This window comes from Saccostrea echinata, unplaced genomic scaffold (genome assembly GCF_033153115.1).
Source record: "Saccostrea echinata isolate AGI-Se365-2 ecotype Australia unplaced genomic scaffold, CSIRO_AGI_Sech_v1 ptg000004l, whole genome shotgun sequence".
NCBI classification, from domain to species: domain Eukaryota; kingdom Metazoa; phylum Mollusca; class Bivalvia; order Ostreida; family Ostreidae; genus Saccostrea; species Saccostrea echinata.
In genome coordinates, this window is record NW_026889753.1 from 4,089,817 (window position 1) to 4,215,000 (window position 125,184).

A 125,184-nucleotide genomic window follows, 5' to 3' on the forward strand; every position below is an offset into this window, starting at 1 on the left:
CAAATGCATGCTCTGATACACTGTAGACCTTGATAATTATAAATACATGTATATAGACAAATAAAATACATTTATTGAATTTCATTATGGTTTTATCAACTTTGAAACAAAAGTTTTAGTCTTAAGAAATGTGGAGATTAAATGATCAAATAAATTATACAATACAACATGTTGATGAATTCAATCCATTAGTTTTAATTATAGCACCAATGAAGATTAAAATTTTAAGCGAGGAAGAATTCCCAAGTCATCTTGATGGGTTGACCGATATCAACTTCCTGATAACTATTTGTCTTGTAAAACAATAAAAACCTACATGTACTTTACGTCACTTTTCATTTATGCCGTATTGAAAGTTCATGTTGTTAGATTGCATGTAAATTTTCCCCATGATTGACGACACCTATACACCTAAACTATCATTTTGATTTGACTGAAACATTTTTTTCTCGCATGATACAGGTGTATGGCAAGGGCGTTCATTAAGTCCTTGGTTTTTCTCTATGTTTATCATTGAACTCAAAACTGTCTACAGTGATACGAAAGTGTGCAATATGTATGTATCTCTTGAAAGCAAAATTATATCCTTATTGTGCTCCGATGATTTTGCTTTAAACAGTTTAAGATCGTGGCTTGCATTAAAAACTGTATGCATTCCAGGAGCACTAAATAAGACCTACCAGGTATAGTTGTTAATGTGGAGAAATCTACAGTTTTTTCAGTAAGATATAATTGGCTTCAATCGAGAGACGGATGCTATGCAGAAAAAAGTCTTCCTATTCATATGTTGCAATCCAATGCCTTCCTAGATGGCTCAAGTTCTGCTTATGCGAGTTAAGATTTTTTTCTGAAATAGCTAAAAAATTAATTTCTGCATTGACAAACAAAGGAACATTTTACCCTGCCCCTTTTCAGTATTTATATTAAATATTTGAATGACTTAAAATTGAGTTGTTTTCGCTTAAATTGAAATGAGTCTTTTCTGAGGGTCCAAAAGACGCAAGACAAGTCTAATATTTAAACCTGAAGTACTGTAAGCACAGCTCACAAAATGACACCTCCTCTCTCATATGGCAAAGTGCGTCGCTTGCTAGTATGTAAATGAGATTCTGTGAAATTGTCCTTAAATTTTATTCGGGGGGTTTAGAAGGAGTTGCGTTAACTGTTCTACAGCCACGGCTAAATGTGAGGTATTTTAATGAAAAAATAACGCGAGTGAATTAGATTAGGAAATGTCTACTATCTCAAGTGTTTGTTTGTGAACTTAGTATTTAGAGCAAAGTTCTTATTGTTGAAAGGTATGAAATTTTGGCAAGCAAAATTTTTGTGCGAAAAATTCTCTTTGCAAAAATATTGAAAAAAATTGCAGTTTTCTTGAGGTTTGAACCCAAACAATAAAAAATTCCGAATAACAGCTTCTTCTCAGTGACTGGACACGTTAGCCACTAGACCATACAACTCGACCATAACATGAAGAGGCTTTTAAGGTCTGGCGACAAGTTCCTTGAAAATCTGTTTTTGTATCTCTTCATAATATATCAAAAATATTTAAAATTATTATGATTTTCTGTTTCCTACACCTGGCTTTGTTTTAATGTCCATTATGTAATCGTATATTAAGCAAAACTTATGAAAGCACCAATTCAAGAGACAGATGGACGGACGGACAGGGCAAAAACTATATGTCTCGTATCTTCAAATACAAGGACATAAAAAATATATTTCTCTCTTCTAGCTTGTGCATGCTATTTCATACACGACTTATTTCAATATTTGTGATGATTGTTGCAAATTTTGTAGAAATTAATGTAAATATCAAAAGAGGATTATGATATAAATACATTTATTATTGATTGAATAATTCCTTTCTCTCTGATTGGCTGAGATCCAACAATGTAGAAAAAGTACTACGTTATATTCACCTGCACGTGACCTTCCAGGTGAATATTACATAAATACTGCAAATGTTCAATGTTACCCTCATCTACATGCAGTATTTATCATATTTTACTGAATGTTTTATATAAATACAAAGAAAGGTAGAGCTAGCGCTCACAGATTCCGCGCAGTTATAATTAATTTGGGGAGGGGGGATAACACCCGTTGTCAAGCAATGTTGACTGGTGCTAAGTTCTATCGCGCTGAAGGGCGTGGTATCATCTTTCAGATGGTAACAGTTTTTTGGATAAATGTTTCTCCACAAATCAAATTTAAGTAACTTACATGAAAGAATAATATCATACATTTATTGACTGGGTTCGAGAGCAACATGCGTTTTGTCGGACCCAAGAACCAAACTGTTTGCCCGAGGCCGTTAGGCCGAAGGCAAACAGTTTGGTTCGAGGGGTCAAAACGCATTTGCCCGAGAACGCAGTCAATAAATATTTTGTTTTACCTTTTATTTATTTTTGTAATTATACATTTTCTTTTGCCGCTAACGTCCATACTAACGAATGCAAATAAGATTTAGATAATCCCGCCCACAGTGTGACGTAAGCGGTCAATATCTCGTCCACAGGTCCAATATCTCACTCTGCGGTCAAACATCGATTTTTTTATGACCGCTCAGTAAAACATTAGGAATGTTAGACTTTTTTTTAGTGTATATTTATATAGGAACTAATTTTTAAAGGTATAACAAAAAAAATTATTTTCTCTACGTTGGTCTAAAAAATAGATCGGGAAATTCCAAACTGATACAAATAGTTTTGGAAAGCTATTTCACTTGCTACCGACTTCCACGCAGGGGGTGGTTGTGGGGGTGGGATTTGGGTGCAGTCCCCCCCCCCCTCCCCCAAACATTTTTTTCTTTTAATTTAGACTGAAAATATTCATTGAAAGAGTGGCCCCACTAATGGACCTTAATCCATAACCCTTTACCCCGCCCCTCCTAAAACAAAATTTGAAGTTAAAAGAATTCTCTTTTCTGGGGCTAATTAAAGATTTTTTTCAGCTGTCATTTTCCCTGCTTATGCCCCCCCCCCCCCTTCAAAATTTATTCTATAAAAGAGCCTGACATTATATTTTTTTTTCATAGCAACTAAAGAAGATTTTCTAAAAAAAAATTCCAAATTAATACGATTGGTAATGTTTATTTAACAACGCTTCTCTCATTCCATTTAGCTAGGACTTCAGCAGGTAAACAAGATGGCATTAACTGCTTAATGAGTTCGTATCATTTAATTATTGAATCTTATAATAAAACAACTTTTGAACAGTTGGCGCTAAGGCTTTCATATTTCATATGTGTATTTCTTGTGGCAAGCTCTTCCCTATGGCACAATTAATGTTGACATTTGACCTTGACATTATTTTGACTTTTCAAAAACTTTAACCTTCGCAATAACTTTTCATTCACGGATGGTGCTATGGGCTTTCATATTGCACATGTGCATTCTTTGTGACAAGTTCTTCCCTAGGGCACTATTACATGTAATATTGACCATGTGTTTAACAAACACATATTGTTTTTTCTTCAATCTTCCTAACCAAGACGATTTTCTAGCATTAAAATTCTCAGACAGGTAGCAGAAACCAATCATACATGTATTTTTCATATGAAAATTTTTAATATAATCTCGAATGAATATGACTGTTACAATTATTATATATTTGATATGTACACTCAGACCTTATGATACTAGTATGATATGGATGTCTTCAACCAGTCACACTGAACAGTTGTTTGAGTAAAATTTAGGTTAAGGCACGATGGCTGTGCCAGAAAAGCTTGGTTTGGATACTATACATTAGAGTATACTAGATCTTTGTGATAAATCAAATAAGATTGACTTCAACAATAAAATGCTTTCTTTGGTTGTTAGTATGGGAATTAATGTTGCAGCTGTTGCAGAAAAAATGCATAACCCGCGCATAACTCGGTAAGCGGGTTATGTAATTATTATTTTTCTGCAATAGCTGCAACGTTAATTCCTGTACTAACAAAGAAAGATATTTTATTGTTTAAAGTTATATCTGTAAAAATAATCAATTAAAAAAGGATTTAGTAGATGAAATAGTGCATTATTGATGTGTACGTCATTGTACGTTTCATTGATGGAACAGCCACTGCTTAAGAAATCTGTATTGACGTGGTACATGTATGCTTAGCGGTGTTTACTGGCTGATAAACGGCAATGGTTTTCTTAAAAAATATAAAGGAGATAATATTCAGTGGATGTAAATGAATGAGATTTTGCTTATTTGTTGATGAAAGAAGAGTTAAATGTTTGATAACAATACTGGAAAATGCGTTCGAAAATATAACATTAAGTCACTAAGTCACTTCAAAAGGTTACCCTTTTTCCTTTCAGTATATATATAAGTATATATATATATATATATATATATATATATATATATATATATATATATATATATATATATATATATATATATATATATATATATATATATATATATATATATATATATATATCAAGGTTCAAAATTGACTCTTATGACCATAAGCAAACTTTACCTAGTGGCAAAAACATTTACTCGCAAAATTGAAAATTCACTATAGCGATTCTTCTAAAAAAAAATATTCAAAAATGGTACATGTACATTCAAGCTCTAGTCCAGTGAAAAAATTACTGAAGTTGAGGTGTTTTTTTTTCGTCGGATGGTACTTTGAATAAGGGAGCTGGGGCCCATAGAATTGAGCATTTCAAGGTCAATTAGGCCAGATTGGGATTTCAAGAAAACCCCTGTGATATGAGAAGCAATTTCAAATAGACAAATAGTAAATAACAACTCAAGATTATTTGATTAAGGTATGATTTTTTTTATAACTTATATCAAGAATAGTGGTAGGAATTATCTAATTATTAAGGAATCCAAAATTGAGAAACATGGAATGAAGAAACTGATTTTGATCACAAACTTAATGGGTTTTTTTTTGGGGGGGGGGGGGGGCTTCCAAAACATTTTGGGAAGATACAGGTTTATTTAAGGGGACGAAAATAAAGACTAACCCCCCCCCCCCCCCGTTTTTTGGAGTTTGGACATTTTCCTTGGGCGGGGGGGGGGGGGCTGACTTTTTTCAGAAAAAAAAATAATCTGTCCTCAATCATATTGTAAATAAATAATCTGTCCTTCACCGACATGAAAATAAATAATCCGACTCGGAAAAATTGGCCAGCCCCCCCCCCCCCAAGAATCAAATAGCCGTCCCCTAATTTGGACTCCTGACGAATTTTGGCATCAGATCAGTGCTACTATTCAGTGACATGCAGACATTAAAACATCTTTTATTTTGAAAGGTAAAAAAACAAAACTGGAACTTATCAATAAACTTTGCTAGCATATAATGTAACATAATCGCTAAAATATATTTTATGGTCGCATTTAGAGAGTATTTCCACTCAGTTTTGAACCCTGTATATATAGTGTGACTCACAATCTTGGATATGAAAATTATATCCCTTTGGGCTATTTCCAATGTATAAAGCAGTAAAGTAAAGTGATAAAAATCGGTACACCAGAATTTTTCTGTTTTTTCTGTTATATATAGTGACACTAGTACTCAGAAACATTGATTCAAATAAAAACTTTATTAGATAGTAAATACAAATTTACTCTTTGCTTATTTTCAAGTACAGTATCTTTGTTACATGGTGCCATTGTGACCTATTTACTTTTTATAAGACATATATTTCTGGTTTCCCACAGAAAAAAATAGTCATTTAACTGCCATTCTTTCTAAAACATTTGGGTACCCATGTCTTATCTTTATCTTGGAATCCGAGAAAAAATTGTTATAAATTATGAATGTCAGTGACATATTGATCGCACTCATGAATACATAATTATGTAAATAACAGCGTTTCACACCCCCGTTTTTCGCTACTGTCTGAATCACGAATTGAATCATGTCGGTATAAGCGCTCAACGTGTACTTTTTGTACAGACAAAGGGTACGCACAGATAGAAATGGAATTTAACACAGATTATATTCTCTGTACAAGGTCATTTCTAAGTTTACTAAGCGCATGTTTACAGGTATACACCGAATGCACTTGATGACCCGACTCTCAAAACGAAAGTTGCATCTTCTACTCGTGGTGTAGATTTATGTTTGTACACGTAAATATTTTACACGATGTTTGAAAATAACCAGCAGTACGACATTAACGGCAAATAGTAACTTCAAGGATTTTTAAAACTGACTAATTGCGTAAGCGGTTATTTATTTTTTTCTGAATGTAGCTGTAACCGGTAATTACCGTACTAACAAAGAAAGTAAGACAATGTATATTTCATCGATTGAAAATCACACTTCGCGAAAGATATCACACAATGATATAAAAAAAAATCGCGCGGGGGATAAAAATTGTAGAACTAGAGTGGACTACATTTTGTAGCTCAAAGGTCAGTCCCACTTCAACAAATTAAAGATGAAGAAATTTTATTATTAAAACCTGTCACATTATAAGCACATTCTTTATTTAAAGGGCATGGTATATGAAAAGATTTTTGTGAGAAATATTCAATACTGCCTTTTTAGAGGAGAATGGGGGGGGGGGGGGGGTCCTTGACTATTGGAACAAACGGAACCCTATACATGGAATACATGTACATGTAACTTGTCAAATGTTCAGGCATTCTCTATTCTCTATACATGAAAATATAAATTGATAACTGCAACTTATGAATGAAATAAAGAATATAATAATAAAACTAGAAACTCATTGCGAGCAATGAGAGGTCTTCCGCCCGATTCTGAAAAAAACACGAAAATTCAAGCTGAAAAAGTGATAAAAGAAATTCAGACACTCTGGAGATTTAACCCTGGTCGTCAGCGTGAAAACCCAACGTGCTAACCATTAACCATTCACCATTCACCTTTTTGCATCACTTCCTGTCACGATCGGAAGTAACGGCGATACAAGATTTTCTTGCGATTCAAATAAACTGATGACTGACTATCAGCCTGAAAGTTTTAGACTTCTGTCCTTTATTGTTGCTGAGCAATATTGTGAGAACAAATTCTAATTTTGAGGACAGGTAAACACGAGACCGGAAGTGAATTTTATAAAAATCTGAATTTTTTTCTAGACATTTGCAGTATCTACAACATACATAAAATTATTTCAAGTACTTTATCGATAAGAAATATTTATGAGAAAGTTAAATATAAAAATAACGTAGTTTATCTCCTAAAACCGGAAGTTGACATTTTTGTTTCCGGTGAAATCACACATATTTCAAAACAGCGAAAGAGATGCAATAAAGTGATGCAAGTTTTAATTTAAAAAAGAAAAGTTCAAATTTTTGATTTCTTTGATTACTTCCTGTAGCAAGCGGAAGTGACGGCTGACGCGTTTAACCCAAATGGTTTCGCCTACTCCTCAAGGTCTATTACTCATAAAAGTTTGGTGTTTTAATCTTTTACCTGGTTTTGAGATCTCGCTCAGACAATTTTTCATTTTGAGGACAGAAAAACACGCAACCGGAAGTGAATTTTTGAAAGATATTTGAGGTTACTCTAGACCTTTGCAGGCTCAATAACATATTTAAAATTCATTTCAAATACATTATCTATAAAGAATATTTATAGGAAAGTAAAATATTCAAATTATCTAGTTTTTCTCTTATAAGCCGAAGTTGTCGTTTTTGTTTCCGGTGGCACCAACATCTTTCGAATCTGCGAAAAAGATGCAATAAAGTGAGGCAATTTTTAAATAAAAAAAAAAATTGAAATTTTCGATTTCTTTGATCACTTCCTGTGACGACCGGAAGTGACGGCTGACGCTCTGAACCCAAGTTGTTTTGGCTACATCTTTTAAGGTCTGTTGCTCATATAAGTCTGGTGTCTTAATCTCTTACCGTTTTTGAGATCTTGCTCAGACAACTTCTCATTTTGAGGACAGAAAAACACGCGACCGGAAGTGAACTTTGCAAAGATATTTGAGGTTACTCTAGACATTTGCTGTCTGAATAACATATTTAGAATTCATTCCAAATACTTTAGCTACAAAGGATATTAATGGGAAAGAAAAATACTCAAATTATGTAGTTTTTCTCTTATAACCGGAAGTTGACGTTTTTGTTTCCGGTGGAATCAACATATTTTAAAACTACAAAAGAGATGCAATAATGTTGAAAGTTGAAATTTAACGATTTCTTTGATCACTTCCGTAAGCGACCGGAAGTGCCGACGACGAACGAAAAGGTGCCCTCTCCAATCTAGAAATCATGTTCTATCATCTCTAAAAAATCTCCAGTTAATATCTTCAGCCATGCTTGAGAATACTTGCGGACAAAACTTCATTTTAAAATCAGAAAAGTGCCCATAGCTTGGCACTGGAACCGAATTTACAAAAAAAAAACGGAATTTTATATAAAATTCATATAAAGACCTTTTATCCCTGAAAATTTCAAGGAAATTCATTGGATAGTTTTCGAGAAATCGCGTGCACAAAATTTTGCCTAAAAAAAGAATAATAATAACTAGAAACTCATTGCAAGCAATGAGAGGTCTTCCGTCCGAATAACCATCCTTACATGTGATGTTCTTTGTATGTAAAATTACATATATGCTCATAGTAAAGAAGCCAAAAAATATATCATGGGTCTTTCAAAATTGCGAAGATTTTAAAGATTTATTTTAAAAAATGAAAATAGCACAGAATTCACACAGAAAAAAAAAACAAACATCATTTATAAAGATGAAGACGTAAATTTAAGCTAAATAATGAGAAAGGAAATTCAGACATAATCGGGATTAAACCCAGATCGCATGCGTGAAAATTCAATATGGAAACCACTACACCAGATTAATTTTACCAGCCTTCATCGAAGTTTACTTTGTATCGTTGCATGAAGTAACGAGCGTCAGGGAAGTTTTTTTTATACATACTGCGGAATTTTAGAATGAGAACTGCGGAATTATAGAATGAGAGCTAGCTAGCTAAATTTTGTGCAAGCAGATTCACATCGGAATTCGTTGCTGAGTTTAAACAATAACTGTTAGCAGAAGAAATAATCCATTACTGATGAACTGATGATACTGTTTACTTCCTTTATTCTTTCTCTATGTAAATTTTTATTCCATGCAATTCCATATACATGTATTTCATACAGATGTGTCCACGTAATCTTTTTCTGCACTTCTGCATCAGAACATTTTTCTACTTTGAAAGGGGAATCACGATACATTATTTCGCGCCAAACGTCACGAGTAAATCTTCGCGCCTTTTCTTTTAAATGTATGTTCTATTAAATGGTTTCGATTCTCATATATATCATGGTATGTACCGTACAAATTACATATTTAATTGTATTTGGAGGTCAGAGTATTTATGTTTTCAAAGAGATTATCCATTTCCAAAATCTCACATTTCATTGATCCTTATGGTAGTATCCTTCAACAAGACGCTCGGCTGTCTCCGTAAACTCCAACCTGCTAATCGGCAATCCTCGGCTGACTCCGCTACCTCCATACAAACTTCGGATGTGATTGGTGGAGGAATATGTGTCAAATCGATTACATTTCTCCACCGAAAACTGCCTTGTAACTTATTTCATGTTTTTCTCTGCATAAAGTTCTTCAAAAAGTGTTGGGCGTGCCACAAAGTAGCTCAGATTTCAAAGGTATACATTTGGAGGAATTTCAAAGAAGGTCACATGACTGTATCAGCAACATGGTAGAACACAGTTGACGTCCGAGGTTAGTGTGCGAGGTACGAGCCACCCGAGGAGCTCAGAGTGCCGACTTGCTCGTAGGAGTGTACGGTGACAGCCGCCATTTTGGACCCGCTTCAAATTTTAAAACACGAATATCTATAGTTCGAATTTTCTCTCAGATACAATGTAGATCAAGTTCATGTTACGACACATCTTTTCTTAATATTTCATGTAAATTCATCCAATAGTCTTCGAGAAATCTCGTGCACAAAATTAGAAAGTCAAAAAAATAATAATAATAATAAGAAACAGTAGAATCACTATAAGGTCTTCCGTGAAGACGAAAGACCTTAATAATAACTAGAAACTCATTGCGAGCAATGAGAGGTCTTCCGCCCGATTCTGAAAATAAAAACGAAAATTCAAGCTAAAAAAAGTGATAAAAGAAATTCAGACACTCTGGAGATTTAACCCTGGTCAACAGCGTTAAAATCCAACGTGCTAACCATTAACCATTCACATTTTTGCATCACTTCCTGTCACTACCGGAAGTAACGGCGACACACGATTTTCATACGATGCAAATAAACTAATGACGGACTATCAGTCCTGAAAGTTTCAGACTTCAGTCGTTTATTGTTGCCGAGCAATTGTGAGAATAAATTCTAATTTTGAGGACAGGAAAACACGCGACGGAAAGTGAATTTTATAAAAAATCTCTAACGTGTCTCTAGACATTGCAGTATCTACAACATGTATTAAAACATTTCAATTCTTTTTCTATAAGCGATATTTATGAGAAAGTTGAATATCGAAATAACGTATTTTATCTCCTAAAACCGGAAGTTGACGTTTTTGTTTCCGGAGGAGTCTAACATATTTCAAAACAGCGAAAGAGATGCAATAAGGTGATGCAAGTTTTAGTTCAAACAAGAAAAGTTGAATTTTTGGATTTTTGGATTTTTTTTTTTTATCTCTTCCTGTGACGACCGGAAGTGACGGCTGACAGTTTAACCCAAATGATTTCGCCTACTCTTCAAGGTCTATTATTCATATAAGTTTGTTGTCTTAATCTCTTACCGTTTCTGAGATCTCACTCAGATATTTTCTCACTTTGAGGACAGAAAAACACGTGACCGGAAGTGAATTTTGCAAAGATATTTGACGTTATTATAGACATTTGCAATCTGAATAACATATCTAAAAATCATTTCAAATACTTTACCTATAAAAGATATTTATGGGAAAGTAAAATACTCAAATTAAGTAGTTTTTCTTTTATAACCGAAAGTAGTCGTTTTTGTTTCCGGTGGGACTAACATATTTCGAAACTGCGAAAGAGTTGCAATAATGTGATGCAAGATTTGATTAAAAAAAGAAAACTTCAAATTTTTCGATTTCTTTGAACACTTCCGGTGACGACCGGAAGTACTGACGACGAAAACCGAGGTAATTTCGAACATCTAGAAGTCATGGTCTATCATCTCTAACAAGTCTCCAGTTCATATCTTTAGCCGTTTCTTAGATCCTTCGAGGACAAAATTTCATTTTAAAATCAGGAAATTGTCCATAACTTGGCACTGGAAACGAATTTACCAAAAAACGGAATTTTATATAAAATTCATATAAAGACCTTTTATCCCTGAAAATTTCAAAGAAATTCATTGAATAGTTTTCGAGAAATCGCGTGCACAAAATTTTGTCTAAAAAAAAAAGAATAATAATAATAACTAGATGAAATCTCGTTGCGAGCAACGAGTAGGTCTTCCGTCCGATTTTTCGATAAGATGAGATATGACTTTGACTATGATCTTTGTTAAAAGATAATAATACATAGACTTCCCTAATTAGATTTCATTCTTTTGATTTATATAACATTATCAAAGAGCTAAAGATGACATGCTTTTGGCCCCTCTGAGCCCCTAGTTTAAGGGGTCAGCCCATTTTTCTTGATCTCAAATGAAAAGTCTTGTGATTTTGAAAACGTTTTGTTCAAGAAATATTCAGAGATTTCCTTTCGTTGTGGAGATATGCTGAATGGAAATCTTTAGGGGCCACCCCTCGAAGTCCTTAATGGGGCCAGTTGACAAAAATTGAAAGGGTGCATATTGTTTAGATATTATTCTAACCATCTTTTGTTCAGTATTGCTTATCAAAATATTCTCCCTTTTCGAGATATAAAGTGTCAAAGATTTAGCATTCTGGCCCCTTGTGACCCCTTATTACGTAACATATGATCAGAATCTTTTCATATATTGTTGTAAATCATTAAGATAAACATCTTTGCTTCAGTAATGTATTACAAATTATTGATCGTTAAAGAGTTAAAGATGAAAGACTTTTGGCCCCTCTCAGCCCCTAGCTAATTTGAGGAGTCAGCCCCTTTTTCTTGATATCAAATGAAAGGTTGGATCATTATGCACAACTTTTCTTCTATATGTTTTAACAAATTCTTAACATATATGAAGATATGAAAGAAAAGGTGTAAAATTTTGTGAGATGTTTCTGAGACATTTTTTGAGCCCTACCGAGCTTCGGCGCCTTTTGCGCTAGAGAGATTCGGACACTTGCCTGCAAATCTACAAACCTTCCCCTACCTTCACTGAAAATCTTGACTCAATATCTCAAGTCGTTTCGGAGGAGTTTCCAGGACAAGCCGACCCTCTAAAAATAAGAAAATCCTAAATATCTCGAGATGGAAAGTGACGTCATCATCGAAAAAAATTTCCAATAAGGTTCAGATCAATACCTATCAGATCTGAAAGTTTCATGAAAATCGGCTAAGACGTTACCGAGAACTCGCGTGCACAAAATCGGTAAGAATAATAATAATAATAATAATAATAATAATAATAATAATAATAATAATAGGGAAAAAGAAACCGAACGAAAACAATAAGGTCTTCCGTTGGAGACGGAAGACCTTAACTAGAAACTCATTGCGAGCAATGAGAGGTCTTCCGTCGGATTCTGGAAATAAAAACGAAAATTCAAGCTGAAAAAGAGATAAAAGAAATTCAGACACCCTGGTCGTCAGCGTGAAAATCCAACGTACTAACCATTAACCATTCACTTTTTTGCATCATTTCCTGTCACGACCAGAAGTAACAGCGACACACGATTTTCATACGATGCAAATAAACTGATGACGGACTATCAGTCCTGAAAGTTTCAGACTTCAGTCTTTTATTGTTGCCGAGCAATTGTGAGAACAAATTCTAATTTTGAGGACAGGAAAACACGTGACCGGAAGTGAATTTTATAAAAAATCTCTAACATTTCTCTAGACATTGCAGTATCTACAACATGTATTAAAATATTTCAATTCTTTTTCTATAAGCGATATTTATGTGAAAGTTAAATATCGAAATAACGTATTTTATTTTCTTAAACCGGAAGTTGAAGTTTTTGTTTCAGGAGGAGTTTAACATATTTCAAAACAGCGAAAGAGATGCAATAAGGTGATGCAAGTTTTAATTTAAACAAGAAAAGTTGAATTTTTTGATTTCTTTGATCACTTCCTGTGACGACCGGAAGTGACGGCTGACAGTTTAACCCAAATGATTTTGCCTACTCTTCAAGGTCTATTACTCATATAAGTTTGTTGTCTTAATCTCTTACCGTTTCTGAGATCTCGCTCAGATATTTTCTCACTTTGAGGACAGAAAAACACGTGACCGGAAGTGAATTTTGCAAAGATATTTGAGGTTACTCTAGACATTTGCAATCTGAATAACATATCTAAAAATCATTTCAAATACTTCACGTATAAAAGATATTTATGGGAAAGAAAAGTACTCAAATTATGTATTTTTTCTCTTCTAACCGGAAGTTGTCGTTTTTGTTTCCGGTGGGACCAACATATTTCGAAACTGCGAAAGAGATGCAATAATGTGATGCAAGATTTGATTAAAAAAAGAAAAGTTGAAATTTTCGATTTCTTTGAACACTTCCGGTGACGACCGGAAGTACTGACGATGAAAACCAAGGTAATTTCGAACATCTAGAAGTCATGGTCTATCATCTCTAATAAGTCTCCAGTTCATATCTTTAGCTGTTTCTTAGATCCTTCGAGGACAAAATTTCATTTTAAAATCAGGAAATTGTCCATAACTTGGCACTGGAACCGAATTTACCAAAAAAACCCGGAATTTTATATAAACTTCATATACAGACCTTTAATCCCTGAAAATTTCAAAGAAATTCATTGAATAGTTTTTGAGAAATCGCGTGCACAAAATTTTGTCTAAAAAAAAAGAATAATAATAATAACTAGAAACTCATTGCGAGCAATGAGGGGTCTTCCGTCCAATTCTTAAAATAAAAAAGAAAATTCAAGCTGAAAAAGTCATAAAAGAAATACAGACACTCTGGAGATTTAACCTGCTCATCAGCGTGAAAATCCAACGTGCTAACCATTAACCATTCTCTTTTTTACATCACTTTCTTTCACGACCGGAAGTAACGGCGATGCAAGATTTTCTCACGATTCAAATAAACTGATGACTGAATATCAGTCCTGAAAGTTTTAGTCCTCAGTCGTTTACTGTTGCCGAACAATATTGTGGAACTGAATTCTAATTTTGAGAACAGGTAAACACACAACCGGAAGTGAATTTTATAAAAAAAAAAAAATCTCTGACTTTTCTCTAGACATTTGCAGTATCTACAACATACAAAAAATCATTTCAGGTACTTCATTGATAAGCGATATTTATGAGAAAGTTAAATATCAAAAAAACGTAGTTTATCTCCTAAAACCGGAAGTTGACGTTTTTGTTTCCGGTGGAATCTTACATATTTCAAAACAGCAAAAGAGATGCAATAAAGTGATGCAAGTTTTAATTTATAAAAAGAAAGTTAAAATTTTTGATTTCTTTGATCACTTCCTGTGACAAGCGGAAGTGAGGACTGACGCGTTTAACCCAAATGATTTCACATACCCCTCAACGTTCATTACTCTTAAAATTTTGGTGTTTTAATCTTTTACCTGTTTTTGAGATCTCGCTCAGACAACTTCTCATTTTGAGAACAGGAAAACACGCGACCGGAAGTGAATTTTTGAAAAAAATATTTAAGGTTACTCTAGACATTTGCACTCTGAATAGCACATTTAAAATTCATTTCAAATACATTATCTATAAAGAATATTTACGGGAAATTAAAAAACTCAAATTATTTAGTTTTTCTCTTCTAACCGGATGTTGTCGTATTTGTTTCCGGTGGGACGAACATCTTTCGAATCTGCAAAAAAGATGCAATAAAGTGATGCAACTTTTAATTAAAAAAAGAAAAGTTGAAATTTTCGATTTCTTTGATCACTTCCTGTGACGACCGGAAGTGACGACTGACGCTCTTAACCCAAATGGTTTTGCCTACATCTTAAGGTCTGTTGCTCATGAAAGTTTGGTGTCATAATCTCTTACCGTTTCTGAGATCTTGCTCACACAACTTCTCATTTTGAGGACAGGAAAACACGCGACCGGAAGTGAATTTTACAAAGATATTCAACGTTACTCTAGACATTTTTAGTCTGAATAACATATTTAAAATTCATTTCAAATACTTTATCTACAAAAGGTATTAATGGGAAAGAAAAATACTCAAATTTTGTAGGTTTTCTCTTAGAACCGGAAGTTGACGTTTTTGTTTCCGGTGGGACCAACATATTTCGAAACTACAAAAGAGATCCAATAATGTGATGTAAGTATTGATTTAAAAAAGGAAAGTTGAAATTTTACGATTTCTTTGATCACTTCCGTAAGCGACCGGAAGTGCCGACGACGAACGAAAATGCGATTCTGCAAATTTGGAAGTCACGTTCTATGCTCTCCAATAAGTCTCCAGTTCATATCTTTAGCCATTCTTGAAAAAAAGGGGCGACAAAATCTCATTTTAAAATCAGGAAATTGCCCGTAACTTGGAACCAAAATGGAATTTTCCAAATTTTTCTTGTGATGAAACAAGTTCATACAATGACCAATTTTTTCTGAAAGTTTCACGGAGAACCAATGAATAGTTTTCGAGAAAACGCCTGCACAAAATTTGGTCAAAAAAATAATAATAATAATAATAAGAATAATAATAACTAGACTCTTGTTGCCATGGCAACAAAAAAGTCTTCCGTTCTTCTAAATCTGTAAGAATTTGCTTTTTTCTGTGTAAAAAACATACATATCATATTTACTGTGAAAGAAAAAAATAACTGGAAAAAAGTCCTTTCAGTACTTAAGGTACTTTGATTTTCATTATCAATCTTGTATAATACATTTGGCACCTATAAGAGATATACGTTATATCATTTGCAATTTTTAAAAAAAAATTGTTTGCAATCATTTCTAAGACAAACAAACAGACGAACGAACACCGTACTATCATAAACTTCACTGTGTATATGTTTTGGCATAATTGTGATTGTGTTATAAAAAAATATAATGAATTAAGTTAGTATCACATTAAACGTAAAGTCACTGAGTTTTGTAAAGTTATAATATCAAGATTTGACAGCATACCTATAAGACAGATTATTCAATTACAGTAATTCTTCAGCAATCGATTGATTGATTGATTATACGTATGTTGTTTAACGTCTCTCTCCAGAATTTTTCACTCACATGGAGATGCCACCACTCGCCGGTGGAGACTGCAAATTTTTGTCCTATACTTTGGCACTTATCGCAATTGAGCAGTGAGGAATCTTTTTTATGCCAGCACCTTCTGCGACAAGGGACCTCGATTTATACGATCTCATCCAAAGGACCGGTCTCCACGTCCCACAATCGAAGTTCATAATACCGAGATATTTTATTTTTTATTTTATTCTATTTTTTCACAAGTTTGTTGCAGCAGATTTACTTAAAGATCATACTTCAAGATCATTTCGAACTCAGGCTACTTAATTGCAGTGCATACAGCGTCAAGTGATTTTGATTGACAGGTCAACACACGTGCACTTCGTGTGATACTTTTTAAGCTGAAAAATATACAGGATGTGACCATGACTGACTATGAAATCAGAAAGCATCTAATACAGAATGGGTGTGACCGATAAAGAACTAATTTTTGGTCTGGATCGGGATTAAGAGGGAATCTCTCCTCTCTCTCTCTCAGACGTAAATTGAACATTTCATAATTATAAAATATGAAATTCTGCATGTATACATGTAAATGGTAATGTTATTCACATGTTCCAGATTTAAATCTAAAACGAATATATAATTCAAATTCAAGACGGGGGGGGGGGGGGGGCTTCAAAGGAATTAGATAATTTTATGAATTACAAGGAAAAGTACGGACGTCAGTTGCATGTACATGATTATATATCATTGCATAAAATTGTGTTCATTCAGATATACTTATCCCACACATCAACAGACTTGTACAATTTTTTTATCATGTTTTTTTTTTTCAAAAGAAACATATAGCGTACCATTATTTCACACACTCTTTAACTCTTTGAGTATTTCACAAGAATCCAAGAATCGCCTTTTCACATCTTTTATAATTCCTTGGGTATACAGAGTATAGATCATGTGTCATAAATAATTTAACCTTTTATCAAATATATATGTAATAACCAAATCTAATCTATAGATTGATTTTCTTTCTTTTCAGTGGCGGATATCAATTTATTTATAAAGGCTTTAAAACAGTACTGTATTACAATTTTCTATCGCTTAATTCCTTTTTTGAGTGTATGTAATATTTTTTAATATCGAAAGTAAAACTCGGAAATCGGGATAATTTCGCATTCAGATCATAGAGAATAATAAATCGTCTGCATTATAGAAGGCTTATAACTATCGTATTCTGAACTTAATATACGAAATAGATAAAACTGCATGCCTGTCCATCACTATAAATGTATATTCAGTGCTTATAATATATTTACTTGAATTAGCTACCTAGCATATATATATTATTTTTTTTTTTAGATATATTCATGTGTAAATTAACTAACTGTCAATACAGACTTACACTACACTGGCAACTTCAAACTTTACATGCACTGGAAGCGGTAACCAACGTCCTCTTAAATTTTGAAGAGTGAATATAGAACGTCTAAATATTTTGATATGGAGAGTGTATATGTCTCTAACGTCATCGATACTATTTCCGCCTTTATCTCGAAAGTTCTATTCTCACTTACAAGTCAGAGTTATCTTTCTTTGCCCATTGTCTACACACTAGGTAAATAGGGAAAATGAGGGTACCGAAAATCTGCAAAATGTGGAATCTGATTTCAAAACAAATTATATATTTAGTATTTGTAGAATAACCTCTGTTATACATAATAATATCTTGAAAAAATATTAAAAAACAAAAAAGTTGAAAATTGACCAAACACAAGTTCACTTCCGGTTCGGACAGGAAGTACCGGAAACACACGAAAACAACTTCGAAACAAAGAGAATGTCATGATCTAATACCCCTGTAAATTTCACATCTTTACCTCAAACCGTTTCCGAGAAAAATTCCGGACAAAAGTCCATTTAAAAATTCGAAATTCGGCCATAACTTCGGACCGGAAGTGAATTTTTCAAAAAACGGAATTTTATATAAACTTCATATATCAGCCTACTATCATGTGAAAAATTGTGAAAATCTATCCAACCATCTCTGAGTAATCGCGCTCACAAAATTTGGGAGGAATAATAATAATAATAATAATAATAATAAAAAGAAACAATACAATCACTATAAGTCTTCCGTTGTGAACGGAAGACTTAATAAGAAACAGTAGAATCACTATAAGGTCTTCCGTGAAAACGGAAGACCTTAATAAGAAACAGTAGAATCACTATAGGTCTTCCGTTGAAAACGGAAGACCTAATAATAATGAGAAACAGTAGAATCACTATAGGTCTTCCGTTGAAAACGGAAGACCTAACTAGAAACTCATTGCGAGCAATGAGAGGTCTTCCGTCCGATTCTGAAAATAAAAACGAAAATTCAAGCTGAAAAAGTGATAAAAGAAATTCAGACACTCTGGAGATTTAACCCTGAGGAAATTCGTTGAATAGTTTTCGAGAAATCGCGTGCACAAAATTCTGTCTAAAAAAAAAGAATAATAATAAGAAATAATAGAATCACTATAAGGTCTTCCGTGGAGACGGAAGACCTTAACTAGATGAGATCTCGTTGCGAGCAACGAGTAGGTCTTCCGTCCGATTTTTCGATAAGATGAGATATTATTTTGACTATGATCTTTGTTAAAAGATAATAATATATAGACTTCCCTAATTAGATTTCATTCTTTTGATTTATGTAACATTATCAAAGAGCTATAGATGACAGGCTTCTGGCCCCTCAGAGTCCCTAATTTGAGGGGTCAGCCTCTTTCTCTTGATATCAAATGAAAGGTCTTGTGATTTTGAAGACTTTTTGTTCAACAACTATTCAGAGATTTCTTTTCGTTGTGGAGATATGCTGATTGAAAATATTTAGGGGCCACCCCTCCAAGTCCTTAATGGGGCCGTTTCACAATAACTGAAAGGGTGCATATTGTTTAGAACATTATTCTGACCATCTTTTGTTCAATATTGCTTATCAAAATATTCCCCCTTTTCGAGATATAAAGCGTCAAAGATTTAGCATTCTTGCCCCTTGTAACTCCTTATTACGTAACATATGATCACAATTTTAAAACATATAGTTGCAAATCGTTGAGATGACCATTTTTGCTTCAGTAAATTGTAACAAAATATTGATCGTTCAAGAGTTATACATGAAATACTATTGGCCCCTCTTAGTCCCTAATTTGAGGGATCAGCCCCTTTTTCTTGATATCAAATGAAAGATCTTGTGATTTTGAAGACTTTTTGTTCAACATCTATTCAGAAATCTATTTTCGTTTTCGAGATATGCTGAATTCAAATATTTAGGGGCCAGCCCTTCAAGTCCTTAATGGGGCCGTTTTGCAAAAATTGAAAGGTTGCATATTCTTAAGAACATTATTCTGAACATCTTTTGTTCAATATTGCTTTTCAAAATATTCCCCCTTTTTGAGATATAAAGCGTCAAAGATTTAGCATTCTGGTCCCTTTTGGCCCCTTATTACGTAACATATGATCAAAATTTTAAAACATATAGTTGCAAATCGATAAGATGAACATTTTTGCTTCAGTAATTTATTTCAAAATATTGATCGTTCAAGAGTTATACATGAAAGACTTTTGGCCCCTCTGAGCCCTTAATTTAAGGGATCAGCCCTTTTTTTCTTGATATCAAATGAAAGATCTTGTGATTTTGAAGACTTTTTGTTCAACATCTATTCAGAAATCTATTTTCGTTTTCGAGATATGCTGAATTCAAATATTTAGGGGCCAGCCCTTCAAGTCCTTAATGGTGCCATTTTGCAAAAATTGAAAGGTTGCATATTGTTTAAAACATTATTCTGAACATCTCTTGTTCAATGTTGCTTTTCAAAATATTCCCCCTTTTTGAGATATAAAGCGGAAGTTGTCGTTTTTGTTTCCGGTGGGACCAACATCTTTCGAATCTGCGAAAAAGATACAATAAAGTGATGCAATTTTTAATTAAAAAAAGAAAAATTAGAATTTCTGATTTCTTTGATCACTTCCTGTGACGACCGGAAGTGACGGCTGACGCTTTGAACTCAAATGGTTTTGTCTACATCTTAAGATCTGTTGCTCATATAAGTTTAGTGTCTTAATCTCTTACCTTGTTCGAGATCTTGCTCAGACAACTGATAATGTGATATTCTTTGCATGTAAAATTATATTAATATATGCTTGTAGTAAAGACGCCTAAAATATTACATGGGTCTTTCAAATTCCAAGGATATTAAAGATTTCTTTTAAAAAATGAGAATAGCGCAAAATTCACAAAGAAAAAAAGCTCAATGTCGTTTATAAAGATTGAAACGTAAATTAAAACTAAGAAATGAGAAAGAAAATTCTGACATAATTGGGAATAAACCCAGATCGCTTGCATTAAAATTCAATATGGAAATCACTACACCAGCGCAATTTTACCATCCATCATCGGTTTTTGTATCAATGCTTGAAGTAACAAGTGTCAAGGAGGATAAAAGCTTTTTTTATATACGGCGGAATTATAGAATACGAACTAGTTAGCCAAATTTTGTGCAAACAGATTAACATCGGAATTCGTTAATTGAGTTTAATTAAAAAATAACTGTCATCACAAGAAATAATCTATTACTGATGAACTGATGATACTGTGAACTTCTTTTATTCCTTATACATATATATTCAACTTTTTATTCCATGCAATTCCATATACATGTATTTCATGTCCATGTTATCTTTTTCTGCTCTTCTGTATCAGACCATTTTTCTACTATGAAAAGGGAGGGGTGTTACAATACATTATTTTGCACCAAACGTCACGAGCAAATCTTCGCGTTTTTCTTTTAAATGTTTGTTCTATTGAATGGTTTCCATCATCATATATATTATTGTATGTACCGTACAAATTACTGATTTTATTGCATTTGGAGGTCAGAGTATTTATGTTTTCAAAGACAGATTATCCATTTCCAAAATCTGCCAGATCCAATAATTCCTGTACATTTTATTGATCCTTATGCTAGTTTCGTTCAACAAGACGTTCGGCTGTCTCCGTAAACTCCGACCAGCTCGTCGGAGTTTACGGAGACGGCCGCCATTTTGACCCCGCTTCAAATTTTAAAATGCAAATATCTAGAGTTTGAATTTATCAATTTTAAAACAAAATATATATTAAGTATTTTTAGAAGTGGTTCTAGTAACCATAACAATATCAAAGAAAAATAATGAAAACAAAAAAGTTGAAAAAATTCATTTTTGAAATTCGCTTCCGATGGTGACCTGAAGCATCGACGACACACAAAAAATTGGTCAGAACATCTACAAGTCATGCTTTATTATCTTTGACATGTCTCCAGTTCATATCTTTAGCCGTTCTAGAGGAGATAGGAGGACAAAAATCCAATTCAAAATCAGAAAACTGGCCATTACATGGAACCGAAAGAGATTTTTTGAATTTTCTCCTCAAATGCACAAAGATCATAATAATGTCCATTATCCCTGAAAAAATCATTGAAAACCAATGAATAGTTTTTGAGAAAACGCGTGCATATGGGAGGAAAAATAAGAATAACTAGATGCGATCTCGTTGCGAGCAACGAGTGGGTCTTCCGTCCGATTTTTGATAAGATGAGATAAGAATTTGACTGAGACTTTTGTTCAAATATAATGATATAAATAAATTGTTAAGACGAACAATTTTGCTTCAGTAATCTATAACAAAATGTTGATCATTAAAGATTATAGATTAAAGACTTTCGGCCCGTCTTGGTCCCTACTTTGAGGGGCCAGCCCTATTTTCTTGCTATCTTCTTACAGCTCTCATGATTTTGAACACTTTTTGTTCAACAACTATTCTACATTTTTTTTTCGTTTCCGAAATATCTGCAAAAGAAATAATAGGGGCCGGCCCTTCAACTCCTTAATGAGAACGTTCAGCAAAAATTGAAAGGTAACATATTGTTCAGAACGTTATTGTGAACATCTTTTTATTCAATATTGCTTATCAAGATATTTCCCACTTTCGAGATATAAAGCGTCAAAGATTTAGCATTCTGGCCCCTAATGTCCCTTTTTAACATCAAAGATTTAGCATTCTGGCCCCTATTGTCCCCTTATAACGAAACATATGATGCCAACAACGTGATATAGTTAAGGAGTGTGAAGATGATCTATTCTGCCTTAGTAATGTATTACAAAATATTGATCGTTTAAGAGTTATTGATGAAAGACTTTTGGCCCCTATCAGCCCTTTTTTTGAGGGGCAAGTCCCTTTTTCTTGATATCACCTTAAAGCTCTTATGATTTTGAACACTTTTTGTTCAACAACTATTCAGAAATTCTTTTTCGTTTCCAATATATGTGCAAAAGAAATATTTAGGGGCCGGCCCTTCAACTCCTTAATGGAGACGTTTAGCAAAAATTGAAAGGTTATATATTGTTCAGAACATTATTGTGAACATCTTTTATTCAATATTGCTTAGCAAAATATTTCCCACTTTCGAGATATAAAGTGTCAAAGATTTAGTATTTCTGCCCCTCATGACCCCTAATTATGTAACATGTGATTTGAATAACATAATATATAGTTGTAGTTTGCTCAGATAAACATTTTTGCTGCAGTAATATTTCACAAAATATTGATCGTTAAAGAGTTATTGATGAAAGACTTTCGGCCCCTATCAGCCCCGATTTTGAGGGGCCAGCCCCTTTTTCTTGATTTCACCTTAAAGCTCTTATGATTTTGAACACATTTTGTTCAACAACTATTCAGAAATTCTTTTTCGTTACTGAGATATATGCAAAAGAAATATTTAGGGGCCGGCCCTTCAACTCCTTAATGGGGACGTTTAGCAAATATTGAAAGGTTGCATATTGTTTAGAACATTATTTTGAACATCTTTTGTTCAATATTGCTTATCAAAATATTTCCCACTTTCGAGATATAAAGCGTCAAAGATTTAGCATTCTGGCCCCTTATGGCCCTTAATTATGTAACATATGAGATTTTTTATATAATATGTACTTGTAGATTGTTCAGATAAACGTTTCTGCTTCAGTAATGTATAACAAAATATTGATCGTTAAAGAGTTATGGATTTAAGAATTTTTGCCCCTTTTGGCCCCTAATGTGATGAGTCAGCCCTTTTTTCTTGATATCATATAAAAGATCTAGTAATTCTGCACAATTTCTGTTCAATGTGTCTTAAGAAAATATTCATAGTTTTGAAGGTATGATAAAAAATGTCTCGAAAATTCACTCCTGATTCATGTCCTAAATTTTGACCCCTACCGAGCTTCCATACTAGGCACTTCCAGAAAATTTGAAAACTGAGGTGCACAACTAGAACATGTCCTCTATTATCACTGAGAATTTCAGCACTCTAGCTTTTGTCGTTTTTGAGTTTTTGTGTAGACAAAATGGTCACTAAAAATTCAATTAAAGGGCGATAACTTCCGACCGGAAGTGAATTTCCAAAAAATAAAAAAAATGAATAAGGTTTAGATCATGATACATCATCTCTTAAAATTTCAAGAGAATCCATCCAACCATCTCTGAGAAATCGTCTGCACAAAATTTGGACAGAAAAAAATAATAATAATAATAATAAAAGTGAAAAAGAAACAATAGAATAATAGAAGGGTCTTCCGTTGGAGACGGAAGACCCTAATAATAAGAAACAGTAGAATCACTATAAGGTCTTCCGTGAAAACGGAAGACCTTAATAATAGGGACAAAGAACCCGAACGAAAACAATAAGGTCCTCCGTTGGAGACGGAAGACCTTAATAAGAAACAATAGAATCACTATAAGGTCTTCCGTGGAGACGAAAGACCTTAATAAGAAACAATAGAATCACTATAAGGTCTTACGTGGAGACGAAAGACCTTAACTAGAAACTCATTGCGAGCAATGAGAGGTCTTCCGTCCGATTTTTAAAATAAAACCTAAATTCAAGCTGAAAAAATGAAAAAAAAAAAAAAATCAGACACTCTGGAGATTTAACTCTGGTCGTCGGCGTGATAATCCAACGCGCTAACCATTACGCCATTTCAACTCCCACTTCAAAGTGAAAATGACGAATCAAGAGTTTGGATTTATCAATTCGAAAACAAATTATATATTTAGTATTTTGAAAAGAACCTCTCTCAACCCTACGAATATTAAAGAAAAATATTGAAGTTGAAACAATAGATTTTTTAAATTCTCTTCCGGTAGCGACGACGCATGAAAAGGTCCCTTCGCCAATCTAGAAATCATGTTCTATCATCTCTAACCAAAAAGAACCCCACTCACCATCATTTATAAAGATGAGTACGTAAATTTAAGCAAACAGATTCGGGATTAAACCCAGATCGCCTTCGTGAAAATTCAATATGGAAACCACTACAAAAGCGCAATTATACCAGCCATCATCGATGTTTACTTTCTATCATTGCCTGAAGTAACGATCGTCAGGGAGGTTAAAAGCTTTTTTTTAATATAGTGGGGAATTATAGAGAGCTAGCTAGACAAATTTTGTGTGCAAGCACATTCACATCGGAAATCGTTACTTGAGTTTAAACAATAACAAATAATCTATTACTGATAAACTGGTGATACTGTTTACTTCCTTCATTCTTTGTGTATTAAACTTTTTATTCCATGCAATTCCATACACCTGTATTTCATACAAACGTGTCCGTGTAATCTTTTTCTGCACTTCTGCATCAAACCATTTTTCTACTAAGAAAGAAGAGTCGCGATTATTTTGCACCAAAAGTCACGAGTAAATCTTCGCGCCTTTTCTTTGAAATGTATGTGCTATTGAATGGTTTCCATTCTCATATATATTATTGTATGTACCGTACAAATTACTCATTTTATTGCAATTGGAGGTCAGAGTATTTATGTTTTCAAAGACAGATTATCCATTTCATAATCTGCCAGATCCAAAAATTCCTTCATATTTCATTGATCCTTATGGTAGTTTCGTTCAACAAGACACTCCGACCTCCAATCGGCAATCCTCGACTGACTCCGCTACGCTCCATACAAACCTTGGAAGTGATTTGTGGAGAAATATGCATTAGATCGATTACATTTTCCGCCGGAAACTGCCTTGTAACTCATTTCATATTTTACTCTGCATAAAGTTCTTCAAACATTTCTTTCTCTTGTCTTATTCTTCCTTGTATATTGGTTTTGATCACAACATCATGTAAGTAGTCTTTGAAAGCAAAACATAGTGTTGGGTGTGCTTCAAAGTAACTCAGACTTCAAAGGTATAACATTTCGAGGAATTTCAAATAAGATCACATGACTGTATCAGCAACATGGTAGAATACCATTGACGTCCGAGGTTAGTGTGCAGGAACGAACCATCCGAGGAGCTCCGAGTGCCGACTTGCTCGTCGGAGTTTACAAAGACAGTCGCCATTTTGGACCCGCTTCAAATTTTAAAATGCGAATATCTGGAGTTTGGATTTATCAATTTTTAAACAAATTATATATTAAGCCTTTTTGGAAATGTCTCTATTAACCCTACTAATATCAAAGAAAAATATTGAAAAACAAAAAAGTTAGAAAAATCGACTTTTTAAATTCGCATCCAGTAACGACCGGAAGTACCGACGACGAACGAAAGGTCACGTCCCGGCTAGGATTTATCAAGATCTATAATCCCTGAAGGTTTCACATTGATATCCTTTACCGTTCTTGAGATTATCCGCGGACAAAATGTCTTTTTAAATTCAGAAAATGGTCTGTAACTTGGCACCGGAAGTGATTTTTCAAAAAATCTCTCGGGTAAAAAAACTTCAGATTACAACACATTGTTCCTACAAATCTCATTAAAATCCATCCAGTAGTCTTTGAGAAATCGCGTGCACAAAATTAGATGGTCAGAAAAATAATAATAACTAGAAACTCATTGCGAGCAATGAGAGGTCTTCCGTCCGATTCTGAAAATAAAAATGTAAATTCAAGCTGAAAAAGTGAGAAAAAAAAAATTCAGACAGTCGAGATTTAACCCTGGTCGTCAGCGTGAAAATCCAACGCGCTAATTAACCATCACGCCATTTCAACTCCCGCTTCAAAGTGAAAATGATGAATATCAAGAGTTTGGATTTATCAATTCGAAGACAAATTATATATTTATTATTTCAAAAAGAGGCCCTCTTAACCCTACAAATATTACAGAAAAATATTGAAGTTGAAAAAACCGATTTTTTAAATTCGCTTCCGGAAGCTACCAGAACTAACGACGACGCATGAAAAGGTCCCTTCGCTAATTTAGAAATCATGTTCTATCATCTCTAACAAACAAAAACAAAAAACAAATACACTCAACATCATTTATAAAGTTGAAAACGTAAATTTAAGCAAACCAATTCGGGATTAAACCCAGATCGCCTTCGTGAAAATTCAATATGGAGGCCACTACACCAGCGCAATTTTACCAGCCATCATCGATGTTTACTTTGTATCATTGCCTGAAGTAACGAGAGTCAGTGAGGTTAAAATTTTTTTTATATATAGTGCGGAATTATAGAAAGAGAGCTAGCTAGCCAAATTTTGAGCAAGCAGATTCACATCGGAATTCGTTACTTGAGTTTAAACAATAACAAATAATCTATTACTGATGAACTGATGATACTGTTTACTTCCTTCATTCTTTGTGTATTCAATTTTTTATTCCATGCAATTCCATATACCTGTATTTCATACAAACGTGTCCGTGTAATCTCTTTCTGCACTTCTGCATCAGAACATTTTTCTACTATGAAAGAAGTCACGATACATTATGTCACGAGTAAATCTTCGCGCCTTTTCTTTGAAATGTATGTTCTATTGAATGGTCTCCATTCTCCTATATATTATTGTATGTACCGTACAAATTACTCATTTTATTGCATTTGGAGGTCAGAGTATTTATGTTTTCAAAGACAGATTATCCATTTCATAATCTGAAAGATCCAACAATTCCTTCATATTGCATTGATCCTTATGGTAGTTTTGTTCAACAAGACGCTCGGCTGTCTCTGAAATACTCCAACATTCCAATCGGCAATCCTCGGGCTGACTCCGCTACGCTCCATACAAACATACAAATACATCAGCAACATGGTAGAACACCGTTGACGTCCGAGGTTAGTGTGCGAGGTACGAGCCACCCGAGGAGCTCCGAGTGTCGACCTGCTCGTCGGAGTGTACGGAGACAGCCGCCATTTTGGACCTGCTTCAAATTTTAAAATGCGAATATCTAGAGTTTGAATTTATCTATTTGAAAACAAATTATATATTAAGCATTTTCAGAAGGGCTTCTATTAACACTACTACGATCAAAGAAAAATATTGAAAATCAAAAAAGTTTAAAAATTCATTTTTTTTAAATTTGCATCTGGTAACAACCGAAAGAAGTGACGACGAACGATAGGTCACGTCCCGGCTAGTATTTATAATGATCTATAATCCCTGAAAGTTTCACATTGATATTTTTTACCGTTCTTGAGATAATCCGCGGACAAAATGTCATTTTAAATTCAGAAAATGGTCTGTAACTTGGCACCGGAAGTGAACTTCCAAATTTTCTCTCAGATAGATCAAGTTCATGTTACGACACATCTTTCCCGAAAATTTCATGTAAATCCTTCCAATAGTCTACGAGAATTCAAAATAATAATAATAAGAAGAAGAAACAGTAGAATCACTATAGGTCTTCCGTTGAAAACGGAAGACCTAATAATAAGAAACATTAGAATCACTATAAGGTCTTCCGTGAAGACGGAAGACCTTAATAATAAGAAACAGTAGAATCACTATAGGTCTTCCGTTGAAAACGGAAGCCCTAATAAAAGTGAAAAATCAACAATAGAATAATAGAAGGGTCTTCCGCAGAAGACGGAAGACCCTAATAATAATAATAGAAAACAGACGGGAAACAATAAGGTCTTCCGAAGGAAGTCGGAAGACCTTAACTAGATGAGATCTCGTTGCGAGCAACGAGTAGGTCTTCCGTTAGATTTCTGATAAGATCTTGATTGGGAAATTTTGATTGATAAAAGAAAATAAAAAAATCTTTAAATGAAGAAAATATTCATGTCAGTTCTTCAAAATATGTTTAGCAACACATTAAAGAGTGAAATCTATCAATTTCAAACAACTTCCGGTCTTTTTTATTCACTTCCGATATGACCGGAAGTACTCAAAATGACTTTTAACTCCTCACTGAGTGTGGAGGAAACATCCCTCAAAGTTTCGAGGAAAAATGAGCATTTTTTCCACTACTTCCGGTTTGGAAGAAATCACTTCCGGTGGAAATAATATGACTCGAAACAGTCTATTTCCCTCTATTATAAACATTTCAAAAAGAAAAAAAATGAGAATTTGCATATTTTTAAACTACTTCCGGTGGACAACGGACGTCACGGCAACAAAAACAAAACAGGTTTCTCAATTTTACGAGTCACAATCTATCATCCCTGAAAGTTTCAAGACTCAATTTCAAGCCGTTTTTGAGAACACTCGCTGACAAAATGCCACTTTAAAAATGGAAAATTGGCCGTATCTCGCGACCGGAAGTGACGACGGCAAAATTAAAAAAAAAACTCATAAAGTTCAGATGACTTGCCATCATTGCTGAAAGTTTCATGAAAATCTATCCAGGCATTCTCGAGAAATCGTCTGCACAAAATCGGTAAGAAAAAAAAATAACTAGAGCAAAGCTCGTTGGAAAGCAACGAGTAGGTCTTCCGTCCGATTTTCAGAAGCACTGCTTGTAAGATGGATAAATGAAAGTAAAGTATTCGTTAAAAAGAAGGCCTCCAGACCAAAAATTATGTTGATCTGTATATAGTTTTTTTAATGATTTTTATGCTGATTTTTCGTTAAATAAAGCAAATCAAGACTACTTCCGGTTTTACCGGAAGTGAACCCAATCGACAGAAAATTGGGTCAAAAGTCTTGGTTGAATTCAATCATTTGATTTTATGTTGATATCTGAAGAAATACGTCATTTATAGTTACTTCCAGTTTAGCCGGAAGTTAACAAAAGAGACGATACTCGACAGGAAATACAATCAGACATCCTCTGTAACATGCATAATTCAATTCAATATAGTGCTGCTATCCTTTAAGTTGACAATCCTATTCTATCCTATCGTGAATCCTGCATCCACAATCCTATCCTGTGATTTCAGTCTAATCCTATCCTATCCTGCTGCTCTCAGTTTTTTTAATATTAAAGAGTTAATTTGACAAAACGAAAAACAATTATAGAATGACCATCAAATAAAAATCGGTTATTGTTATGTAATTAATTTAAATGTAATAAATTTTCGTGGAGAAAAAAAAATCGAGATCGACATCCATTAATTTCCGACACCTCTCACGAATTAATTTGCGAGTAACCAGTTAAAATGTAAACATAAGGATTGTAATAAAACATAGGCAAGTATTGATCTAGCGAACATGTGAAGAAATTGGAACTTCGGAAGAATTGAAGAAAAAAATATAGTTAAACTTATTTGTGTTTAATTTTACATACTAACAATGATCGGGAGACGTCAGGGTATTTGTGATTTCTTTTCGAATTTGTTCTCTACGAAAAATAAATGGAGTTAAAATTAGAGAGAGAAAAAGAGGGAAACAATAAAGATTGCAGATACTTTTCTAATGTCATGATAAAGTAGACAAAAGGAACAAAATTTAAACTCTTTATAAGAATCAGACCACAAATACCAAATCTTTCATGCGGGGTAGGTACACTGAATTATAACCGTACCCATTGAAGAAACAATTTCTCTATCATGTCTACACATACTAAATAATGACAAAAGTAGGATTTGTTTGATGTTTTAACAAGTGTATGTTTCATCTGTTCATGTAAAATTTATGCAAAACTTTATTTTTCCCTTAACTGGGCATCACGAAAATAACATATAGATCTAACTGCACCTATATGAGCTGTATATTAGATTTTACTTTTGACGTAAATCCAAATAAGAACTTCAAAATATGACAAGACCATAAACCGAGAACAGACAAGTCAAAATTTAGATCTAGAATATGTTGACTTTCATTTATTAAATAAGTTAAAATTGTCTTATTATATTCAATTTTTAATGCATGATAAAAATTTGTTTTATATTTATTATTAAAGTTATTCTTGTTTGAAATGTTCAGTTCATCATTTATTTGTATGTGAATATTTTACAAACATGCAACATTTTCATCATGTTTGCTAAATAAAAATCAAGATATTCAAAATGTTAAAAAATTTCTTATTTTGCTTCAGTTTGTTCTCAATTTATGGTCAGTTCAGTGCCGTACAAGTGTATCTTGATTAAAAAAATTATTTATGTGTGAGAATTTAATCAATTTATGTTTAACAGAAAACATTTTCCTAAATCTTCATAGTGTGACAGTTGACAGCAATAATTATTGTAGTCAGCTCACACATATTCCTTAGATCTTATAAAACATGCGTAAGAGTCCACAGTTGTTACAGTATTTATAACCCAAATTTAAGTAAATCTTGTTTTTGACCTTGACATTTGATCTTGAATGTTATTCAGTGTCTAAATGAGGAATAAAAATAATTGACCAAGTTCACAATATTTATTCAGGGTAATTCCTTTTTTCAATGAATATAAATATAATTATATATATTGTACCAAATACATATTATCTACAATTTATATTTACAATGTATAACAATTGAATGTTCATTATCATGAGACAAATTCATTAAAAGTGTCCATGTAAAGTATACATGTATTTCAATGCCAAGCTCAAAGATACATGTACATCTAGTTTGTTTAAATTGAAGTTTATCAATGTCTTATTACAATTGTATAATGTTTTACATGCATATTATTTGGTCTGCTTGTCTGTCGCTCAAATTGAATTTCAAATGTCAAAGTAGTTGTCAGAGAGATGGTCATAAAGTAACCAAACAGTTTCACAAATGTCATCAACGCACAGAAAACAAATACATCACACACTGATCTCCTTAATAAAGAACACCTTCATTTCAAACTCTAGGGGGCTCTTGGACACTGGTTTGAAAATTTTTCATTATTTATTCCAGCAGCAGATGAGATGAAGTGCAATTTGTACAGCTGCAAATTTGTAGGATTGTCCTGAAGAAAAAAAACACACACCATTATATGCATGTATATTGTAAATTTTGTCATATACATTATACATTAAAACTGTATTTGATTGTGATTATCTTTCTCATTTCATGTACAATTGTCTTAATTTCACCTTTTTCTCTCCCAGAGTAATGCATTAATTTTAAAGAAATCAAGCAAAATCAAATCTTATACTGCAACTTCATAGTCATAACTCATATCTTAATTAAACAATCATAATTTACATAATTTACTTGTAGATTATAATTCATTTATCCCCTCGACTTGCTAACTAGTATGAGTACATGTTTGGTTGTTAATTTCTTTTCATTTTTTGCTTGAAATTTGAATATAAAAAAAATGAAAATACATATAACATGAGCATGATGACCAGAACAATTATATATTAATTTCAGTTTTACTGTCAACATTTTAAAAAGAAGAAAATCACTTATTCATAAAATCTGCAGACACTTCATCTCAACTTAGATAATGATTTTTATGTATTTTAATGATACAAGCATAAACACAAAAAAAATTCTAATCATACCTATTTCTGAATGTAAAATCTTTTATATTGTGATAACTGATGAGGGCAGGCAAAATTGGGTACCATTCTCTAGAATGAAGAAGAATAATAAATGATTAATTTATGTTACATGTTTTATGTTTAACTCACAATAGGTCATACATACAATGTACATGCAAGTGCTGAATGAGCTTATTATACACAGTCAGGTCCAGCACGTAGCTAAAATTACCTACCGTAGCTTTATTTATCTACCTCAGGTAGCTTTATTTACATGTAGCTATTTCAAGGCAACTTTTCACAATTTTCCTTTTTATTTTAAAAAGACAGAAAGTCGCAAGAAAATGTCTACTAATATTTATTCTAGGTATCATTTAAAAAGCAATCTAAAGTAGAGATAGTTTTAACATTGCTGCGTTTGATCACTTTTAAGGAAAATATGTATTCCCATTGTTTGAGTAACTGTACACACCTTGTGCGCGATGAGGCGTGGATGATTATTTTTGTGCTCATGCAATCTGATTAAAATCAGATCTTTGATACGCTCCGAAATTCTGATGGTCGCTGTACAAAGTTCATTCTGACGTGACCCTCAATGGGATGTCTTCAGATCTTTGTACAGCGACCATCAGAATTTCGGAGCGTAACAAAGATCTGATTTTAATCAGATTGGTGCTCATGTTAACCAAAACTGGTTTTCTTTGTTATTACACTCAAGAAGTAACTGTTAGGTCACAAATTAACTGTTGTATGTAGCCCCAAAACTTTTAGAACTTTGATTGCAATTGCGCAAAAAAATACACATCTCCAAGAGTGATTTTTTCATGAATTGTTTTCAGATGAGTTCAAAATTGAAAATTATCACTGCATCAAAGTGCAATTTTCTGCACTTTTTGGGAAAAATTCTTCTTTAAGAAATAAGTTTGATTTAGAAGCTAAATAAAGCTACTTCAGGTAGGTAAATAAAGCTATGTAGGTAATTCAAGCTATAGCTAAATCTAGTGATTGTACCAGACCTGACAGTAGCATAAGAAATGATCATGATGATTCTGCATTTAATTATTTTAAATTGCAATCAGATAACAAAAAATATTTTTTAACCACAGTAGGGAAATGATTATATAGCAATAAGAAACTGAAAAAGGTGTAATACATCTGATCATGTGACAAAGTATTTGTAAATATTTAACCCCCTACCCGTCCCCTTTCTACACAACCTCTTTTTTCCGCATCCGATTTCTGTGTAAATTACAATAGAATAAAATTTTAATAGTTCAAGGCATTAAAACATTGCGTAAAGGGAGAGATATGTATAAACATGCACACATTTACAGTGTGTAGTACATACTTACATGGTCTTGCACCAAACAACTGCGATTATGATCTGTTATAGTCCGCCGCTGACGGTTCAAGTGGAATTATCCAGACAAACAGAGCACATTTAACAGAGAAACATGTTATTGAACTGTAACACAAGTAGGAATCGAGTTAATCATCCACACATGCTGAAGAAAATACGATCTTTTGATGTCCGATCTCTTCTTTGTTTACATGCGAAACTTCTTCCGGTGATCGTTCACGGTTAGATCGTACGCCATATTACTCCAAGGTAATAGATAAAAGTGTGTGAAGAAAAAAAAATGTTTATTTTCTTTTGTGATTTTATAAATATTTCTTTTGTAAACGTTCTATGTCCTTTTGCGTTTCTGTAATTTATTTTGAAATATGAATTAACCTTAACTCCAATCTGAAGGCTGAAGGATGGGATAGGATAGGATGGATAGGATAGGATAGGATTGGATTAACCACTATATGTTTCTATTGTGAATCCTCAATCCTGAATCCTATCCAATCCCATCCCATGTCAACTTGTGGGATAGCAGCACTGTACCAATATCTGTAAAAATAAGCTATTTTCTACTACTTCCTGTTTTGCCGGAAGTGACGTCATTCGACGTATTTTTATGATCTCGCAAGCTGCTACTTGTCATGTTGAACAACTTTTCTTCTTTGAAGTATTACAAATTCTAAATACTTTTTGAGATATCAGGAAAAATATTTTGGCCCCTTTAGATTCCTTGTTTTAGGTGCCAGCCCTTTTTTGAGATATCATTATAATCTTATAATTCTGCACAAATTTTGTTATATATGTTTTAACAAAATATTTCCAAGTAAAAAGATATCATAAAGACAGTGTTCGAAATTTTGAAATTATCGATACGACTTTTTTCAGGCCATAGCGAGCGTCGACGTGTGGCACTTCCGGTGAAAGTTAACTACGTATTACAGATCTACATATATTGCTCTGTCTTCCCTAAAAGTTTCATGTTCCTGTGATGAGTGGCTTCTTAGAAAACCTGCGGACAAACTGACCCTCCAAAAATCACTAAATCGCAAAAATCTTTGGACCGGAAGTGACGTCATCAAAATAAAAAAAATTCTATCAAGATTTTTAAATGTTCTATCAGACCTGAAAGTTTCATGAAAATCGAGCGAACCGTTTTCGAGAAATTGCGTGCACAAAATCGGTAAGAAAAAAAATAATAAGAAAAACAGTGGAAAAGAAACCGAAGAATAACAAGAAGGTCTTCCGCTGACCTTAATAAAACAAAATGTGCTTGTGAAACACTGATGTCCCCGTCGTATGGCAACTTATAGCAAAGGTTTGTTTGCTTGTTTGTGTATTGTTTAACGTCCCTCACGAGAGTTTTTCACTCATATGGAGACGCCACCACTTGCCGGTGGAGAGGTGCAAATTTTGACCTATACTCGGCCACTGAGCAATGAGTGAACTTCTACTTCGACACGGGACCTCGGTTTATACGGTCTCATCCGAGGGACCGGTCACCACGTCCCACAATGGGATTCGAACACGCGACGTAAGGATCAGCTCCTTACTCCGCAACTCTAGAGCAGACGCTCTACCACTCAGCAATGCGGGCGACCTATAGCAAAGGTTAATCTTTCTCAAATGCAAATCAAATATGTTGGTACACAAAATAAGGCCTTGTCTCGAGGAATATACATGTGAAATATGAAAGCCCTAGAAGCAACCATTGAATATATATGAAAAAGGTTAAAGTTTTTCAAAAGTAAGTCAGACATCAAGGGCAACGTCTGTTGGTCAAGTTGTTGGTATCCAAAGGAAAGTCTTGTCACAAGGATAACATATACGAAGTATGAAAGCCCTAGCACCAACCGTTCAAAAGTTATGGCCAAAGTTTAAGCTTTTCAAAAGTAGGTCAAACTCCTTGGTCAAGATCAAAGGGTCACAGTTGTTAGTACCCTAAGGAAGGTCCTATCAGAAGAATTACACATGTGAAATATGAAAGCCCTAGCACCAATTGTTCAAAAGTTGTGGCCAAGGTTAAAGTGCGGTAAAATTTTGCAAAACTGGGTCAAACTCCAAGGTCAAAAAGTGAAATATGATGGTACCCAAAGAAAGTTCTTGTCACAAGGAATATACATGTGAAATATGAAAGCCATAGCTCCAACCAATCAAAATTTATTGGGAATTTTTAATTTTTTTTTTCAGACAAGCAGACAGCTAGACGGACGGACAGAGCAAACACTATATGCATTTACCCCAAATCTTCGATACGGGAGCATAAAAAAGTGAATGAATAAATGATGAAGTTTTAAAAATTCAATGTGATTTTCTCTCTAAGAAGGTTACCAGTAAGTAGACTGTAATGAATTTAATTTGTTTATGAATATACTCTTTTAAAACATTTTATCATTATTCAGGCTACTTAAGCACCTTTTCAGCTTAAGAACAATTACCAGAGTAATTCTCAGCTTCTTCTATGCAGAACATACATGTAATCTCAGTCTTCTGGGGCGTCTGTTGAAGATTATAATTACTTATGAGTACATTAAGGGTTTGGGTATGTAAAATCGAGATTTATGAAATTGTACCTTTCATGACTTCAGCTAAGGTGATACAATTTACTTGTATTTATTCAGTTCATAATTATCACAATAATTATTTTTGCTTTAATTGATGATCATTTTTGAACATTTTTAGATCACTACCAAAAAAGATTTTAAAGAATATAAAAATAGTATAAAAAAATTAACTGAGACATGGCTCAAATTCGTCCGACTTGGCATGAAACAGAAGACAAAAAATTAACATTACTTTTACGTGTAAAATTACTATTCACATTCGTTTTCTTCCTGTTTCATGGAGCATTTCTCATCTTTGTAAGTCTTGCGAGTAAGCTGCTTCCTTCTTTCATTTTCAAGCTCATACACTTGAACATGATTGTTTTCAGTGATAATAACAAATTTTAATGTATTTTCTAGGAATTTTATAGCCCATGGTCGTGGTATATTTTCAAATATTCGAAGAAGTTCTCCTCCTTCTGATAAAACATGAATGTTACTACTGTCTCTTCCAGTTACATATATGTTTCTGACGCAATCTGTGCTCAGACCATATGGTTTTGATAGTTTCTGGTGTTTATAAGACCAAAGTAATTCCTTTTCCTGGTTGATACATTTCACAATATGGCTGTTACTCTCAGAATAAATTACATTTCCTCTGAAATCTACTGCGATATTAAAGGAACACCCTGTTGTAGGATATATTCCTAACCTTTTGCCTTTTTCGTCAAGCTTAATGATGCCCTCATTTGTTGACGCATATATATGTCCATCAAACGATGCAATCCCAAAACAATTTTCTTCCATCAAAATTGTTTCCGAATGTTCAAAATCATCTATTGACAATCTTTTAACTTTTTTCTCGCCAGGAATCGATACCAAGATTTCGTCACGTCCATATGATATATCTCGAGGATACTCATTAAATTCTGATAATGTTTTTAGAAGTGACCCTTCGGGATTAAACAACTTACATGCCTTTCCTTGATATTCAACCAAGATAATTTCATTATCCGAAGTTAATATTGCAGCAGCAACATCATGAGTATTCCTATCTTTAAATTCAGTAAATATTTTCATCGTTGCAGTTGTCACGTCAAATGTAAATCTGGAACAGTATTTGTGACAAGAAACAGAAAGGTCCAACAAGTTGGATTTATTAAGAATCTCCTCAATGTCACTCTTCACTGGCGCCCTAAAATCTATATTCGTTTGTAAAACCTGAGAGTGTTTCATTTCTTCAAAATTTCTCTTAATATTATTGTACTTGACCACTCTTACGACGCTTGAGTTGTTTTCTTTCAGTGTTTGCAAATTGCCATGACAGTATTCCAAAAATTGTTTTCTTTTCGATATTTCATCAAGAACAGTATTTATACGTGATTTACATTCTTTGGACATCTTTGATAGCTTGGTCAATGCCTCATTTTCCAGCTTATCAAAATGAGAAGTTAGATTCGCTTTTAACTGTGTTAGCTTCTCAGTAATTTCGTCGACATTATTATCTACTTTCACAATATTGTTCTCTTCCTCAGTTGAAATGATTTGCAGTGTATTTTTATAGCTATCAATGTCCCTCAGTAGTTGGTCAATATCTTTATTGTCTTGCAGAAGCTCGGCAACACTTTCAACAGACTTGACATCAACACATATCCTGTGGTTCCTGCATACACACGTGCGGCAGCACGGTTTGCTATGATCGTAACAGTAGTACTCAATTTTTTGCTGTTCGTGCATTTCGCATAAATTGCTTTCGTCAATGAGTGGACTGTCCACTAATAATTCACCTAGAGGTATAACGGTGTGATCGACTGATGCTTTGTTTTTCCTATGAGCAATTGCGCAAGATTTACATAAATATTCCAAGCAAGAATTGCACCAGTCACTTCCTCTTTCTTCTTGGTTATCTCGTTGACAGGCTTGACAATATTTTGAATCATAGGAGGATGTTTCTTCATCGAGCAGTACCAATAGGGCACGATTCAAAGGTAAATCGTCAGCCCATTCCGCTGGATCCTTCGTTAAATCTGGCGCGGATATAAATTTTCTACATAACGGACAGGAAAAGCCCACCGGATCATCTGTTGATTCGCACGAAGCAACGATATGGGAAACCAAACATCCATGACAAAACGAATGATAACAATGCAAATATCTTGGTGATACAAGGCGACCAGAACAAATAGAACACAAGCGTTTATCACTTACATCACTGTGGTCTTTGTCTGAACATGTCGCCATTTTCGTTGTAGACTGTCGTCAACACAGCCGGTTTACTTGATAAACAAGGGTAGCTTGGTCGTTTTTTACGTTAAATAAACATGTCGTTTTCCTTTCATTGCTACATTTATCTTTTTTACTTTCAATTAAGGTATGTTTTTAGAAGGATATTCAAAGGACAAATTGGAATAAAAAGAAAAAAAAAGTGACAAGTGAAGATTGATTTTCATTTTGCGATAAAACTATAAGACAGTGTATCATGTACGCCCTATAATTATGATAATCAAAATGAAACTTAAAGAGTAAAAATGTACACCGCTAATTTTTTTAATGACATGATAGAAGAAAAAGGTTATTTGTTTCCTGAAAGTGTCTTTTTTATAGTCTAAGTTAAATCACTGTATTCAGAACAAAATGTCAAAATATATGCTTCGTGCCTATTTATAATACAAGGAACGATAATTCAAATTCACAACAAAACATCTACAATTGAACTAAAAATTGCAGAATACATGTGCTATATAAATAATTTGATTTGAAGTTGGAGTAATTTTCAAAGAAATGAGAGAATGACAGAGAACTGGTTTCCGCTGTCAAGACGAATAATGACCCCCGTGGAGTAATGACTGGGGTTCATTTTTCGATGTCGAAAAATGACCCTTTTGCTCGTAGAAAAAGTGGCATCATCCTTAAAATCTGCATATCCTACGTGAAGAAAAATGACTCCCGTAGAATAATGACCCCCTATAGACTTTGTTAGGGATATACATGTATTTTTGATTATTATAAATCAAAAGGCCCGTGGACCAAAATGCTCACCCGAGGTATTCGTAAATTGAGGATACAGAGATGATTTGTTGGTCTCATCAAATCTTTCTATTGATTAATTGATTGTGTGGTGTTTTACGTCTCGGACGAGAATTTTTTCACTCATACAGGAATTTAACGATAAACCGGCGAAGGGCTTCAAATTTAGACTTTTACTAGGCACTTAGAGCCATTGAGCAGTGAGGGTTCAATAATGAAATGGATGAAAAAAAGGTGAGAATAACAGTTTTAACCAATACCCTCTGTGACGTACCTATTTTGCAATTTTTATTGTGTGCTGAAAACACAATGCTAGGTGAAATATGAAGATATGTAATGAGTATGTAATATGTAATGAGTAGTAATCAATCTCAAAAGTTCATTGGATCATTTACCATGAGAAGAGCAAACACCAACCTTTTAAAAAAACATCAGAGGTGGGATCAGGTGCCATGGACCGGTGATATCCGCTGTTGCTCCTTGTCATGATCAGACAAACGAAGAAATCGTAGACAATTCAGTGTAAAAATAACGGCCTAAGAATTTGAATGAAAAACATCAGTCAACATTCGTCTTAACGATGTTTTGTATATGCTAACAAGATCATTATATCGACCATAAAATTTGCAAAATGCTGTCAAAACGAGACTGTTGATACCCTTGTATTATCAATTATCTTGCCTTATTTTAGAAATTGTTCGTAAATAGTACATGCTCTCGCGTATCGTTTGGGTGACATAACCTCCATATGCAGGCGATAATGGTTTATTGCTATTTAAATAAGGGATGTTGAAAATAGAGAATTTGAAGTCACGTTTATCATAGTTTTTTTCTTAGATTGCCTAATTAGTGGCTTTCTCTAGTAAAATATCTAAAGAGGTATAATAGATCCAAACACATGTAATGCAGTTATATAACATTTTTTATTGCATTTTCTTCCAGTGTTCGAAAGAAAAATGTAAGAGAAATAAACGTTGAGAACCAAACCTTGTCATCAATCTCCTCTTTTAAACTTTGTATCACTATGTTGAGAGGGGAGTCATTATTCAACGTGGGTCAATTTCTATAGGTTGCACATGTAGAAAATTGACTACCAGGGTTCTTTCTCTACGAAATATTACATTTTTCTACGGCTTGGAGGTCATTTTTCAACGGCAAAATATGACCCTGGTCTTTTTTCTTCGGGGTCTTAATTCGTCTTTACACCGGCTAATAGATTTTTTTAGTCGACAAAATGCTTTATTGTTTCTGAGAATAGGTTTCCACACAGGAATGTCCTACCAAAACATATAGATAAGTGTACCAGTGTGTAGTATAGAGAAAAGTAAATAAGTTATTTTGTTACGATTGACCACTGATTAAAACCCTGTAATGAAAAAAAAGTTTCGTCTACATACTTTCCTTATTTTGTAGAAATTTCATTATCGGTCTTTCCCTAAGTTTGTATTTTATTCAAAAATAATTTGTGATTTCGTCTTCACACATACTTTTTTCAAAGAGTTCGATTTTAAGTCTATATTTTACTCCTATGTCAGTTTTATTCCCTGTAAGAATATGATATTTCTAAAAAGAATTCCAGTCCTTATTGTACTAGATCGATATACATTATTAAAAATTTATGTATTTTAGTTGTATTACAGATCACAAAATCAGATCAATTATCAAGAGTGTTTCTTTTAAAAATATTGTTGGCAATTAAATGCTGCTGTTTGATGAAACCTACAATACATTGGAGATTCAAAAACACTAAAAATTGATATGACTACTGTCAAGTCACGTACAAAAAGAAGTTGTTTTCATTTATTAAAGGAGGCCCAGCTCTATATGCCTAGTTTTGTTGTTTAAATCTATCATTTTTCAGCTCATTCGTAAAAGTGATTTCCTTTGATGAAATATGGAGAAAACGAACAGTATTTAAGCTCAAAGTCCATTTACACAATATAAATCGGGAGCAGAGCAAACACGGACCTTCAAAAACATCAAAGTTGGGATCAGGTGCCATGGAGGAGTGAGCATTCCCTGCCGGCCGGTCACACCCGCCGTGTGCCCTTGTCATGATCGGGAAATAGCGGAAAAATCATGTTTTTATATTTTAGAGCCACATGGACGACATTTTGTTTGAACAACAAATAAATACACGCAGTAAAATGCTTTTACATTAACCTCCTGTTTGAAAAAAAGTTTTTGCATTACTTGACTTGTCCCGTTATCTTAAAAATAAAATATCCCTGACGAGTTGACAAAATCAACTAAAGAATTAAAAATCCTGATAATTGTTTTCAGACTTTCACGACCAGCATTATATTTTATGAATTGTGTAAAACTGGTATCATTACACACAATTCGATGCGTAAAAGGTTTGTTTGGTTAAACAGAATGGGATGCATATGTTTGTGTGTGACTTTATAGTTTTCTCCTTCATATAGTATTATGTACAGGCTGAATGATTCCTAAGACACAGAGAAAAACAAAACACTAAATGGCCAAATTTAAGGTCTCTTTGGGCAAAATTTGTGCTTTTTAAAAAATCCCAATTTGCCTTTGGTTTGTACAGATGAAATTTTGTATCTCGAAAAGAGATATCTCGAATACCATTGATATGTCAAAGTAATTTGTCCCAAAGTAATACATGTATATCTCAAACACATTTATTATTTAAAGCAATATGAGCTGCAACTTTGATTTCAGAAATTTTTGTTGCAAAATTGTAATTAACTATTTCAATGACAGAAAAAAGAACGTTTATAAACTTTTGTTGTTCATATTTGCGATGGATGAAGTATTTATAAGTATTTTGATTGAAGCAAAATTACATTATTGTCGTCCTGTACAATACTGATTTCTTATATACATGTAATACTATGTATTTGATTGTATAGAATCCTATATTCTGAAACAATTTGATACTTTATTTCTGCTAATTGATAAAAAAATGTTTAAATTGCATACAAATTTATCATAATTACACATTATAATAGCAAAATAAAATTCTCAAAAATGCAGCTCATATTGCTTTAAGTATTTTACCTTTGATATCTCGTGTCCTCGATAGCTCAAAGTTTTTTCTCGGTCCTATCAATCTCGAGATAACGAAGTTTAACTGTATACAGAACATGCTATTGCATATCGAGTCCACTGAGAGATAATATGAACTATGTGATATGTGATATTAAATAAATATTGCATGCAGTTGAGTGTTACAATGAAAATTTTCACTCCAAGAAAACCATTGTCAACCGAAACGCAGCCGAGATTGACAATGGTATTCGAGGGGTAAAAGTTTTCAATGTTACACTCAACTATATGTAATATTTATTATATTGTGCTGAATGTTTTGTTCAAATACATATGTACAGTGAACCTTGCGCGCAAAGATTTTGCGCAAGCAATGTTGACTGTTGCTACACTGGAGGGCGTGGCTTCATTATTCAGCGGGTAATAGTTTTATTAACAAATGTTTCTCGACGAATCAGATTCAACTAATTTACATGAAAGTGTATTATTGGCATATATTGCAACATAAACTAGTGCTAATTGTAACTGGAACCGTTACAGATGTTCCCCAAACGCTCCCCAACTCCCTTTAAAAGTCTTATTCCCTGTAAAAAAATGTAAAAGTTACGGCTATATCAATTACATTTATTTAGTCATTTCACTCATTGCACGCGCGCGCACGTGCATCCATGTGCTTAATAACGATATCATCCTTTCTTCACTTTAATATGTCTTAATATATTATTATTCTGAGTATCAAAGCATTTTATCAATAATATAAAAGTAACGGCTACATCAAGAATATTTTTTTCATTTTACGCATTGCAAGCGCGCGCACGGCATGATGACCATGTTATCTTTCTACACTTTCAATATAAATAAATATTTTGAGTATCAAAGCATATCATCAAAAAGTATAAAAGTTACGATTATATAAAGTAAATTGGTCATTTTACGCTTTGCGCGTGCGCGGACGTGCATGCATGTGCATGTTGTCGACACTTTTAATATATCCTTATATTCTGAGTATCAAAGCATTTCATCAAAAAATATACAAGTTACAGCTTTATCAAGTACATTGGTCATTTTACGCATTGCACACGCACGCACGTGCATGCATGTGCGCGCAAAATGCGCGAGTATGTTAAGGAAGCATACAAATCGTTTCTCGGGAAATTGAGACTTTTTTAAGAAAATTAAGTTTGATAATTTATCAAAGTCGTCGATAAAACGTAAACTCTTATTAACTATTGCATAAAGACAACAGAGTGTCTGCTATTAATAGCAAAATATTCCTTAATAAAAAAAGTTAACAAAAAAATACCCCGGGGTTTGATATTTTCTTTGTGTAAATAATATAGTTGAAAAACATCTCTTATGCCTAAAAAGTGCTGCTAGAATCCTACTGTCCGGTCGAGAAAATAATTATTCCACATATTCGCACGAAACCCTACTCAATGTTTTGCATTTTATACATATAACCCAAGATATTTCTTCAAACCAAATTTACCTCACGATTCTTGCAGCACTTTCTAAGTATCATAGAACGCAAGCTTTTGATATGTACAAATATTATCTTTTGAAGTATCCAGCTTAGTGTTGTTCTTTTGCATTATTGTTGTCACGAATGACAGAGGAAAGGCCGACCGAGATACGTAAATAGCTGACTGTCTTCAATAGAAGATATAATCGATGAAAATGAATTAGCAAGCCTGTTTAACAAATTTTAACTTCACACGAACCACACACAATATTCACGTATTTGCTTCTAACCCCCCTTTTACGTATCTATTTACATGCCGTCTTAGCTAAATTCTCGTTACACAACATGATCAATTCTCAAGGTACTTGTTGAACAGATATGACGTCATCGGTCAGAGTTCTTAATGCAAGTGATAGATACAGCATAACAAAAATAAAAACATTTTATGTTTGTTAATATTTGTAGGTTTCTATATTTATTTTCAGGAGGTAAATTATATCTCTAAGTAAAAATATTTAGAAAACTTGTGTTCTAAAATTGACGTCATCTGGCCATCTTCGCTAGCCAAGAGTTTCTGATACGCTACTCTCCTCATAAGCCCTTGGCATACGGTGTTAAAAAGAGTTGGGATTTTTTTCTCAAGCTGTGATTGGAGTTGGTCGACATCATTCGACCAATCAGCAATTGTTTTTTGTAAATGACGATATTTGTGTTCGGGATATATCTTGACTCTTTAATATCGGGAAGGAAAAATGCAAGTAAACAACGATCCGTAAGATAACATGCCATTCTTTGAATAGCTATATGGTGTCATCCAATATCTTAAGCTACGTGCAAAATATGTGATTAAGAATCTATACTGAAGATGTAGATTTGCATTTTAACATGTTTAAATAACAAATTAACATAACTCAATACCTTCTTGTTAATTATTCTTTAAAAACATTATATTTTTAAATACGCTTTTTATTTCTGTCGATGACGCAATCTGTGCGTACCTGGTAAGAAGCGTGATCACGTGACGAAAACAATCCCGTCTTTTGTCAGCACCGTATGCCAAGGGTTTATGAGGAGAGTAGCGTATCAGAAACCCTTGGCTAGCGAAGATGTCATCTGGCCTACTATGACGTCATATTGTTTCACTGATTTAATCAGGTCAGATTATCTTAGTGCTTCCTTAACACCCCTGCGTGACCTTCCTTCAGCAAATCTACATAAAATGCCTATTAACCCTAAAAAGGTTTCATCTCAATCGGATGAGTAGTTTATGAGATCGCTCGCGGACAAAAAAGTACCCAGGAAGAAGAAGAAGAAGAACTAGAAACTTGTTGCCATGGCAACAAGAAGGTCTTCCGTCCCTTCTCCGTCATGAGAGAAGTTGATTTCTCACTCATAACACTATCTGTATTACGTTGTGCATTCCTTTTAACTCCTTCATACATGAAATACTATAAAACGTAAATTGTAAAATATATCGCGTAATTCGAACCGAAAATTATACCATATATCATTTCAAAGATACAGTATCATATTTTATCTGAAAAAAGGTACAAAAAATCCAAACATTCTGGGGATTGAGTCAAGGTCGCCTGCGTGAAAATTGAACAGGCTATCCATTACCCCGCGGGACCATTTCTTATAGGCGTCTCTATTATCTCTAGTAAAATCATTAAAAAATATTGAGAGACCAAAAAAATTGAAAAATTCGACTTTTTTAATTCGCTTGCGGTAGCGATCGGAACTATTAACGACGCACATAAAAGCAATTCCGCAAATCTAGAAGTCATGTTTTATCATCTCAAATAAGTCTCAATTTCATATCTTTAGCCGTTCCTTAGATCTGCCGCGGAAAAAAATTCCATTTAAAAATCAGGAAATTGCCCGTAGCCTGGAACCGGAAGTGAATTTTCTACAATTCTTTCAAATGTAACAATGGCTCTTTAAAACGCATTATCCCTGAAAGTTTGACGAAAAACCACTAAATAGTTCTCGAGATATCGCGTTCATAATATTTGTCTAAAAAATATTAATAATAATTATAATATTTATCATCAATTTTCAAACAACTTATATATTATGCATTCAGAAAAGAGTCTTTATTAACACTACTAATATCATCGAAATATATTGAAAAAAAAACCCAAAAAAGTTGAAAAATTCGACTTTTTTCATTCGCTTTCGGTAGCGACCAGAAGAAGTGACGATGCACGAAAAGGCAATCCTGGTAATCTAAAAGACAGGTTCTATAAACTCTAATAAGTCTCCAGTTCATACCTTTAGTCGTTCTTTAGATATGCCGCAGACAAAATTCTAATTAAAAAAACAGGAATTTGCCCATAATTTGGAATCCTTGTGAGGAACAAAGTTCATATAATGACTCATTTTTAAATTATGAAAGTTTCATTGAAAACTACTAAATAGTTTTCGAGAAATCGCGTGCACAAAATTTGGTCAAAAAAAAAGAATAAATAAGAAACAGTAGAATCACTATAAGGTCTTCCGTGAAAACGGTAGACCTTAATAAGAAACAGAGTTAAAATAATATGTTCCCCAATTTCGTTTGGGGAACATAATAAGGGAAGCTAAGAAAAAGGTTAAATCACCACGTTTAGTTGTAAGTTTGCCACTGATGCTTTTCTCTGGTAAAATATCCAAATACGAAGCAGATGTATCAGATAGAAGTATATTTCATTTCGAGTTCAATGGGATGTATCTAATCAACGTACAAATAAAATAAATTGTTAATTGTTAAAACATATCGATATATTTAAATGTAGAAGGCCACATCGATGTAGACGTTTTTTAAATAAATTCTGCTTCATAAAATGAAAAAATAAGTTTACTTATAAATGTGGATAATAACCCAAGGGAATTTTAACAAATTGCTGGAAAACCTGGTCTCCAAAGAATACATAGATATTTTTACCGAGAAACTTTAATTTTAACTTCAGAGTAACAGGTCGGTTTATAGATTATAACCTTGTTACTGGGTATCTGTAGTGTCACCAACCCCGTTCATCTTTCAATCTTTCAATCCCTCTAAAAACTACTGAAATTATTATGTTTTTCTAGATAGGAAAACTATCTTATTATATGATAAAGGATAAGGTGCGTTTGGTATCAAATCCGGCCCCGTGTCAAAATTAAGTAAAATTTCTCAAAACTCTTTGAGAGAGTATATATTTTCATGAAATTATCAATTATATATGCATGTACAAAGCTTTATTTTTATTTTGTATAAACGTAAAGCAGCATAGTTTAGGATAACGTTGCGATATTTTGACGTTGCTTTATGCGACGTCATAAACAAGAATTTAACGTCATGTTTTAAAATAAATCCAGCTTACATGTATATTGTATCATTCATTGAATTTATACACCAATATAACCAGTACCCTGGGAATCAAGGCTTTAAATTTCTGGATTGAAAATTACAGAAATGAAAGTGACAACCGATTTACCAAGGAGTTTTTATTAGAAGCTATAGAATTAGTATTAAAGAACAATGTGTTTACTTTCAATGAAAAATATTTTCATCAAGTGAAAGGCACAGCCATGGGTACCAAAATGGCCCTACATGTGCAACTCTCACCCTTGGATATCTAGAAGAAGCATTTTATGAAAAAGCCAGTGAACAATTTGATGAAGAATTTGGTGAATATCTTAAGAAAAACTGGAATAGATATCTAGATGATTGTTTTATTATATGGAAAAGAGATGATTCAGATTTGAGCATTTTAAATGATATCTTGAATGAATTAGACCCAGATATTTAGTTTACAATGGAAAAAAGTTCCACTCAACTACCATTTTTAGATGAATTAATCTGTAAGGAAAACAACAAAATTTCTACAGATATATTTTATAAAAGTACTGACACTCATCAGTATTTGCATTTTGGTTCTTCCCACCAACGACACATTTAAAAGGCAATACCATACAACCTAGCCCGAAGAATATGCACAATAGTCAGCGAGGAAGAAACCAGAAATAAACGTCTGGAGGAACTGAAAATATATCTCACATACCAACATTATCCTTTAAATTTAATTAACGACGACATCAAGAAAGCAAAGGAACTAGACAGGCAAGAATTAATTAACCCAACTGCTAAGGATGTAGAGGAAATTAAAATATTACCACTTGTCACAACTTACAACCCTAACAATCACAATATTACTCCTATCGTTCAAAATCTCAAAACAGATAAAGAAATGTCAAATGTTTTATCAAATTTAAATTTATAAACAGCAAAAGGCAACCAAAAATCCTCAGAAGAATGCTCTTTCCTTCCAAAATAAGGAAATCTACAAAATCCGTGACGAAGTGTTAAAACCCGCGATGTGGCACATGTCCATTTTTAAGACAAGGAACGTCATTTAATTTCAGAGGTTTTTTTTATTAATTCGGACATGACATTTGAGTCCAAAAATTTGATATATGTTATTACTTGCGGAGGATGCAACCAATGCTACATCGGTGAAACGGGGACCACATTGAGAGCCAGAATCCGGGTGCATAAACAACATATTCATGCCCCCGAGTACCGCAAGATGAAACTCAGCGAACATATAGATATATGCGGACACGGACAATTTAAAGTATTTCCTTTTTATAAACTTTTTAGAGACAATATAATTGAAAGAAGAGAAAAAGAAAACATTTCATTCTAAAATTTATTCCCAGCCTAAACAGTTTGATTTAATTTGATTTCTGACAAAACTTTCACACAGAGTATAACTTTCCAATGATCTCCAATTAGTAATACACTGTACAAACATCCGTTGGATTTGTTTTCAGAGGTGTGAACACATGTACACTGCAAGCATTTTATAGCTAGCTGACAGATTCAATTATAGATAATTATTTTTAAACTTTTTATATATATATATATATATATATATATATATATATATATATATATATATATATATATATATATATATATATATATATATATATATATAATTCATTTATTTATATATAGCACATTTAATTAAACTAACATAACTGCCCTAAGTGAAGAAATATAAATACGAAAGCACAAAGAAATTCACTTTAATAAGGATACCCACTAAAAATTACCAACGACACGAACAATAAAAATTGTTGCAATTTCGGGATGCCCCGTCCTTTCCTCGGGACATTTTATTGTTTTTATTATACCCGCACTTTCTAAAGGAAGTTTGGGTATATTGCTGTTACCTTGGTTCCTCCTTCCATCCGTCTGTCACTTTGAAAGATGATTGATGGTGTCCTGTGGACGTGCAATAAGGTTTTGGAATTTTCATTTTCACCCTTGGGGTCAAATGGGGGTCGAAAATGACATTATTGTATACAAGAAGACCTTTACTTTTTATACAGTAGCCTAATCATCTTTTGGAAGATAATTGGTGGTGTCCTGTGGGTGTGCAATAAGGTTTCGGAATTTTCAATTTCACCCTGGGGGCCAAATGGGGGTCAAAAAATGACATCTTTTATACAAAAAAAGCCTTGGTTCCCAGAACTCCCCTTACATTTTAAGCAGTAGCCTAATCATTTTTTGAAAGATAATTAACGGTTTCCTGTGGATGGAGGTCCAAAAAGGTTTAGGAATTTTCATTTTAACCTTGGGGGTCAAAGAGGGGGGGGGGGTCGAAAAATGACTTTTTTTAATACAAAAACACCCTGGTACCAAAAAATTCTCTTTCGTTTTAAGCTGTAGTCTAATAATCTTTTGGAAGATAATTGATGTAGTCCTTTAGATGTACAATAAGGTTTCAGAATTTTCATTTTCACACAGCGGGTCAAATGGGGGTTGAAAAATGACGTTGTTTTTTATATACAAAAATGTCCTGGTTCCCAGAACTTCTCTAACATTTTAGCAGTTACTGTAGCCTAATCATCTTTTTGATGATAATTTGTGGTTTTCTATATATGTACAATAAGGTTTCGGAATTTTCCTTTTCACCCTGGGGGTCAAATGGGGGTCGAAAAATGACGTTATTTTTTTTTCCAAAAAAACCCCAGTTCCCTGAACTCCCCTTACATTTTAAGCAGTAGTCTAATCATATTTTGGAGGATGATTGGTGGTGTACATGTCCTACGGATGTGCAATAAGTTTTCAGAATTTGCATATTCACAACACTTAATTATATACATTATTAAAGGTTGATTGTGCACAAAATCATTTAAATCAAACCAAAACTCTAGGAGGAGTAGGGGTTAGAATGAATTTTACAAAAATATCTTTTTTACTAACCATGGCAACAGTTTTCAAGGGCCTTGGGGGTATGTTTACCTGTCTAAAAAATCAGGTGAGGGTTTAGTGAGTTGTTTTCAAATTATCAAATATACCGGTATTTTAATTCATTTTTGCATACTCTGAAGAAAGATGTGTGTTTTCTAAGGCATCTGGGTGTAGAAATTACGTTCCTGAGGGAAAGGAGTTCCATGTGACATTTCTAACAAATGATAAAAAGATTTCTTACTGCTCCCACTTTGGTCCCATCGTCGTCCTGGAGGCAGGGTTTGTATAAACTTGAATCAGACTACATGTACAAAGATATGTACATGTAGTCTGATTCAAGTTTATACAAACCCTGCATGCATATGCTTTTGATATTTATGCCTTGAAACTTTTGCCATACATATATCTATAATTACAGACAAAGTCATTGAAAGAACATGTATAAGCCTTAAATTCCGGAAATTTGAACTTGGCCACTTTCGAATTTAAGGTATCCGCAAATAGGCGGAGACATTTAAATCGCATGGAAATGGAATGTAAATATTAGCACACGATTTTTCCGTATTCAGATTATGCATTACGAATTTAAATGGAGAAGAGAGAGATTGTGTAGTTTCGTGGTGCACAAATAATAAATGATTCTAGTGTTTAGGGATGGGTTGTGTCTGCAGACCATAATACAGAGGCGACATGAGCACAGCAATATACCTACTAATCGTGCACCTGATTTGCACTGAGAATACCAGAATTTCTTTCAAAATACCCCTAACGAAAAAATAGTACATGAAAAGAAGAACATATAATCTTTAAAACCTTAATAAAATTTTCGCAAAAATCTTCAATATTTTGAAGTTGGAAGTCGATAGACACAAGGAACTTCCAATGACAGACACAATGAAAGCGTATCGAACAGCGGAATGTCACGTGAGTAAAGTGATTATAATATCAATCGGGTCAATATGGGTTGAAACTCGGGGATCTGTTAATTAAGTAGCTATCTCGACCGTAGTTTGGAGACTATTTCAAAAAAAAAAAATTGATATGAGCCGCAACTTGTCGAACATTGTCCTTTGGATATCTATAAAGTGAAGTCAAAATACATGGTTTTCAAGACTAATAAATTGAAACACTGAATGACCATATTTCAGTCATTAATGGGGACATTTTATGCTTTAAATGTTCATTTGACAAAACATTTCACAGACATTCATTTTAGAGTGTGACCAAGGGACACTATGTTTGTAGTCTTAGTTATCGGGAGTGCCTAAGTAAGGGGTATCTGAGGAAAATCATCAAATAAAGCGTTAAAAAAGGGGCGAAAATTATGTCTATATTTGTACTTTTTGAATGTTTCAAATACATTTGAAACAGAGTTCAACACGAAAACCCATCCGTTCGTAAATAAATTATTGCGTTTAATTAAAGTTATAATAGAACAGTTTAGATCTAACTGAAATAAAGATTGCAAAAATTTTGTTGGTTTTAGCTCTATCAATCAGGTCCCGTCATGGTGAGGACCATGAAATTCGCATTTTTTGTTTTCCTTCACACATCGATTCTATAAGGCAAGCTTGGTTGATATTGGTTCAGGGGATGCTTACTCCTCTTAGGTACCTGATCCCACCTCTGGAATTTTTAGGGGGTCCGTTTTTTATGTCCTCTTCACACACGTATTTGTATCGTTTGTGGATTTTTTAAGCTCGATCACTGTTCGTTATCTTAACCTTTTATATTCAGCGGTTCAGAAAAAGGAATAAAAATGTTAAAAAATTTACGACCGACGCAGCATGGCGATTGACAAAAAAAAAAAAAGAAAAAGATCACAATAGGTCACTTGAGTGAACTCAGTTTAGTTGTTAGTTTGCAAGTGATGTGTCCTACTAGAAAAATTTCCTAATATGAAATAGATGTTTCAGACTCTGTAAAGTCTTTTATTCGAGTTCAGTGGGGTACATGTATATCAAATCAGTGTAAGAATAGAATGAATATTATTGTTAAAACGTAGTCGAAATAACGGTATGTTGAATTGAAGGCCATTGCAAAAGATTTCTTTTCATGTAGAAGTTTTTTGTAAAAAAAATTTATATTAACACTGTCTCATAGATGATTAATTAACTAGTCTGTTGATTAAAGGGCACAGGAAGTTTCCAAGGGAATTTTAATTTATTGTTGAAAGAAATGGTCTCCAGAGATGACATACATATTGTCAACAAAGAACTCATACATCTTTGTAATATCGCTCTCAGAGTATTTGTTTGTAGAATCAGAATGACTTTGTTCAAAGTAAGTTTTTGGATGATTAATGAAAGATATGAAAATATATAAATTCCACTTTAAATGAAGAAGTCCGCAGTTGTACTGTGATATAGAAAAACTCAACATATAACTTTAACGTTAGGAATCGCTGTTATAAAGGGTTGAAAAGTGAAACATTTTGATGCTATTGACTTTGGCAGTAATTTCAAATTCTCTAAAAATTCTTTGGATTTTTTTTTTCAAAGGGCCCATGGTTTTCTAATTACCAAATGTGTGAAGTTTCTTATTGTCACCCTTAAATTTGCACACACACGTTTTATAGTTCTTTTCTACAGCATAAATGGATGCATGTATGTTGATTTACAAATTGATTCCATGCGTAAATGTTTATTGGTCTCTATATCGCTATCTAGCTAATCCCTTCTTTCAACAAGGAATGCTTACTCCTCCTTGGCAGCTAATCCCACCTCTGGAATTTCCAAGGTTCCGTGTTTTATGTCCTCACATATTTTTATTGTTTATGGATTTTTTGAGATCGATCACCGTTCGTTATTTTTACCTTTTACATTCGGCAACATTGTATATAGTTTTTTTTCCAGTTGAAAAAAACAGATTCGTCCTGCTAGTGCTCCTCTTGAGAAAACGTAATCAAATATTGTTCCTAATATGATCCTTTGTCCTCTTTGCTGCAACACATTAGCCCTCTAGGCTATTATTTCAACAAATTTTAAATACAGAGCTTTTTGCTTTTATACATGTATAACATTGATTTAACCTGATCTGTACAGATGCAATTTTCCAAATTTTGATGAAATTTGCCTATTTGTTCTGTAAAAAAAAATGAAAATGTGGAAAGTTATCCGGAATAATTGACAAATGTTAAAATTCACTTGAGTGTGTTTATTAGGTGAGCAAAATGCGTCTGGATTTGTGTCGTTTCTGGAGTGTATATCTCAGGTTTCATCTTCTATGCCAGGTTTGCACTAGGTATTACTGACACGTACCTTGGAAATACTAGTAGATCTGAATCGAAAAAAAATTAATTATCGCAACGCCCACACAAGGGGAATAAATAAAGGATTTCGATTTCAGGTCAGCCTTAAGATTTTTTGTATCAATGACAGGGCCAATATGAATGCATGTTATGCAGACAAGAATGTCATAGCTTCCTCTATGATATCTTTGCCCTCCAGATCTTTAGTTTTTAACCATTTCATCGCTTTCTCTTCTATCATTTCCCACTCGTTCTTTTGAACTGAAAACTCTTTTCTTAAAAACGCAATTGCAAGAGCTGTGGCCCAAACATCTGAATCCTGTAAAACAAATAAAAAAAGAATTTGCTAGATCAATTAAAAACTATCGTATATCAAATATAATGTATACAAGTTTGAAAATGTCATTCATATTAATGTTTTATTCTATTTTTTGTTTTCTTAGTCTTATACATTATTTTGTTTGCAAATGCATGTACTATTTTCAAAACAAAAATGTTAACTCAAATTACAAAGAACTACCTGTAATGACCAATATTTTCCCAAAATCAAAATTTGACGGAAAATCAATAATTATGTACTAAACCTGGTGGATATTTACAGACTTCAGAACATTGAAAATATTCATCAGTCATGAGGTCTATATTTTGTTTAAAAGACACCGAACACAGATCTGCTCCAATTCTATCGTTTAATATAATATGTATAATGATAATATCAATGAAATATGTGAATGTTGTTATGGTTTGCACTGTGAAAATTATATAGTGAAAAATGAACGAATTTTGTCCTCTTTCTTACAAATAACCGAAAATCCAAATTGCACAGGGACGTTACAGAAACAAATTTTACCAATAACCTTTTTCCAAGCTATAATTTTTTGTCAATTGAGATTTTTTATACAATTCAGCACATTTCAAAAAATGTTGCAAAATTTGACCTGAAATATGCATAAAGTTCTTTATTTGCATTATCTTTATTATATGCCTTGATTTATTTTAGCTCTCTTCTCTCTCTCTCTCTCTCTCTCTCTCTCTCTCTATATATATATATATATATATATATACTTTGATCACATTCGATCCTTTTATTTGTTCCAGTGATTTGTTAAGGATTTGTGATACATTTTCATCTAGTGACCAGGATCCATTGAATTTTTGCCTCTCAATTAATTGTATCATTCTTGAAGGAGCATCATCTGAAATGAGATTGTATGTTTATGTTATGTTTGAATAACTGGAGAAATAAATCTTTGACTTTGTTCTATGTTGTAAAGATAGCTTTTATTTGATACTTGATACTACAAAATGAAAGCAAAAAACAAACAAACAAACCAAAAGAAGACATAAAACTACGGAATTGAATTATTATTTATCTTAATAGTATAAATTGACGTCGTTGATTGATAGTTGGTTTATACTTTATGTCAGTACAAAATATACCTCTATTACTACTACTTGTAGAGTCTTTTTCGTCACTTTCGTCTAAAATGAAAACAAACGCAGGTTTGACTTAAGCGACTTTGATTTGATTTGAAATTCTTTTTTGCGCTGGTTTTTGGGGCCTCAAAATTGATTTCTTTGCTCTCATACACCGAGTCTTTCCGATTATAGGGGAAAAACGTTATTAAGAAAGATTACTGATCTATTGAACAAATGTGTTTTTAAAACAATTGTCAAATTTTACAATATACGGGCTCTGGACCAGTGACCCGTCTCTTTGCTTTCGATAAAGATAGTTCGGTGTTCTGTACTGTGCTTATAAGCATGCTTAACAAGATAAAACTATACCTAATAAACCACCTGACAAGCTTAGGGAACACATTTCCATTGCAGCGTATCGGTTATCCAAAGAGGCGGGTTGTATAGAAAGGTCATCTGAAAAGTAGAGAAGGTTTATAATCTTATCCTATAAATCAGACAGCTATTTCCATTAAAACATGTTCCCTTAATACATGTACATTTTAATTTTTTTATCTTGGGGATATATTTGGTTTACATTTTTAAATGATACAAACTTTACTATTTTGTGTCGTTATCAGGATAACCAGTTATTTTATATACTAACACTTGTCCTTTTAAATTCCATTTGGATAAAAAATGCTTACGACCTCTCTATTATAGAACCTGATTTTGGTTAAAAAAAAGTTCAGAGACAACTTGAGCAATAATGCAATGACGTCAAATTAAGCACAATGTATTAATCATTTATTTGGTGAAGTGACTCCAAGATAAATCGATCAACATTTGAAGGAGTTGTGAAGATTAAGACTGCTAAATTTCAACATGGAAAGTAATTGTGTATCTTTTGTAGCTACATTATTTATACAGTTTGAGCCGTTGAGTAGACCAATGTCTTATCATAGCATATTTAGCAGACTCCTTATACGTAAAATAATGGTTTGTCGCAATATAACGTTGTGACCTTTTTAAGAACGGTGTTAGGGCCGGTACACACGGTATGGCTTGCCTTATATGTCTAAAACCTTACGGTTTGCAGACCGTACGGCTCTCACAGTCTTTAAAATTTTTAGCCGTTCCTCAGTAATTACCGGCTTTGAAAGAATGGAGACACGCATATAAACATGATTATGAACTTAGTATGAAGCCAATGACCTGAGTATTTTAACAAAGAAGAACAAAGAATAACAAACGATATTTACCTCTCTTTACACGTATCTCTCATAAGAGTAAAAAATGAAGAACAATTCCTCTGAGTCCAAAGCAAATTAAACAAACAGATTTGTCAAAAATATTTTTTATTCAATCATTCAATGTTAACGTCAAATTGTTAGTTTCAATGTTTCAATACTTATCTGCTGAAGCTTTCTTGATTACTCTGTGTAGACACTTAGCATTTTTATGCCCCCGTAATCGAAGATTCGGGGGCATATAGTTTTTGCCCCGTCCGTCCGTCTGTCTGTCTGTCTGTCTAGCTGTCTAGCTGTCTGTTTGTCTATCTATCTGTCTGTCTGTCTGTTTGTCCGCAAAAACTTTAACCTTGCCCATAACTTTTGATTGGTTGAAGCTATGGCTTTCATATTTCACATGTGTATTCCTTGTGACAAGACCTTTCTTTGGGTACCATCATATTTGACCTTTTGACCTTGACCTTGGAGTTTGACCCACTTTAGTTTTATGAGACTATAACCTTGGCCATAACTTTTGAACACTTGGAGCTTGGGCTTTCAAACTTCACAAGTGTATTCCTTGTGAAAAGGCCTTTCTTTGGATACCAACGTCTTTGACCCTTTGACCTTGACCTTGGAGTTTGACCTACTGTTGCAAAAAACTTTAACCTTGGCCATAACTTTTGAACAGTTTGAGCTAGGTCTTTCATACTTCGCATGTGTACTCCTTGTAAAGACCTTTCTTTGCATACCAACAACTTTGTCCTTTTGACCTTGACCTTTGAGTTTGACCTACTTCAATTTTGAAAAATTTTTAACCTTGACCATAACTTTTGAACAGTTAGTGCTAGGGTTTTCATACTTCTCATATGCATTCCTTGTGAGAAGACCTTCCTTTAGGTACCAACAACCCTGACCCTTTGATCTTGACCTTGAAGTTTGACCTACTTTTGAAAAACTTTAACCTTGGCCATAACTTTTGAACAGTTGGTGTTAGGGCTTTCATACTTCACATGTATATTTCTTGTGACAAGTCCTTTTTTTGATACCAACAATTTTGGCATTGACCTTGACCTTGGAATTTGACTTACTTTAAAAAATTTTTAACATTGGCCATAACATTTCAACGTTTGGTTCTAGGGCTTTCACATTTCACGACCATGTGTATCACTTGTGAAAAGAACTTCCCTTGGGCACCATTTGACCTTGACCTTGCCGTTTTACTTTGAAAAAACTTTAACCTTCGTCATTACTTTTGTACTAGGGCTTTCATATTTCACAGGTATATTCTTCAAGACAAGACCATTCTTTGGGTACCAACATTTTTGATTTCTTGACCTGGAGTTTGACTTGCATTTAAGAAACTGTAACCTTCGCCATAAGCTGCCATATGGGGACATCAGTGTTTCACAGACACATCTTGTTACTATTAGTTTACGTATGTGGACATCTATATCGTTCAGACACTTCACTCATTTTATTGCAATACTACATGCAAGACAACCGTTGTCGTTAGAAGCGCGATATCGCCTGCTTATTCAAAATTTTGTAATTAAATAATCATCTGAATACACGATTTTAAGTTGGCACCCCTACTTACTTTTTTGGTTGATACATAAAAGAATTTTCGGTGCCAGGCCACATGCAGCGTTTAATTAAAATTAAAATGTTAAGAAACTAAATTGTTATTGTTCTGCTTTGCAAATCATTTCGTTTGTTTGTTTGTTGTTTAACGTCCCTCTCGAGAATTTTTCACTCATTTGGAGACGCCAAAACTTGCCGGTGGAGAGCTGCAAATTTTGACCTATACGCGGCACTCAGGGTCATTGAGCAGTGAGGGATCTTTTTCGTGCCAGCACCTATGGCGACACGGGACCTCGATTTATATGGTCTCATCCGAAGCACCGGTCTCAAAGTCCCACAGTGGGATTCGAACCCGCGACGTAAGGATCAACTCCTTACTCCGCGACTCTAGAGCAGACGCTCTACTACTGCGCCATGCGGGCGACCATATTTTGGTCCCTATTGCGACCTACTGAAATTTGTCTTGTACATCTGACAGACTAGTTAAAACTAGCTAAACAAAGCATTTAAAGACAGTCTCGCACAATCAAAAGTTACAAATCATCCCTGCAGGTGCTTGTGTGTCTTTTTCTAGATAGGTACACGTACTCCGGTAACAGAAATTGATTTTTTATGCTATGACCTTAAAAATGATAAATTAATAAGTCAGACACTCCTGCATGTTTTGAGTAGTTAAAATTTCCGTATATGTGTACACATAAAAAAGATTGCAAATGAATATATCTATGAGAATGATCAAACTCAATCATTTGATAAATTTAGCAAATTGCATCGTAATTTTCTTGAAGATTAAGCCATTTCACTGTATGCGATTTATACAAACCGACCACAAAGTCCGTAGCTCTTTGTTTCGTATGGACAAGATGATATGAAGTAACCGCGTTTTCTCTCATTTCTACTCTTCATTTTGTATGGACGAGAAGAAAGACAGAGAAAAGTTTTCTCATCTCTACGGGAGCGTGAGGATTTCCTTCGTTTTCTTGTCTTTAATCTCGCTGGTAAAAGACCTTAAAAAATAAAATGAAATACATTAGACTTCTTTATGTGATAAAACTAAAATGTACAAGTCTTCAAAAAGAATATATATATATATATATATATATATATATATATATATATATATATATATATATATATATATATATATATATATATATATATATACTTGAACAAAAGTTCGCAAATCTTCTCCCAAGTCCTGGTCTAGAGCTGGATTTTGCCATTGTTAAATCAAGGTCACTCAGGCCAAACAAAATATCTTCCAATGAATCAGAGGCCTCAGTTTTACACGAGGTGTCTTCGTCTTGATCTGTTGATGTAGTTTCTTTCCCTTTTTTGTCAACGCCAATAAACGCAGTATATTTGCATGTAACATTAACCATCGTGCTCAATGCTACCATCATGTAATCTAGCATAAAAAGAAATTGCATAAATGAATATTTTTTAAATGAACATTTTATTGACTTTATCTTCTGTCGCAGAGAGATTTTCTTCCATATGTCTTTCTTTATCTGTTTTATATCATAAATATGATGTATGTCACACTGAGTTTTTCGAATTAAAAATATATTCTTTTGATTTGAAAATCTAACCGCTTCATCTTTCAAAATCCTTTTTATATTTCACAAATTATATATTACTTTATTCATAAACCTTTTAGTGAAATGACATATAAATTATCTTTATGTATACAGTTCAATTCGAATATTGACATTGAAAATTTCTTTCTTATTAAAACTGAAACTTTAATATTGTTATTCAGTACCAAATTAATCAAATATCTCCCTTATAAAAGTATATTCTTAATACTATGGTATATGTGAAGGTCAATTATTTATCGATGAACCCTTTTCATAAACTCTTTATGGTTTATAGAAGCATTACCATCACTTCTGTTCATTTCCATTTCTGACAATTTGGTCTTTGCAGCTAGTCTGTGAAGCGGGAAAGAATTGTCAGTGTCACTTGATCTGCGAAGATTCATATCAAAGTACAATAAAAACGTAAAAGAGTTTTCACCAGCTTTCCCAACCATCTTCAAAGAAGTTCCACCGGAGTAATCCTATAATAAATCACAGAACGCAGATTGTGAATGTTAAGGGCTGCTCGTTGATAGACTGGGCCCGTTTTACAAAAGAACTTACGACTAAGACAAAAAAAATTAGTTGATTGTAAAATTTTGCAAAATCAACGATTCTGTTCAAAATCGCCAGTGTTAAAATATTGTACTACGTTCTTTTTGAAAAGAATTAAGCAACTTTCAATATAATGTGAATAAGAAAGTGAAAAAACAGATTTAATTTTGATCTTAGTCGTAAGTTCTTTTGTAAAACGGGCCCTTGGTCAATATATTTTTTTTTTCAGAATGAACGATATTTCATTATTGACTGAATAAAATCAAGCAGTCACATGTTCTTCTCTCAGAGAACAAATTGGAAGATTCTCGAAATGCAGTCACAATCTGTCGATATTAACAAGCTAATTCAGAGAATTCGTATCACCCCTGCTTAAGGAAAAAAGAAGAACATGCACAGATAGGGGGGGGGGGGTCGGAACCCCCCCTCCCGGATTTACAGAATTATTAAATGTATACATGTATACTGAAAAAAAAAAATGCAAATATAGATTTGATTGCTTATTCTTTAATATGTGTACAGAAGATTTTTTTTATATAAAATGTTTCTCACACTGTCATATTGATTTAATGAGAAAGTTTGTACACGCCAGACGTCATGACTTCTCCATTTCATATGTTGAATACTATTATTTAGTAAATTTAAAAAAAAAAATCAGAAAAAAATTAATAAATAAAAATACGGGATTGTCCGGGATTTGAACCCGGGTCCTCTCAAATGTTAAGCAAGAATCATACCCCTCTACCAACGAGGCGCTTGCCTTTCAATCAAATTAAATGCAAACATAAGGTCGCATATACATGATTATATTCATGTTCGATATTGTAAACATTTTACACAACACATGGTGTCTAATTTAGTCTTTACTATACAGTTTTAATAGAAGTAATAAGAATATAAAGTCCGCTGACAAACTGTTTTATATGTTATAACCCTCCACATGCTCCTGTGCTAAAAATAGTCCATTCAACTTTTAAAACAATAAAATAAAAAACCGGGGCTCCCCACTTTCAGAGGGGCGAGAGAGGCCATAGGGAGTTATGGTATAAAATTTCATTGCAAAAACTGAAGAGCTTGTTGAGATATCGCCCGGAAACGAAAGTGTAACATGTACACACATAAAGAATTTATGAATTTACGACCTTGACCTTTTACCTTTTTACCTCAAAATCAATAGGGGTCTTCCTTAGGCCACAGGGAGTTGTTATGTAAAATTTCATTGCAAAAACCCATAGGATTATCGAGATATCGCACGGAAACAAAAGTGTTAAAATAGAGGGAATTTATGAAATTATGACCTTGACCTTTTGACCTCAAAATCAATAGGATTCTTTTTAAGGCCACAAGAAGTTGTTATGTAAAATTTCATTGCAAAAGCTCAAAAGCTTCTTGAGATATCGCGCGGAAACGAAAGTGTTACAGACAGACAGAAATACAGACGGACGGACGGACAAACAGACCAAGATTAATTTCCCCCACTTTCAGTGAAAGCGGGGACAACATCAAAATGGGTTATACTTGTATCAGGAGTGAATTAATATCTCTTCATGATTCTTTAGTTCTGTATTTACCTCTGGTATCTCTCCTGAAATAATTGCATACAAAATTAGTTTCTCTCCATGGAAAACGGCAGGAACTTCTCTCGGGGAATTGATTACTAAGCAATCTTTTGGAAGGTTCCAAGTTAGTGACACATCGGTAATTGCACATTGTAGACTGCATTTCAGGGCAGCCATAACCTGACCAAATAATACATATGGAGTTTAACATTTTAAATGTACATATAACATTCGGATGGATTTAAAAATGTAAAAGTGTTTTGAAGTAAGTGGTTTTGATTTAAGTATAAAAAGAAAAGAATGAGAAATAATTATATTTATATCTTATGTAAGTGTTTGTTCGTGTTTTTGATGTATTATATTAGATAGAAATTGAATCAATGATTTCTATTTAAAGGATGAGTATATATATATTTTTCATCATAATGTAAAAAAGTACAAGAAGTACAAACCCTCATCAAATCAAAGTTTTTATGAATAATGACTTTAAACAATGTATAGCGCCTCAACTCACTTTAGATTTCAGTCTTTCATTATCTTTCACAAATGTTGCTTTTCCTCTGCTTGCTTTTGCAACTCCTCTAACAAGTTCTGTTGAACAACCTTCTCCAATACCAAAGGTAAATATCCTGTAAAGTTATACAAAAGTATATAACAATGAGCTAGTCTAGATCTTTGTGCATGCACCCTGAAATAAAGAAAAATGTCTCCCATTTGCATATTTATATTTCCTTTGGTCTTGTTATTACTTAACAGTTTTCAAGATCATATCTAGTGTCACAAATAAGGTTTGGTAAGCTGAGTCAAAGGTACCAAATTGCCCTGTAAACATCAAGATGGATAAAGCATATACCTAAAAATTGTGTTTATTAAAAGAAATTTTTATTAGAACATTGTTTTAACACACCTTGTGTTTTTCTGTTCCCTCACAAGGTCGACAATTTTTGAAACATTTCTAACTTCTCCGTCGGTCAGCAGAAATATCTAAAAAAATGAATTAAAGGACAAAGTTTTATGGAAAAAGTTTTATTCCAAGTTAATATTTTTGAGTGAAAATATAATATCAACCATTGGTTTTACTTGAGATTATGCATCTACATGAACCAAGGCTAAGATTTAAATGGCAATTTTATATTTTAGAATATACATATACTTAAATCCAAATCAAAATTCCTTAATGCTCCTTTAATCTGTTCCTTACAGATTAAGAATGTATGAAATATGAAGATAATGAACAGTATTCAAGCTCAAAGTCCATCAAAACAATATACATCGAGACCAGAGCAAACACGGACCTCCAAAAACATCAGAGGTGGGGTCAGGTGCAATGGAGGAGTGAGCATCCCCTGCCGCCGTGTGCTCCTAGTCATGATCGGTAAATCACAGAAAAATCCGTCAACAACTCGACATTTAGATATATCGACGACGTATTGTCAATCAACAATGGCTATTTTCATTCTTATGTCGATACGATATATCCTGGTGAACTTGAGATAAAAGATACCACAGAGTCTGACACATCTGTTTCATATTTGGATATTTTACTTGAAAAAGACGTTAATGGTAATCTAACAACCAAGCTTTATGATAAACGTGATGACTTTAACTTTTCAATCGTCAACTTCCCTTACTTATGCAGCAATATACCTTCATCACCTGCATACGGGGTATATATCTCTCAGTTGATTCGATACGCAAGAGCATGCTCTACGTATGACATGTACAATTTCTAAAACGAGGTAAATTATTGACAAATAAGTTGATGAAACAAGAATATCAGCTGTCTCGTTTAAAGTCATCATTTCGTAAGTTCTTTGGTCGATACAATGACCTTGTCAGCAAATACAATTTATCATTGAGTCAAATGCTGACTGACGTTTTTCATACTAATTGTTAGGCCATTATTTACACACTGAATTGTCGACGGATTTTTCCGTTATTTCCCGATCATGACAAGGTACACGGCGGGTGTGACCGGTCGGCAGGGGATGCTCACTCCTCCATGGCACCTGATCCCACCTCTGATGTTTGGAGGTCCGTGTTTGCTCTGCTCCTATTTTGTATTGTATAATGGACTTTGGAGCTTGAATACTGTTCGTTATCTCCATATATTTCTTTGTAAATAATAGCCTAACAAATAGTATGATTAAGAATGTATTTAAGAAAGAACGATTATTCGAATTTCATAATAATCAAGCATCTCTTTAATTTCAAGTGTCACACTTGTTACATTCATATAAGAAAACATAAATTTTATGTCAAATGTTATTAATAACTATCAAAAATATAGGCAAAAGAAAATTTAAGTCATTATTTGAATCGTTTTAGGGTTTTGCATAAATGTAGAAAAGCATCAAATATTTGCTGGCTTACCTGTCTTGCGTACGAATCTGTAGGTTTAGTTTTAAAAACACATTCAAGAGGCTTAAAAATCTCTGTCCCTCCCATATCTGCATCCATTTTCTTTTGCAGATTTATAGCTTCTTCAAGGTTCTCCTCATTGTACTGCTCACTCCTGGAAACATATGCACATATTTAAAAAAAAAATCAAACAAAACGAAAAATAACAATTTACATGTAATAATGATTGGATTTGTAATTCCTCTATTTTGCATTTCTTTTCTTCTAATGAAATTGTGAAATTTATTTTAGGATCTTACTTTGGAAAAAGAAAAGAAAAATCGGACCCAAAACTGACGACGTTAAATAAACAGTCAACAGGGAGAGATTTCAAGAGCAGTAATAAAGCTTCTTTCGCTTTTTTTATACGATCTCCAGTCATTGAGCCTGTAGAAACAAATGACGTCAGGTAGATAATTGAAATCCTCATTCTCATCTAGGATCATGCTTAAAAACACTTCTAATTAAAGAAACACATTGAAAAACGCATACACTGTTTCGACCAAATTAATCATGTTAAATATCAGTGGACATTAAAGAAAATTACAAGCAACGTTTGAGTTATCAATTATGCCATATGTTTCCTTTATTTTATTTTTTGTGATAATTATACACCCTTTTCTTACCTGATCGATCAATAACAAAGACAAATTCACAAAGCTTTTCTTTTTCCAGTTCTTTGAATTCTGGTGAGAAATTGACCATCAAGATATCCGATGACAAAAATGCATCTGTGGATATAACCAAAAAAATTATTTTACCATATTTCCACAAATGTAAAAAGAGACTGTTTTCCCTTACTTCTTTTAATTCATCTACATTTGTTTTCAATACAAATGTTTCAGAGCTAAAATTAGTTTATATGCTACATGAAATATAAAGATAACAAACAGAAATCAAGAGCAAACGTTCATTGAAACAATACACGCTGTGAGCAGAGCAAACAGGGACAACTTAACGCATCAGAGGTGGGATCAGGTGCCATGGAGGAGTAAGCTTCCCCTGTCGATTGGTCATACCCGCCGTAAGGTACTTGTCATGATCGGGTAAACAAAAACCCGTATTAAATTTATTGTGAAAGCAATGACCTAACAATTTATATCCAAAACGTCAGTCAACGTTCGATTTATGATAGGTTGTATTTGCTAACAAGGTCATTGTATCGACCATACAATTTTCAAAATGTTGACTTTAAATGGTACGAGACTGCTGATATCCTTGAACTCAACTTATTTGTCAATATTTTGCCTCCTTTTAGAAACTGCTCATACGTAAAACGTTGTAGTACATCGAATCGACTGGGATACATAAACTCCATATGCAGATCATATTGCTACATAAATAAGGGAAGTTGACGAAAGAAAAGTTAAAGTCATCACGTTTATCATAAAGTCTATTTGATAGTTTGCCACTAATGTCTTCGACTCATAAAATATTCAAATATGAAACAGCTGAATCAGTGTCTGTAATATCGTATCTCCTGTTCAAAGCGATATGCCGAATCAACACAGTAATGAAAATGAATATTGTTAATGGATAAAATGTTGTCAATATATCTTAATGTCGAATTGAAGTCCACAGCAAGAAAATGTTTCTTATCACGTAGTTTTAAAATAAATTCTGTTTCATATGAAGACAAAAAAAAAAAAAAAACAGATCTGCACCATAAGTACCCATAGGAATTCCAACACAATTGTTGGAAGACCTGGCCCCGGGATCATGAAACATCTTAAGCTTAAATGAAAATCGATATGTTGTATTAAGATGTTGTAGATTGGTGTTGTATGTTGTTTTACGTTCCATTCGAGAATTTTTCACTCATACAGAATCGTCGCCATATACCGGTGAAGAGCTTAAATTTTGTCCTTTACTCGGCACTCAGGGCCATTGAGCAGTGAGCGATCTTTATCGTGCCAACGCCTGTCGTGACACGGGACCTCAGTTTTTGAGGTCTCATCCGAAGGACCCGCAACTTTCACCTTAAAGTGCCGAGCGCATGGCGAAGGAACAGTTCCTACCCATTTTTTTTATATAGATTTAGGTCAGTCGCGGCCGAGATTCGAACTCACGACCCCCCAATCACTGAGCGATTGCCTACCGATTGAGCTACCGTGAACGGTAAGATTTTGTAGAAGTCAAGCAGACCAAAATTAGAATATTCTTCAACATTGCTTCACAAAAGTCTTGTTATCTGAATAATTCAATAATTAATAAACATTTTATAGGGTATTGAAAATTTGACTTAAGTCTAGTCTATTTCATGATCTTGGACCCTGGTCTCCAAAAAAACACATAATACTGTCGATCAAAAACTCAAGTATCTTTTTAATATCGACATTGTGTGTAGAATCTTGTGTGTTTTGTGGGTACTTGTGTGTAGAATCAGAATGTTTTTAACAAAATAAGTTTATGGATAACCATTGACAAGGTACGTATGTAAATTTACGAGTTCCATTTTCATTGAAAAAAGAGTTGTCTATGATGTCAAATAGTCTGGTCTTTAATATAAAGTGGGAAATAATTGTATTAGATATTGAAGAGTAGTACTTTTTAATGTCATTGATTTTGGTAAAAATTTTGTGATTTCAATTTTTCTAAAAGTTCTTGGAATTTTTAAGTGTCCTCAACTCAGTAACACTACTTCTGGAGTATGTTGCTGTACAGTACTCCTGAAGTTTCTCTTTCACTTAACATTTTTTGTGAGGAGTAAAGAAAGAGGCTTGGTAGAATATTTACTAGAACACACTAGGTATCTGTGTTTATAAGGATTTGTATGTACTTAAGGGATACAGGACAGGTATGTAATAAATATCTAAAAATAAATAAATAAATAAATAAAATGAGTCGGTAGGTGGGAAAAATTTCAACATACTTGTTGACGAGATAAGACGATTCTGGGAAAAAAATTAAAATGATCGTTTCTTGCAGGTTAAAAATGATTGAGTGGGGCCAATTTTAGCCAATCGGTCGGGAGAGGGCAAACAAACAAATTTTTAAAGATGGCCTTAGCAACTTTATTTTCGATACTTGTTGTGTAATATTATTGTACTTTAGGTGCTCTTTTTCCATTTCCATTAAGGATAAAAAAAAATCATCTATGCACATTTTACTGATAAATTTATAAGCACGGTCTTTTGTAAAAAAAAAAAGAAAAGAAAAAAAAGAAGCTTTTCACGCCTTATGTATCAGCCTATTAAATAAAAACGGTAAATGCTGTAATCTGAAATAAGCCCATTGAAATGCATTGATCAAAGAAATTTTTTTAAAATCTAATAAAAACTCAGAATGCACCCCCTATTCTTCATATATTTGAACAATACCATAATCATTCACTGAGAGCAAATTTTTAAATAATACCGGTTGCATGTGTATATACAGGCTTCGTTACATTTGTATCACGATGCTCTCAGTGGTGAATTTGCACATTTTACTGATAAATTTATTAGCCCAACCTACAAATAGTCTATCGATACATAAATATATTCAATACTTACAGTGTTATCATTCTTTCCATGCCCATTCACATCAAAGCTTTTTTTTTAATTCATCTAGCATGTTGTAAATAATCACATCGTTTTTTTATCAGACGTCGGGTTCGATGTCATATGACTTTCTAGAAATTCCCATCAAGACAATCGAGGGCTGACAAAAACGATTTGCACATTATTTCCTCTATATCACTTTAATCAAGTGTTGGTTGAAAAATTCATTAAATGACGTTTTATCAAATAATTATACTATTGCTTGCTGTCAGTTTCATTCAAAATTTGCAAGTAATTTAGATCCGCTAACCGTTACCAGTACAGTACTCTCTCTCTCTCTCTCTCTCTCTCTCTCTCTCTCTCTCTCTGTTTCACGCTGTTCATCGAAAGCAAAAGTAGTCATGATCCTAGATTTAAAGACGTAATGTAATATTAGAATAGTATGAGCTCTGATGCAGGCGTTTGGGAGTTTATTTGCAAAATTTATTAATGCATCAATACCCTGACATAGGTACAGGCACAGATACTGACACCTGGTACAGGTCAAGTTATAGTATTTTGGCAAGTAGGCCTGTCAGTACTAGAATTTATCTTCATTTTTTTTTCAATCAAAGCTAATGAAATATGGTGTGGCTATTCCAATTCAATAATATTTATTCTATTCAGTAAAGAATAATCTCTATACTCTATATAAAAAAAAAATAGTCTCCATAACTGATAAATGATATTAACTCCGACGAGAAATAATAATGACTGTTATTTAATTTTACTATTGATCGGCAAAGAGTTTTCCCACCATATAACTTAATTTGGATCTAATGAGTAGTTTGAGTTATTGTGACGTATAATGATGTCGTCGCGACATAAAAAAAGATGTTACAAAAAAAAGCCAGGAACACAATCATGACAACTTCAAGATTCACTAGCACTACTATCAACGTGCAGAAAAATGCACTGGATTCAAATAAGTTGCTGATTTTGATAAATGTAATCAAAATAATATTTTATTGAATTGTTTTGTATTTTCATATAGCAAAACAATCACTAATTGTGTTTTCGGGCAACATTGACTATGTTAGCCCCCGAGGGATGAATTATTGCCCGACTCTATCATGACCCATCAATGATATCCACCTCAGAGTCAAATTTCTGATTCAGAACACAAACTTAGTCACAACAGAACCTTTTTTCTCTTTACCTGAACTAAGACTATTTTGCATGTCTGCATCACCATAAAAAGATGTGTAGGGTATGTAACCATAAACACTGTATAATATTGCTCATTGAACTAAAATACTATTTTTAGTTTTTAAAGAAGTTTATATGCAACATTATAATTAAAATTTGATTATGAAATACAGTAAGGAAACAAATAGGGTAGAGGGATTAATGTATGTAATTCTCACTTTGTGCATCTTTGTTGCCCTTCTCAATAATTGCTCTAGGATTTTCGAAACCTTTGTAGTGTAAGAGTAACGAAAAGTCAGATCCGTGTTGAAGTCGTTTGGTCGATGTCATCTGCAGAGAAAGTATTTAATTTCACTGATACAATTTTTTTAGGATATTTTTTTTCGATTTCATTTCTATAATCCTTCTTTCATCCTTGTAACCTATAATCTTAATATCCCGCCTAATGTCAAATGTGTATATTTTTCTCCAGTAGAAATGGAAAAAAATATAAAGAGGATATTCAATGTTTTGTAGATGAATATGGAATTTATTTTACGAATGGGATATGATTTTTTGATATTTTCACGAGTGAGAAGCACGAGTGAAAATATCAAAAAATACCGTCTCATGAGTGAAATAAATTCCATATTCATCTACAAAACATTGAATTTTCTGTTTATTACATTTTCTTAGATTTTCTCTTTGCCTCTTGTCTTTTCGTAACACAGTGTCATAGGCTGTGACGTCATAGTTGAGCGGTTGAGACGTTATAGCTAAGCAATTGCGAGACTGAAAAACGTTGTAAACATGAATTTTTAACGATAAAATCGGAAAAAACTTTGGTAGTATAACTATTAGTCTCTGTCAGGATGATCGACTCATAAACTCTAACTTATAACAGGCCAGAGATTTTTTTTTAAAAAACACTCTTCGTGAAGGGAACTTCAAGGAAAATCGTTAAGTTTTGCCTTACTTCTGATATTCTCACACTGTGAGAATACCATTTTTGATATCCTTTCATACTGTGTCAGAATATCACTTTTATTCAGTCAATAAATTACAGTATTTCACTGCTGAAAATGTAATAAAATAAAATATTAATGTTCTTGTATAATTCACGAGGGAAGGAGTAAATAAAATTTTATTTTAAACAATACCACTTTATCCACTGCCTCAGGAAACACGTCCACCTCCATTTTGTTATCATGCACTTTTAGATTTTCACCTCCTGCAACTTCAGTGAGTAGGTTTACTGAAAAGTCTGAATAATATGCCATCTCAATATCGGACTCAGGTAAACTCGTCTTTGTAACCTCTTCCTGTGATTCCGTAACATTTAGTTCATCTGTTGGTGCTGAAGCAGGAAAATCGCAATTAATATGCATGAAAATATGTATTACTTATTTATGTTATAAATAATTTCCACTATTTAAACAATTAGATGCTTTTTGTGTTAGTTTCTTAATGCATGGATAACAGTGCGACATTGCAGAAAAATGCAAAATCTGCATAAGTTGGTTAAGTATTTTTTTGGGCAATGTTCCCAACCAGTCTCTTCATTTACAAAGAAAGAAGGATAAAATATATATGGTGTATAATGATGTATAAATATATTTGTATATTAGGTTATTTGTATAAAGTGGGTGAACATGCACAAATTATTGTACTACTGGCCCGCATGTTACATTGATGGAAGAGCCAATTTCAATCAAATGGCTTTAAAAACTGTTTCTTACTGCAAATGAAGTTAAGTACTAATGGATTAATGATAAAAGTTTTTCATAAGAAGTAAAGGAGAATGTAATCAGTATAGATTTTTATGCAATATTACTTTGGCCACGATTTTAAAGCTTAAGGAGGTTGGGTCCTGCTATCAAAAGTATTTTTAATCATGTATATTTTTAGAATCTACACATATAGCTCAATTAAAATTCAAAACACAATATGGGGGTTAATGCGCTTCTTTTGGCGCAAAGGAGCATTTAATAAAATCTTTTTGCACTGTAATTACGTCTTACGCATACATGTAAATCAATTTTTCAAATTTTTTTATCCAATATTTTTTATTCAAATAAATTATCAAAACAAACACAGTCTCATTTCATCTTGAATAGACTCATCAAAATTTGTGACAACAAAGAAGTTTCAAATTACTTTGCATGGTCAATTATTTGACCTTTCTGCACTCAAAAATGTCATTTCTTTGACATTAAAAATTTAACAACCGATAAAATTGTTTTAAAGTAATGTCATTTAACTGAATTTAAGCAGAATGGTTAAAATTATCATATATCTTCAGAAAAGAAAATCAACAGTTGTTGTCTGTGTTTTAAAGATATTAATATATTTTAAGATGTCAATTTTCAGATATTACTAAGAAAGTGTTAATTTTAAGCTTAAATTCGGGCTATTTTTTCCCTGGAGATTCACAAAATATTTGCTATATTTGTCAAATATGATGATAGAATTCATGACAGTTGATTTAATATGTAATTTAAGACCAGTAAAAAACAGTTCACTGCACAAAATAACTCTGTGTGCAGACTGCATGGAAAAAAAAGAATCCAAATTCAACAATACTTTAAAGGAGAAAAAATGATCATTTTCTTCTTAAAAAAAAAACCTTCCACCACAAAATATAGTTCCTCTCTTAATGTTTTTGGTATGGAATGTAATCATTGGGTTTTAATTGAATATAGTGCATTGTAGAATCCAAATTTATTTTAAGAACTAAAACATTAAGCATATTTTTTTAAATAGAAGTCAAGACAAAAATCAGCTCAAAACTTCAGAAACGAACCTCGTTAATGTATTATTTACAATAATAAAATACATACTACAATCAGGTGCATATCGTGGATTGAGGACAGTTGGAAGAACAAAGGTTCCGGTTTGATCAGCGTTCAAGTCCAGCTCTTGTACATATGCAAACGTTAACTTTGCCGTCGTCTTGGAAGGAAGATTCCCAAGTCTTAAACGAAAGATATCACCGGCGCCATCATCCTCCGCCATGTACATGGCTGTATAACCCGAATGTACTGCATCTTGGTATATAACTTTCCCCTTTTATGGAACAAAAATAGTACATGTAGGTAGTTATTGAAAAGTTTTTTTTTCCCATAAAACGGTCAGCGGAGCAAATGTTTTATTATTTAATTAGTTTTAAATATTTGATGGTTTATCTAGATTTTCTCGTTATACTGAACATGCTGTTTACAAGATAACGTCGAGTTTGGAATACTCCCCGTATTTTGTCTCAGATAATACCTGTAATTTGTCATAAACCTCTCCTACTATTTTCCTGTCGTCTATCTCAGCTTCAAACTTGTAAACCGCTGCATTAGTGTCCAATGGAAACACAAACTCTATCTCAACGTTATTGTCACAGTCATTAATGTAATGGAGAACCGATTGAACGTTAGCAATAAATCCAGCGATTGATATTTGGATCTCAGCTCTCTTTATTGGAACTATAAGAATACAATATATATATAAATAAACTGTTGTTTTCAGAAATCTCGTATTTCATGCATGTATTAACCCATTACGAAATTTAATCCGTTATTTATGAATGATAATGTTAAATACGTAATGACAGTCTTCTTATTGCCATCATAAAAATAGAAATAAAAATAATCATGTATGTATTTGTAACTTATGAAACAAAAAAGAGAAGTCTCTATCTACACACATACCACTTCGATAATTACGATCGTATGTTGTGTTCCCCGTGAACGACACTAAGCCAAATCTTTGGGTGTTCATGCTGACAAAAGTATTTCAAAATCTGATGCCTGAAACAATGACAATGGAATAAATAAAATTACAAATTAGTTTTTAATTCTGAAAAAAAAAAAAAAAATCAAATCTAAACCTGACACGGATCTGGTGTTAAATATGATTACTTGCTTTATTTAATATTTAAAAACTCAGTTCAAATTAAACAGTGTACATCATTTCTTTACATTTAAGGACATTGATAAGGTTCCTGGTTATTGTATATTATTTTTCAAGAACTCTTGAGAAGTTTTAATTATACTAAACAGGCTATATTCTGAATTGTTTAACCTACCAAGAATGCCTTCTTTTTTAGATTTTGTCAAATCAGTGTTTTTGCAATTCTCAGTGCATTTCCTACGTAAAATGTTGATAAAATAATTTTTTTACCATAAAATTTCTCCAAAACCCACTTATTTCATATAGTTTTTGTATTATATGCATTATTATATCTTTATTTTTCATATGACTTCTAGATATTTTAGCTGAAAATGTATAATTAAAAACAAGACAAGGATATACCGGCATCGATCTTTATTTTTGAGTTACTTCCCTTAACAGCTATAATTACATATTATTCATAATGGTCAAGAGAGTCAAATGGTTGATTATTATATCATGTAAATGACTGTATTGATTGAAACACATTGTAATAAAAATATTGGCATGGATCTATTTTATTTTTTATTTGTAGTTACTAAATGCTGCTTCCTTCATACAACCTCAGTCGGTCTACCTTTCAGCATATGTCACATCTTTGCCCTTCCCAGCGTACTGAGTATGGTAAATGACGTCCTGTAGGCTCTTTGTCCCCTGAATACAATGTACAAAAAAGCCATTATCACTTTTCTTTCTTGCTGTGTAGATGATTCTACCCGTTGCAGGTAGTACACGTGCTTTTGTTTACCTCTGTAACATACGCTTTATTGGATTTCACCGCTTAGAGACAATTCTACACGAGAGAGAGAGAGAGTACTAAACTGCGAATTTCAATCTATTCTCATCCTTTTCAATATCTCTTTTACACTCTTTTGATACTCACAATTGCACTTCAGAGTATTTTCAGTACATATGGAGGTATGAAATTTAATGTTTTAAACGGATAAAATGATTTTTTTTATTTCTTTTTCTATTAGTACCTAAATTTCTTTCTTTTTTTTCTTTTTTTTTTTTTTTGGCTTTTTTAATTTATATATTTGGTAGTGATGGTGTTTGTTTGTTTTGTTTTGTTTTTGGTTGTTTGTTTGTTTTGTTTTATTTTATTAATATATTCATTTAACTATTTATTGATTTTTGTGGTTATGAATATTTGTAAAAATAAATTTCTTGAAGATGATATTCAAAGTATATGTTGTAATCAAAGTACATGTTATATTTAATAGATTCCGAGGAGTAAACAAACATAAACAAATGGTCTAGTAATTCTTAACTATTCTAAATGTATTTCATCTTTTTAAAACAGGGGAAATGTGATTCTGTTGTACTTTCTGTTCAGCATTGAAAATCATATAATAAATACTTGCTAGTGTGTTTTAGAAATGTACAGGACACTCAGCATACAAAATTTATACCTTCAACGTTTACAATTCATATTTTCGTGTTGATTTTTATTTATATAATTTTATTACAATTCGGGTGAATTTCCTTTATCTACTTTTAACAAAATATTCATTTTAAAACAATAAATAGTGCGTAAATATATTTTATATTATAAATAAGCAAAAACATCCCTCTCGGACGAATTTATAAACTATTCATATAGTGCATGTATTCAAACGATATTCATAACTAAAACTTGAACATACCTTATAGTTTTGATCCGCGCCTCCTTTCAACAACCGCGTATAGTGTCAGGTGTCACAGGTAATTAACCATAAGATACTGATATTATAATTGTTCATGTCATACTTTCGCCTGCTTGAAAGTGAGGGATTTCCGAATTACAAAAACTCTTCTTCCACAGGAGACTTTGTAACTATGTCAAGCTATTTTGAACAGAATTTAACTCCTGTTTATGCAGCCATGTCTGTCACAAAGTAAATTAACAATGGCGGTTGTTGCTAAACATAGATATTGATCAACATAACGAGATCGAGGTTGGATTTAAATATCCTCTCCAAGAATAAGCGTAAACGTATTCAATTTTTTGGCTTATGTAAGAGAATAATTCACAAATTATCATCACTGAATTTTTGTGTCGCCTGCACAGCAGAGCGACCTTAGGGATCACTTTACCCGGCGTCTGTCTATCTGTCTGTCTGTCTTTCCGTTTATCTCACCCTATATTTCGAGAACTGTAAGAGGTATGGTTTTGATATTTTGCACATATATTGCTTGGCACTATGGCTTTTGTAAATTACCATGGTTATTGACCTCCTGATATTTGACCTTGACTTTTGACCTACTTTTCAAAATAGTTACATGTAATAGTGCCGATGTACAGCATATTTTTGACATTTAAGAATTTAGTATATGCTATTTAGCATGTGCACTGTTTTTCGTAAGACATTTTGAAAAATATCAGCATTACAATCCACTTGACCTTTGACCTACCTTGCAAAAATACCCCGGCCAGTTTAATTGAACTTATTCCTTTTGAATTTTGAGAGGCAGGATTTTGATAAATATCATTCATACATGTTTATGAACTCATGATACTGTACACAAATTTATATTTGAATACAATGAAAATACATAGGGATCGGTATTTAACAATGGATCGAGTAGACTGACAATTGCAGTAAAGTGACTGAAATCTCTTTTGGAAAATTGTTGGAAACACGTATTAATAAAATAATAAATAGTTATTTCTGATAATTTCAATCAAATTATTCATTTGAGGGTTGGGAAATCATATTTACTTGGATGTCAGATTCTACCGCAGGCTTATACTATCCATGGATGCCATTTTTTCTTTGCAGGCAAATGCATGAATTATCATGCTAATAGTAAATAAAAAGCTGACCACTCTTGGATTCTTTACTTCTTTAATGAAGCTACAAAGCAGGCGACACATGCGTTCCTTGGAACACTATAGTTTCTTGATAACATCATTAACCAAAGATAGTGGCCAGATTCTTTCTATAGTCAAAGTGTATGGTCTTCGTAATAAATTAAATATTTTTGCCGAAAACTTCATCCTGGAGGTACAGACGGACAGAGTCACTAACAGTATTCTCATGATATGGGAAGTGATATTCTATACATACAAGACCAATTTGGTTCATATTCAAAGGACTTTACTATAATTCGAAGACATTCGAGATACGAAGACCCATGTGTTTATACTGCATTGACTTTATGCGTTCCCGTTACTTCTTGCAAGTTATTCTTGCTAGTAATGCATCTCCTATTGGAAAATTAGTCCATTATGTAAACATCTTAATATTGACTTTGCCAAAACATGTTTAAATTTGCCTATTTGTTCTGGACAAAAAAATTTAAAAAAAACGTGAAAAGGTAACAGAGATGGTGTAAACTGAAAACTTTAATAAGAAAATTTACATGAGCATTCTGATCATTTGAGCTAAATAATTATTCCAGAAACCGTAGATAATGGCTTCGTGTCAATGCTGGATCTTACATATCGGGTTACATCTTCCATGCTAAATTTGCTGTCAGTAGAACAGTAAGTAAATTGGAAATAGCTCTGATCTGAACATTTATTTCCGACACCAACAGAAAATATTTATAGGATTTTTTTTTCATGTCAGCTTAAATCATTGTTGCATCATTGACAATATACAAAATGAATGCAATGTTAAGCAGACAAAAATATCAAAGCTTCATGTACGATATCTTTGCCCTCCACATCTTTAGTTTTTAACAATTTCATTGCTTTCTGTTCTATCATCTCCCATTCGCTTCTTTGAGCTGAAAACTCTTTTCTTAAAAATGCAATTGCAAGAGCTGTAGCCCAAACATCAGTGTCCTACAAAAAATATTAAGATATTGCCAGTTTAATTCAAAAATATTCAGTAAATGTTGGTAAAGTTAAATCATGTATTTAACATGAAGCATTTGAGATCTCTAATGATAATTTACAATCGTTTATAAAAACATATGAAACATTTTATACACAATAAAGTTTTTGTCTATCTTTTGTTTTCCAAGGACAAATAAATTTTTTACAATGCATTTTTAATTAAAACACATTTTAAGTCACAATATTTTTATAAAGCATTTACAGTGCAGCATATTTTAAGAAATATTTCAAAATTTGACTTTAATGAGGGCACAGATTTACACATATTGTGTACAGCTATTTTTTCCATCATTTTTAGGTACTGAAAAAAGCTTTGTACCTTTTAGAACATACAAATACCTTGATGACACTTGAATCTTTCATTTCATCAAATGGTTTATTTAGGATTTTTGATAAGCTTTCATCAAGTGACCAGGATCCATTAAATTTCTGTCTTTCAATTAATTGTATCATTTTTGAAGGAGCATTATCTGAATAGAACAGGTTATATTCATTTTTCAATATCTGAAGAAACATTTGAATATATTTATATATATATATATATATATATATATATATATATATATATATATATATATATATATATATATATATATATATATTTATATAAGATGAAAGATTTTTAAAGCATGAAGTTATAACTTCTATTTTATATCTGAAATACAAAAAACAAAGTTTTTTTTATTATTAGTAACATTTACATATTAATAATAGTTGCAGTAAAAATTATCTTCAAAGATTGATGCTTGATTTGTTGCGATACATAAGCACAAATGTACCACTTATTAAATCTCTTCTTAAATCACTTAGACTTGCACAGTCCTCTTCGTCAGTTTCATCTAAAATGAAAATAGCATGAGGTGTACTATACCTACTCACTTGATTTGTAAGAGAAATTCAAACATTATTTATTTATCATTGCACTGGTTTTGAAAATGAAAAAAAATTCTTGTCCAAAACTTTGTTTCAGCATATCAGCTCATATGTAAAAATTACTGTTATTATAGGAAAAATGCTGGTCTATTGAATTAGTTTGTTTTGAAATCTCAAGAAATATTTTGCCATCTTTTTAATAACCTTAGCCTTGGGATACGATAGAAGAGTGTTTCGTGCTTTTTGTGTATGTTCAGCAAAGAAATATACCCGGTAAATCATCCGACAAGCTTGCAGAACACATGACATCCAAAGAGTCGGGTACTACGTGTCCAGAAAGGTCATCTAAAAAAATAAAGGATGTTTTTAATCTTATCCTATATTTCAAATAGTTTCTCCTTAATAAATGTACAGTTATTATTTCTATTATATATACATGTATTGTTGATTTAAAAAATGTTCAACTTGTTCAAATATTATTCGTTTATAATTTTTAATGATATATTTTTTCACTTTCTGCGCTGTTATTTATTTAACAATGTAGTTCACAACATACTTTTCATTCTTTTGAAGCTAAAATGATAAATTTTGCCATCTTTCAGTATAAGATAAGGAGGCAAGTTTATAAAGATGTCTCTGACTTAGTTAGAAAAACAATCGTCTGAGTAGCACCTCTCTTTTTTCACATATGTCTACAGAGCATAAGCGTTTGACTGTATCCAAATCCAAAATATAAGAACATGTGTCACAAAATCAAAATAAATCCTGCATCTTACGTCTGTTTTATTCAAACTTTACACCGAGTCGGTAGTTTCAATGCTTAACGTCTATATTTGTTGAAGCTTTCTAGATTATTGCAAAAAAAGATTGTATTCTACCTTTATTTATCGTTCAGACACATCACACAGCTTATTGCGATACTATAAGCAACGCAACAGGTGTGAACAGGAGCCATGTTGTCTACTTATTAAGAATATTGTCGAATAATAATTTAAATTGACAGTATAAATACTGTTATTATCCGTTGGATGTCAACGGATAATTATATATTTGATTTTTTTCTAAAGAAAAAATCAAATATATAATTATCCGTTGACATCCACACTGATTTTTTTGGACCTTGATACATTAAAGATTTTTTGGTGTCACTTGCAGCTATAAAAGAGACTAGATTGTAAATGTTCAGTTTTATCTAATATGTCGTATAAGATTCCCTATTGCAGCCAAGTGAAGTTTAACGTCTTGTACATCTTAATGACTGGTAAATAAATCAAAACATTTTTACAGTCTCACAAAGTCAATAGTTAAAAGTCGTCACTGTTATAGTATGTATGTGTCCCATGTCTAGATAGGTATACGTAATGGAAATAAATTCTCTTCTGCTTTGACTTTAAATAAATGGAATATCAGACACTCCTAGTCTGCTTTGTTCCTTCTGTTTATATGATGTAATCAAAAAGAAAAAAAATAGCACATAATTTTTTTAATATGAACCTAAGAAAATTATCAATGTCGATCATTTTTCAAATCGAGGGGGGGGGGGGGTGATTCTGAGGGTTTAAAATAAGCTAATTGTTTCGTCACTTTTTCTCAAGATTAAATACTGTTTACTGTTCGTCTTTCATACAAACCGACCAAAAAGTCCACTGCACTTTAGTTCATATGGACGAGATGATAAACAGTGAAACGTTCTCTTATTTCTATGGGATTGTGATGAGTTTCTGCTAATTGATTTCTTTGATCTCGATGGTAGAAGACCTAACAAATGATTTGAAATGTTTTAGACATTTTTAAAAGAAAAACTTAAAATATTCGTTTTTTCGAAAACAAATACCATTATTCATGCTTACTTGCACAGAAGTTTGCAAATCTTCTCCCAATTCCTGGCATAGTGCTAGATTTTGCCTTTGGCATATCAAGGTCACTCAGGTCAAACGAATCATCTTCCAATGATCCAGGGACCTCAGTTTCACATGAAGTATCTGTGTTTTTCTCTGTTGATTCAGATTCTCTTCTAGTTTTGTTAACGCCAATAAACGCTGTATATTTGCACGTAACATTAAGCGCCGTGCTTAGTGCTACTATTATGTTCTCTAGTATAAAAAATGAAAGAAATGGTGTTATTAATCAGACTATTAACTTTAACTTCTGTCGAAGTAAGCAGATTTTCCATCATAAGCTGTTCTAGCTCTCTTAAGTCAATATTTCATGTAAGGTTATTCGAAATAAAACGGTCAAACGTAAATTCTTTCTTTTTGAAATGTTAGTTTCTCATTCTTTTTAAAACGAATTATCAAAATACTTTTTATACGGTAGGTCATACAGGTACATCATTTTATTCGGAAACCATAAGTTACCTCAAACTTGTACAAAAGGAATTTAAATTGCAAGTAGTGATATTGGAGGACGTGGCCTATTCTTAATGTTCTAACTTGATGTATTTTATAATTTTAGTACATTGTGTTTGAAGAAACTTGTAAAATAATTTTTTTTTGTTTTCAAACATTTATTCATAGTATGATTAGGATAAAAAATCAGGTGTGAATGTATATAATCCTCTACAATGGTGGCATAAAGATTTGTTTTCTGTAAAAAGCAAATTTATGAATCATGTTTTATCTTTATGGTCCAATTACAATTTTGAAGCCATATTTATATTTCTTAATAACATAACCAGAGACGTGGAATGCGAACGGTAAAATCTAAGTAAATAAATGAACATTACAGCTCCATATTTCGAAGGTAAAAAAAATTACCTCTATATGTATAGGACACAATCATTATCTAGTCATTTATCAATGAACGCTTAACATTTTTTACATTTTACCAAAATTATGATAGATGCATAAAAAAAATATAATTAATTTCCTCAAATTACGATATGTATTTTCAAATTCTACATTGATTCGATATATTCCTTTGAACTTGAAATAAAAGACACCACAGAGTCTGACACATATGCTTCATATTTAGTTGTTTTACTTGTAAAAGATATTGATAGCAAACTAACAACTAAACTTTGTGATGAATGTGATGACTACACCATTTCACCAATTCTTTCATTTATGTACCAATATACGATTATCACCTTTTTACGTCACCCAGTCGATAAGTAACACAAGATCATATTCTACATACAAACAATTTCTAAATACGAGGTAAGCTACAGATAATAAGGTAATGATACAAAGATTTCGTTTAAGGTAAACATTTCGTTACTTTCCATACTGATTGTTAGGCCATTACTTAAACACTGAATTATCTACGGATTTCTCCCTTTGCAAAATCATGACAATGAGCAAAGAGGACGCTTATTCCTCCATGCCACCTGATCCCATCTCTGATGGGTTTTTATCGAGGTCAGTGTTTGCTCTGCTCCCAATTTGTTTTGTCTCAATAGACTTTTGAGGTTGATTACTGTTCGTTATCTCCATATTTCATTTTAACCACACTCATTACAATCATTCTATAATTAATACAATGACCTTGTTAGCAAACGCAATGTACCAATTTTTACTTATACCCGATCTAGCAAGGAGCATTTGGCGGGTTTGCCCAGTCGACAGGGGGTGCTTACTTCTCCATGGCACCTGATCCCACCTCTGATGTTTTTAAGAGGATCGTGTTTGCCTTGCTCACAATTTTCATTGTTTCAATGGACAATGGTGCTTGAATACTATTTGCTATATTCTTACTTCAGTATAAACATTTTATTGATTAGAGATGCCTTACTGTCACTTCTGTTCATCTCCATCTCTGACAATTTGGTCTTAGCAGCAAGTCTGTGAAGCGGATAGGAATTATCAATAGTGTCTCTTGATCTGCTAAGATTCATATCAAAGTCTACTGAAAACTCAACGGAGTTCTCACCAGCTTTCCCAACCATCTTCAAAGAAGTTCCACCGAAATCACCCTGCCATAGAATGACAACATACAATGTAATTCAAATTTTTCGGTTTTTTTCAACGTCTTTTCGTAGACTGGTATATACAGAATTAAAGGTATTTCCTCCTTACTGGATTCTAGTTGTAATGCACAGATAGATTGGATAGAAATTTAATTTATATCGTATAACCTGTGTTGCCTACGTCACAATATGACTTTAAAAAAGTATCTGCTTTACATTACACTTAATCTTATTAACACATAATTGTATAAGTCATATTTGAAGGGAAACTGTCTAATTTTTATCACTTACTGATAAAAATTGAATGATAAGCAATTAATCTAATAGCAAACAAACGTGTATTTCTAAAACCTAGGTTGAAGCAGTTTGCAGTTATTTGCTGGGGTTTTCTTTTACTGTCTTATCCCTGGCTATACAGTCTAACGGGTAGTAAGTAAATAATTTCTTATCTAATTATATTAAACATGCATCCACATCTTTCTCGCTCAGAATTTAATTCCCTTAATGAAGTGACTCTGGTTCTGGAATGTATTTACCTCTGGTATTTCTCCTGAAATAATTGCATACAAAATGAGTTTCTCTCCATGGAAAACAACGGGGACTTCTCCTGGGGAATTGATGACTAAGCAATTTTTTGGAAGGTTCCAAGTTAATGACACATCGGTAATTGCACTTTGTAGACTGCATTTCAGAGCAGAAATAACCTAACAGAAAGATCATTTTGGAATTTTTTATTTACATGAGGCATTTCGCTTAATGTAATTGAATAATACAAAGGAAGGGTTTTATAGAATGTGGATTTGTCTATTAAGTTTTTTTTTTAAAATATGAATCAAATTACTAGCTTTGTATAGAATTTTATTGTGTCTCATAAATGTTTTTCATGTTTTTAATCACAAAAATTGAGAATCTACTTTCTTTCATTTTAAGGACGAGAGTGAACTATTTTTTATCATAACATGTACAAGGTATGTACAAGGTATAGAACAACATGGATTCGAAGTATGCTTGATGTTGACGAAAAAGAACTACTTGTCGCCTTAAAGTCTCTCTTACCTCAGACTGCAGTCTGTCATTATCTGTAACAAAAGTTGCTTTTCCTTGACTAGCTCTTGCCACCTCTTTAACAAGTTCTGTTGAGCAACCGTATCCAATACCAAACGTAAAAACCCTGCCAAATTGCACATTTACTTTAAACCGAAAGATTGAAGATAACATCCCCGTGGCCTTGAAAAAAAATTCTTTTTATGTATTTATTTGTTTTAATCTTGTTATTGGGTTGTCCTGATAATATTGTACAGTCAAAAAACTAATATTTAACTCTCATGTACAATATTTCTTACTTGCTTGTAAAAGATTTAAGGGTTGATAAATTATATACACAAACATGTCTATAATATATATATAGGATCTCCCATGATTTGTAGTTGGATATGATTTTTATCCAACGAGTTGTGTGTTTTTTATCCCCGAGCCTTGGCGAGGGGATAAAAACACACAACGAGTTGGATAAAAGTCATATCCAACTTCAAATCATGGGAGATTCTTTTTATCCCATGTTTAATACTTCACAACCAATGTTTTACACTGTTTTATATAGGACTCCACTTTATTTTACTTCATCGCGCTAACGCAAAAACCATTGTGACGTCACAACTGTGGATTATGAAAAAATTATCCAATGAGTCATATCCACGGGATAAAGGGGTAAACATGGGATAAAATAAGTATTTGTAACTCATTCATTTATCAAAATACCTTGTATTTTTCTGTCTCCTTACCAGGTCAACGATTTTTGAAACATTGCTAACTTCTCCATCTGTTAGCAAAAATATCTAAAAGTAATTGAAGATACAGTTTTAAGGGGAAAAATATTTTCGTTAGATAATATAGATATACATGTACGCCATGGCAAGGACTCGCACTGTTTGTATAAACATCAAGTTTCACCTTGTGTTATACATGTAAAGGCTAAGGTCGATCTCTAAACGATTTGGCTTTTTTTTTGTCATACATGTATTCCTTATAATTAAATCAAATAAATATAATTATGTAAGATTATAAAAATTGTTCTTATTTCAGAAAAGATTAAAGTCTAAAATTTAAAGATAATTCTCAACACTAAAGCAATGAATGCAGTTATCCCTAAAGATATCAAATAATAATACATGTATAACTTAAGAAATGTTGCATTAGTGAAATGCTGAATTCAATAATTATTGTATTCTTAATCAACAATCATATTAAGCACTAATCATATAATATCTATGTATTATACAAATCCTGTCATTTATTGATAGCAATGCTATCCACCATTGAGAGAAACGATTCTTAAAACGTGTAAGCATTAATTAATGCACATAATCATACATATACATTTATAAAATTCAAGTCGCCAGCGTGGCACAGCAGAGGTGCGTAGTAAGGAGTTGATCCTTACGTCGCAAGTTCGAATCCCACTGTATTATGTAAAGACCGGTCTTTCGGATAAGATCATATAAACCTAGGTCACGCGTAGCAGTAGGTTCTGGCACGCAAAGACCCCTCAATGCGCAAAGGCCGTAAGTGCCAAATACAGGTCAAAATTTGAAGCACTCCACTTGCAAGCTCAATATAAGAGAAAAATTCTCGAAGGACGTCAAACAAACAAATTTAAAACGAAGCCTGCCACAGCGTATTTTAAAAAGAATATGAATGAATTTTCATTTCTTTGTCCCTCTAGCAATATATTCTGTTAAAAAGAATTTATTAACATTGGTTTATCAAAACCATTTTTCCAAGCTTTATAGTTTGGATAACATTTAGCATCTAACTTACCTGTCTTGCATACGAATCTATTGGTTTACTTCTAAAGACACGTTCAAGAGGCTTAAAAATCTCTGTTCCTCCCATATTTGCATCCATTTTCTTTTGCAGATTTAAAGCTTCTTCAAGGTTCTCCTCATTGTACTGCTTACTCCTGAAATCACATACCGGTACATGTATTGTAAATTACCTGCACTGTTATGTTCACGATTACAGAAACATCTAATAAAAAGTTTGTTTTTTTTTGTTTTTTTTGGTATAATTTTGATTTTTGATTCCTCTAAATTGTTATTTTTTATATAGAACTTTATAATCCAGTAAAAATTGCATACTTTGCAAATAAAAATGAAAAGTCGGATCCAAAACTGACGACGTTAAATAAACAGTCAACAGGGAGAGATTTCAAGAGCAGCAATAAAGCTTCTTTTGCTTTTTTCATACGATCCCCGCCCATTGAGCCTGAAAAAAAAATGACAAAAAGTAAATGAAGTAAATGATGAACAATTCTCCAAAGGTTTTAGTTCATGCTAAAATAGCCAAAAATATTATGGAAAAGATTGTTTGACTGATACATTGATTTTACACTTTATATGTTTATCTGAGAAAAAAAATTAAATTAAAAAAAAAATCTATGGCTTAAGTACAATAAACTTTAAATTTTCTGTAATACTAGTATATTCACGTTCCTTACCTGATCGATCAATAACAAAGACAAATTCACATGGTATTTCTGTTTCTAGTTCTTTGAATTCTGGTGAGAAATTGAGCATCAAAACATCTGATGACATAAATGCATCTGTGAATAACAAAGATCATGATATACATAAAGGATATTCAATGTTTTGTAGATGAATATGATGGAATTTATTTCACGAGTGGGTCAGGTTATTTTTATAATTTCACGAGTGCGAAGCAAAATTTCAAAAAATCCTGTCTCACGTGTGAAATAAATTCCATATTCATTTACAAATCATTGACTTTTCTGTTGATTACTTTTTTTTATTTTTCCTTTGCCTATGTCTTTTCGTAGCACAGTGTCATAGTCTGTGGCGTCTTAGTTGAGCGGTTGAGACGTCATACCTAAGCGATACAGGGATTGAAAATCGTTATAAACATCGATTTTTAACATATTTGAAGAAACTTTGGCAGATTTAGTCTCCATCAGGACGGTTCATTTACTATCTCTATTTTATAACAAAATCTTTGTAAAGGGAAGGAAAATCGAGAGTTTTGCCGCACTTGTGTTATTCTCACTGTGAGAATAGCATTTTGATATCCTTTCACACTGTGTCAGAATATCGTTTTTATTCAATAAATAAAATACAGTATTTCACTGTTGAAAATGTAATAAATGTAAACATTCTTATATTGCACAGGGAGCAGTCCCCCCTCCCCCAAATTTTCAGTTCTTATTTTTGTTTTTATGCAAATGCAACCTGACAAAATATCTTATATAAATACTTTCATTATCAGCGTGTGTTCGTTATCTTGGAACTCAGGTAACTTGTATATTTCTATGCAAGTAAATTAGATTTAATTTTTTTTACTGTAGTCTTAGAATCACTCTGAACTTTGAATTCTTAAAGAGTAAGTTGTTTTTCCTTAGTCGAAAACTAAGTGTTATAACTATTCGATTTTTTAACCAAAATTATGGTATTTCAGATGTGGTTGTATTATATAAAATCATGCTACAAAATTTACTAAAGAATTGCCACACCTCTTTTGTAGTTCGGCAAGGAAACATTTCAGAGATATGATGCACAATTTATTTTATTTCTTTCAACCAAGGTTAATAAAATGTCTTGACAATGTCATTACAATAGCATCAAACACTGTCATGTCTCATTTTTGAGTAAAGTTTTTGGGACTGCACAAAAACTTAACAACATCTGAATTATTTTCTAATCATTCATATGCTTTGGACATTTTAGTTTTACGCAATACCATAAAAAGTATAGCATTTCATTTAGGCATAGATGTTAATTTGATTATTGAATTCGAAATTAATAACATATGCTTCGCTGTAACATTCGATATTGATTTGGAAATTGCAAACAAAGTTAGTTCACTCTAATGTACAACACTTTTAGTAAGTTTCATAAAATTATACTTCAAGTGTGATCAACGGACACATAACTTTAATGTCTTGGCTAAAGAGAGTAAATGTATAAAGTTCTAACTTTGGTCATCTTTGTTGCCCTTCTCAATGATTGCTCTTGGACTATTGAATCCTTTGTAATTTAAGAGCAGTAAAAAGTTAGATCCATGCTTCAGTTGTTTTGTTGATGTCATCTGTATATATAAATGTATTTAATTGCATTGATTTACTATTTTCTATAATAGTTTCCCAATATTTTTCTTCTTTTTTATATATCCTTACCTATGATTTGAATATTCCTTTTTTTATACTCAATTTAAATTTTTCCATTAGATTTTTTAAAAAAAATTTTGGAGAATGAAAATAAAATAAATTTTATTCCGTCATAAACAATGCCACCTTCTCCGTTGCCTCAGTATACATGTCGAATTCCATTTTGTTTTCAAACACTTTCATATTTTCCCCTCCAACAATTTCAGCATTTAATTTAATTGAAAAATCGGAATAATATGCTACATCAACATCAGACTGAAATATAACCGGTTCTGTATCCTCTTCTTGCGATTCCTCTCCATTTGATCCTTCTGTTGGTGCTGAAAAAATAAATCTTATCAACAAAAAACATAACATATTTCCACTTATTCCCTCTTTATATACAATAATACTATGACAATTGCCTTATGTAAGCATTGTTTCGACAAACAAGAGCATCATTCAAAAACTTACTACAGTCCGGTATCGTGGGTTGAGGACAGTTGGAAGCATAAAAGTTCCGGTTTGATCAGCGTTTAACTCCAGCTCTTGTACATAAGCAAACGTCAGCTTGGCTGCTGTCTTGGCTGGAAGATTCCCAAGTCTTAAACGAAAGACGTCGCCAGCTTCATCATCTTCTGCCATGTACATGGCGGTATAACCCGAATGGACAGCATCTTGGTATATCACTTTCGCCTTTTATGGAACAAAAAGTAGAGTGATTTATTGTAAATATAATAAATAAATGATCAGTGTATTATATGAAGTAATATTGTCTGGTATTATGTGTTTAAGATTGTCTCATTATGCACATTTAGGCGACTGAATGCTAGATACATGTATCGCTGGGTTAGGGTTACTACATGTACATGTACCTGTGACTTGTCGCAGACCTCTGCTACTATAGTCCTCTCGTCTATTTCGGCCTCAAACTTATAAACTGCTGAGTCAGTGTGCAATGGAAAAACAAACTCTGTCTCTGTGTTATTGTCACTGTCGTTTATGTAATGGAGTACTGACTTAACGTTAGCAATAAACCCATGGATTGACACTTGGATTTCAACTGCTTTTAGTGGAACTACAAAATAAACTTTAAGAAGTGATGCGCATGGGAATGTCTAATTCAACCCAGTAATAAGAAAATGTCTTGAGTTTATTGTAAGTCATTATGCTAAAATGATGCCATACCACTTCGTGACGAAGTACGACCGTTTCTGCTATTCTCCGTGAACGACACTAAGCCAAACATGCTGACAACAATACTTTACATTTGCTGATCCCTGGAATTTTTTCCATAAACATGCATCCTACCCCTTCGAATCTAAACATGATGAATGATAATTGAACTTTGATTTCAAGTACATACTTGTATTTATTACATTGTAAACAATTTACATATCTTTTTATTATTTATTGGAAGTTCAAACTGTTCAACTGCCAATAAGATTAAACGTGTACATTACGCACTTTTGTATAACTATTGATGTCATAAAGCAAATAACTTTTGGGGAAATTTACTCCTCCAAAATAGATATTGTCAATCAGAAACTTGACCATCTTTTTAGTATCAACTTCGGAGTACTTGTGTGAACAGTCATCAGGTTTTTAACTAAATAATTTTGCAAATGAACAATGAATACGAGTTCCATTTTTATTCTAGTCTTACCAGAAACAACATTCCTAATATAGGCAGTAAATACATGCATTTACTGAATGGTTGAAATTCCTGATTTAATTCACATATTTACTGTAACATTTACAATACATGTAATTAGTACAAATCTTCTTGTTGATTGCAGAATGATTTTTTTAATTTGCTGCGAATAAACCTAAACTAATTTTTAAAAAATAAGCATTGTATATTTTTGTAAGGACTATCAAGCAAAAACTACAATGTTGTAAGAATGCATAATCTATTTTCTTTATATATACCGGTATTTGATTTTACGTTCATTTAATACAGGACATTGTACTAAACCTACCGTAAATTTTGATCCGCGCCTCCTTTCAACAACCTTGTTGTGATGTCACGGGTATTTTTAAACTATATGTTTATGCAATACTTCCGCCATTTTTACATTTTGGATTTACGAGCATTTCTCTTTCTCATTTCATACTTTGTGATGCTGTTTTAAAGAAACTCTTTTTGCGGTTATATCCGTCACAGATTCAATCCTCACTCACACGAAACAAATTTTAAAAGTCATAATTAAATGCAGAACTTTATATTTGATCGCTGTTGTGAGATCGAGGTCAAGTCATGTATCTATATAGGATGTGTTCAATGATACGGAACGATTTCAGAGATCGATAAGTCCACGCAGAAAAAAACCCGGATGTTATGGGGATTATTAGCTTAAACGAGTTTAAACTTATCCTTGACTTATTCTGAACTATTCATGAGAATATGCGAGGCTATTTTTCTTGTACTATTTTACACACATCTTTGAAGTTTAATCATAGATGAATTAAAATCGTAAAATAAGAACAAAAATGACGGTTAATAGAGGAAGCAAACAGCTAGGGAAAATGAATGGAAAGTTGACTGACAAATTAATTTATTTAAACATATAACTATATAAACATGGACTTAAATAACTACCTATTTAGATGTCATCTAAACTATTTACAATGAAAATTCTGTCTGTGTTCTTTTATGAGCTAAGATAATGATGATGCATAGCGAGAAATTTGCGATGTGTTTTCTTTTACGATCAATGTTGAACAATCAATCATTTTCAATTAAGACACAATTTAAAAGGAGGCGTGGACTAAAAAGAGGGTCATGATACCATGAAATTGAAATCTGAATTTGTTGTAAAGTAACCAGATAGAAAATATTGATGATGCTTTGTTTTAATAATATTTCAGGTGGCTAAGGATTAACGTAGTCACCGCAAATATTTATTTAATTAACAATTTTTGAAACACAAAAAGAGGGAAAAAACTTACTTAAAAATATCTAGCATTTCAGAAACTATTTCGATAAATTATAAGGAAGGAAATAAACTTGCACAGAAAATTATGTTTATTTATGTTTTTATTATGTTCAATTATTCACACGAAATGATACCTTTAATATTATGCATACATATTGTTCACAGGTCAGTAAATAAACATTTTTCTAAATATGCGTATTAATTAACTCATTTCGGTCTTTTTTATAATGTTCGAATTGCAATACCGTAATTGAAATGTTTAAGTTTACTTTAAGTTGATTTATGTAATCAATATGTATCCTCCTTAAATGTTAAAGTCTGAAATAATGCATAGTGGTGCATGATAATGGTTATTTTGTATCATGTTTTTGGAGAGTCAGACATTGACCAAATAAGGAATTCTAAGAGGATCCATTCCTGAGCGTCGTGGCGTATGCGCACACTAAAGTCAACTGATATTTTAACTAAGTACTATTAATGGGAAATAATTGTTGACTAATGGTTGACACTGATCGAGTTAAAATTTTGTGCTGATGGGAACTGCATTGCTTTGTGACTGGGTTTGATAACTGGTATAAAAACTGCATTTTGTATTAAAATAATTATTGCAGATTGTGCATGTAAATTAGTAAAGGTTAACTAAGTAACCGTCCGCGGATTACCCGGGGTGGTCAATTTGTTTATGAATGCTGAATTGGATTGATGATTGATTGATTTGTTGTTGATGCTGAAGTGGGTCTGCCAATGTTGTGTTGATTTGTTGTTCGGCGACCCACGAATAATGCCACGACAATACTCGCCACATACAAATAAATAATACTCAACTTTTGGTGGTGTTGAATTTTCTCTATATAAATAATGCATAGTGGTGCATGATAATGGTTATTTTGTTTGATGTTTTTGGAGAGTCAGACATTGACCAATCAAAATCTAACAACGCGGTGCGTATATATACTTGCAGAATTACAATATAAATGAAGCTTTTATGGTTACTGTTGTAATAAAAATATAAACAACTTTACAAGCTAAGTAATTTTGAGCATGATTAAATCAACAAAATTTATCATTGCTGTGGAATTACATGTATCTGCCAGATGCTAGGAGAGATACAAAATTTGTATCTTATATGATTATCGCTCAACATGTGATTAATTATCGGCAGGTACCTAATGTATACAAAGGGTTTAATTCCAATTCATGTTAATTATTCTATTTGTGAGGATAATTTTCAACATACCTTTTGATTTTTTAAAGATTAATTCTAAATAAGAACAGAAAAAAAAACTATGAAAAGTTTGCCTATCGCTTACGTCTTTAATAAATTTGTTTGTACATAAGTGAAAAGTAAATAATTAGAATATTTATAAGCAAAATGTCTGTTATTTTAATCTTGAAATGTATAATTTGTTTAACATTATTGATATTTTTTCTCAGTTTTTGTATTTTTTCCGTGTCAAATTTTAAGTTTGGCATGATGACTACCCCTTCACAACCCAAGTAAACAATAGAAAACCCTAAGAGGCCGTTTGCAGTTTTTCACTGGTAATGGCAATGTCTCCATACGAGGGAATAATTCTTAAGAGGGACGTTAAAAAAACACAATAATCTTGTATTCAAGGGAACCAGTATTACTATATAAAGTTTAAAATAAGGTAAAGAAATTAAAATCTATTGCAACACTAAATTATTTTTTTTTTTTTTTACAAATCTTCTGGGTGTTCCATTTTTAACAAAAATCAAGATGCATATCATCTTGTTGAGGGGGAAGGGGAGGTGGGGGCATAACATGCAAACATGATCGGGCAGTTTCCTTTATTCCTTGCAGAAACATATCACGTATGCTCTAAATTTCAGTAATTGACCTTCTTGAGTATACCTCACAATTGCATGCAATATGTATCAAATCTGAGAATTCCCACGGAAGCAATATTTTTTCCGTAATGAAAAATGACAATATACCGATGTTGAGATGTCGATGAATTTTGTTGAATGTCTTTCTAGCGTTCAAGAATTACGTGCGCGTCAAGAATAAATTCTGTATATTTAAGGAATCACTGTCTAGTTAGTAGAGTATGCCAGGGCATCAACGATAGTAGGAAACGTGGGATAATTTGCATAACGGGCGAATTTAGATTTTAAAAATGTACACTAATATATATAAATTGTCAATTTGGTCCCCCTTGTCAATTTAATAGTCTCTACCCATGCAGTGACGTCAAACACAAAGACAGCCGCACGAGATTTACATGCATATTAGGCCTACTTAGCGTCAGACGCTAAGAGATACAGTCCCTGAAACGTTCTACTTTCCCATTTTTCCGTTCGCTCACCGTTCGTTCACCGTTCGTTCAGCGTGCGTTCACCGTTCGTTCACCGTGCGTTCATCGTTCGCTCTCCGTTCACAGTTTTGCGTTCAGCGTTCACCGTGCGCTCGCGTTCACCGTTCACAAAGCGTTCACCGTTCGCTCTTCGTTCGTTCACTTTGCGTTCACCTTGCGTTCAGCGTTCACTTATCGTTCAATCTTTATTGCCATTCGGAACTCCGAACTGAAAGGACTTATCTTTTTTTAAGTAAGGATTTACAGGTTTTAAATTTAATAATTAACATATCGTGTTTAAAGAATCATTATTATCAGAAATACGAAAATATTTATTTCTAACACAGTTAATTAAATATCTTTAGAGCGAATTAAATTGATAGTGTGGATTGAAAAAAAAATTGTTTAAAACGTAATACATTATAGAATTTTTTCTACTTTACATATACATGTATAAAGTCTTTAATTAGAGAGAGAGAGAAATGCCTTTATAACATGATTATCATTAATATAACCAAAGTGGTTCTCCAGTAATGATATTTTTCACCGTATCTTTATATGTTTGCCATTCGATATGATTAAGAGCCCCCCCCCCCTCCCTTTCCCCTAAATCGGTTACTTAGTTAGTACATGTATGTCCATTATATTTTAATAAACATTTAAAAAGAAGTTAATGTGTTTTGTAGCACAAAAAATTCAGTCTCAAAACAAGCATGCATCTAAACAAAGTCATTAAACAATAGTAATTCAAAATATACATGTGCCGGTGGTGATGTTTTAAATTGGCAGGGAATATATTTCAAATTCAAGCGGTTTAATCATTCCAGGTGTTTATTCCCAATGTATTTTATTCATTTATTATTTTTTAGAAGTGTTGGAATCAGATCTAGAAATGATAAGAAAAAATGTTTAACTTAAACTTCTTGGAAATACTAACACTTTGCCTTCGGTGTGACGAGACGTTCACACCTGCACAGTGTCGAATGATTTGATTGACAGGTGAAGCACGAGGACTTCGTGTCAACTTGAAGCAGGAAAATTAAAACCGATTATGACTGTAAAACAAATGGATTTGTTGATAAAAATGGTTACTTTCATTGCCTGATATATTTGGAAAAAAAATAAGAATTTTTATTTGATATAGGTACAAACATTTGAGGAAGTGGGGGGGGGGGGCTAAAACAGAATCTCTCTCTCTCTCTCTCTCTCTCTCTCTCTCTCTCTCATTTGTCTAATTAATAAAAACTATGACAGCATATTACTTAAATATCAAGATGTGAAAATTTAATATATAACAAATAATATGAAGGCCTCTTTGCATCATCTTGTCCGAGTATAATCACGGCCGGGAAATGTCTACAGATACATGTATAAGTCTGCTCAATAAATCATCATAAAAAATAAAACTGACACATCAGTATATTATTGCATTAAAATTTTAAAATACTTGCGTATTCATGCAATACGTTCACATACCTTTGTAAAAAAATTTTTTCTCATTTTTTTTACACGGAATCGCCTTGGCACGGATATACATGTATAGATATATGGTTGTTACAACCGTTGTGATTCAATCTACAAGTCCGTAGTTTGCTCTTCTAAAATCCACATTATTTATAATGATTTTATATATCAAATAAGAATAAACATATTTATTTTACAACTAGATTACTACAGCGTTCGGTAACAATTACAATGTTTTACAGCGATAAAAATCGTGTTATTAAAAAGTTGAATTTGAACATCGTACATATCTGCAGAAAATATTGTAAGAAACTTAAATTAATAATTTTACTTAATGTGCATGTATCGTCTTTCTTAGGACAGTTTTCATTGATTTGTTTATTTATTTATTATTCATTTATTTTTTAGCACCAGGCATACATACAATAGAATAATTTCAATGCAAGGAAAAGATCAGAGGCATTCCGAATAAATCGTTCATCTTGCGTTCACCGTTCGTTCACCGTTCACTTTGCGTTCGCGTTTGCGCTCCGTTCTCGTTCTGCGTTCGCTCACCGTTCACCGTTCACACATCGTTCACCAAGTTGCGTTCAGCGTTCACACATCGTTCACTCACCGTTCGCTCTGCGTTCGTTCAGCGTTCGTTCACCGTTCGTTCAGCGTTCGCTCACCGTTCAAGTGGGAAAGTAGAACGTTTCAGGGACTGTACGCACGAGATTTACATACATATAAGGCCTCCTTAGCTCCTGGCATATTGCTTGGCGAAATTTGCAGTAGAATGAAATTTCCGGTAGAATGATAAAAAAAATCGAGTCAACTAACTTTCAAAGAGTTATCACAGAGAAAAGAAAGTAAAAACAGTAAAAGCAAACACAAACACTAGTAAACTGCAATAAAATGTTAACAATGTACTGCAAGATTACCATCTTGGCTACGCGTCGTCCATTGCATGCAGGTACATGTATTCGTGACAAGAAAGCAATCAGGTCTAATCCTAAGGATATACTCCATTGCTGATATTGGAGATAGGAAAACTAATATGGCGTATTTCTATTTACTAGTCGTGTTCAGCTTTAAGTTCAAGTTTTAATTACTGGAAAAATTGAATTATCTCCCTTTACAAATTTGCAAAGGTTGCAACACACGACAAACTGCTTGAAAACATAAAAATATATTTTAGACAATATGAAAACTAGGAAAGCTTACTCTATCAAAAATCTTTTTCTTTGGTTTACCAACTGTTTTTGAAACTGATAGTATAAAAACTTTTCACAAAGAATAACCATCAATAAATCGATGTATTTTTTCATAAAGTACACTGTACTACATGTATGCGTACAGACAAATTACAAAATTTATTATCAAGTGTAGATGAACATATGCATACTTGAAAACATGAAAGTATATTTTTAGACAATGAGGAAATTAGGAAAATTTGCTCTATCAAAAATATTTCCTTCTATAAAATAATAGTTTAAAAACTATTGATTTACCAACGCCATACTTAACGTCAATTGTTTTTTTTTTCATTAAAAATTGTTCAAATTGGTGTACATGTAAATACGAGGGTTGTTCGGAAAGTTCGTGGACTACCGTCATAATTTTTTTTACCTAACGTCATATTATATCCAATTTGGAATAAATATTTCAACAGTAAATTCAAATGATGTGCATTAAAAATTTTTTAAAATATCTTGGTTTATTTCAAACTTAATTAGACTTTAAAAATGCGAAAATCGGATCACGGAACAGGTCAAAATTTTGTAATTTACAATCAAGACACTTAATAATGTCTGAAGTCATATCTTCTGTAAAATGACACAAAAACAAAAAAAATTCTACATATTCATAATTAGTATTGTTTCATCGTTTCTGATTCCAAATCATGACTTAATAATTCCAATCTTAATTTTATTTTTTGATTTCCTGTGTTTTGATTGGACAAGAACAAATTCAAGAAAAAGTTTACACATCGATAAATTCTCAATCAGAACTACTTTCTTGACCTAGCTTTTATTGTAAAAAAAAAATGAAACAAATCGTTAGGCCTACCCTATTCTGTGTTTTAGCTAAACAATTACAGAAACTTGAAATTAATAAATAAAAACAAAACTGAGGACATACAGGATTGACAGACGGGAATATTATGTTTATGTCACTGTCAGATGACGAGTGTGAATTTTAAATCTCTGAAGTCATATTCTCGACGTTCCTAATCATGCTAATAGGCCTACAAAACAAATCAGCTCAGTTCTCGGTAGCGCTGTGATAGGAAAGAGAAAAGTACTTTAGACTCTTGCCTTATTGGCATCAAATTCATTTTTCTACATCCTTTATTCTGTCCCGTCTTTGAACAAACCAGAGAAAAATCAAGGTTGTCGTCGGTCTGCTACTTTCATTTTAGAGTGTCTGTCGTTATATTGTGAACATGGCCTATATACATGGTCAAGTACGAATTCTTGTGAAGTTTACTTGTATTTACGATATTTGTTGACTTAAACAATATTCTAAGAGTTTTGGTAAGCTATTTTATTAAATGTTTTGACAATTAAAGTTGAACTTTATCGACGTTCATCTCGATTGCGATTCATTTCCACATCGCGGCATAAAGTATTCCTACGCTGTACAGAAATAACAGATTGTATGGAGGTTTCAAAGAGAAATAATTTTAAAACGTCGTAATTGGAATTATAAGAATTAAACGTTCTTTTTCAGAATTTATCGATGTGTAAACTCATGTCTTTGTACTCAGAAACTGAATAAAAGTGTGAATAAAAGTATTTTGCTTCGTTGAAAAGAAATCAGTTTCAGAGGATAGGCAGTCTTCATTGAAAAAGGCAAAAAGACGACTTCGTAGAACGTCACGGAGCAGCAGCTAACCATATAATTTTGTTTTGTACTCTGAAAAACTCCAGAAAAAAACTTTGAAAATGCCGGAGGAGGAAGGAAATATGTCAAAAGCAAGCCATGCATGTGTGTGTACATGGTACATGTACAAGCGGTATTTGAATGATGGATTACTCTGCTTAGGTCATGGTGGTCTGTGAGAAAAAGGATTATCTGTAAAAATCTTATCAAAAACATTGAAAAGCTAGCAACGTCATGCTAAGAGTTTGGCGCTTAACAGATGCTGATCGAAAGTGTGTGAAAGCACACTTATGCAGTGAAAAAATATATAATTGACAAACAAAATAATGCTACTGGAACAATTGTTAGCAAAATAGATTTCAAGTGATAGAGAAACGTTTTTAATGAGTGCACTGGTATTGGGCAATACTGTGTGATAGTATTTTTGAGAACCTCGTGTCGGTATGTTATTGACGTTACAGTGTTGTTGAGGTTGCTCCGTGGTTACAAAACCTGTTTATTTTAAAATTAAATAACATGAACTCTATTAAATCACATGGAATGAAACTTCACACCTAAACAAAATTAATATTTTTACATAATTATGATAATGTGCTCATTTTAAATTTCTTTTAGATACTAAAACGAAGATTGGCATAGTCCATGAACTTTCCGAACAACCCTCGTATGAATAATATGTTAATATATAGAATAAACTTGGATTTAAAAAAAATCAAGCCGTGGATCTTCAGTCCATTTTCATTTTTTTGAACATTATTTAAAAAGTCATTTTTTCCTGGCACAAAATCATATGTAAACTTGCATTTTAGAAAGAAATAACATTAGGTCGATATTACGCCGACAAAAATGCCATGGCTTCCTGCATTATATCCTTCCCCTCATGATCTTTCGACCTTAGCCATGTTAATGCTTTCTCTTCGATCATTTCCCATTCCGCCTTCTGTTCCTTCCAATCTTTTCTCAAGAATGCTATTGCAAGAGCTGTGGCCCAGACATTTACATCCTGTCAAAAGAAGTTACCAATTCAGTGAAGTACAATTGACAAAAGTCTCGAGACTAATAACATGTATATATTATAAAAATGACTAAATATTTGACAAAATATTTTTACCTAAATGCGACTTAGGTTTTTTTTTTTTTGTTGTGGTGTATTTTTTGTTATGGTATCTTAACTAACCACGCTAAAATATATTAATATTTCAAAAGTACTCGAGTTCATCGTTTATACAGGAAAAATAAAGAGCAAATTATATATTATGCCAGGTTTCAGTGTGAAAAATTGGACTGTATTGGCATCTGGTGTATCGTAACATCAATGACAGGGTAGAGATGGCGCACTTTCTTTCAGTTGCTAATACACCTACATAGGAATAATACGTTGAGTAATATAAAATTATCTTTGAATGTGGTCTCTTCATTGGTTTGTGATATCTTCACACTGCATGAAAATTTGGCTTTACAAAACAAGTAAAGATAATGTAAATTTATTATTTACAATGCCTTTAATTGGCTTTTCTGAAAAAAGTCAAAGTTGGAAAAGGTAACCTTTACATTAACTTTACATGCACTTAAATATGATGTAATGTCCCACTTTTTCTTGACTTTACAAAAAAGTAAAGTTAATATTTACAAACATAAAACACAGTATTTGGGGTTCATTAAAGCTGATAATTACAAATCTTAAATTTACTTAAATACCATCTTTAATAGCCACAAAAGTTAATAATTACTTTTTCCATTCTTCTGAATAAAGCTTGTGCATATAATAAATAAGCTTTTCCTTCCAAATTGAAACTGCAAAAGAAGTCTGGACATCATACTTAATATACAAAGTAACAACAGATTGACTTAAACTTTCTTTATTACTATACCAAACATTTTTATACAAACATATAATCAAAAACATCAAATTTCTTGACAGTATCTGTTGTTCATAGTCTATCCTGCAAATCCAATACACATAAATAAGTATCCAGGACAGAGTACATTTCACCAAAATCCTTTTCAAACATGTCATTTTGTTTCGTATAAAGAACCAATTGTTCATCCTTGAATTTAAAGATTTGAATTGACATGAAACTGTGCTCTGCTTTCTTGTTACTGAACATGCATTTCTGTGGAAATCAACAACTGTCCAGATATATATTGTGTCACACCTTCCTTTTCAGAGTCCAAAACTTTTATTCTCATGCAGGCAGTCTTCTATTGTTTTCCTTCAAAGAAAAATATATATATATATTATGAGTGACATGAATATGAATATTTTCATAGGCATATGTGTTATAAATTCAAATAAACTGTGATATCAGTATTCACAGTATCATGACTAATGAAAATTGAAACAAGATGCAACCATATTAATAAATAAAAATTTCATACATGACCTTTAACCTCAAAAAGAAAATATTTTGAACCATTAATGTCAGCCTTTATTTTTACCAAAAAAACGATGCTAATCTTATTAAATAAGACAGATACAAACAGATGAACATGTTGTTGTTAACTTATTTTATAATATAAATGGACTGGGCCACTAGCCTTTATCTTACCCCTAAGATTAAAATTTAATGACTCTGTAATTTCTTTGTTTATCATTACCTAATATTTCTTTTGAAAGGATTATTTACAAAATATACTAATGTAGGAGTAATACATGTATAAGATTTCTTGTGACCTTCTGTAGCTAAGATACTTTTGCAGAATTGGAAAATGTTTGTCTTACTTGCAAGATAATTTGTGAAAAAGTACTGGCATCAGTATCTATGGATAATTACTGAACACATATAATTAACTCCATTTTCCTTCTTAGTAATCAGGTTACAAAAGGACCAATAGTTGCTGCTTATCGAGCTATAGTATGATACTCTAGTTATGGTTTAGGATATATGTACCTTTCTCCAAGTAGCATGTTGCTGCTCATGAATTATTTCCTGATCTTGGAATTGTAAAAGTTGACAGGTCCCTCATTTTGAAGATAACATGCTAAAATGGAATTCATACTTTGATAAACATTTCATACATCTGGATAAATATAGTCAATGTTTTCATAAATACTTTGGAGTTTGAAGCATACCAAAGAATGATTTTAAAAATACACAATGCAATCACAGTTAATAATTATGAATTGCCAAACACCCTTATGTTTGTTTTCTTCACAATTAAAGAATACTTTAGGTCTAAGCAATACTTGCCATCTATAAAATTAAACTATTGAACCCTTCTCAAGTGTTTCTTCTTCTTGAAAGATCTGTCAATAAGGTGTTAACTCTCTCACAGTAAGCTGAGTAGGTGGAGCCTGGAAAAAGTAGTAACACATTTTTTGAAAACAGAAATGTATAATTATACTGACTCCCGAACAAGTCAAGCAATTGATAATGTAAATAATTGTTTAAGTAACATTTTAATGATACCATTTATTGATTTTTTTAAAACTAATACGTACAAGTACCGTCAAAAAACATTGGTATCCCTTGGTCTGGTAAATCATACATTGTTGTCATCCATGACTTTTTTCCTTCAAGAAACTGCATAATTGATTTCACTAGAACCTGTTTTTGAAAAATGGACATGGTTTAGAATACAAAATAATATCTATAAAATATAACCTAACTTGCCCTCTATTAAGAACATTGCCCCTACCCTGGCTTCTATTTTTTTTCTAGCATTAATGTAAACAGATAAACATTCTAAAACTGTGACCTAGAATTGTTTTTTCTTGGTCTTGTTTAACCCATGATCCTTTACAGAAAAAATGGAACATTATCCCCAATTTATCAAGTTACTTATCTAAAATACATATTTAGCGTAGTTTTTCCTGACTTTCGTCAGTTTCAATGTTCCACAATGTATGCTGAAAACAGATGGAAAACGTAAACAAACCTGCACTGCAGTGCATGCCAATTGCCAGCCCGAGAGCTCGAGCAGTTTTCCAAGCAATAACCTCCTTAAATCTACCGGTAGATGAAAAGGTATTAAATCAACTGATCACTGGTTGCATATTTTCGTCAAAAATACCAGAAAATTCGATGAGACCCGCTCAACTTGATTTGAAATGATTGGCTATTCAACCGAATACACAGTGCCATATTTGGGTTACTGTTAAAAGTAAATCGTTCGTTTTGTATTCGAGAAGACTTGAATGAAGAGGATTACACAATACTGAGGTGGAAAACATCGGTATAATATGATAATATATATTTCAGTATTTTAAAGTAAAGTTTGTCAAATGAACGGGACATATTACTGATATTACCTCTTATAAACAAAACCAATAAGCGTATGACTTATTCAGGGCACTTGCAATGTATGGGAACCAGTCTACAAGGCCACAAAATTCCGCCAAGAATAAACAAAGAAATTGCGGGATGTTGTTTACGTGTGTCACTCGACACTGACTGCAAGGTAATGAAAATGTTCTTAATTGTTGTGTATAACTGTTTTCTGTCTTTCAAGATATTGAACAACAGTCGTTTAACATTTCAGACGTAACATCTGGGGGGGGGGGGGGGGGGAGGGGTCACCTCTTAATTTATTGCATCTACTACCACTGTGTATAGTGTCAAGATATAATAAATTAAAATGAAAAAAATCATTAATTTTTTTTTTTATATAGATTTAGGACAGCTAAATAAAGGGGCGACTTTTTTTTGTTTGATGCGGGGGGGGGGGGGGTGTTAAAAATATATTAACCCCAAAAATGTTTAAAAGATATAATCTCATCTCAACTGAAAAAATGATTAATAATCTTTCCTTGTCTGATGCCATTATTTCCTTTACCTCACTGAATTAAGAGTTTCTGAGTCAGTTTATTTCCTTTTGTAGTGGAGATAGGGGGGGGGGATCAAACTTTGTTCATTTGAGATAAACATGAATAATATGTCCCTGATTATTAAGGAAATCAAATATTCTATTCATCACTGTTGGAAAATAATTAATCTGATTTAACAGTCAAAAAATTACCTTTTCATAATTTATCTTTTGTAGAAACAAAGAGTGGAGAGCTAATGCATGGTGCTAAGTATGGAAAGGTCTCTTGTGGATTGGTTGTGCCAGAGACAAATGTACATTATTTCTATGTTGGGTAATGTCCTTAAGAATGGAAATTTTTTTCAATTACAAGGGACATGACTTTTTCATATGTTATCACTGTACAGAGATCAAAATATTTTTAAACATTGTTAGGTACTCACCACATTATTCCATCTTTAGAAAAGTATTTAAAATTATTTTCTCGCATTTTTTAAAGAGACCAATATTGTAAAGAGATTTTTTTTATTTTAATCTTGAATTTGGATATTATACAGGTCAGAAGTTTCGGTACACTTTGGGTGAGTGGCAGTTGGGAAGATGGATGACCTTCAGATAGTTTGAGATAAAGAAGTTTTTTTAAATGATTGAAAGTGATCATCACAGAATCAACTCCATTATGAAGATAAATTACGAGCAAGTCAGGTGAGGAATTGACTTCAATGTGTTATCACATTGTGTAAATGAATCTTCATTATTAAGATCTTTTACATTTCATTTTTATATATGAACTTGCTTTTCTATTATTCTAAAATTCCACAAATAAAATTAAAGTAGTTAAAGCATGCTACAAACATATTAAGTATCTTGGCAAGTTTTCAGGGATATTGCAGATGTGCTTTAATTTAAAAAGATAACTAATTTATGCAAAGCTGGAAAAGAAATGGATATTATTATCTATAATTTCGAAGATTATGTTTATTATTAGCACTCCTTTTGTCCAACACCCGAGAGATCTGAGTATCCATCCTACTGTTGAATTAACTGGTGACCAAGAAAAGATGACAGAGAGGGGAATCAAATATGGATGCCATCGTGATCAAGAATATACACACTGACTAGAAAATATCTGAAAATTTATAGACGAACATTCAAGCATTTATAATAATGAAAGTTATTCAGCAAGAGAGTTTTTGCACAAGTTTAATTTCAGTAAAATTGTGTATATTGTGCACAGAGGAACTTAGTATGTAACTCATTATGATTATCCATTTCTTTAGAGGATGTATTCGGAGTATATTTAAATAATCATTATCTTGTAGAAAAGAGCACACAAAACTTTTCTCTCTGTGTGAAGCAAGACACATATGCATACACTCCAGCATTAACCACAACCAATGTTACATATTTTCCAGGGCATGTGAAGTCGAGCACACACAACATCTACCACAACACCAGTTACATATTTTCCAAGGCGTGTGAAGTCGAGCACATACATGAAAATGTGTGAAGCTGGACACATATGCAAACACACAAGCAACCACCACAACCAATTACATATTTTCCAAGGCGTGTGAAGTCGAGCACATACATGAAAATGTGTGAAGCTGGACACATATGCAAACACACAAGCATCTACCACAATCAATTACATATTTTCCAAGGCGTGTGAAGTCGAGCACATACATGAAAATGTGTGAAGCTGGACACATATGCAAACATACAAGCATCTACCACAACCAATTACATATTTTCCAAGGCATGTGAAGTCGAGCACATACATGAAAATGTGTGAAGCTGGACACATATGCAAACACACAAGCATCCACCACAACCAATTACATATTTTCCAAGGCGTGTGAAGTCGAGCACATACATGAAAATGTGTGAAGCTGGACACATATGCAAACATACAACATGTGCCACAACACCAGTTACATATTTTCCAAGGCGTGTGAAGTCGAGCACATACATGAAAATGTGTGAAGCTGGACACATATGCAAACATACAACATGTACCACAACACCAGTTACATATCTTCCAAGGCGTGTGAAGTCGAGCACATACATGAAAATGTGTGAAGCTGGACACATATGCAAACACACAAGCATCCACCACAACCAATTACATATTTTCCAAGGCGTGTGAAGTCGAGCACATGCATGAAAATGTGTGAAGCTGGACACATATGCAAACATACAACATGTGCCACAACACCAGTTACATATTTTCCAAGGCGTGTGAAGTCGAGCACATACATGAAAATGTGTGAAGCTGGACACATACGCAAGCACTCAAGCATCTACCACAACCAGTTACATATTTTCCAAGGCGTGTGAAGATGGACACAATGCAAACACAATCTCCTACCACAGACACAATGCACATATAACATTTAATCCAAAGTATAAAGTCAAGCTCAAACCGGCTCACTGCGTGAAGCTGGACACATGCATTTACTTATGCATCTTGCAAAACTACCTCTGAAGCTATATTCTAATAGATGTTTAAGCAATTTTGTTTCTTTATTTTGTGAATATGTAAATTACACCATTATGCTTACAAGATGTCAACATTATTAACCTGTACATAAATACTCATTAGATAGCCTTTAATAGTTTAAATTGGAAATACTAGTACTTTGCCATATTTATGTTGCGTAGTTTCTCATCAGTGATCTTGAGTAATAACTGAGTAAGGCATTTTTAGTTCCATTTAAACTGCGAAGTTTTGACACATGTACATGCACCATAAAGGATGAATAATATTGTATTGTATTTTAACCTTTTTTATTTTATTCTTTGTCATTTTATTGCCTGTTCTAGTAAAAGATGTAATCTTGTAATGTTTGTAACTGTTTTTGGTAGATATTTATAAAGCAGAAATTATAACAGAAAAGGTTCCAATATATCTAAACTAAAAGCAAATAAAAAAGAGCTCTCCATCTATCAGATACCAGCAAATCAGATAACTTAAAGGTTAAGTCATAGGAAATTTGAAAGTTTATTATATCTATATTCTGATATCTGATACCATTTTTACATTTTTGATTGTCCGTCTACAGTATACAAAAATAGTATAAATTTTTACATTTTGTAGATGACAATCTCTAATACTAAATACAACTGGAAATTGATATAACGCTTGAAAATTTGTGTATTTTTAGTAAGATCGATTTTAACAAAATGGGGGGGGGGGGGGTAACACAATAGACACATCAGATACCTATTTATTAAAAGTCAAAAACCATTTGTTGAAATCTTAAGTACGAGTGTATTAAACAAAAGTCAGTATTCAAGTAAGGATTTTAAAAAGTTTCATTATATATATATATATATATATATATATATATATATATATATATATATATATATATATATATATATATATATAAACTTTAATGCAGCATTAAAGGTGAAAGGTTAAATTTAATTACCTTTTCGTGTAAGTAAAGGTTACCTTTTCACCTTTACTTTTTGTAAAGTTAATACAAAGATGACCTTGCTTTTTGGAGCACCTTTAATGAGATTTACTTTGCAAGTAAAGTTTTGTAAAGGTGTTTTTTCAAGCAGTGTCATAAACGTTCGACAACAACGTTTCCCACAGCTTTAACTATTGTACAGAACATAATATCAAACCGTTTGCAATCAGCAAAGGAGAGATGATATTTGCATCTGAGGACCTATTCATAGCATTTTTGACTCGGAACACCGCCAATATCGACAAGGTCTCAGACCAACAGAGTATGGCCAAAACAATACAAGCAAGTAGATTGCTTATTATAATCTTCTATTCCAAATTTGTATTGCGAATTGAGCTTGATGAAATAGTCAGTCTATGTCCATCGTATATGAATGTTGTGCGGAAAACTTTGTCTGGGAGGTATATTTAGTGTCACGATGGCATGGAATGATATTCTTATACAAACAGGACGAACTTGATAAATTCCTATTCAAATAACTTAAAGACACAACGCTATATAGTGAGGATGTCCTACCTCCAGTAATGTAATATCTCGGAGCCGTATTTCAAAATTACAATGCAAAGCCACATACGGCTTGTTTAATACGTACCTTCTTGTAAAGTCACAACATTCAGTTCGGTCAAAGCCATCTAAATCTTTGATTTTATACATCATTGAGCATGCATGAGGCAAATTGAATAGGGATATCTGCTAAAGACAACAGCAAGCCAAGACCCTGCAACAGCTGACCCAAGCATTGCAATAAGAGTGAAATAACATACCTACACTCAAATTCGTCCATGGGAAGACGTTGTCAGACTATCATTAGTGAAGGCTTAGGGAATATCATATTTTGAACTTTAAGGAAATTGAAATGTGTATGGTTGTAAAATCATTCAATAATTATGACATGTTTATTGTAGCCCTATTGTAAACAACATTAAAATTTTATTATCAACACGTAAGTCTCTGAAGAATTTTCGTGTTTGAATGTTTCATTAAAATTCTATCATGCATTTCTTTTTTGATCGGAAATACAGTCTAATTATGCAGTTTATATGATCAAATAAAACATAGATCTGTAGGAAAAATTGTGAGACTATTAGATGCCAGTTAGGAGAGAAAATAGTCTACATGTTTTTTTTGATAAGTTTAAGTTTTTAAAAATAGTTAACTGACAGAAGGTATATCTGTACGAATTTTATTTCATAGAGTGCCACGGTTCTCCAGATAGATAGCCAGACGGATCGACAGACAAGACAAGGCTGAAGGTATTCTGGTTAAAAACATTAAAAAAAACTCTTTAATTGTAGAATCAGTGAGCCTTGCACATGTTGAATATACATAAACATACATACCTTTACAACAGAAGCTGACTTTATTTTATTCAAAGACAAGCCGAGTATTTCAGATAAAGTTTTATTCAGCTGCCAGGATCCGTCAAACCTCTGGTTCTCGACCAACTTTATCATTTTAGATGTATCATCTAGATATTAAAGTCTACAGTAAGTTTTATTTGCGTTCAAGTATGAATTTTGATCAGCTTACAATGTGCACGTGTTTATGACTTTATGCTCATTAATTTTTGCTCATATTAAGACGCCCGCCCACTATAGGCATATTACAAAATTTACACATTGTTTATTGATGCAAATATGGTAAGTTTTTATATCATGCACAAATGGAGTCATATTTTCATTAACGTTGTATTCACGACATGACATAAAAGACCATAATCTATGAAATATCTGAATTTTTAAAAAATCAAATTAGATTCAATCTTGTACACTTATCTCTCCAGTTGATACAACTACACAAAAAATTAATGGTTGTGAGTTGTTGATTATTCTTAAACTAACATTAATTTTTTTAAAGATAATTTTCATGAGATGACTATATTTTCCCTTTACAATTAGGAAAAATACACGGTTGCATTTGCTAAGTAAGAAAAAAAAGCTTCAAAGCTGTTGGAAAACATCCATGGGTAATGACAAGTGTTTTACAAGACGGTTAATATCTTTAATCTATATATCTATAACAAATTAAAAATTAAATATAATTAAAAATGAATGAGACAGATATATTCATGGAAAATTTGATTTTTTTTTCTCAATATTTTCAGTTATGGGAAATATTTTCCCAAGGGAAATAACGAAAGAGTCTTTCAAATTAAAAAAAATCCACGTTTGAGTAATTATATATGATGAATTACAATTTTTTAAAAGGCCAAGTTTTATACATGTATACCTGTACCTATTCATTACTGTGCTATATATAGCAATATTAAATTTTCTCTTTTGTAAATGTTTTGTCTGTTTTCTCCATACTTGATATACATGTACAGTGTATATTGTGCTTTAATGTACCTAAAGCCAAATCCGAATCTTCAGATTTTAGCAACTTGCGGCATCTTGAGGTTGCTGGACTGCATGCTCTGTATGCCTGTTTTGCTTTTGATGCTGCCTTTTTCTTCTTCGGTAGTAAAACTAGAAATAGGTGGAAGCATCTTTGTGAAAAATGAAATTAAGCTTAATGTCCCTTAAATCAAAGCTTTAATTATTATATATCTAATGCTTTACCTGCACCTCCAAAATTTGCACATTTGGCTTTTTTGCGTTTGATATTTCCTCCGTATTTCCGCTTTCGTGAAATTGTGTGACTTATCATTTCCTCTTTTAACTGTTCTGTGTCTTGACATTTTGATATTACGTCACCACTTGTTTTGTCCACACCAACAAATGCTGTCTGTGTGCTTGTAACATTGGCTGCGGTGCTTAGGACCACAATCTCATGCTCTAAAATCAAAGCAAATAGAAAGGAGTCATCATGATACTGTAAGAATTGTCATATCTTATCAATGCTTAGTCATATAAGTCTTTGACTGTAACGAAAATGATATAATTATTAAAGGATATGAGCTAAGAATTTCAATAATCATCAAAAAGTATATACATGTAGTTGTGAGTTACATGTAAGTTTGGTTTTCAAGGTTAAAGAAGCTTCAAAAAGTGAATTATTGTTGAAGGTTTAGGCCACAACCCTTAGGTCCCACATGTGAAAATACATTTAATGCGATTTTTTCCTCTATTTACCGAAAAAAATATTTTAATATTGCCGTTGAAAGAACAAGCAATAAAATGTTCAAAAGGCGAGGATGAACGTTGTCTTACGAGTCAGCTACGTTTAAGAGAGAGAGAGATGGTATTGTGTATATGCCTTTTTTACATTTCCGTAGAGAATGAGATTAATTAAAATGAAAAAGGTGAGGATATCAAACTGATCAGTCTCAAAAATAAATCTACAAACAATACAAATTTGTAAACTGGGCATAAAATACGGTCCCCCAGAATTCCAACGATGGGTGCCTAGAAGGGGGTAAGCATCCTGTTGACAGATCACACCCACCGTGAGCCATTTTGTATTGATCAGGTAGACGGAACATTCCGTAGTCAAATTTTGTATAAAAACAAAAGCCTACCAATTGGTATGAAACACAACCCAATGAAACAAAAAAGGACTTTCCAAAAGAATTATTAAAATCAGTCGATAAATTGTTCTTTTGTGATTTTTGCTAAACACTGTTCACAATTACACGTATTATAATACGAAGCCTTACCATCAGCACCATTCATTTCCATCTCTGATAATCTGGTTTTAGCGGCTAGTCTATGAAGTGGACATGATTCATCTTTGTTACTTGACCTGCTTGTGGCACTTAAAGTAAAATCCATGTTGTATTCCACATTCTTGTCCCCTGCTTTACCAGCCAGTTTCATTGAACTTTTGCCAGGAAATCGCTATTAAAAATCAAAATCAAATATTTCTCAAGTATTAATTTTGAAATCTACATGAGCATGTATCGTATTTGAAAGAAAAATAAAATCATAGATGCTATATATACATGTATTTCTTTAATAACTGAATGAAATTAAATAAGTTTATTTATAGTTGCCTATTGTTGATTATCATTACTGATTCTAACATACAAGAGAATGTTTAGGGTATACTTTGGATATATCTCTTGATATGATTCCATAGAGGATAAGCTTGTCTCCTTGAAAAACTGGCGGGACTTCTTCTGAGGCATTAATGACGGAGCATCCTTCAGGAAGGTTCCAAGTTAAAGAGACATCCGTAATTCCACATTGTACACTGCTTTTCATTACAGACATGATCTAAATAAATTCGCAATGTCTAATGAAATTAACGACATATTTCGATGGCATTCTATACAGATGAAATAAAAACAATGGCGCAGAGCAATGGCGCCCATCAAAATATACATTTTGAGAAATTAGAACCTTGAATAACTGAATTATCAGAAAATATGAATTTTCTACATGGATGATAATAATAGCATGAAAATTTTATTATATAAAAAAAATTGAAAGGTGATAATCCTTTTGACTTAAACCATTGACCCAGGGGCCATGAATTTCACATTTCGGTAGAAAATTACATTCTCATTATGATCATGAAACAGTTTGTCTGCTAAATGTCTATGAGTAAAGAAGAATTGATTAGATATAATAATTGCATTTTCAATACATGACTAACTTAGCCGCATCACGGAGTCTGAACCCTGGACCCAGGGGCCCGTCACCTCAAGCCACGGAATTTTATGACACGTCCATTCTATTTCCACAATCCCGTGATTGTCTGCTGCAAGATCAAGTCATTTTTGTGAATTTAATTACAATGTAGTCACTGGATACAGTATTTATCAAGTGACGCAAGATCTATGACCAATGAAATTTCTATATGTAGCAAAGCTGAAAATGTTCAGTAAATCTGATGAAAATCTTCATACACGACGGACGACGCTCGAAGACGACGAAAAAGAAATGAAGACTGAGGTAATTGACTTAGGTTACCTAGTCGCCCGCGTGGCGCAGTGGTTAGAGCGTTTGCTCTAGAGTTGCGGAGTATGGAGTTGATCCTTACGTCGCGGGTTCGAATCCCACTGTGGGGCGTGGAGACCGGTCCTTGGGATGGGACCGTATAAACCGAGGTCCAGTGTCGCAGCAGGTGCTGGCACGAAAAAGATCCCTCACTGCTCAATAGTCCTAAGTGCCGATTATAGGTCAAAATTTGCAGTTCTCCACTGGTAAGTGGTGGCGTCTCCATATGAGTGAAAAATTCTCTCGATGGGCGTTTAACAACAATAAACAAACAAACTTAAGTTACCTTAAAATGTATACCTTGTTTATTTGGTCTGAGGAATTAAGATAGATATGATTTAAAGCAGAACTGAAGTAATACCATATATAAATCTAATGATCAAATTCTCACCTTAGATGCTAGTCTCTCATTGTCTTTGACAAAAGTGGCCTTTCCTCTACTTGCTTTTGCAACCTCTTTTATCAGTTCTGTTGAACAACCATCTCCAATCCCAAATGTAAAGATTCTACATAAGGAACACAATTTCATATATTTAAATTTTTTATAGGTAAAAGAAATTCATTTTTTTTCATCATTCAATAATCAATTTTCCAACATACAAATTGTATAGTCTGTATCAGTAGATACGAAAACAAACCAGACGTCTCTGACTAGACGGACTCTCTACTGCTTTGTATTCATAATAAAGGACGAGAAACACAATACATGTAATTGGAACTAGAAACTATTGCAACATCAATAAAGGAAATTTATTCATAGGCTTAAGTTTACTCGAGTACAAAAATTTATGAAATTCAGATCCAAAGCATTAGGTGCAAGGACTGGCTTTTTGAAGAACTGTGCAATATATATTACTCTTCTTTTAAAAGCCATTGCTAAATTTTCCATCCAAATTAAAGTGTAATAATTTACACTATGCGGAAACTGTAGACAGAGTAATCTAGCGTTGTGAAAGAATTTCAAATTACTATTTTTAGTAAATGTTCGTTAGAATAAAGAAACAAGAGGCGCAGTGGCCTTAACAATCACCTGAGTATAATGTAACGATCCATAGATTAAAACAAAAATAGCTGATAAATAAAGCTATGTTGCCCAAAAGCAAGAGAAATAGGATAATCAGGGATCAGCAAAATATTAATTTAGTACTCAATAACAAATCTTAAAGTTGATCTATTTTCTTTGCCTGTACATTCCCCCATTTGTCACTATCTTTATGCAAAACAATACAAAACAATAGTTCTAGAGCACTATTTGTTAACACATTTCATTCCCCCTCGCATTGGCCTCTCCTTCTCTTTAAAGATTATGTATAATTGAACAAGGATATGGTAATTTTGACCCATTTTTATTTATCTATTAATCAAAACTTTACCTGACTCTTAAAAACTATGAAAGTACTTTTGTAATAAATATTATAAAATTTCTTGTATAATTTTATTATTCAACTGACCTTTTAAGTTACATTATTTACAGTGATTAACTATTATAGGTGAATAGCAAATGGGAATAAATTCTTTCAGTAAAAATTAATAAAAGGACCAAAGGGTAAAAAAATTTCAAAATCTGGTAAAAAAAACATCCGTGCTTATTACAACTTTATATACTCTATTTATCTCCTAGATGACCAGGAGCAGAGAAGAATATTTTAAAGAAAATCAATAGAGCCCTCCTCCCCCCTGGCAGAACCCCTCACCCTGGGGCCACAAATTTCAAAATTTTGGAAGAGGAACCCTTGATCATTATAACCATGAACATAGTTTATCTGCTTAGTATACAGAGGGAGAGAAGATTTTTAACGAGGTTGGATCCTGATATTTAAAGTCTTAAACTTTTTTTGTCAAGTATATTTTTAGTTTCTACACACATAGCTTAATTAAAAATCAGAACAAAAAATGGGGGTCAATATGCTTCTTTTGGCGCTACAGTACATTTCATATGACCTTTTCGCACTGAAATTTGTGTCTTAATCAAAAATCACATCTTCGACGTTTTCCCTCCCATGTTTTTATCCAAATAAATCATGGGACAAAATAAACTATTAGTCTATTTAAAAAAGACACATTAAAATTGTGACTAAGAAAAAGTTTCAAATTGCTTCGCATAATCAATTATTTGACCTTTCTGCACTCACAAAATGTGATTTTTCTGGCATTAAAAATTTAACAAGCACGAAAATTATCTTAAAGTCTTATATATACATTTGCAAATGTTTTTCCTTACATAACACTTTTTGAACAAGGCGTTTTTACACCTGTGTAAAACACGTTCGTCATGTGACCATAAATTGATTGTTTAGTCATAAACGATCCACGTAATTTCATAGTGACGTCATAAGTGATAGACGTGTTCAACACACTCAAGTCATACCGTTGAGTTTTGAAAAAAAATAAGTCATTTATATGTTTAAAAGTTTAGTACCTTACTATTTGTAATAAATCACAAATGTAAATATAAGTAACAAGGTATCATTTTTAAAATTTTATCGGGATGTAAATACGGGTTGGCATGTGATCAAATCTACCATAAAGCCCTTCGGGCTTTATGGGATTTGATCACATGACCAACCCGTATTTACAACCCAATAAAACATTTTAAATGATACCTTATTTCTTAAAAACTTTTGCTGAATTTAAGCAGATTGATCAACGGTATCTTATATATTCAGAAAAGAAAAACAAAAGTGGGGGTCTATTATGTAAATTTTTAGATATTACTAAAAAAGTGTTAATTTTATGTTAAAATTGGCTCAATTTTTTCCTGGACTTTCAGAATATATTTGCTATATTTGTCACAATACAATAAAAGAATTCATAAGAAATAATTTAATAGATATTTCAGAGCCAGCATAAAACATTTCACTGCAAAAACAGCTCTGTGTACAACCGGCATGGAAAAATAGGAATCTAAACTTAACAGTACTGTATATATTTCAAAAGGGAAAAATTGATAATTTTCTTCTAAAAAACCTTCCGCCACAAAATATAGTTCCTGGCTTAATCCTATTTGAATGGAATTTAATTGCATTTTTTTTTTCATCGGATATAGTTTAATTTGCATTGTAGAATCCATATTTAATGTTAGATCTTAAAAATGATGCAGAATTTTAGAAATAAAGGTCCAGACCAAAATCTGCTCAAAAGTTCAGGATCGAACCTCCTTAAAGAGTTAACGCAATAGAGCCCTGTCCTAACACCAGAACCCCTGACTCAGGGGCCATGAAATTCACAATTTTGGAGGAGGCACCCTTCCTCATCATAACTGTGCGTTTAGTTTGTTTGCTTAATACCCAGGAGCAGAGGAGAATATTTTTAAGAAATAATGCAATTTTACTACATGTACATATTCAACAGAGCCCTGCCCTAACACGAGAACCCCTGACCCTGGGGCCATGAATTTCACAATTTTGGTAGAAGACTCAGTGTTTAAAACAATTATGTCTACAGTTTGACTGCTTGATATCCAGGAGTAAAGAAGAAGATTTTTAAAGATTGCATTATTTTTAGTGGTTTTGTTCCCACCCCTCAGGCCCCATGGGGGTAGGGATCATGAAATTCACAATTTTTGTTCACCTTCACACATTAATGCTATGTCAAAATTGGTTGAAATTGGTCCAGGGGTTTCAGAAAAGAAGCTGAAAATGTTCACGTACATCACACGACGCACAACGACGGACGAAAACAGATAGCAAAAGGTCACCTGAGTAAACCCAGGTGACCCAAAAAATAAATCAATCAGAGGTAGAAAATTTTATTCTTATCAAAGAATCATACTTCATTAAAGTTGTGACATCTGAGAATAGTAATACAATACCTTGTGTTTTTCTGTTTTTTCACAAGCTTAACTATTTCTGGAACATTCCAAACTTGTCCATCCGTTAGCAAGAAAACCTATGGAAGGATCATGAATTTATGCGTCTTTTCAAAAACTTAATGAATTTTAAAGTATTTTCAAGAAGAAAACAATATTAAAAATAATTGATTGTCAAGATACTCACTTGTCTAGCGTAGGAGTCGGCGGGTTTGTTTTTAAAAATATCCTCCAGAGGTTTATATATTTCAGTTCCGCCCATATCTGCTATCATGTTTTTCTGGAGATCCATAGCGTTTTGCAAGTTCTTCTCATTATACTCTAAACTCCTTAAAAAGGAAAACTACATCATATACACACCTGTAATATTAAAAAATGACATTCCCCATAACTACAAAGTTACAATCTCTCTCTCTCTCTCTATATATATATATATTATATATATGTATATACATGTATTGTCTCCAAATATCCAATTATAATGATTGATTACAACAAATGTGCAATCATTTGAAAGCCATTCGATGGTTTATTAAATTGCCATCTAAAATGTTATAAAATGTTACAAATTCAACATCATGTGATCTAAACGTAATTAGACTGGTAAAACGAGATATATTTTTCAACAGTCACAATATGAGAAGTTTTGAACACAATAATATAATTATAAACATTTTGGCTAAAGAAAAAGAGTCAGATAAGCTTGATTAAACAATGCACAAAATAAATTTCATTGTAAATTGCAGGTGTTCTTATCACGAATGAGTCGCCCGTCAGTAGTCCATTCAAAGTTTTCAACAGTATCACGGCCAGGAACACGTTAAGTTCCTAGACAGTACCGTTGTCAGAAACCTTTAAAGTTAAGCACTGAAACTGGTTCGTTGTCATGAACATACAGGTGAGGTTATGATAAAATCCGTCCGGTTTCATGCAAAAGATACAAGAATTTATACATAATGCCTAAATTTTAACGTTTTTGACTAATTCTAAGAATAAATTTGAATTTTGGGAAACAGATACAACATTCAGTATTCCATACAAAGATTTATGTATTTGATATCCACAATACATTTTGAGGAGTTCTGGTTGGCGATCACATGCCCATGTGTGAAGCCATGATCGTGAGCGGGAAAATTATATATTTCTTATATTTAATTCATCGAAATGCTTCTTTTATTTTAAAATATGAAGAGAAACTTCATTTTCAATGTATTTGGCAACTGACAGCCTTTTTGTAGCTAACATGTTTTAAGAAATCGCAATTTATAAGCAAAAAAAACTGTCAGTACATGTCAAGTTTATTTGGTCCGGTGTCATTTTTCTTAACATGTAAGTAAATCAATAAAATGCAACAGAAATGATCAAATATATGCTTTATTTCAAAAACTACAAAGCATATTACAAATATATTTAAATCTCGGGGTCGTCTTAAAGCAGCTCACACCAAAGTGCCAACTATTCAGCGATGTTTTTATTTTCAATTCATTTTCTCTTAGGAACCTGCATCCTAGCTAGTATGCAAACATATACAATTCCTTGTATATCATCAGTATAACAAAATTAAAATGTTATGCTTAGGTCACATTTAAGCCGATGGTCGGGCGACCAAATTATTTTCGTATCGTCGGCCGAAAAAAACATGATCGGCCGACACTAGTATCGGGCGACGCAGAATTCCTAGGAACACCGATACCTTTAAAAGTAAAAAATATTTATTAGTTGGCCAACCGTCGCCCGATCATCGTTCGCTAGGCCGGAGTTTGAATTTCATCTTAGGTCGACAGTTGTTCCTAAATGTCGACCGACTGACGACCGACATGCCGATGGTCGGCCGATGATCGAAGGTTGGTGGACGGACTATTCAATGAGTTCTTCAATTGAATCGGTCACAGACGCAAAAAAAAAAATAAGTAATAATAATAACTTGACCCGACTGACATGCATAAAATTGGTCGACCGACGAAAAATAAAAATCGGGCAAGACAACAGCCGATAATGTGAAACTTATGTGGAAGCATCCTCAGGTAATGTAGATTCAAGTTTGTTCAAATCATGACTCCGGGGGTAGGATGGGGCCACAGTGGGCTATCAAAATTTTACATAGGATAATATAGGAAAAATCTATAAAAATCTTCTTCTCAAGAACAGCAAAGCCATAATTGGTCATATCTATATGGAAGCATCCTCAGGTAGTGTAGATTCAAGTTTATTCAAATCAAAGTTTAACATAGGAATACATAGGGGAAATCATTAAAAATCTTATTCTCAAGAACAGCAAAAACGTGATTGGTCATCATAAAATAAAAGCATCCTCAAGTAATGTAGATTCAAATTTGTTCAAATCATGATCCCACAGAGGGGCCAAACAGGGGATCATAGTTAAACAAAGGGTTATAAAGGATATATCAATAAAAATTTCTTCTTTAGAAAACAAAGGTATTAGTCATATTAGTTCAAAAGCATCTTTAGGTGGTGTAGATTCAAGTTTTCATGCAAACATACCCCCCCCCCCTTTAATATTTGAACTGTTGAATACCGAACTGATTCCTGCCATTTCCGAACCAAAGTGCTCAGGTGAGCGATGTGGCCCATGGGCCTCTTGTTTTTGGTGGATTTGTAAATGTGATTGTTGTGTAAATCACATTGACGTATCTCGTATGCTATTCATGCAGCGTGATTGTGACGGTACATTTTGTCGTCCTGTTAATATTGTCGCCGGCGACAACGTGTACCTACACTCACTGAGCATATTGTAGTCCATTAGTACATGTCGCATGACAATGCCTGGCAACGTTTCCATATAGATATGACTAATCATTGCTTTGCTGTTGTTGAGAAGAAAAAGTTTAAAGAATTTTCCTATATATTCCTGTGTAAAACTTTGATCGCCCTTTGTGGCCCCAACCTATCCCGAGGGTCATGATTAAAAGAAACTTGAATCTACACTACTTGAGGTTGCTTCCATATAAACATCGCTAATCACCGGCATACTGCTGTTCTCAATATTTGATCCAAAAATTTCAGAACGGGGAAAGGGGGGGTGCGGTTCAGATTTTTTTTTTGAAAAGCCAAAAAAAAAAAAAAAAAAAAAAAATCGTTTGTGTGTGAAGGAGTGTTACTGTATATATAAGTTAAGTATATCATTTAATCATGAAATTTTACCTGTGGAAAAAATTGAGAGTATATACAGGTTAAAACAACAGAATTTACAAAAGCAAAGAAAATGAAAAAAAAATCAAACTGAGGGGGAAGGGTGGGATAGGGATGGGGGAGGGGGTGGGGTGCGCCAGTGCTAGATCCGCCTTTGGTTCTTGAGAAGATTTATAGTTTTTGTATACCGTATATTCCAACGGAAAACTTTTATCACCAATTGTGGTCCCACCCTACCTTTGGGGGTCATGATTTGAACAAAATTGATTTTGTTTTTGTTTGTTTGTTGTTTTATTATCTCACTTGCCGGTGGAGGGCCAAAAATTTAGACCTATTCTCGTAACTCAGGGCCATTGAAAAGTGTAGGATCTTTTTCGTGTCAAAATCTAAAAAAAATTAAAAGTACACTTCATGTATGTACTTTCACATAAATATCATATCTTCTGATCCAGAAGTTCTTTAGAAGAAAATTTTGAAAGAATTATTCTTAAATATTTTATTAAAACTTTGATCATCTATTGTAGCCTCACCCTTTCCCAGACATGATCTGAATAAAAATGAATCTACACTTTATAATAAAGCTTTTACGTAAGTTTCAACTTTTTTGACACAATGGTTCTTGAGAAAATTATTTAAAGATGTTACTAAATTTTCACTAATTCTTAACTATACATGTACTTTCTTGAAAGAGGTCATGACCATTAATTTGAACAAACTTGACTCCCTTTATCCACGTTTGCTTTCTGTTAAGTTTGGTTGAAATTGAAATTGGCCAGTAGTTCCTGAAAAGAAGCTGAGAATGTGAAAAGTTTACTGACAGACAGACGGACGACACAAGAAATGTGATCAGAAAAGCTCACTAGAGCTATCAGTTCAGGTGAGCTAAAAATGTCAACCCCTACACCAATTATATCGGCACTCGTATGAGAATTAAGCAAAAAAATGAATTCCAGGTAACATTTCTCCTGAACAAATAACTTTCAATCTCATATCCATGTATATATAACGAGTAAAAAAGAATAAACTGTAAATGTTTAAATGTTTAACAATGCTGGACACAATTTTCTGAGCAACACCGTTTCTCCCTACAGTATTGCGAGTAATGCTAAATAAATACAACTTGTTTACTTATTTATCAGCCAAACACTTTGTCTATCCTTCTGTCTGTCTAGCTTTCTCTCTCTCTTTCTCTATGTATGTGTGTCAATCTCTCTCTCTTCACGACCTTAGTAAATATTCATCACAATATATCGGCGACGAAATGTGCCAATGGTCACAGTACTTATTGTCGCCGACGACAAAACGTGCCGATGCTTGACTGTACATTTTGTCTTCCATAACGCAGGAGGAAAAAAAGGCTCGTCTCGGTACAAATTGTCGCCGGCGACAATATGTATCGATGGACGACGATATGTGCAGTCAGGGTAGGTACATTTTGTCGCCGACGACAATATATACAAAACGACAATATTTACCGACACACCTCTCTTTTTGATGGCATGCTTAACTATACCTAAAACAACATAAGATCGTAGTGTATACATGTACAATAAAGTAGCGACAACGGACCGATGACAACGGACTGAATTTTCGTATCTTGTCATGACAACGGACAAAAATTGAAATAAATCAAAATTTTCAGTTTTAATTTGTTCTCAATTTTTCTGTAAAGGCTTACGACACGTCTTGATACTGTCTGCACCAGTTGGTGTGTATATTATATTCTGTTTACGAAAAATATAACATCTCAGTAGGAAAACGAATCAAATCCATAAGCGATTTCAACAGAGTTAATGTCGCCAACGCAAACTCTTCTTTTATTACTTGTTTTTAACGGCTGAAATTCATACAGCACGAAATAGGGTGTCAGCCCTGTTTCCCATTGCAATTTCAGACATTGTTATAGATAATTTAACTTGAAAAATGAAAAACTTCTCAAAGTCTGTCTTCTCAAGTCATGACACCGGACAGATTTTATCATAACCTCACCTGTATGTTCATGACAACGAACCAGTTTTAGTGCTTAACTTTAAAGGCTTCTGACAACGGTACTGTCTAGGAACTTAACGTGTTCCTGGCCGTGAGTATGCCGTATTTTGTAGTTTGAAATTGACTAAAGCTCACCTTGTAAATAATTTTGAATAACTTGATCCAAAGCTGACAACATTGAAGATACAGTTTACAGGAAGACTCTTCAGCATCAGTAGAAGGGCTTCTTTAGCTTTCTCAATACGAGAGCCCATCATTGAGCCTGTTTGATAGTAAAACAATCTTTATGTAGTTTTTATACAACAAATTGATTTCTACGAAATTTTTTTTGCAAATATAACTTATTTGTTCTCATTGTAATTTAACATCAGATACATATTGTTTTGTGTACATTTGAGGTACAAGATTCATGTATCTTTTCTTACCAGAACGGTCAATTATAAACACAAATTCACAAGGTATGTTTGTGTCCAGTTCCTTGAATTCTGGAGAAAAATTTACCATCAGAATGTCGGACGACAAAAACACGTCTGTAAATAAACCAAGGTGAAATATTCTTTAAGAGATTTGGATACCAGTATTGATTAAATACTTGTTTTTATGAAAAAGGAATGCTTAATTAATGAATCAAAATATGTTTCTTACTTTCAGTGTCTTTTTTGCCTATCTCAAGCACAGCTTCTGGCTTCTCAAAGCCTCTGTAGTTCAACACAATGGAAAAATCCGATCCTCCTGCAAGTCGTGTAGATAAAACTTCCTGTAAATTGAAATTTAATACTGAAACATATACATGTAAGCATCTTTTCATGCGAGTTACAGACTGTCCTTATGTGTCTTTAATTCTTTAACTTTGAATAGTATCTGCAATTTAACTAAGTTCATAGCAATTGCTTTTTGACTGATATATAGCATTGATTGTTACTTTGTTTTTTTGTCAATTTTTGAAACAGAAATCAAAATTAACAACAACCAAAAAAAAAGAATTAAGTACTTTGTTTTTCATTTTATCAGCGAAGACGTCAAATTCCATTTTGTTTCCGGATACCATAAGCTTTTTACCACCAATAATTACAGCTTCCAGGTTCATAACAAAGTCAGGATAATAGAACTGGTCCATCTCTTGAACATAGAGCGTGTTCTTTGCCATGTTTGGTTTTAATTTTGACTCATCCGCTGATGCTTGAAGAACCCATAAAGAATGTAATCATTTAATGAATTTTTTTCTGAAATATGCTTGTAACGTAACCCTCCTCCTCCCCCCCCCCTCCCAATAGTAATTTTACAGGATTAATTTGAGTAAATCAAAGCGAACGTATAATTGATAACTTACCACAGTCGGGGGCATATCTTGGATTCAGAACTGTTGGAAGCATAAATGTTCCTGTTTTATCAGCCGTTATTTCAATCTCTTGTGCATACGCAAATGTGAGCTTGGCAGACGTCTTGGCAGGGAGGTTACCGAGTTTGAGACGAAATATATCACCAGCTCTGTCATCTTCTCCCATGTACATAGCCATGTGACCCGAATCGATTGCATCTCGGAAGGTCGATTTCGCCTAATACAACAGTATAAATTTCAATTCTTTGCAATCCCTATATTTTAAAGAATTAAATCAACGGAAAAGATGGCAATCTGCAATGCGTAAAGCACAATAAATCTTACATACAGTGCATTTTGAACTAAGCTTCAGCCACCATATTTTCGGATTCAATTGCATTTTGTTTCAGTGGTAAGTTTGTATTAGGTGAGTGATCGAATAGTATACCAAATTTAATATACATTGAAAATAAGAATTTTGTTTATATTTTACACCGAAAGTACCTGTGATTTTTCCTGAACCTCTGCTACAATTGTCCTGCCGTCTATCTCGGCTTCAAACTTGTAGACCGCTGCCTCGGTGTCCAATGGAAATACAAACTCTGTCTCGATGTTCTCGTCTGAGTCGTTAATGTAATGAAGTTCAGAGGTCACGTTAGCTATGAATCCATGAATTGAAATCTGGATGTTGATTTTCTTCAGTGAAACTGCGATTAAATGTTTAAATTTTACTCAAAGTTTTTTTTAAGAAGAAAAAGAAGACTTTTTATTTTTAAAAAGAACGTTTACTTAAATATTTGTTCCTGATATTTGAATTAGAATTTCAAATAAATCAATTATCGTAGCCTGATGGACAACATTTTATTTTCCCTACCCGTCCGATTCTGAGACAACGATAGTAGTCCACATCTTTTCGATCTTCTAGCGATGGTGTACATAACGAAACGAGTCCAGGCTAAGACTTCGACTCTAAAATCATCATATAATTGTGTTATGTAGTTATTTTATATATCAATAAGGTGTTAAAAAAAAAAAATCAAGAAAGTAATTGATGGTGTTGCACACTGTTCAAATGAAAGAATCACCAGAGAAGCATATACATGTACGTGTAAATGTAATATACATGTATATACATAATTATTTAATTCATTTTATCTAATTCACTTTAGCTATACACTTGTAGCCTTCATGGTACAGGGAAGTGTGTATTTTTTTTTAAAAAAATTACTTAGTCTGCCGAATACAGAACGCACTCGTACAATATTGATAAATGCTGCTTGACTATAACCACGTACATGTACATGTATATTTTTTTTTAAACTGATGTAATTGGTGTTCAACACAAGAGAGCTAAATAGAAAACGGCAAAGATTACAAATCCGGATCAATCTCAACCCAGAGTTATCGTTCCCTCTACGCTTCACTTATAAGTGTTGTAGCGTACCATAAAACGCCCTCTGGTGAGTCCTGTCGATACAATCACTGTGACAATGAAAATTAAGAGTAGGGTCTAGCCCCCCCCCCCCTTTTGTGTCCAAAATATACATTACATTTAACGAATCAATTTTTTTTTTTGGTAAGGCCGTGGGCCCCTACCCCGACCCCAAACTGGTCGGGTTCCCTTTTTTCAAGATTTCTGGATCCGCCACTGAGTTGTTCTTTGCATTTTGATCAGGTATCAATGATATATGGGTGTGCATATTGTTCAGTAGGGTTTAATTATTCATAACACAACTTGATAGGAATTAGGGATAAATTACTAGCTAAAATATTTTGTGAATATACAGTATACATATAAATTCTACTGAATAACGACGTTAGGTATAAATTTTCATCCCTTCCTACGCTTGACCTAAATTTACCTGTAAACACCCGGCCGTATACAGTCTGGTCGAACCCTTAAACGGGGGTATACCCTCAAACGAGGGTTTTCCGTCCCGTCATGCAAGGCACAAGAACGGTAACTCTTGCCGTATCCAATATAAACAAACTTGCCTATATCATCTATCTTTGGAAAAAAGATCGATAATATTGTTATTTCTTCTATGAATTTGGTAAAATATCAATAGAAAAAAATCAACAGGTTAAGTTTTCCATATTTTGAATTTATACTGTAGGAAAAACGAAAATTTCCCGTCATTTCATGAAATAATTTATTAATTTGTGTGACGTCTCAATTACGATTTTTTTTTTTAAATTATGGAATTTGAAACACAAGAAAAAATATTCTAAGAATGAGAGAAATATTAATTTAGAATGTAGATTTAAAAAAAAAATAAATATAATCGTGTTTTCCCCCAAACAATCGTAGTTATTTAAAAAACAATTAAATTACCAAACATTTTATTTAAATTCTTATAAGACATAAAAGACAACAAATACGATAAATTGCAATTGAATTTTATTTTTAACTGTATTTCTGTTATACTTCTTGGGCATGATTATCGATAGTAAAGACCGTCGATTGCTAGTCAGAAGAAACGCGGACTGAAACTTACGATCATAAATAAATCGATTATTAATACCACATTTTCGTGCATTTTATAACAAAAATAAAAGATATAAGGTAAAATAATATATTTCTTTTATAATTTCAATTTAATATAAGTGGTTTATGTCTGTTTATCGAATATTTTATCTTAATTACCTGGATGTCACAGAACAAAAGATAGCCAACTTTTCCAGTGAATAAATCCCGATTTGTACAATAAAGTTGTATTTTTGTAATATACAAACTCTTAAAAAACCTTTAATCTATCATTTCTGAGTGGTTTTACATTTGCCAAATGACCCGTTACTTTGCACCGGCTATTTTTGTAAATCTCTACTTTTTGCGTGAAATACGCACATTTTTAAGCATCTGCGCATGCTCGTACCCCCGTTTGGGGGTATGGATTTCCTATTTCCGTTTACCCCCGTTCGGGGGTTCGACCAGACTGGTATATGTTTACAAATATACTTTACCTTCTATCTCTTTAAAAATAGACTTTTCGGGCCTGCATGTATAATTCCCGGCTCCTTTAAGGTTGTCTGGAAAGTAACATTTATTTGTCCACAAATGGACTCGATCCTAAGAGAGTCAGTTGACTAAAATCTACAGGAATCAAAAATAGATATTACTGGGAAACACCCGATCATATTTAAATATAGAATGCGTACATGTACATCCGTTAGCAACAGAGTCGATCGCCATTGTAGCTTTCGGTCATCCCCGAATCGGCGGAATTTGCCGATCGAATGGTCCGAAAAACATTATTTGTAAATGTAAATGATGTGTAAACTTTAATATTGTTCATGCAATAGTAGGGCATAACCAACATATTATTGCAAGAACACTGCTCCATGAAATTCGTGATTTAAAACCAGGGTTGACTGAGGGGAAAATGAAGGTAATGACAAATTTGAAACATGCCATTATATAAATTTTTTTAATACATGAAGGGGGAAATCTTTTCTATATTTCGCTATATAAAAATGAAATTTTGAAAGAACAGAATGATTATATTTTTACTTAGATATCTTCAGTTTCAATATCATCGTTAATTATAGTATTGGATTATTCCTGGGTCCCTGATCGGCTATTCAACCTTCTGAAAACCATACTAAGTTATGTTCACCTGCACAAAACCTTCCAGGTGAAAAAATTATTTATTTATTTATTTACTTTACTTTATTTACAAACAATACACCTATAACTAACTTAGATATATACATACGGTATATCCAATGACCAAAAAAAAATTAACAAATAAAAGTGAAAAGCTTTGAATATTACATTCAGAATATTCAAAATTCAACAACTGGAATCAATAACAGTTACCTTAAATTACTGTAGTTGAAAAATGAAGGTATATTCATCTACGTTATTAAAAAAAGCTAACGTCCGACTGATTTTATTTAATGTTGAAAAGTGACCAGCCAGACGAATATCCTATTTAGCTCCTTTCTGAGATTATCAATATGATTTTAGAAATAGTGTCTAATGACTAGTGTGTTGTGACGCAACTAATTAAACAGCACATGGTCAGATAAATAATTCCAGGGGCATCAGTAAACCTGGAGCAAAGCTATTATCGGTAACCATACGGATGAAATAGATTCTATATAAACAGTTACAACCAAGTCGTACACGGTCGTAATTACGAGATAATAAGTCGCAATAAAGAGAAAATATGTCGTACGACATAATAGTAGGTCGTATAATAAGTCATAATAACGAGATAATAAATGAAAAATATTCAAGTATGAATGGGAAAATTGTTAAAGAAGTTATCCTTTAAAAGATTAAAAGATTTTTAAATTTATATTCTTTTAAATTTTATTTTATTTTATTTTTTACATTTTTTCCCAAATCAATGAAATTTTAAGGTTGAGTAAATCATGTAACCTTAATTAGAATATGCTAGAGCCAACTTTAAAATAATGTTTGCTTGCTATCTCCCGAGTCAGGATGAGAAAATTGAGTCTGTAGGTAGGTGAGATTTTTCTTTTAATCAATGCTTAATTTTCAAAATTTTCCGGAATGCCAAAAAAAAAAAAAAAAAAAAAAAAATTATTATTAAAATATCATAACATAATTAAACTGGCTGTTGAGAATTATGTTCGAAGCTGAACAATAATAAATATGAATTTAATGCATTATCATAGTTTTAATAACTTAGATATGCATAGATCAAATTAAAAATAAAGAAAGTATAAATAATGATAACTTAAAAAAGGTAAACAACTTGTTTGAATCTCCGAATCACCTAGCCTATTTGGTGGTGTTTGGGTGGGGGTATTAAGACAAGTTGCTTTTCTTCGAATCATTTATATACTGTGCACTATGCCCCAAGGAGCCCACAGCTTGGCAATAAAACATGTGTATTGTATCATAGCATTGTACTCGTATTGGCGTGTTGGACAGTTTTCTGGAGTCCGTATTTTTTCTTTGGGGGGAGGGGGGTTTGAAGTGCAAGGCATTGGTTATATAGATTAATAATTCTGGAAATTCCAGGAGGGCAAAATTTTACAATTGTATCCAAAACAGTGAGGGTAGCGAGTCTTCTCTAAAATAACATTACACTACCCTCACCCCACGACCGCAGAAAACGATACAGTGTACATTGTAGTCCCTTAAAAATGTTCATTTTTATAAACGACTTTACTTGTTTATAATGATTTGACAAAATATGAGATCTTTTCAGATGAGGAAATATAGTGGGTCCATATTGCTTAAACTGAAAGAAAATATGAATGGCAAAAAATATTGATTATGCATATGAATTTCCAGGGGCCCGTGTTTCGTGCCCTGCTTACAGATTTGTATGTTTAAGGAGGAATGCCAAACCAAAATTTTATTTCATAGACCTTTAAGACACCCCTGATAAGTAGTAGTTTCAACATTAAAAGGTCAATAATAACTCTTAATTATTTAATAAGATTCTTTCCCCTATTTTTCATAGAAAATGAAAAGAAATGTTTTATTTGCTTATAAGATGCTCTGAGGTTAAAAATTTGCTGTTGGAGATGTTTCTGAATATGAAACGAATCCGAATCTGTAATGAATATGAAACGAATCTGAATCTGAGGGATCTCGATCCCGATTTGAAAATTAACATATTATACACTGAGAATATAATCACTGATTTTTTTCTTTGATATTACAGTCTGTTACCTGTATCAAAAGTGAGCCCCCCCCCCCCCACCACCACCACCACCTGGTCATACCCTGGAAGTAACAAGTCCATGACATAAATCGTATATGGATATTATGTTTGTATATTACATGTAACAATGGTCAAAAAATAAGAATGCATGAAGTATATATGCTTGTTTGATTTATTTTTCTTGGGGGCCGGGGAATATGTTTAAAATGCCAATAGTGAACCTGGAATTCTGTTTAAGGCGCGGAGGAGGACATGGGTGAATTAAAAAAAAATGACCAAACGCATATTTATCAACCCACACTAAAAATACAGGCAGTGAAAATAGATTTCTATGTCTCAGCATATGTCTGTAGATAGTGTCTAAATACCTGCCAAATATCTCGTTGATATCTCAATTAACAAAAAAGTTATGCCCAAAAATGATGCTAAAATTGTCAGGAGTGCAATACCTTTTTGTGACATTTTGAAATTTCAATATTTTTTGGAGATCTGTGAAATAAAAAATAATGCTTCATGTTAAAAATAAAGACTTTAATTTCCTGATAATATTTAAAGTATTGAGCTTTAAATGTGGACTGTCATAACTTTTGTTTAATCAGGTTGTGGTCATGGCTGATTTTTAAAAAAATGTTATACCATGTCAGGAGTGCAGCAGAAAAAATGTAATGTTGCCAAAAAAAACATTAATTGTAAAATTCTGATAGAAAATTAAGACGAAAAAGAATTTTGGAAGTGTAAAATAATGGCTGATATACATTTTAAAACTTAAAAATGTTATATAAATCACAAGCAGCATTAATGAGAGTCAAGTATATGTGCATACCCAAAAATGTCAGGAGTGCAACATTTGATGTTTTGCTCCCAAGCATGAAAAAACTATTATCATTATATGATTTTCTGATTTTTATTTTGGAAAATAAGGACACAAAGAACATTTTTACCAAATAGATTTTTCAATTACAGGATCTGTCTGTGCTTCAGATCCATATTTCTATGGTCAGGAGTGCAACACATTTTTTTTAAAGATTCAAGTTGTGTGTGATGAAAAGACTTCTATTCATGCTTATAAGTATTCATTAATTAATAATGATCTTTTTGTATAATTTAATGCTAAATTATTGACAGTTTTATTATTAAAATCCTTCCTTTTTCAATTTTATCAATTCAGATGTGTTTTTATCTTTTTTGTGATTTTTTTAATGAACGTTAAAAATAA

The 125,184-nt window shown here is 32.9% G+C and overlaps 4 protein-coding genes and 1 long non-coding RNA gene across 7 annotated transcripts; 1 reads left to right on the forward strand and 4 right to left on the reverse strand.

The window, feature by feature from the left end:
- Positions 1-35,988: 35,988 nt before the first annotated feature.
- On the reverse strand, positions 35,989-37,959 carry LOC133179260 (transcription intermediary factor 1-alpha-like). Its single transcript, XM_061314048.1, has one exon. It carries the CDS (start codon positions 37,957-37,959, stop codon positions 35,989-35,991), a length of 1,971 nt encoding a protein of 656 aa, XP_061170032.1.
- Positions 37,960-52,531: 14,572 nt separating this feature from the next.
- Positions 52,532-73,442, reverse strand: LOC133179029 (von Willebrand factor A domain-containing protein 5A-like). 3 transcript variants are annotated; one of them, XM_061313708.1, is made up of 19 exons: positions 73,241-73,442; positions 71,354-71,452; positions 70,926-71,128; positions 70,496-70,721; positions 68,816-69,012; positions 67,895-68,006; positions 63,633-63,737; positions 63,267-63,393; positions 62,980-63,121; positions 61,514-61,590; positions 61,121-61,235; positions 60,619-60,786; positions 58,797-58,974; positions 58,078-58,320; positions 57,740-57,919; positions 54,490-54,576; positions 54,142-54,183; positions 53,767-53,897; positions 52,532-53,020 (listed from the first exon to the last, which is right to left on the reverse strand). In XM_061313708.1, the coding sequence occupies exons 2-19, from the start codon at positions 71,421-71,423 to the stop codon at positions 52,850-52,852; spliced, it is 2,574 nt and encodes an 857-aa protein (XP_061169692.1). In that variant the 5' UTR covers positions 71,424-71,452; positions 73,241-73,442; the 3' UTR covers positions 52,532-52,849. The 3 variants fall into 3 exon arrangements, with proteins under 3 accessions (XP_061169692.1, XP_061169691.1, XP_061169693.1); XM_061313707.1 differs by lacking the exon at positions 73,241-73,442 and adding an exon at positions 72,172-72,246; XM_061313709.1 differs by lacking the exons at positions 52,532-53,020; positions 53,767-53,897; positions 54,142-54,183; positions 73,241-73,442 and adding an exon at positions 72,172-72,246 and having other exon boundaries at positions 54,520-54,576; positions 57,736-57,919.
- Positions 73,443-76,139: 2,697 nt separating this feature from the next.
- Positions 76,140-87,033, reverse strand: LOC133179261 (von Willebrand factor A domain-containing protein 5A-like). Its single transcript, XM_061314050.1, has 16 exons — positions 87,022-87,033; positions 86,231-86,473; positions 85,826-86,051; positions 85,503-85,696; positions 85,186-85,297; positions 83,697-83,801; positions 83,338-83,464; positions 83,018-83,159; positions 81,959-82,035; positions 81,257-81,371; positions 80,737-80,904; positions 80,026-80,206; positions 78,144-78,386; positions 77,929-78,051; positions 76,564-76,638; positions 76,140-76,259 (listed from the first exon to the last, which is right to left on the reverse strand). Exons 1-16 carry the CDS (start codon positions 87,031-87,033, stop codon positions 76,153-76,155), a joined length of 2,250 nt encoding a protein of 749 aa, XP_061170034.1. The 3' UTR covers positions 76,140-76,152.
- Positions 87,034-95,598: 8,565 nt separating this feature from the next.
- LOC133179262 (von Willebrand factor A domain-containing protein 5A-like) lies at positions 95,599-121,513 on the reverse strand. Its single transcript, XM_061314051.1, has 16 exons — positions 121,486-121,513; positions 118,825-119,027; positions 118,315-118,558; positions 117,994-118,121; positions 117,648-117,759; positions 117,428-117,532; positions 117,138-117,264; positions 112,051-112,192; positions 111,867-111,943; positions 108,447-108,561; positions 107,162-107,329; positions 106,771-106,951; positions 105,734-105,949; positions 105,521-105,640; positions 104,513-104,640; positions 95,599-95,947 (listed from the first exon to the last, which is right to left on the reverse strand). Exons 1-16 carry the CDS (start codon positions 121,511-121,513, stop codon positions 95,777-95,779), a joined length of 2,265 nt encoding a protein of 754 aa, XP_061170035.1. The 3' UTR covers positions 95,599-95,776.
- Positions 98,979-102,087, forward strand: LOC133179044 (uncharacterized). Its single transcript, XR_009720087.1, has 4 exons — positions 98,979-99,345; positions 99,928-100,024; positions 100,248-100,395; positions 100,679-102,087. It is a non-coding gene; the product is annotated as an uncharacterized LOC133179044 (long non-coding RNA).
- Positions 121,514-125,184: the final 3,671 nt, after the last annotated feature.

Bases quoted from the DNA above. Each gene is read 5' to 3' on its own strand.
- LOC133179260 (XM_061314048.1), bottom strand. From the start codon at position 37,959: ATGGCGACATGTTCAGACAAAGACCACAGTGATGTAAGTGATAAACGC.
- LOC133179029 (XM_061313708.1), bottom strand. From the start codon at position 71,423: ATGAACACCCAAAGATTTGGCTTAGTGTCGTTCACGGGGAACACAACA. The intron at 63,394-63,632 runs GTAAGAAAAGGG...TTGTTTCTACAG, and splicing joins CTTTGTTATTGATCGATCAG to GCTCAATGACTGGAGATCGT. The intron at 53,898-54,141 runs GTATATTTTGTA...ATCTCATTTCAG, and splicing joins TACAAGTAGTAGTAATAGAG to ATGATGCTCCTTCAAGAATG.
- LOC133179261 (XM_061314050.1), bottom strand. The intron at 83,802-85,185 runs GTTAGAACTTTA...TGTTATTCACAG, and splicing joins GGGCAACAAAGATGACCAAA to ATGCATTTATGTCATCAGAT. The intron at 78,052-78,143 runs GTAAGCATGAAT...ATCATTTGTTAG, and splicing joins ATTTGCAAACTTCTGTGCAA to GTCTTCTACCATCGAGATCA.
- LOC133179262 (XM_061314051.1), bottom strand. From the start codon at position 121,513: ATGGCGATCGACTCTGTTGCTAACGGAT. The intron at 118,559-118,824 runs GTACTTTCGGTG...CTGTTGTATTAG, and splicing joins AGGTTCAGGAAAAATCACAG to GCGAAATCGACCTTCCGAGA. The intron at 117,533-117,647 runs GTAAGAAACATA...GTTTATTTACAG, and splicing joins AGGCAAAAAAGACACTGAAA to ACGTGTTTTTGTCGTCCGAC.